Source organism: Lithobates pipiens, unplaced genomic scaffold, assembly GCF_037356315.1.
Source record: "Lithobates pipiens isolate NorthernLeopardFrog02 unplaced genomic scaffold, aLitPip1_a1.2 Scaffold_1, whole genome shotgun sequence".
Lineage (NCBI taxonomy): Eukaryota > Metazoa > Chordata > Amphibia > Anura > Ranidae > Lithobates > Lithobates pipiens.
Window position 1 is genome coordinate 196,441,404 of NW_027507685.1, and position 121,896 is coordinate 196,563,299.

At 43.6% G+C, this 121,896-nt stretch overlaps 3 protein-coding genes across 3 annotated transcripts; 2 read left to right on the top strand and 1 right to left on the bottom strand.

The window, feature by feature from the left end:
* Positions 1 to 16,677: 16,677 nt before the first annotated feature.
* Positions 16,678 to 36,882, top strand: LOC143981715 (4-galactosyl-N-acetylglucosaminide 3-alpha-L-fucosyltransferase 9-like). The gene is made up of 2 exons (XM_077479760.1): positions 16,678 to 16,794; positions 35,242 to 36,882. The coding sequence occupies exon 2, from the start codon at positions 35,249 to 35,251 to the stop codon at positions 36,338 to 36,340; it is 1,092 nt and encodes a 363-aa protein (XP_077335886.1). The 5' UTR covers positions 16,678 to 16,794; positions 35,242 to 35,248; the 3' UTR covers positions 36,341 to 36,882.
* Positions 36,883 to 53,936: 17,054 nt separating this feature from the next.
* LOC143981723 (cytochrome c oxidase subunit 7A2, mitochondrial-like) lies at positions 53,937 to 60,225 on the top strand. The gene is made up of 4 exons (XM_077479772.1): positions 53,937 to 54,086; positions 57,312 to 57,401; positions 58,974 to 59,058; positions 60,101 to 60,225. Exons 1-4 carry the CDS (start codon positions 54,003 to 54,005, stop codon positions 60,157 to 60,159), a joined length of 318 nt encoding a protein of 105 aa, XP_077335898.1. The 5' UTR covers positions 53,937 to 54,002; the 3' UTR covers positions 60,160 to 60,225.
* Positions 60,226 to 76,439: 16,214 nt separating this feature from the next.
* Positions 76,440 to 121,486, bottom strand: LOC143981731 (synaptosomal-associated protein 25-like). The gene is made up of 8 exons (XM_077479785.1): positions 120,996 to 121,486; positions 113,961 to 114,045; positions 105,734 to 105,775; positions 104,207 to 104,255; positions 96,525 to 96,639; positions 89,219 to 89,344; positions 88,711 to 88,855; positions 76,440 to 79,051 (listed from the first exon to the last, which is right to left on the bottom strand). The coding sequence occupies exons 2-8, from the start codon at positions 114,027 to 114,029 to the stop codon at positions 78,983 to 78,985; spliced, it is 615 nt and encodes a 204-aa protein (XP_077335911.1). The 5' UTR covers positions 114,030 to 114,045; positions 120,996 to 121,486; the 3' UTR covers positions 76,440 to 78,982.
* Between the last annotated feature and the right edge of the window lie 410 nt (positions 121,487 to 121,896).

The window sequence follows — 121,896 nt, forward strand, 5'->3', positions numbered from 1 at the left end:
CGAGAGAGACGCAAAGATCTGCAACAGTGCGTGCAGGTTTGGTAGGGAGGTCCTAGGGGAGGTGACAGTAAGAAGAATGTCATCGGCAAATAAGGAAATTTTATGAGGGCAACCCGCTACCTCAATGCCTCTTATATCTGGGTGGGTTTCATAGTTTCATAGTTAGTAAGGTTGAATAAAGACACAAGTCCATCCAGTTCAACCTGAGTGAGTGTCTACAATAGACCCTATCCCTGTACATTGCACACTCACATTGGTCCCTACCCTCAAGGTGCCCACAATCCAAGGTCCCCATTCATATACTAGGGCCAATTTTGGACAGAAGCCAATTAACCTACCTGCATGTCTTTGGAGTGTGGGAGGAAACCGGAGTACCCGGAGGAAACCCACGCAGGCACAGGGAGAACATGCAAACTCCAGGCAGGTAGTGTTGTGGTTGGGATTTGAACCAGCAACCCTTCTTACTGCTAGGTGAGAGTGCTAACCACTACACCACTGTGCCGCCCAAGGGTTCTTATTGCTTCCGCCAGGGGTTACAATGCCAATACAAAAAGGAGGGGCGAAAGTGAACACCCCTGGCGGGTCCCCCTTCGGATATCAAAAATGGGGGATTCAAATCCATAGTATTTAATTTTTGCCCAGGGGGAATCATATAGGGCTGACATCCATGTCATGAATGAGGTCCCAAAGCCATAATGTCGAAGAACAGACATGAGGTAAGGCCAAGATAAGGTGTCAAAAGCCTTATTTACATCAAGGGATAGAAGCATAGATTCAAGAGAGCGAGTATGGGCTATATGCTGGAGTTGCACTATACGTCGTATGGCGTCTCCTGCTTGTCTCCGGGGCACAAAGCCAACCTGATCTTTTTTTATCAATCGAGGGAGAAAAGAGTTTAGGCGGGTCGCCAAAATTTTTGTCAGAATTTTCATATCAACATTAATGAGCAAGATAGGTCTGAAATTGGCCCAAGAAGAGTGGTCGTGATCCGTCTTAGGAATCATCACTACATTTGCTGTTAGGAGGTCTGGGGTGAGGGGACAACCGTTTTTAACCGAATTGTACATAGTTACTAAGTGGGGCGCTACCACTGGTGCTAATTTCCTGTAATAAAGCGACGTGTAACCGTCAGGCCCAGGCCGCTTTCCCACCTTAAGTTCCTTTATCGCTTGTAAAACTTCTGACGTTTGGATGTCCCGATCCATGTGGGTGACATGTGTCCCCATCAAGGATGGGAGCGAAAGACGACCAAGGAAGTCTGCCATGCTCTGAGCAGCATCCCGCCCTGGAGCTGTGTATAGTTTCACAAGGTGAAACCCAAACTCCTCTAGGACATGTTTTGGATTACCCAATAGAACGTTATGTCGATCTCGCAAGGTTATAGGGTTTAGTTTAGGGGCAAAGGTTCGGAGTCTGTTGGCTAACATTTGAGATGGCTTATTCGCCCTTGCATACCATCTCCGACGGGACCAGCGTAAAACACGCTCTGCCCCCTCAGTGAGGCACAGATCGAGCTCCGATCGGGCTTGCTCTAATAATTTACGGTTACCCGGGGTGGGAAATTGTTTAAACGTCTCAGATAACGTCGCCAGTCGGGACTCAAGCTCTTTCTGCTTTGTTTCCCTCACCCTCTTGTGGGCCGACGCTAGACAAATAATCCGACCACGTAGCACCGCTTTATAGGCCTCCCAGAGGGTCACTGGCGATGTCCCCGAACCCAGATTGTCGCAAAAGTATTCTTCTGAAGCTTTAACGATTTTCTCCGTACCCCTGCATGAGAAAGGAGCGAAACATTCATCACCCAGGGGGAAAACCGGGGTCTATCTAGGATGGAGTGGCAGACCACCAACATCGGATCATGGTCCGACCACGAGGCAGCCAAGATTGAGGCAGAGACCACTAAAGTAAGGTGGCATCTGAGCATAAACATGTGATCTATCCTGGAATGAACATGATGGGGGTGGGAATAATGGGTATAATCCCTGCCCTGAGGGTGACACTCAATCCACAAGTCAACCTCCATCGTGTGTTTGTAAGGAACGAATAAACTTTCTGTTGTTTGCCGACGGGCCACTCCTTTCCGACGGGTGTTTGTCCAGTCTAGGGTTTGAAACTAAATTAGAGTCACCCGCAAGAAGGAGGGTGCTCTTGCAGTGGGATGTCAACAGGGCGCAGACATGGGTAAAGAAGGGCCCCGGGTTTACATTAGGGGCATAGTACGTCATTATGGTGACCTCCGTGTCATAAATGGTGCCTTGCAGCAGTAAGTATCTGCCATCAGGATCTGCAATCTATTTAGTGCAACTAAATGGAACTGATTTGCGGAACGCCACCAGAACCCCCTTTTGCTTAGTTGGGGCATTTGCTAAAAAGACCTGAGGAAACTGAGCGTCAAAATATTTGGGATGGGATGTCTCAGAAAAATGAGTCTCCTGTAAACATGCAATGTCAATTCGTTGTTTGCGTAGGTACTTAAAGACCTTCACCCTCTTGTGAGGGGAGTTCATGCCCTGTACGTTCCGGGACAACCAATTAATTGTCATTAAGGTGTTAACGGGTGGCCGCTTACCTGGAACTAGAATGCACACCCCGCGAACCCAGAGGAGATAGGGAAGGACAGAAGAGTTAGAGAGGGAAATAAGAAAGGAATTGGAAGTGTCAAGTCATAAAGGGTAGAATAACCGTGCAATGCTTTACACGAATAACTTTCATACAGCGAGATTGCTATTGGTCGTGGGTTTGAAATCCCACTACTTGGTTGGGCGTTGACTCGAACCTTGGTCTGGGGCAAGTTCCAACACATGGGGGAGCAGTGGTCCGTCGGAAACCACTTGGCATAACTTTAACAGTAACCATAAGTATTAGAGAACATGTCAACAATGGCATAAAAACATGAATGTCAAAGAACAAGTCAACAATGGCTTAAAAAAAAACGTGAATTATTATTCGTGGAGGACCTCGTCACATAAACAATATGAACTTGGTGCAACCTGAAGTGGGCACAAGATCAAGTTAACCTGCGACCTACGGGGTGGGTTTAAATCCACACCCCAATACACCCCATCAGGGTCAAAAACGATCAGGGTCCAAGCTCAGATTATGTGATCAAAAACCTTCTTTTCCCTCAAATGGCCGTAGTAAAAGGCCTCCGGGCCTGTAATTGCTAGGCGGCCGACAATAAATAAAACACCATGCATTAATGCTTGCATCAGACCCAACCCTTAAGGGGCAAAAAAAAGGGGGAGGGGAGTGGCATGATAGAGGTTTGTCCCTTATCGCTATAAGAGGAGACCCTTACAATAGAGAGTAAGGGGGAAATAGAAAAAATAAAAATAATATATAAAAAATATATAAAAGAATTTGTATAAAAAAATTTAAAAATTGAAAAAATGATGTGGGGGGGGCGGGAGGGAAAGGGAAGCATAGTCATTACCTGAGCGAAACAATTGTCCAAGGAGAGATCAGGGTGGCACCACAGTCCACCACCACCAGCACTTAAACTGGGCAACTATGGTCTCGGATTGTGTCCCTGCACGGTCCATCGCAGGCTTGATGGAAATCAGGTCTTCTTCTCGTCAGATTCATGGATGGGGTGTAGGGGCAATTCGCCCAGTCTGCAAGGCTGCACAATTTGCATCCGGCTCAAGATCTATGAGCTGGCCAGCTGCACAAAGTCTGGGAAGAGTTCACAGTTTTTTAGCGATGTCCACCTGTAGAAACATCTTGAAATCTCTGGGCCTGAAGAGAACGGAGGGCTTGAGATCCATGCAGAGATGACTGCGAGGATCTAGTGGGTTCCCGGGAGGGACCGGGACGGACCGTGGAAGTCTCTGGTTGGGAAGGAGGGAGGTCAAACTGTAGCTCCTGAAATTGCCGCCGGAGGTCTGGCAAAGATGAAGCATGGAACTGACGTCCTAGGTGGTAGAAGGAGAGTTTAAAGGGGAACCCCCACCGGTAACGGATGTTTCTGGCTTCTAAGATTTGGAGATAGGGCTTCATGTTCCTCCTTTTAGCTATAGTAACCGGGGAAAGATCTGCAAATAGTTGGAGGGGGTTTCCCTGGAATGAGATGTCTGGTAAGTCTCTGGCCGCTTGGAGAAGCCGCTCCTTGGTTCTATAGAAGTGAAATTTTATGATTATGTCCCTCAGTGGGCTTGGGAGCGAGGGACCTGTGTATATGGTCGAATTCTAGACGTTCCGCAGGGATATCAGGTGCAAGCTCCTGGAAAAAAGCTGTAGCTGTTCCCTGGAGGTCTGTAATGGCCTCCGGGAGGCCGCGTATGCTCAGGTTACCTCTGCGGGCCCTATTTTCAGAATCCTCGAGCTTGTCCTGGAGATTTACAAGTTCAGCATTCAATTTTTCCACCTCCTCCTCATGCCCCTCCAGTACTGTGGTTGTTAAGTCCATCCTCTCTTCCAACTGATTAGTGCGGTGTCCTAGTTCTTTAAGACCCTTCACCAGTTCAGCAGATAGCTTGCGGGAGGCTGCATTTGTTTCATCCCTCACTATAGTGCGGAATTTCTGAAGCAGAGCATTGGAGCCAGTGTCCACAGGACTTGCCAGGTTAGAAGGGAACTGTGACAGGCTATCGTCTGAGTGCTGTGTGGCATCGGCTGGCTCCAGCGGTTCAGGCGCCATCTTGCCCTTCCCCTTCCCCCGGGCTGGAGAGGATTTCTGCTGCGATCTGTTGCGGGGACGGTTTTGGGGCGTATTATACATACCCGCCGGTTGCCGATAGCGTCCGCAGCGGATGGCCTAGGTGTGGTAGAGATTTACTCCGGGATGTGCCTGATTCACCGAGCAGTGCATTCCGACGGCGTGGAGCTAGGAGATCAAGCTGCCATCTTCCCGGCGTCCGCGCATGCACCCCAAAAAAAAATAGGATTTTTAAAACAGCTTACCTGTAAAATCCTTTTCTAATGCCACGTACACACTACCAAACTTTTCGACGGACTTGGTCCGGCAGGCTGGAATCCGTCGGACAATTCGATTGTGTGTGGGCTCCAGCTGACTTTTTCTTCCCAAAAGTCCGGCGGACCTAGAAATAAAACTTGCTTCAAATCTTTCCGACGGACTCGAGTCCGGTCGAAAAATCCGGTCATCTGTGTGCTAGTCCGATGGACTAAAACTGACTCTAGGGCAGCTATTGGCTACTGGCTATGAACTTCCTTATTCTACGTCATCACATTCGAATCTGTCAGACTTTTGGAGTGATCATGTATGGCCAAGTCCGTTCATTTGAAAGTCTTGCGGACCTCACCTGCAAAGTCCGTCGGATTGTCAGCTGGACCAAGTCCGTCGAAAATGTCTGGTCGTGTGTACGTGGCATTAGAAGTACATCACGGGACACAGAGCACCATATTAATTACTGAATGGATTATAGGCCACCTTCAGGTGATTGACACTGGCATAATTAAAGACAGGAAGTCCCACTCCCTATAAGGTGTCTAAGGTGTTGGTCACGGTTAAGTTTGTACTTAAAAAAGCTCCTTGGATGGTCCTAACTGGGTCAAAGAATCTGCGCAATTGGATCCATTCAAAAGAGCCAAAAATAAAGGCGAAAGGGGATGGTACCGAGCATCGATATGCAAGAACAAAGTTTTGCCTGTAACGTTTCTTTTAAAGAGAGCTTGGCTCTGGGATCCAGCACCTTGGTCACATTTCTATACCACAGGTTGTCTGGCAGAGCGCTATACAGTTCCAAGGCAGTGGACCCTACATTCAAAGGGGACTCCGTCCTTGAAGGTCTGGCATGACTCCAACCCACCGTGATGGGTGAAGATTGGGTCTCTGTGATATTCCAGCATGTACGCTGCGGCGGGAATGGTATAACATACCTAGTGTTATAACATTCCATGCTGCCCCTTGGATAGATGTCATGCAGTACTTAGGGCTGCTTCTTCCTCCTACTGTCAGATGCCTTGAGAGGGAACAGGGGTCAGGTCTCCAGAGGCTCACCCCCCTCCCTTCCCCCAGGTTTCCAATGTGTTAGAGCCATGCACGTGAGCATTCCCTCCTTCATATGTTAAAATTTGTGAGCATGTCACGAGGGGGGCGGGACTTGACGCCACCAGCATTCGCGTGGATAGGCTTGCACGCTTTCTTACGGTGCAGGCGCGAACCAGCAGCTCCTTCATAAGCTTAAGCTGTGTGAATAGAGTGGTGGCTGACGGAGAGACACAGACAGTTTTTTTCCATGGGCATGTAAGCACTGAGTGTTGGATACAGGCATATTCAGGCCCATCTACTGGGCATCTTGCAGTAGCGTTTGATAGCGACATATTAACCATTGCTAAGACTAGGCTGAGCAATTGATGTATGTTTACAGTACCGCTGCTTTGTGCTTAGGACTATGTATTCTGAAAGGAAAGGGACAAAAACAGGGAGGAGCGCAAAAGCGCAGCGGTCAGGTTCTGATTATCCTAGTCTTGCCTCCACAGTTTCTTCCTCCTCTGAAAGTCCTGAAACGGCTAACCAACCTGAGCCATTGGATCTGTCAGGCATTGTAGATACCTCCAACACTCCAGCCTCCAACACTCCAGTGTCCATCACCTGAAGGTGGCCTATAACCCATTCAATAATTAATATGGTGCTGTGTGTCTCGTGATGTACAAAAAATAAATCTCTTTTCCTCCAAACGTAAAGAGTGCCTCCTAGTCCTCTGTGTTTCCGGGGGGTGTGTGCTGAGCATGGAGGAGTGAGGAGGCTCGTGTGAGCGGTGACCGTGCTTACAGACAGCGTGTATTACACAGCAGCGGACCGGAGAGACTCTCTGTTCATGCCGGGCCGTGGGCGGAAGACAAAGCAGCTGAATGCTCCTGTCCGCTCGTATATCACGAGGTATCTGGTGAAGAGCGGAGGGGGTACAGCGGTGGAGGAGGAGGAAAAGCTAAAGGCTAGGACGGTGAAGAGCGGGGGAAGAGAGGAGAGTGGCGTGACAGCTGACACAGCTAAGATCATTAAATCCTCGCAAACCCCGGCATGTGATACTGCATTCCTCTCTTCAAAGACTGCTTTTGTATACCGGCATTAACCCTATGCAGAGCTGGGACACAGAGGAGATAGCGAAGGCTAAAGATATCCCTGCACAGACGGAGAAGTGCATAAGAGGAGGACGGCTGGATCAAAACGAAAGTGAAAGGTCAGTCTTGTATCCACTTTCAGATAATATCCCTGCCTCAGTCCAGAAAATGTCAGAAACAGACCGGCAGATATATCAGGCACCAGTAACAGGCACAGATTTAAAAGAGATGGGAGGAGGAGAACAGGGGCTTAGACAGTTGATTCAAGCCCTACCCACAAAGGATGATATACAGGCATTAATGTGTAATCTGCTGGGTCCACTAAAGGAGGAAGTGGGTGAGGTACGGAAGAAAATAGAGGCAATAGACTATAAATTGCATAACTGTGAATTATCCCAAAATAAAGTAGAAATACGGATGGAAGAACTAGAGAAAAAATGTATCGAGCAATCGCAGAGAATGACTACTATGCAGCTACATTTGGAGGAATCTGAGAATAAAAGCAGAAGGAATAATCTGCGGATAAAAGGTATTACAGAAACGGTGTCAGCTACAGAGCCAGGGGCGGATCCAGGGGGGGGGGCAACGGGTCAATTGCCCCCCCCGAAAATATCACACCGACATGATTGTAACAGTCATTTGCAGGCTGCAGCGCTGCCCGAGTCTCTCTCTCATCATCCGATCAGCGGAACAGAGAGAGACTCTAGAGATCAATTATGCGGCGCTGGGACCAGGAGGAGCCTGGAGGTGGGTGGAGCTGGGGCGCTGGCATGGCAACCCTGCACTCGTTGCTAGCGCTTGGGCCGCCTGGCGTCTAGCCAACGAGTGACGTCTTGGAGTCAGTCACGGAGCCGACGTGATGACGAGGCATCACGTCGTCCCCTTCCGTCCCCGTCCACCATGCAGCGGGTCCCCTCCGCCCTCTGAGCAGTGTGTGAGGGGAGGGGTGGTGGCGCGAAGGGCTTTGGATGGAGTTTGCACGCTGGAAGGAGTGCATGTCTGAAGGAAAGAGGAGAGTGGGCGTGCTGTCAGGGCTTGGTGGCAGAAAAATGGGGGCTGTGACTGAACTCTGTCACTGAGCTGCTATATAGAAGGGGGGGAAGCACCATTCAAGTGCAAATGTGTGCCAATTTGCACCACTGAGGCAGTTTTCAGGCATTCACTGCCTCCCCAGTGCGAAAGGTGACCTGGCAAGTGACAATCCACAGTGTGGCAAGTGACGTGACAAGTGACAATCCGCAAGGTTTGGCAGGGGACGTGGCAAGTGACAATCCGCAAGGTGTGGCAAGTGACAATCCGCAAGCTGTGGCAGGTGACGTGGCAAGTGACAATCTGCAAGGTGCGGCAGGCGACGTCGCAAGTGACAAGCCGCATCTGGTGGCATGCGACGGTGGCAAGTGACACCCTCAGGGCTCCCACTGATTCTGGATTATGGTGAGTTGAACCATTTAATTTTATATAACAATGTAATAATATAAATAATGCACTTCAATCATCCTGACACCATATCAACCATAGCGCCGTGATGATTGAAGCGACAACGCCAGCCATTTTCCCGATAAATTGCCTGCAAAAAAAAAATATTTTCTGGCAGTGCCCCTCCCGAAACTAGACTCTGGATCCGCCCCTGTACAGAGCTAAGAGGAGTATTACTGAATATTTTTAATGAACTGTTGGGTAATCCCCCTGATACGCAGATTGAGCTTGATCGTGTGCATAGGATTCCGGTGTCTCAGAAAATAGCCCCGAAAGCTCCCAGGGACGTTCTCTGCAGAGTACACTTTTATAAAACGAAAGAGGAGATAATAAGAGCGGCTTGGAGAAAGAGCCCAGTCGAGTTTGATAAACATGAGATACAAATCTATTCAGATCTTTGCCGACAGACGAGAGACAGACGCCGAGTGTTGAAGCCATTATTAGATCATGTGCTACTTAAGGGGGCAACATATCGATGGGGGTACCCAATTTCATTGATAATTAAAAAAGAAGGACTAATGTTTTCTCTATACGACCATAAGCAGTTACCCGATTTGTTTCAATTTCTGGGATCAGAGATGATTGAGATACCTAACTGGAAAGGCCCCTTGATAATAGGAGAAGAGAAAGATTTCCCTAATAAAAGGAAGAACAGAATGGTAGAAAGGAGGGACCAATCAGAGGGACCAAGCTGTGGATCACCAAAGTGAAGCTGAAGTAGAAGAAGTAGAAGAAAAGATAGACCCTGTATTAAGAGGCAAAGGACCTCCTCCCCCAATTAATTTTTTGCTTTTGGGACTCCCCCTTTCTTTATTTTTCTATTTATTTATTTTTTATTTTTCTCCCCGAGAAATACTATCTCTGGGATCTGTGTGTTTATTTTTTGTATTTTTTATTTCTTTTTTTTTTTGTTTTTCTTCTCCTCCCTCTCTGCGTCTCAGAGGGGTAGATGGTGGCATGTATTGCTGTGTGGTGGAAAGAGGCAATGTGGATTAATTTCATTTATTTTTATTTTTTATTATTTTTATTTTTTTTATTTTATTTTTTTTAGATATATAGATGTGCATACACGCAAAAGCACGGATAAAGGGTAAAAGAAAGGGAAAAAAAAAAAAAGGGGTTGGAAAGTTTTTTTTTTTTTTTTTTTTTTTTTTTTTTAGTGCACGAATAAGGAATAAGAAACGTAGATGAAGGGTGATAATAGAGTATATTATATAATTATTATTTTTTTTTATTTATTTATTTATTTATTTATTTTTTTTTTTTTATTTATTTTTTTGTATGATACACATATAAAAAGTAGAGTGATCTAATAGGACTTTTTACAAATGGAGAAGTGGGTATGGTAGGTTAAAGGGACTGGGAGGAGGGTGGGATGGTAAAATGGAAGCGTGAGATAATGTGTGCACTCTGATATACACGGTTTTGGATTTATGTTAGGGGATGTGGTAGGGGGAGGGGATGGGAAAGGAAACTATAAGTATTCGTATGGTTTATATATATATATATATATATATTTTTTTTTTTTTTTTTTTGTGATTGCACGGATATGACACAAATGACACAAAATGTGGACTGATTCAATAGGACTCCCTTGGAGGGGAGAAGTAGGATGGGGAAGTAGAGTGAATAGAGAGGGGGGTGAAGGTTTATTCGGTTTTGGAGGGTGAAGGGGAGGGGATGGGGGAGGGGAGGGGGAGATTGTGTTTTGTTTCGTTTTTTCCTGTTTTTTTTTTTTTTTCTTTTTTTAATTTTTTTTAGTAGAGTGATCTAATAGGACTTCTTACAAATGGAGAAGTGGGTATGGTAGGTTAAAGGGACTGGGAGGAGGGTGGGATGGTAAAATGGAAGTGTGAGATAATGTGTGCACTCTGATATACACGGTTGTGGATTTATGTTAGGGGATGTGGTAGGGGGAGGGGATTGGAAAGGAAATTATAAGTATCCTTATGGCGCAGATTCTTTGACCCAGTTAGGACCATCCAAGGAGCTTTTTTAAGTACAAACTTAACCGTGACCAACACCTTAGACACCTTATAGGGAGTGGGACTTCCTGTCTTTAATTATGCCAGTGTCCATCACCTGAAGGTGGCCTATAACCCATTCAATAATTAATATGGTGCTGTGTGTCTCGTGATGTACAAAAAATAAATCTCTTTTCCTCCAAACGTAAAGAGTGCCTCCTAGTCCTCTGTGATGACCTTAAAGTGAATAACTCACCACCAAGTTCACTATATGTACCCTAAGGTGTTTTAATTTTTCCAAAGATGTGATTTTCATAAGACTTTGCTTTCGCCCCAAGTCTCAGTGATGTAAAAGATATATATGCCAAATTTCAAGAAGATTGGATAATATTTAGGGGTTGCACACATTGATCACTTTTATCAAAGCAAAGTCTGTGGGCTTCACTTGATAAGAAGTGATATACAACAATGCTGGATGAAGAAAGTCCCGTTCAAGGCTTTCTAGAAGAACAACGAGTGAAAATGGTTAACTACCTCCAAAATGTCCTAAAAGACAGAAGTCATCCAAGAGAAAACTACAAAGAGTTATTACAACTCTCACTCCTGTACCTAGGAGGTTGGTCTAAAAATGACTTCAGTTTCAGGATCCCAGGGGCACTGCATCAAGCAAGGTGGATAGCAAAGGCAATATATCCACTTAAAATTGTCCTCTTCACTAAACAGTTGAATATTCCTCAACGACAATTGAAAGGAATGAAATGGGTTGCACATTTTGTCAGCCTCATATATGTTCGCTTTTGGCATGAGGCAATTGTAAGTCGATGGGCTCCAAAGAATGATTTGGATATGCTACTGCTTTTGAGCACTTACCCAGATGCAGACGTAAAAAAAATGTGCTCTCACAGTTGCTAAGAGACACCTTTGGTATCTGTCAGAAACAAACATAGGATTGGCTTTTTTGGACGAACTTATTACTCAGGCTGTTAAGGAAAATATGACTAAAAATTTAGAAATCAAACCTGCAAAGAAAAAGGAAGTGAAACGATTAGAGGGTAAAAACATGTTTTTTTAAGGAAAAGACCTGAGCCATTTTGTTACTAATAAAACAAAGACGTTCTTTGAATTGTTTGTGATCCACGACGTGACAGAATACAAGGGATTGCATCGTTCAAAGCTGATTAATATAACACATGTTTTGCCTATCATATTACCTATTAATCTTAGTGTATAGTTTTAATAGTATTTTAAGTTTGTGATTTCTAGTTTTCCCAACAAAAGCAATTAACATTGAAAAATCTTATTTTTTGCCTACTTTTACAAAACGGATCAAAGTGTGCAACTTCTAAATATTATCTAATCTTCTTGAAATTTAGCATATATATCTTTTACATCACTCAGAAGCAAAGTCTGTAAAAATGTTGCAGTTTATTTTTTTCCCTTAGAAAATGAAACACCCTAAATTGGACCCCTTATGTATTTATACATATTGATCATACGCCCCCTTAATCTCCTCTTCTCCAGAGAGAATAAATTCAGTTCCTCTAATCTTTCCTCGTAGCTGAGTTCCTCCATGCCTCCTATCCGTTGCTCTTCTCAGCACTTTCTCCAGTTCCCCGATAACCTTTTTGAGAATTGGTGCCCAAAACTGAACTGCATATTCCAGATGAGGTCTTACTAATGATGTGTACAGAGGCAAAATGAGATCTCTCTGGAATCCATACCTCTTTTAATACAAGAAAGGATTTTGCATCGCTTTAGAAACTGCAGCTTGGCATTGCATACTATTATTAAGCTTATGATCTACCAAAACATCTGATCCTTCTCCACTGTTGACTCCCCCAGCTGTTCATCCCCTAGTATGCATGATGCCTTCTAGTATGTACGACCCCCAAGTGCATAACTTTACATTAATCAACAGTTACCACTTAAAGTGGTTTGGTACCTGAAAATGAAACTTCATGTTATTAAAATCAACAGATAGCATACTTACCTAAACGAACCCTGAAAAAAAAAAAGTATTATTTACTTACCTTTTATTTCTGATGTTTCAGCTGACTTCCGGGTTGTCCTCCCGTGGGAGTAGGCGTGGCTATCGTCCTCGCAATGGTCCCTGGGAAATTTGTAAGCTATTTCCCAAGAATCCATGGGGGACAATGAAATTGCGAAATCTCGCGAGATTTCGTTAGGACGCCGGTCACGTGACGAGGGCGTGTACGAATTTGCCATTTTTAAAGTGGGCAGGCAGCTGTATCTGCCATTACCACTATTGCACACTGAGCATGTGCAAGATGGAGTGGAGCATGCTGGGAGCCAGACGTCATCATATACCAGGAAGTAAATGCCTGTGGGCTTCAGACGCCCACAGTTAAAATGGAAAACGCCAGAGCAGGTTTTTATAAGTCATCCTGAGGAAAAGATTTGTCACGCCGGGGGTCAAATAAACGCCGGACGTGGATGCCAATCGAAGGTAGCACTCGCCCACCTGTGACACAGGTAAGAAAAAAAAAAAAAAAGAGCGGAATCCCGCTTTAAGCCCCGGACCATTTGGCTGGCCAAAGAACAGAGCACTTTTGTGACGTGGCTCCCAAACAAAACTGACATCCTTTTTTATCCACAAATAGAGCTTTCTCTTGGAGGTATTTGATCACCTCTGCGTTTTTTATTTTTTGTGCTTTACATAAAAAAAACGACAATTTTGAAAAAAATGCATTATTTTTTACTTTTTCCTATAATAAATATCCCCCAAAAAATCTAAAAAAACTTTTTTTTTCCTCCGTTTCGGCCGATACGTATTCTTCTACATATTTCTGGTAAAAAAATAAAAAAAACATTGCAATAAGCGTTTATTGATTAGTTTGCACAAAAGTTATAGCGTCTACAAAATAGGGGATAGTTTTATGGCATTTTTATTAATAATTTTTTTACTAGTAATGGCGGTGATCCGGGGATATTTATCATGAATGCGACATTATGGCGGACAAATCGGACACTTTTGGTGCAATGATTACTATGTAAATGTAACTGGCAGTGAAGGGGTTAACCAGGAGTAGGTGTTGCAGGGGTTAAGTGTGTCCTAGGGTTGTGTTCTAACTGTGGGGGGGATGGGCTACATGTGACACGACACTGATCACAGCTCCCAATTACCCACAGCAATGTCAGAGAACACAGGGGCTTAACGACACAATACAATTTTATACAGATTAACTGTCAATTTACCACCAAGCATGCAGGCATTGCTAACAGAATGCAGTAATCTCTCTAATGCCCTGTACACACGGTCGGACTTTCCGACTTAAAATGTGTGATCAGAGCTTGTTGACGGAAATTTCCGACCATGTGTAGGCTCCATCAGGCGGTTTCCATCGGAATTTCCGTCGCACAAAATTTGAGATCTAATTCTCAAATTTTCCAACAACAAAATCCATTTGTGTAATATTTGATCGTGTGTTCCACCGCACAAAGTGCCACGCATGCTCAGAATAAATTACGAGAGAGAAGCGCTCGGTCTGGTAAAACAAGCATTTGTAATGAACATAGCACATTCATCACGCTGAATATTTTGAAATCTTTTAATGCAGCACATTCTCTTCTTCTTTAGAATGCTAGAAGAATTAAGTTGGTTTGCCGCTCATATTCACACATTCTCACAAACTTCTTTCTATATAATTTCTTGTGATCTCATGGATAATATTATTATTATTAATTTTTTTAATCAAGATCTGCATTATTTTTTTTTTGTGCTCTCCATAATATTATTTCTCGTTTTGTGTATCAAGTTACCACAACACTATTATTATCTTGTATTTTTTTTTACCTCAAGGAGGTTGGTTGGTGTCCCTTATTAATTTGACCTTGTATTTTAGAACTGTACCTGCCTACTCACAAACAAACTGTCCTTTTTGAACTAAAACACATAGACAAGTATTTGTGAAAAATAAATATCCATTTATTCTGGGTCATAACAAAATAAAGAGGAAGGCAACACTGGAGAAACTGGTGGCATTTGCAAAGCCTTTGTACACCATGGCACACATTGAGGTGAGGATCAGGGGGCCCCCTTGTTAAAGGGGGCTTCCAGATTCCGATAAGCCCCCATCCGCAGACCCCGACAACTACCGGGCAAGGGTTGTCGGGAAGAGGCCCTTGTCCCCATCAACATGGGGGCAAGGTGCTTTGGGGTGGGGGGTGCAGAGCCTCTCCTGCCCCAAAGCACCCATCCCCCATGTTGAGGGCATTCCGCCTGGTAGGTTTCAGGAGGAGGGGGGAGGGGTGCTCGCTTGTCCGCTCCCTTTCCTGACTTTTTGCCGGAATTTTCTTTTTTAAATTCAGCAGGAAGCCAGCTGACAGATGATGACTCATCTTTTGTTAAGAACATGGCGGCCGACATCCCGGACCCCTCCTTAGCAACCAGCTATATACAGTGTAAAAGAAACAAATAAAAAAAAACGCACAACACAATTCACTGTAAAAATGTGGTACTTGCATTTTGGATGCGGGTCCATTGAATTCTATTACATGCAAAACACTGCATTTTGTGGGGAAAAAAAGTCCCTGACCCTTTCCAAAAACACAGAGGCACAAAAATGCATTGATGTGAACATGTTCCATGGGAACCCATGTTAAAAAATTTCCCTGCATTTCTGCAAAATGCAAAATGCATCAAAAAACGCATTAGTGTGAATCGAGCCTTAGAAATCCTGAAGGCGGTGATTGGTTTCGAGGTCCTGTACACGGCTAGGCTCCCAAAAAGTCTCACACATGAGGTATACCCGTACTCAAGAGAAGCAGCAGAATGTATTTTGGGGTGTAATTTCACATATAACCATGGCATGTGTGAGCAATATATAATTTAGTGACAACTTTGTGTTTTTTTTTTTTTGTCATTTTTCAATCACTTGTGACAAAAAAATGTAATATTCAATGGGCTCAACATGCCTCTCAGCAATTTCCTTTGGGTGTCTATTTTCCAAAATAGGTTCATTTATGGGAGGGGAGGAGGGTTTGTACTGCCCTGCCATTTTAGCAACTCAATAAATGAGATATGTAGTTGTCAACAAAAAGGTGCGTAAATTCCAGAAAATGTACCATAGTTTGTAGACGCTATAACTTTTGTGCAAACCAATAAATATACGCTTATTGACATTTTTTTTTAAACAAAGACATGTGGCTGAATACATTTTGGCCTAAATATAAGACTAAAATTTAGTTTATGGGATTTTTCTTATAACAAAAATTAGACCGTATCATTTTTTTTTCAAAATTTTCGGTCTTTTCCATTTATATTGCAAAAAATAAAAATTGCAGAGGCAATCAAATACCATCAAAAGATATCTCTATTTGTGGGGGAAAAAAAAGGATGGAAATTTTGTTTGGGTAAAACATTGCATGACCGTGCAATTACCAGTTAAAACAGAGCAGTGTCAAATTGTAAAAAGTCCTCTGGTCATTGAGCAGCCTAATTTTCCCGGGGCTGAAGTGGTTAAAGAATACCTGTCTATTGCCCAAAGTTATCACAAGGGGGCATTGGCTCCCTTGTGATAGCAGTTAGGGATGAGTGCCAGCATGTTTGCACACTCCACTCCCGATGTGCAGCTGCAGTGATCGGGAAATGTCTCACTGCCTGTGATTAGTTTCCTGGTGCGCTCTGCACGTGGAGTGTGCGAACACGCCGGAGCTCATTCCTAACAGCAATGAAGTAAAACAAAAAAATGTTTAGAAAGTAAAATAAATAAAAATACATTTAAAAAATGTTAAAGCACCAACCATAATTCACGATCAACTTTAAACTGATAATCTGTAAAGGCTTTTAAGGATAATTTTAGTTACTGTCAGTTTTTGTCATTTCATATGTGTGCACAACTTTAAATATTGATATGTTTGGTATCTATTTACTTGACACAACATCATCTTATAGATTTTACAAAAAAATTGGGCATTATACTGTGTGTATGAAGATTTTTTTCCTGGAAATTTGTTTGATAAATGGCTGCACAAATATTGTGTAAAATACTGTATAAAATAGCAACATCCGCCAATTTATTCATCAGGGCCTCAGCTTTCAGAAAATATATTATGTTGAGGGGTTCAAAGTCATCGTTTAGTAGAAAAAAGGTGATTTTAACATGTGTGTAAAAAATGTAAGTTGCGCCGGACAGCAGATAGTTAAACTTTAACACAATGATCTGGTGACTGACTTTCTAGAGAGGAAAGGTGTGTCCATTTATTGCTTGTAATAGGGAATGAGGAGGACTTCAAGTGAGACAAGACTGTATATTGACAACCAGACACCCCAAGCAGCTTACCTTCTATAGCAACAAAGGCTCACCATCCGGTAAGCACCAGCATATACTATTTTTTCTTTTTACTTCTCTAAATTAGTATATTATATTATATTATCCTGTATAGTATATTTTTTCTGGTTCACTTTGGAAGCGCATGTTTTTAATTTATTAAAATTGTTGGTATACAGCACGTATTTCTTTATGTTAGGCTCTGAGACTGCCATCAAAAGAAAGTATTTAAATATACAAGATCAGACGCTAAATACAAGATCATATTATTTCGCTGCAAAATTTCAGAACAAAGTTCTGAATGCATTTAATAGCCTGGTTGTAATAGCCTCAGATACAATTCAACAATTAGATAAAATATATAAGATTTTTATTTTTTAACAGGTTCTGTCTTGTTAACCCTCAAAATTATCAGAAGGTGTGGTACTTTTTGTATTTAAAAAATGTCTCACAAATAAAGTGAACCTAAACCAGAAAGGTTAAAATATGCTACCCTATAGAGAGAGAGAGTATCTATAAAGGTTGTGCTCACCCTCAATTTGTTTTTAATTTCTCCTGAAGAATAGAAAATGACTTAGAACCCCCAAACATTATATAAAAAAAAAAAAAAAAAAATTCTAACACCCTAGAGAATAAAGAGTCGTTGCACTACTTTCTGTCACACTGTATTTGCACAGCAGTCTTACAAGCGCACTTTTTTTTTATTAAAAAATATGACAACAGTAAAGTTAGCCCAATTATTATTATTTTTTTATATTGTGCAAGATAATGTTACGCTGAGTAAATTGATACCCAACATGTCACGCTTCAAAATTGCTCCCGCTCATGGAATGGCGACAAACTTTTTATCCTTTAAAAATCTCCATAAGCGATTAAAGAAAAATTCTACCGGTTGCCTGTTTTGCGTTACGGAGGAGGTCTAGGGCTAGACTTATTGCTCTCACTCTACCGATCATGGTGATACCTCACATGTGTGGTTTGAACACCGTTTTGATATGCTGGCGCTACTCACGTATGCATTCACTTCTGCACGTAAGCTCGACGGGACAGGCCGCGTTTAAACTTTTTTTTTTTTTTTTTTAATTAAAAAAATAAGTCACTTTTGTACCTATTACAAGGAATGTAAACGCCCCTTGTAATAGAAAAAAACATGACAGGACCTCAGATCTCATATTTGGACTTGAATGCAAAAAAAAAAGTAATTTTGAAAAAAATATGCTTTTAAGTAGGTAGTATGGGCAGAAGTACCTGCTATGGTATGGAGACAGGTGGGGGCTATCTTCCACCTCACTCGTCTCTATGCCTAGCAAGGCATAGAGACACCTCCGATGCTGCCGACGGCGCCAGTAAGTGGCAGAGGGCACTGGATCGCGCCGGGAGGGGGAGCCCTTCTCCCATCACCGATAAAAGTGGTCATGCGGCAAATCTGCCGTAAAGACCACTTTTATCTTGTAGCCGACCACGGGGATACCAGGGTTATGGCAGTCCCCAAAGTAGAGACGTGCATCGGTGGTCGGCAAGTGGTTAACCGCTTCAGCCCTGGAAGATTTTACCCCCTTCCTGACTAGAGCACTTGCGATTCAGCACTGCATCGCTTTAACTGACAATTGTGCGACGTTGCACTCAAACAAAATTGAGGTTTTTTTTTTTTTTTTTTTTTTTTTTTTTTTTTTTGGTATTTTTTTTTTTTTTTTTCCACAAATAGAGCTTTCTTTTGGTGGTGTTTGACACCACCAAAACAAAAAGAGACAATTTTTTTTTTTTTTTTTTTGCTATAATAAATATCCCCCATAAATATATAAGAAAACTATTATTTATTTATTTTTTCCCCTCAATATGTATTCTTCATATATTTTGGTTTAAAAAAAAATGCAATAAGCGTATATTGATTGTTTGCGCAAAAGTTATAGCGTCTAAAAAATAGGGGATAGTTTTTTTTTTTTTTGGGACTGGGACATTATGGCGAGCAATTTTGACACTATTTTGTGACCGTTGTCATTTATACAACGTGCTATAAAAATGTACTGAAATGAAACTGTCAGGGAAGGGGTTAACCACTAGGGGGCAATGAAGGGGTTAAGTGTGTCCTAGGGAGTGATTCTAACTGTTAGGGGGTTGGCTTCAACTCCCATAAGGGCGATCACTGCTCCCGATGAAAGGGAGTGATCTGTCATGACACAAGGCAGGACGGGAAAATGCCTTGTTTACAAAGGCACTTCCCCATTCCGCGGCTTCGTGACATGATCGCCAGCCTCTCGGGCATGGTCACGCTGTACACGGCGGGTGTGCGCACGCCTGCTGTCCCCACCTCTTAAAGGGATGTACAGGTAATCCCAATTGCCCACCACTGCCATTGTGCCAACGTATATCGGCGTGCAGTGGTTGGCAAGTGATTAAAGGAAAACCATAAGGCCCTTTTAGATGGGCTTTCCATTCAGGTCCGTCTATCAGTTTTTCAGGCAGACCTGTTCGAAAAGTTTATGCATTCCTATGGACAGGTGGGTGTACATGGATTTTTGTTCGCTTATACCCGCGTACCTCCCAGGTCTGATTAAGTATGCTGAAAAATACAGAAGAGGACTCTATCCTCTTCCGTTTTGGTGGAGCAGATCGGCAGTAGCTAGGTGTAAAAGAACAGTGGAGTGCTGCTCTATGGGTGGCCAGGAGTAAAAGAACAGCTCACGGATCCCCTTCTGATCAGAACGGAATACACCTTGTGTGTACAGGGAGGTGGATTGGGGATCAAGACAAAGGGTGACTCGGGAGAGGGGATGAGTACCTGCACCTATTCACTGAGACAAAAAGCCCTGGTCATATGCAACAATGTAGTCAGATCTCAGAAAAAAATTGTTTTTGGATTTGAATATAATAAAGAATAGCATATGAAGAAAAAATGCAAAACTTAAAAATTATATAAAGAACCATAATACATAACCTTTTAAATTGTGTTCCTCAATACAAGGTTTGTACTGACTGTAGCATAGTAACTAACTATAAATATGTCTCTGAAGTTTTACACTCCAGGTCAGGGTATAGCTAACAGTAGTTAAAGCAGAACTCCTGCTGAAAAACAAAATAGCCCAGTAATAGTAAAATACGTTTTTGCTGCAATACTAACCTCCAATCCATAATTGTCCTCTGCAGTTAATCCTTTCTGCCACTAGATCACCAGTCTTCCTAGTTGAATGATAGCCAGCATGGTTTATCCCATATTCTCTGACCCCAGACTCATAGATATGCCCCCTGGGGGGTGACATCATTACACAGTGAGATGAGCGTACTTATGCACTGTACATATCATTATGTAAGGCATAAAGAGAAGAGAAATAACCAGTGATATCAGCAAGCCAGCCAAAAGACCCTTGGACAACACAGCACAACATTGGGATGCCCATTGCAGAAAGGGGTCTCAGGGAGGGAAGACTCAGGGCATATGTCTTTTGATTTCCACATTGCCTAGCAACATTTTATGACACCATGGTGATTGGAATATTGTGTGGCTATAAATCAGGGATCTCAAACTTGCAGCCCTCCAGCTGTTGCAAAACTACAAGTTCCATGAGGCATTGCAAGGCTGACCATTACAAGCATGACTCTCACAGGCAGAGGTATGATGGGACTTGTAGTTTCACAGCAGCTGGAGGGCCGCCAGTTTGAGACCCCTGCTATAAATGCTGGGTTATGTTTCTGACACTCATTTGGACTGAGGAAGCCTCTTTGATGAGTGATGAGATTTCTTTAACATTATAGAACTAGTCCAGCTGAATCTGACTAACTTATACTTCCCACACCATTTATCTTTTACTTGGACTAGTTAAGCCCTCCCGGAGAACTGAATTACTTTTTTTTTTTTTTTCTGACAATGGATCTAGTCTCTATTGCCATGGGCCATATGTAAACTCCATTCTTAGTGAAGAAGGAAGAGGATTAGCCTTTATTTTTATATTAACAAGCTACAGTTGAAAAAATGCTTTGTCTTTTCTATGTACCGTGTCATGTTACCCTGTAGCTTGAAAAGAATCCTCCACAATACACTTTATTTTCTTGGCCATCCAGCAGACCTGTTTATCTGGTCAGGCTTACTTGGGTGTGCCAAGGTTGTGACCTGTTAATCTAGCTCACAGTAACTAAACATATGAAAGGCTAACTCCACCTTTTGCAAACAAAGAATAAATGCATTTCTGCATTTATTTATCTTTTGGAAATGAGCCTGTAAGGAAGGCATTGTAACCATGATTACTTGCTTGCGGGTGCAATGGCCTAGGAGTACAGTGCCCATCACACTTCGGTTCAACTGGGAAGTACAAATCTGTCTGTTGCAGTGGCAAAGGCGACTCCTATTTTTTAATTTACAGATTTTGGTGGAGCCAATTTCAAACCTGGACAAAGTTCCTTGTGTGCACACTACTCATACAGTATCTTTTCATGTAACAACACTGAAGAAATTATTTACCTACAATGTAGTGTAGTGAGTGTACAGCTTGCAGAACAGTGTACATTTTCTTTCCCCTCCAAAATAACGCAACACACAGCCATTAATGTCTAAATCGTTGGCAACATAAGTGAGTACAAGTGAAAATGTCCAAATTGTGTGTGGCCACCATTATTTTCTAGCACTGCCTTAACCCTCTTGGGCATGGAGTTCACAAGAGCTTCACAGGTTGCCACTGGAGTCCTCTTCCACTCCTCCATGATGACATCACGGAACTGATGTATTTTAGAGACCTTGTGCTCCTCCACCTTCCATTTGAGGATGCCCCACAGATGCACAATAGGGTTTAGGTCTGGAGACCTGCTTGGCCAGTCCATCACCTTTACGCTCAGTTTCTTTAGCAAGGCAGTGGTATTCTTGTAGGTGTATTTGGGGTTGTTGTGTTGGAATACTGCCCTGCGGCCCAGTTTTTGAAGGGAGGGGATCATGCTCTGCTTCAGTAGGTCATAGTACATGGTTCCCTCAATGAACCCATTCAGCTCCCCAGGCCATGACACTCCCACCATCATGCTTGACTGTAGGCAAGACATACTTGTCTTTGTATTCCTCAACTGGTTGCAGTGACACACCCACGACACTATCTGAACCAAATGAGTTTATCTTGGTCTCATCAGACCACAGGACATGGTTCCAGTAATAAAAGTCCTTAGTCTGCTTGTCTTCAGCAAACTGTTTGTAGGCCTTATTGTGCATCATCTTTAGAAGAGGCTTCCATCTGGGATGACAGCCATGCAGTCTAATGTGATGCAGTGTGAGGCATATGGTCTGAGCACTGACAGGCTGACCCCGCACCCCTTCAATCTCTGCAGCAATGCTGGCAGCACTCGTACATCAATTTCCCAAAGACCACCTCTGGCTATGATGCTGAGCAAGTGCAATCAACTTCTTTAGTTGACCATGGCAAGGACTGTTCTGAGTGGAACCTGTTCTGTTAAACCGATGTATGGTATCCAATAGGGATGAGCCAAACACCCCCCTGTTCGGTTCACACCAGAACCTGCGAACAGACCTAAACTTCGTGTGAACTTTAGAACCCTATTAAAGTCTATGGGATTCAACGTTCACAATCTAAAGTGCTAATTTTAAAGGCTAATATGCAAGTTACTGTCCTAAAAAGTGTTTGGGGACCCGGGTCCTGCCCCAGGGGACATGGATCAATGCAAAAAAAAGTTTTAAAAACTGCTGTTTTTTCAGGAGCAGTGATTTTAATAATGATTAAAGTGAAACAATAAAAGTGTAATATTCCTTTAAATGTGGTACCTGGGTGGTGTCTATAGTATGCCTGTGAAGGGGCGCATGTTTCTCGTGCTTAGAACTGTCCCTGCACAAAGTGTCATTTGTGCAGGAAAAAAAGTCTTTTAAAATTACTTGCTGCTATATTGTCGGCTCCCGTAATACAGAGAACACTCAATGAGTGTATTAGCCGACAATTCATTCATTCATTGATTTAAAAAAAAAAAAAGCGGGGAGGTTCCCCTAAATTCAATTACCAGGCCCTTCAGGTCTGCTATGGATATTAAGGGGAACCCCGTGTCAAATAAAAAAAAAAAAATTGACGTGGGGGTCCCCCTAAATATCCATACCAGACCCTTCAGGTCTGGTATGGATATTAAGGGGAACCCCGCATCAAATGTAAAAAAGATTTGACGTGGGGGTCCCCCTAAAAATCCATACCAGACCCTTTATCCGAGCATGCAACCTGGCAGGCCGCAGGAAAAGAGGGGGGGGGGGACGAGAGAGCGCCCCCCCCCCCTCCCTCCTGAACCGTACCAGGCCACATGCCCTCAACATTGGGAGGATGCTTTGGGGGTCTGTGACCCCTCAAAGCACCTTGTCCCCATGTTAATGGTAACAAGGGCCTCATCCCCACAACCCTGAGTGGTGGTTGTGGGGGTCTGCGGGTGGGGGGCTTATCAGAATCTGGAAGCCCCCGTTTAACAAGGGGACCCCCAGATCCTGGCCCCCCTGTTTGAAATGGTAAGGGGGTACAAAATTACCACTACCATTTCACAAAGAAAGTGTAAAAATGGTTAAATAAGACAAACACACTTTTGAAAAATTCCTTTATTTAAAAAAAAAAAAAAAAAAAAAGATTCCAGCGGTGCTAATCCAGCGACGGATCTCCAGGGTCCAGCGATGGATGATCATATCCAGCGACGGGGGATCTCTCAGTCCAGCGTTGTCCATACATCCATCTTCTGTCTCCACTGCGGGGATCCCAGCGCTGACGTTTCTTATATTAGGAGGGCAGGACCACCCGTCACCTGACCCCGCCCCTCTGACGCTGGTGATGCAGGTTTCCGTTACATCAGAGGGGGCGGGGTCACCCATACCTCATTAGGGAATCCCTGGCTCCCCTCACCAGCGTCAGAGGGGCGGGGTCAGGTGACGGGTGGTCCCGCCCACCTAATATAAGAAACGTCAGCACTGGGATCCCCGCAGTGGAGACAGAAGATGGATGTATGGACAACGCTGGACTGAGAGATCCCCCATCGCTGGACCCCGGAGATCCGTCGCTGGATAGCAAGAGTGGATTAGCACCGCTGTAATATCATTTTTTTTTTTTTTTTTTTTTTTTTTTAATAAAGGAATTTTTCAAAAGTGTGTTTGTCTTATTTAACCATTTTTACACTTTCTTTGTGAAATGGTAGGGGTACTTTTGTACCCCCTTACCATTTCAAACAGGGGGGGTGGGATCTGGGGGTCCCCTTGTTAAAGGGGGGCTTCCACATTCTGATAAGCCCCCCTGCCCGCAGACCCCCACAACCACCGCTCAGGGTTGTGGGGATGAGGCCCTTGTCCCCATCAACATGGGGACAAGGTGCTTTGAGGGGTTACAGATCCCCAAAGCATCCTCCCAATGTTGAGGGCATGTGGCCTGGTACGGTTCAGGAGGGAGGGGGGGCCGCTCTCTCGTCCCCCCTCTTTTCCTGCTGCCTGCCGGGTTGCGTGCTCGGATAAAGGGTCTGGTATGGATTTTTAGGGGGACCCCCACGTCAATTTTTTTATTTTTTTTTAACCACTTTCAGACCGGACCAATTTGCTGGTCAAAGACCAGACCACTTTTTGCGATTCGGCACTGCATCGCTTTAACTGACAATTGCGCGGTCGTGCGACGTGGTTCCCAAACAAAATTAACGTCCTTTTTTTCCCACAAATAGAGCTTTCTTTTGGTGGTATTTGATCACCCCTGCGGTTTTTATTTTTTGCGCTATAAACAAAAATAGAGCGATAATTTTGAAAAAAACGCATTATTTATTTTTTACTTTTTGTAATAATATCCCCCAAAAATATATAAAAAAAACATTTTTTTTCCCTCAGTTTAGGCCGATACGTATTCTTCTACATATTTTTGGTTGATTGGTTTGCGCAAAAGTTATAGCGTTTACAAAATAGGGATAGTTTTATAGCATTTTTATTAATAATTTTTTTTTTTTTTTTTTTTTTTTTTTACTAGTAATGGCGGCGATCTGCGATTTTTATTGTGACTGCGACATTGTGGGGGACCTATCGGACATTTTTGACACATTTTTGGGACCATTGTCATTTATACAGTAATCACTGCTATATAAATGCAGTGATTCCTGTGTAAATGACACTGGCAGTGAAAGGGTTAACCAGTGGGTGGCAGCGTAGGGGTTAAGTGTTCCTAGGGGTGTGTTACTAACTGTGGGGGGGTTGGGCTTTCATTTAGTGTACACTGATCTCTGCTCCAATCACATGGAGCAGAGATCAGCGTCACTAGTTGCTAGGCAGAATGGAAAAATGTTGTTTATACAGCATTTCCTCCATTCGGCCGCTCCGTGAGACGATCGCGGGGATGCCCGCGGCGATCGGGTCCCGCGACCAGACTCACGGGGGTCCCGACCAGCACGGGAGCGCGCCGCCGGCGGCGCGCTCCCGATGGCACGGCGGCAACGAATATTGGACGTACATGTACGCCAATATGCCTGCCCGTGCCATTCTGTCGACGTACATCGTCGTGCGCTGGTCGGGAAGTGGTTAAATTTGACACGGAGTTCCCCTTAACATCCATACCAAACCTGAAGGGCCTGGTAATGGAATTTAGGGGAACCCCCGCGCTTTTTTTTTTTTTTTTTTTATCAATGAATGAATGAATTGTCGGCTAATACAGAGAACACTCATTGAGTGTTCTCTGTATTACGGGAGCCGACAATAGTGATTTTAAAAGACTTTTTTTCCTGCACAAATGACACTTTGTGCAGGGACAGTTCTAAGCACGAGAAACATGCGCCCCTTCACAGGCATACTACAGACACCCCCCAGGTACCACATTTAAAGGAATATTACACTTTTATTGTTTCACTTTAATCATTATTAAAATCACTGCTCCTGAAAAAACGGCCGTTTTTTAAAACTTTTTTTTTTGCATTGATACATGTCCCCTGGGGCAGGAACCAGGCCCCCAAACACTTTTTTTAGGCCAGTAACTTGTATATTACCCTTTAAAATTAGCACTTTAAATTTCTCCCATAGACTTGTACAGAGCGTTCTGGCTTTTCGAATTTGTCGCGAACAGCCCAAATTGTTCACTGTTCGCTGAACAGGCGAACAGGCAATGTTTGAGTCGAACATGAGTTCGACTCGAACTCGAAGCTCATCCCTAGTATCCAAACAAGAAAACTTGCTGTTCCAGGTGAGTTTTGAAAGCCTGATGATCTGGACAGGTGCCCACCTCAGTTCGCCTCTGCATATAATCAAAAGAAGAAATTTGCTGCACTCTGTACTCGATTAAAATTCTTTGGTAGACCAGCTTACTGTCAACACTTTGGGATGTTCTAAATAAAATAATTTTGATTGAGTACAGAGCGTGGCTATTTCTACCATACATCTTTTGAAATCCATGTATGGTCTTGGCCACCGTGCTGCATCTCAGTTTCAGAGTCTTGGCAATCTTCTTATAGCCTAGGCCATCTTTATGTAGAGCAACAATTCTTCTTTTCAGATCCTCAGCATTCTTTGCCATAAGGTGCAATGTTGAACTTCCAGTGAGCAGTATGAGAGAGTGAGAGCCATAACGCCAAATTTAACACGTGACATTGGGGAGGCAAAATGGTTAATTGGGCCCAATTTGGACATTTTCACTTAGGGGTGTACTCACTTTTGTTGCCAGCAATTTGGACATCAATGGCTGTGTGTTGAGTTATTTTGAGGGGACAGCTAATTTAATTTACACTGTTATACTGTCTGTACACTCACTACTTTACATTGTAGCAAAATTTCATTTCTTTAGTGTTGTCACATGAAAAGATATAATAAAATATTTACAAAAATGTGAGGGGTGTATTCATTTTTGTGACATACTGTAGCTCCAATAGCAGGTGGGTGTAAGCATTTCTAACTAAAGGGAACCCCTGGAAGTGACTGCAAGCACCCAGTGCCTGTCAGTGTTAGCAGGTTTTCATTGGGGCTGTTCTGTAGGGGGTGCACATGTAGCTGTCCCTTTAGGAGTGTGCAGCGGATGGGTACTGGGCTACTAAACAAGGGGATTCTCTCCTGCATTCACTGTATCAGTGTTTAGATATGTACGGATGTTAAGCTTACCCATCCTGGTACACAAGGATCTGATTCAGATCACTAGGCTGTCTGCAGTCCTCTGAAGTCAAGTCCCACAAGGCTCAGTCTGTAAGCATTGATCCTCAGAAAGCTCAGTCTTTCAGCTCTGGTGTAGACATGCATGGCAACGGGTCTCTTAGCTATGGTCCCAAGGCATAGCAAGCAATCCCATTGCAGCTCAGTCCTTGGGATGCTCATGCTGTGTCCATAAGAACCTATCTTAGGACAGGCTCAGCAAAGGCAGCACACTTGTGCAGCTCAGCTTCCACCTGCCAAAAGCCCTGATCTTTCCACAATGTCCATGAAAATCTCTTGTGTCTCTACTCTTTGTGCGGGCATTTTGGCTCCTGTAGTTCTTGAAATCGTTCACTTCCACTTCATAATGCCGCCCGGGCACTACATGTTACATGATGCCCTGCTGCACAGCAAGGCTCTTTCTCTAATGTTCCCATTGGCTCTGACTCCATGCTCTTATTGGCAGGGGATTTTACACAGATCCTGCTCCTGCAGCAGTTGCCCAGTTCTCAGCCAGCAGAGGGGGTGGGACGAAGGGGGGAATTGAGCACACACACAAGTCCTCAGCCTGCTCCACACAGAGCTTGCAGACACAGAGTCCCAGCACTTAACAGTCACTATGGCACTGTTTACAGGGGTGGGGGTGGGGGGGGGGGGTGAGTGGGGAATCACACAGCTGTTCCAGCCACCACAACATGTACAGTAATTGGAGGGGGTGTGTGGGGTGTTTTATTTTTTCAACCTCACTATGTAACATTCCATACAGGCAGAGCAGAACTGCCTGGGGCACGGACTGCTACTCCCTTTTTCCTGATGTCATATTCATTGGTCATACTTGGAGACTACCCCCTTTTCTCAGTCACCACTAAAGCGTCATGGGGTATCATTTTTTGAAGCAAATGCAATGTGTGAACATGACTGTATGCTAACCACTTTATTTAGTGACAGGGGCTTTGATTGGCATTCAGAGTGCTTTAAAAAAGTGCGTCCACTGCCATATTTTGAAATATATTGCAAATGTAAACGAGCCCTAAGGATGTAATAGGGTAATTGGCATGTCTAATCTACAGGTAACTAGCTATAAATAAAGCGAGTCTTGGATAAAGTGGAGGAAGATTTGAGCTCCTGACAGGTTTTTCTGCTTGCAGAGACTATTGAAGAGATTCCTTCACTTCCTGACCATGGGTTGGGAAGTGAAGAGAAACTTCTCTAAGGCCCCTTTCACACATGCGGACGATATGTCCGTATTTCATCCATCCGTTTGCGGATGAAATACGGTCATACATTCATTCCTATGGGATAGCGGGTGTCTGCGGATGTTCATCCGCAGACACCCGATATCGTCCGCCTCCGCTACTGTCCGATTCTGCAGACGGAGGAAAATCCTATTTTTCTATCCGTCTGCAGAGCGGATCGGATGAACACGGACAGACGGTCCGTGCTCGTCCGATGCCCATAGAGGAGAGCGGAGAGCTGACAGGGCGGTCCCTGCACAGTGTGCGGAGACCGCCCTGTCCGCCGCCGGCTCAGCGGGGACAACGGAGCGATTCCCCGCTGAGTGAGCGGATCATCACGGGGTGGATCATTACTGATCCACCCCGTGTGAAAGGGGCCTAACAGCAACACAGACACAAGTAAAAATACTTCTTTATGTTAAGTAGAGCATACTAGCCCATTATGTGCCACTCACCTGCAAAAGAATCCAGCGATCTCCCTGTGTTGTCAGCGTCCATCTTCTGGCCCCTCTTACTTCTGGGCCGCAGACTCCGGTTCTGTGATTCACCAGAGCCGCGTGACATCGCTTACGCGCATGCGGGAGGGAGCCGCGATTAATTGCACAGGCTAGGGGAGAAACAACACTTGGTTTTGTTTATCCCCACGCATGCACCGTTGGAATTTTTGGTGGACTACAAGTGAAATATCTCCTAAACGGTGGACGTTAGGAGATATGTTCACTACCTATAGGTAAAAGTCCAAAAAGTGGGTTTACAACCACTTTAAGTGCATTTTTATTGTGAGATTCAACAAATTCTGTACTGAAAGTTGCACATCAGGTCTCTACAAATGTGCGGCTTTCAATGTAATAAAAATGAATAGACCTGTTTCACTCCTTTTAAACTAAAATAAAGCAGTACAGCGCAGATAGGTTAACCTAATACACAAAAATAATAAATAAATATATATACACATACATGCATACAGTGCCTTGCAAAAGTATTCGGCCCCCTTGAACTTTTCAACCTTTTGCCACATTTCAGGCTTCAAACATAAAGATATAAAATTTTAATTTTTTGTGAAAAATCGCCAACAAGTGGGACACAATTGTGAATGACACTAGCGTTCCTTCATTTTTTATAGTTTATAGCTTTTTTTAACTTTGGCCGTGAGCCACATCGGTTTTATTTTTAGCCTTTTAAACTTATTGCCCATGGGAATATACTTTGCCGTGAGTTCACAAACAGTCTTTTCTGTTCTGTGCCCATTGATGCCAATATTCTCTCCCAGTCTAGGTCCTGGAGAGCAGCCCTCATCCTTGCAAAATTTGCTCTCTTAAAGTGTTTTTATCTTCCCCATATGTGATTTTTGCTTACAGCTAACATCAAATGAAATCATGTTATGGTCACTGCTACCCAGGTGTTCCTTTATCTGAACATTAGTAATACGTTCTGCATGGTTTGAGATTACCAAGTCCAACAAGGCATAGTTCCTAGTTGGGGCCTCAATAAACTGGACCATAAAATTGTCCTGTAATAGGTTTATACATATGTTGCCCTTTAACTGTCCCAGCAGTGCCATTACCCCAGTCAATTTCTGGGTAGTTAAAATACCATCATCACTGTCCCAGCCCTTGCAGCCCTTTCTATCTGTGCAATGAGCTGAGTCTCCACCTCCTCATTAACATTGGGTGGTCTATAACAAACTCCAATGATTAACTTTGAACTACGCACATCTGTATGCAGTTCCACCCATAATGCTTCAGACTCATCACACTCTCCATCCACCAGGTCCTCTTTCTCACTCGCTTTGAGATCACTTCTCACATACAGACAGACCCCTTCACCTTTCCTTTTACTCTGTCTTTCTGAAAGAATGCATAGCCAGGAATATTAATAGCCCAGTCATGTGAGGAATGAAGCCAAGTTTCAGCAATACCGATTACATCATGGCTCTCCTGATGCACCAGAGCTTCCAACTCACCTATTTTGCTTGGCAGACTTCTGGCATTGGTGAACAAATATTTTAATGCATTAATATATTTTGACGGTCACATACTATCCTCTTGGGTGTTCCAAGATTACAACTAGGACTTGCTATTATATTTGCTACTATATTTACCTTGGGTTTATGTGCTTTGGTTACCCTACCACTAATGCCCCTAATATTACCCTCTGGAATATGCTCCATGCTGACTATCTATCTCTGGACCCTCCCCCCATTGCCTAGTTTAAAAACCTAACTTTTTGGCCATCCTTAATCCCATCTGATCTGCACCCTCCTCATTTAGGTGCAGTCCGTCCCTTCTATAGTACCGGTTATCGACTGAGAAGTCGTCCCAGTCCTCCAGGAACCCAAACCCCTCCTTACTACACCAGGATCTGGAGGGTAATAATGATGATCTCTTGAGACCAAATGGAGTTTTCCTTAATGACATTGGGTTGGACATATTCCACCTTGGCTTGCAGTGAGATGTGGAACAGGTGCTGGCTGTGGTGGGGCGCTCGTCAGTTAATAACTGACGGGCGGTGGCGGTTTTCTTGACCTTGCCAGCAGTTAAAGTTGCGGTAATGGGCTATGCCCTTGATGGAAAATTGGAAGTAGGCTGTCTGTCCAGCACTTATGGTAAGGACAGGCCCTACTTCCCTCTTTTGGTTAAGTGCTCACAGTACAAGTGTTTGGCACTGGTTAAATATGTTCACATGTTATGTGTTGGAATTTAATAAAGCTGTGGCCTTGCCCTTTCCAACCTAATGGTTTTTATTTAATGGGGTAAAGGGCAAGGGTGGTGGGGGACTTGATCCCTTGGTGTTATGTTAGTGGGACCTAAGCCCATTGCGCCTCAGCAGTCATGATATGCAACTGCATTTCTGTTCAAGCTTTAGGTTGATGTGTTTGAATTTCATCAGTGGGCAATCACAAATGCCCCATAATGAGTGTTTTTATTGAGAAAAATATATTTTTTATTTTTTTTATATGAAATGTCAATATTCAGTAATTATTATTCCATAATGTTGTCAATACTGTAATTTTTTTTTTTGGTTCATTTCAATACTTACGTTTTTTTGTGCTACTTTAACCACCTCAATACAGTGCATTTGCACCCCATTCCTGCCCACACAAATTTTCAGCTTTCAGCACTCTCAGTTTGAATGACAATTACTCGGTCATGCAACACTGTACCCATATGAAACTTGCATCCCTTTTTTTTTTTTTTTTTTCACACAAATAGAGCTTTTCGTTTGTTATTTAAGCACTAGTGGGTTTTTGTTTGTTGTTTTTTGTGCTATAAATAAAAAAAAGACCGCAAATTTTTGCGAAAAAATGCTTTTTTTTTCTTTGTTTCCGTCATAAAATTTTGCTAATTAGTAATTTTTCTTCATAAATTTTGGCCAACATTTATACTGCTACAAATCTTTGGTAAAAGTGACCCAAATTAGTGTATATTATTTGGTCTTTGTGAAAGTTAGTCTACAAACTATGGTGCCAGTCACTGAAAATTGATCACATCTGATCAGGCCTTCAGTACATCAGGAGTAACTCGTTTCTTAAGACACTAAGTGCCCGTTCACACTACCGCGACTTGTCAGGCGACTTAGCCGCCTGACAAGTCGCGCTCCGTTCTGTACTATGGAACCGTTCTAATAGGAGCGACTCAAGTCGCTCCGACTTAGAAAAAGGTTCCTGTAGTATTTTCAGGACGACTTCAGGCGACTTGCATTGACTTCTATACACAAGTCATTTTGCAAGTCGCCGCTGAAGTCGTGTGCAGGTCGCGTCTGTGAGGCGCGCTGCAAGTCGCGTCGCCCCTGTGTGAACGGGCACTAAGGCTGCTTTCACACTGGGCGGGAGCAGCGTCGGCGGTAAAGCGCCGCTATTTTTAGCGGCGCTTTACCGTCGTTTTAGCGGCGGTCTGCGGGCGCTAGCGGGGTGGTTTTAACCCCCGCTAGCGGCCGAAAAAGGGTTAAACCCGCCCGCAAAGCGCCGCTGTTGCCGGCGGTATTGCCGCGGTGTCCCATTGATTTCAATGGGTAGGAGCGGTGAATACACCGCTCCTTCACCGCTCCAAAGATGCGGCTAGCAGGACTTTTTTCACCGTCCTGCCAGCGCATCGCTCCAGTGTGAAAGCCCTCCGGCTTTCACACTGGAGTTAAAGGGGCCGGTTTTTTTCAGGCGCTACACAGGCGCTATTTTTAGCGCTGTAACGCCTGAATACCGCCCCAGTGTGAAAGCAGCCTAAGGGGGTTATTTACGAAAGGCAAATGCACTTTGTGCTGCACGTGCACTTTCTAGTGCAGTCGCTCTAAATCTAAGGGGTAGAAATGAAATGAGTGGAAGCTCTGCTGATTTTTTTTCATCCAATCATGTGCAAGCTAAAATGCTGTTTATTTCCCTTGCATGTCCCCCTCAGATCTACAGCGACTTTACTTCCATGTGCACTTTCAGATTTTCCTTTATTAAATAAACCCCTAAGTGTTGGTTCACACTGAGGCAGCACGACTGCCTCAAGTGACCTGGACACAGCGGCGATTCGCAAAACGACTTCACTATAGAAGTCAATGCAAGTCGCCCCCAAAGTCGTACAGGAACCCATTTCTAAGTCTGAGCAACCCAAGATTAGAACGGTCCCATTGTACAGAATGGGATGCGACTTGTCAGGCAGCTAAGTCGCCTGACAAGTCATCCCAGTGTCAACCGGCTCTAACAAGTCAGGAAAGTACAAATGCCTCCCAAATTACCCCTTTTTTAGAAAGGAGACATTCCAAGGTATTAAGTAAGTAGCATGGTGAGTTTTTGTTTGTTTTTTTTAAAGTAATTTTTCCCACAATCCTTTGCAAAATAAAGATTTTATTTTTTTTTTTTACAAAATTTCATATTATCAAGTTATTTCTCACACACAGCATATGCATACAACAAATTACATTACTTGGTTACTCTGAGCTGGTGACAGGTACTTGTGTATTCTGATGGGCTGGTGACAGGTACTCGGGTATTCTGATGGGCTGGTGAGTGGTACTCGGGTACTAAAGGGCAGTGACGGGTACTAAGGTACTCGTTTACTCTGATGGGCTGGGGACAGGTACTCGGGTACTCTGATGGGCTGGTGACAGGTACTCGGTTACTCTGATGGGCTGGTGACAGGTACTCGGTTACTCTGATGGGCTGGTGACAGGTACTCGGTTACTCTGATGGGCTGGTGACAGGTACTCGGTTATTCTGATGAGTGGTACTCGGGTACTATGAAGGGCAGTGACGGGTACTCGGGTACTCGGTTACTCTGATGGGCTGGTGACAGGTACTCGGTTACTCTGATGGGCTGGTGACAGGTACTCGATTACTCTAATGGGCTGGTGACAGGTGCTCGGTTATTCTGATGAGTGGTACTCGGGTACTATGAAAGGCAGTGACGGGTACTCAGGTACTCGGTTACTGTGATGGGCTGGCGACGGGTACTCGGTTACTGTGATGGGCTGGCGACGGGTACTCGGTTACTGTGATGGGCTGGCGGCGTGTACTCGGTTACTCTGATGGGCTGTGGCAGGTACTTTGATAGGTGACGACAGGTCCTCTTTATTGGGGGGGGGGGGGGCGGCAATCAGTGTGACTGGTGTACACTGTAGGCGGTAACGAGATATTACTGCAATCTCCTCCTCACACATGATCGGTGTGTGAGGAGGAGAAGCTGGTAACATCTCGTTACCGCGGTTTGTTGACATTTAGTGAATGGCTGTGAAAGGATCACAGCCAATCACGTGGTAAACAGCCGCCAGCCAATGGCTGTTTACCAGTGTCTGTGACGAGCAGTGTTCCCGGGAACACACCGTCAGCGACGTGCAGCGAGCTCCCGATCGCGCTTATGTGCCGTGCAAAGTGGGGCAGTACCTGACTTCATCATGGCCGATCACATGGTAAACAGCCATGCCCAATTGCTGTTCACCCCCTCGGTGGTGAACAGGGATGCACACGCACGTTCGTGTGCATTCCCTGTTTAAATGGAGGGACGTCATATGACGCCCTTCCAGAACGATGACAGCCAGTGGGCAGCAAGCCGTTAAAGGCCCAGACGAAGTGGGGTTTCCCCCGAAATGCTTAGGCCATACCTCTGACGCTTCCTACCACCATACCAGGACCTGTACACCCTGGACCAAAGGGACTGTAAACTGTACTTTTTTCAGACTGTAACATGTTTTTAAAGAGGAAGTAAACTCTCCAACTCTGATGCTGCTTTTCATTTAGTCATTATAATAAGTAATTATCAAACGATAGCCACTGTAATCCAGCCCAAATCGCATATTACTTACTGTTTAAAGAAACTTTAAAAATCTTGTTTCCAGGGAGTAGGCAGCGCCATCTTAAGTATTGTTTTCTGAGTCCACAGCGGAGTGTATTTCCACCCTTAAATTGAGCAATTGTACTGTTAACCAAGTCTCCTTCTCAATCCAATGTTTTTTATGGCAAGCCTGCTTCCCTGTTCATAGCTGACTTGTTTTATTTCATAGTATTTACTTGTGCCCATTACCTAGTGTTTGCATTTGCCAGTCTTATCGGCTTCAGCTGATAAGACTGCAGTAAAGCTGTCCCATGCCCTGCTTTACACTGCATGTGATGTTACATGGTCACATGGGGTGTAGGAGGAAGCTCTGTCTTCTGGGATTTCAGTGTTTGTGTGCCGTAGGAAGCCCTGATAATAAAGTAGAGTGCCATAAATCAGGGGAGATGTGGGCATGCTCAATGACGTCATTCTAAAGAACAGAAAGGATTACAACAATACTAAGCAGGTAAGGAGATATCTACAAGCAGTGTTCATTAGAGTTTTATTTTTTTTATGCTGATTTACATGGGGCAAAGTTGTGGGGGAGAGTTTACAACCACTTTAAATCTCCCATCCATGGATGGCAAATAAAGTTTTTCTACATTGTTTTAAAATTGTGGTATAGATTATTTATTTAAACCTCACCAAGGCACATTTAAAGGCCCATTCTACCCTACTTCTAGTTGAGTTTTTTGCATTTTCCAGGGACTGTGCCTCTGCGGAGTTATGATTTCACCACTACTCCCATCCCTATGCTATATGTCAGAATAAATAGAAAATAAAGGGACTATGTCAGAAAATTTGATTTATTATATTGCCAAAATTACAGCCAGTATAATTTTTATTTTATTTTTTATTTTTTTAACTTTCTTTCAGAACCATAATGAATTTGGCTTGTCTCAACCAGAAAACCGTAATAATATTCCTGTTGCTTCTTATTCTGCTGTCCTTTTTCTGGAATTTTGTGGATATACCTAGAAGAATTACAATATGCGCAGAAAAGACGGTGATACAGGAAAAAACGACCCAGAATATAAAGGAAAAAAAGATCATTCCCAATCTAAAGAAAGAGAGAGAGGTTCTCATCCTAATTTGGCACTGGCCTTGGGGATACACATTCCCATTAGACAGGTGCTATCAAGATTTTGGTATCCCAGGCTGCAAGATGACAACAGACAGGAGTCTATATAGCATTGCTGATGGTGTTATTATACATCATGTGGAAATAATGTATAACAAAAACCTATTGCCTCAACAACCACGACCTATTTTCCAATACTGGGTGTGGGCAAATGTGGAGCCACCACTGATTATCAAAAACGTGGATATGTTGGACAACTTGTTCAACATGACATTAACGTTTCGTCAGGATTCGGATGTTTTTGTCCCATATGGTCAGATCGAAACGCTAAAGGAGCCACAAAATTTTACCATTCCTAAAAAGTCCAAACAAGTGGCTTGGGTGGTCAGCAAGTGGTATCCAGGTGTCCGAAGAATTGCTTATTATGAGGAACTACAAAAATATATTCCTATTGATGTTTATGGGGCTAAACACACAAAGCTCAGCTGGGACAATTTCCATTCCACTATATCTCAGTACAAATTTTACTTGGCCTTTGAAAATTCTAATTACAAGGATTACATCACTGAAAAATTGTGGTCAAATGCTTTTGGCTCCTGGGCTGTGCCAGTTGTGTTGGGGACTTCGCGGGAAAACTATGAACGTTTTATCCCAGGTGATGCCTTCATTCATGTCGATGACTTTCCAAGTGCCAAGGAGCTGGCTGCCTATCTCCTTGAGTTAGACAAAGACGACGAAAAGTACCACAAGTATTTCAATTGGAGGTCTCACTACCGTGTAAATATACTGATTGATTGGCAATATAGATACTGTCAAGCTTGTGAAGTAATAAGGAAAGCGCCAAAATACCAGATCCTTCACAGTGTAGCCAAATGGTTTATGAAGGAATATTGAAGCTAGTTGCAGGCTCTAGTATGTAAGAAAAAAAAATGCCTGCAAGATTTTTATATATACTTTCATTTATTTTCTTTATTACGGTACTTTCACTACCAAAAAATTGTCTCTTTTTTTTTTTTTTTTTTAAATCCGGACAATTTACAGTACTGCAGGAATATAGCAGGCATCACTAAATGGCGGACCGTGAGAGTCACACCACTTAGGAGCCTGGACTCTTTCTTTCTTGTCTGGCTGCCCTGTAGGTCCAGCTGCTGCACTGTCATCCTCGCAGCATGGCCAAGGACAGGAGAAGCGGCAGGCTGGGAGGTGCTAAGGCAGGAGCTGCAAGTGGGTGATTGGTCGCTTAGGACACTAAGCGGTCCTAGAAGCCGTCGCCTTTTTAATTTATTTTTATTTTTTTCAACCTTCCGTTAGTGCATGTTTTCCTTCCTGTGCCTCAATGGATCTGCTGCAGCTTTATATAGCAAGTGACATTCACCCGAGGATATGGTGTGTGTATGTGTGTGTATGTGTGTGTGTGTATATGTATATATATATATATATATATATATATATATATATATATATATATATATATATATATATATTATTTTTTAAATTATTATTTATTTGAGAATATGTCCATTTTGGTCCTCCATAATGTTCTAACACTTTGCTTTTAAAGTCATTTGCTCTTAACATCAACTTGACTGTATGTATACATACATATATATCATTTTTTTTTCTATTATTTTGTATATGTTGTTGCTACTATACAATGATATGTGTGGAGTTTGCTTCAAGTTTAATTGGTGTGTTAGATCTTTTCTGGCAGTGGATGTGGACCGAACTCTTCACATAAGATTTGAGGTTATGTACTGTGTACTGCAGCCTGGTTTTCCCTGTGATACCGGCTGAGTCCTGTTTTTAAATGGTTAGTTCACCTATAACCTAATGACGACACATTAGAGCAGAATATAGGTGATTGTAGTGACTAGTTCCAATAGATAATGACTAAGCGCTAACATTTGCACAAAACGTATCTACCGCTTTGTCCCCTGCTCCATCTGTCAACCACTTGGCCTATGAAGCTTCAATAAAAAGGATTATTGGAAGTGCAGCTGTCCAATATCATTTCCTTATGTTACACAGCATGCGAGCTGGGCTAGCACCTGATTAGTGTGTACCGTATGTGTATTACCCAGAGACTCGCTCACCTGGAGCAGCTTCCCTTTTTTTTTTTTTTTTTTGGTTTCAGCCAGTCTCTAACTTGTTAACGAGAAGTTTAGGAGCTCCTGCCCTTTGACCCGACCTGCCCTGTGTAAGGTAGGATTGCGCGTGTGGCTTCAAATGGTGCCATAAAATGTAAGGAGTGGTGAGAAAATTGTTATGAAGGGGGCTTAAGGATACTGCTATGGGGGGGGTGAAGGGGCTAAGGAAACTATGGGGGGGAGGGTGAAGGGGCTAAGGAAACTGCTATGGGGGGGAGGGTGAAGGGGCTAAGGAAACTGCTATGGGGGGGAGGGTGAAGGGGCTAAGGAAACTGCTATGGGGGGGAGGGTGAAGGGGCTAAGGAAACTGCTATGGGGGGAGGGTGAAGGGGCTAAGGAAACTGCTATGGGGGGAGGGTGAAGGGGCTAAGGAAACTGCTATGGGGGGAGGGTGAAGGGGGGCTAAGGAAACTGCTATGGGGGGAGGGTGAAGGGGGGCTAAGGAAACTGCTATGGGGGAGGGTGAAGGGGGGCTAAGGAAACTGCTATGGGGGGAGGGTGAAGGGGGGCTAAGGAAACTGCTATGGGGGGAGGGTGAAGGGGGGCTAAGGAAACTGGTATGGGGGGAGGTGAAGGGAGCTAAGGACACTGCTATGGGGGGGGGGGGGGGTGAAGGGAGCTAAGGACACTGCTATGGGGGGGGGGGGGGGTGAAGGGAGCTAAGGACACTGCTATGGGGGGGGGGGGGTGAAGGGAGCTAAGGACACTGCTATGAGTGGGGGAAACTGTGACATAAGGGGGGGACTTTGATGCGAAGGAGGGAGAGAGGACATTGATAAGGTGGAGAGTGTAAAGTTAATTTAGGGGGGGACTGTGTTGGGGAGGACACTGATGTAAGAAGGGGACTGTGATATAAATATGGGGGGCTGTGATGTGAAGGATCGCACAAACATGCGACATGGACCTCTGCTGGAAGAAAATTTTTACTGACTGAATTATAATTTAATACCTATTGAAATCTAGTATATACTATTGTTAGCAGGTGGAGGTCTGACTTAATTAGGTAGTAGCTGTTGTGCTAAACAGAGACAGCAACATTTTAAAAAGTGGATTAACAGTTTTGCCTGAGTCACAGAGGTTTATTTACTGGAAAGCTTTCCATGCTTTGCAAACAAAAATATCATGTACTTGTGCTATAGTAAATACTGAATTGTAAAATAAAGATTTTATACAAATTAAACGACTATTATGTTATAATTTTAATATGCTATTTATTTCTATACCTTCTAGTTTTATGATTAATAAATACTGTTTTTGTATTTTGATTATTTATATGGTCTTCCTTACTTTGTCCACTTTATTCATATGTATTCATATTCAATTTGGACCTTTTATATTAGTTCTCAAATAATACTGGCTGTTATAGTGATGCAGTGATAACCGTTAGGAAATCAATGTGTATTTCTAGATTAAGATTTAATCTTTATAGTAACCACTAGCTGCCCGAGCGAATTGTGGCACTTCTTTCATACATGTAAAAAAAAAAAAAAAAAAAATTTCTACATATTTTTATAATTGGGGGGGGAGGGGGGCACTGCTCCCAGGTGAGATCAGGAAGCCTAATGATCCTGCAGGTGCTCACCTTCACACACAATGAAATTTGTAGAAATGACCGCACACAACTGTAGATCAAAATCCTCTTTATTTGGGAAACGCGTCTACCCGACATTCTGATGCCTGTAATTTTTGAGATGTCCAAATAAAGAGCATTTTGATCTACAGTGGTGTGCGGCCATTTTTTTTTTTTTCTAATTAGATATTTTTGTACCCAGCCTAAACTGTAAGTTCACCTTTTCACCCAAAAATTAACTAACACCCTACACTCTCCTTGATTCCTGTGGTACTTGCCTCCCTAGGTGATGAGCTGTCACTTCCAATGGGAATTTGAAAGCCCTGTTCTACTTCTTTCCTTAGGGCTTCCAGGACAGATCAGAGTGAATCCGATTGGGCAAAGCAACCAATCAGCATGTGACAATCAGAAGCACTCTGGTCCATCCCAAAAGCCCTAAGAAAAGACGTAGAAGGTTGGGGCTTTCAAATCCTCAGACCACTGCACTAGCTTTGTGGGCATTAACAGGTAATCACTAGGGTTGCCACCTTTTCTTCAAGCTAAACCTGAATAAAAAAATAATAATATATATATATATATATATATATATATATATATATATATTATATACAGTGGGGATCGAAAGTTTGGGCACCCCAGGTAAAAATGTGTATTAATGTGCATAACAAAGCCAAGGAAAGATGGAAAAATCTCCAAATGGCATCAAATTGCAGATTAGACATTCTTATAATATGTCAAAAAAAGTTAGATTTTATTTCCATCATTTACACTTTCAAAATTACAGAAAATAAAAAAATGTCGTCTGCAAAAGTTTGGGCACCCTGCCGAGTTAATATCTTGTACTGCCCCCTTTGGCAAGTATCACAGCTTGTAAACTCCTTTTGTAGCCAGCCAAGAGTCTTTCAATTCTTGTTTGAGGTATCTTTGCCCATTCTAACTTACAAAAGTGTTCCAGTTCTTTGAGATTTCTGGGCTGTCTGTCACGCACTGCTCTTTTAAGGTCTATCCATAGATTTTCAATAATGTTGAGGTCAGGAGATTGTGAAGGCCATAGCAAAACCTTCAGTTTACGCCTCTTGATGTAATCCCCCGTGGATTTTGAGGTGTGTTTAGGATCATTATCCAGTTGTAGAAGCCATCCTCTCTTTAACTTCAGCTTTTTCACAGATGGCATCAAGTTACCATCCAAAATTTGCTGAAATTTGATTGAATCCATTTTTCCTTCTACTCGTGAAATGTTCCCTTTGCGACTGGCTGCAATACAACCCCAAAGCATGATTGATCCACCCCCATGCTCCAAACGTACCTTTGCTCATTCCGGCCAAAAAGTTCTACTTTAACCTCATCGGTCCATAGAACTTGTTTCCAAAATGCCTCAGACTTGTCTATATGTTCATTTGCAAAGTTCAAACGCTGATTTTTGTGGTGAGGACGTAGAAGAGGTTTTCTTCTGATGACTCTTCCATGAAGACCATATTTGTACAAGTATCTCTTTATAGTGGAATAGTGTACCACAACTCCAGTGTCTGCCAGATCTTTCTGGAGGGATCGTGCAGTCAAACGTGGGTTTTGAATTGCTTTTCTCACAATCCTGCCAGCTGCTCTGCCTGATATTTTTCTTGGTCTTCCAGATCTTGCTTTAACTTCCACTGTTCCTGATGACTGCCATTTCTTAATTACATTCCGAACAGAGGATATTGACATCTGAAAACACTTTGCTATCTTCTTATAGCCTTCTCCAGCTTTGTGAGCGTCAACTATTTTCAGTTTCAGTTTTCTAGACCACTGCTTAGGGCCGGTTCACACTGTGGGCGATGCGAGGCGACACGACTTACCTCACCGCGATCTGACAAGTCGCCCCCGTTCTGTACAATGGAACTGTTCTGAGGGGAGCGACTCGAGTCGCTCCGACTCAGAAAAAAGGTTCCTGTACTACTTTTGGGCGACCTCGGGGCGACTTGCATAGGGCAGGTCGCGGCGAGGCAAGTCGGGGTCGCCTCGCATCGCCCGCAGTGTGAACCGGCCCTTAGAAGAACCCATGGTGCTGATTGTTGGGGTAAGGTCAGATGAGTCTGACCATTTAAAACCTTTGAGATTGACATCACCTGATCTTCCCAGATGATTGAGAACAATCCATGACATTGGCAGGTCTCAGCTTTGCAAAGGAGGCAGTGCATGCTATAAATTCTGCAGGGTGCCCAAACTTTTGCAGATGCCATTTTTTTTTGTTTTCTGTAATTTTGAAAGTGTAAATGATGGAAATAAAATCTAACTTTTTTGACATATTATAAGAATATCTAATCTGTAATTTGATGCCATTTGGAGATTTTTCCATCTTTCCTCGGCTTCGTTATGCACATTAATACACATTTTTACCTGGGGTTCCCAAACTTTTGGATCCCCAGTGTGTGTGTGTGTGTGTGTGTGTGTGTGTGTGTGTGTGTGTGTGTGTGTGTGTGTGTTTATATATATATATATATATATATATAAATTATTATTATATACATACGTTCTAGGATTCTAAAAGACCTGGGACATCTTTGGGTGTCCCAAGGAGAGTGGTAATGCAGCGTGCTGCGGCAAACAGTGAATGTGGCTAAACAGCTTTTGCTGACATCATCATTACCTGCCCCCAGACAGCAGCTCCCAAATGGCAACAGATTTTTGTGTGACTATCTCAGTTACTTTGGGAGCCACAGCCCAGTCAGAATAATGTGTCTGGGTTTCGGGTAGACAGAAACCTGGACACATAATTTCAAACCCAGACTGTCCAGATTAAATTTACCTACCTGTTGGCTCTGCAGACTCCTCTTTTCCATTGCTGATACCTGCAGGTTTCCTGCCAATCCCCTGGACAGGTTTGTTGGTGGTGGGGGGTACTCTGGGCTTGTATGGCCCTCTGTGGAGCTAAAGAACAGATACACCAATTACACAGTGACTCTTTTATCTCAATAGCCACAGTGAGCAGAAAGTGTGCCGGAGATCCCCCATAACCCACAAATTGTGGGGAGCCGCCTCTAAGAAAATGTACCCCCCCGACAAACACATAGCAACATCAGCCATATTCCTTCTGTCTTCTGCAGCTTTGGGAAGATTTGTGGTTTCCAGGGACTCATCTTGGGAAGGTCCAGTATTCATTGATCAGAGCCATATACATTCCCTGTCTGTTCACATTCACACCATGTTTTACAGTTATTCATTCTCAGGAGTAAAGGAAATAAAGAACTGTCCTCCAACATTTCCATCCAAAGAAAACATGTGCACTTTACACATGTCTGCTGCTTCTAAAATAAAGCTCGGCGCACGTTTTTGTATGGTGGTAATTGGGGAAAAAAATGGAAATATGGCTGAACACCGCATGCCACTGTGACAAATTTCCACCATATCAGTCTCCGTTCACATCTGCGCGTTCCAGTAATGCGCACAGAAATGTACGTTTCCATTCCAGAACATGCAAATAAAATGTGCCTCATGCTTGTAGTGCCATTTATTGTAAATGGCCCCCCAAACGTGAGACGCCAATACAACAAATGTGGCAAATATGTGTGGGAAATAAAACAAACCGGAACGTGCCATGAGCTACTTTACCACGGTTTGTAGCGCATTGGGCAGCGCACTGAAGTCAATGGGCCAATCTGTGCTTGTTGGGTGTTTGTGAAATGATGAAGGCCCCCAATCATACCTCTAGCATACACCTGGATGACAAACTATGGAATGCTGGAAGAGCAGAAATCAGCAATTAGCACATGTGCAAAAATGTCCAACAGTGAAAGGCCTCAAATGACCCTCAAAATTAGCCCCCCCCCCCCCCCCCCCGCCAGTGGCAGTTGCTTATGTCCGCAGACACTACACCCACCCCCCATAGCCCCATGCGTAATATGCTACACCCTCTTTTAGACTGAGTCCCCACCACCCCCACATACCAGCTAAAATAAAACGAAAGACAAACATTTTCTTTTTTTATTTACAATGGAGTAAGGGAGGGCTATAACCCCTGTCATGTTTTCTTTGCTTTCTGTGTCCCCATTGGGGGAGATTTCCCTTCACTTCCTTTCCCATAGCCAAAAAAGAAGTGAGAGAAATTCCCCAAAGTGACATAATCCCTGGGTGTCACCAGAACTAGGGTGCTCGTTGGAAGATTTCTTCTCTAATTCCTGTTCCGGTGACAACCCAAAATCTGGAATTTTCTTTCACTTTTGTTGGTAATGGTAAACAGGGAGAATGAATCTCCCTAAAGGGGGGTGCAGATAGCAATAAAAACATGACAGAGGTTCTAATCCCTCTCCACCCCATTTAACACTAACAATAAACAGGTTTTCTTTTATTCATTCTTTAACATATGGGCGAGCAATGGGGGAGAAAAAGGTTAAAAAGGGGAAAACTGGTTTTGGCGGTGAAAGGGTTAGAAGAAAATAATTTGGTTTGATGGTGAAAGGGGTTAAAAAAAGACATCTTGGTTTAGCAAAGAAAGGGTTAATAAATTAAAGGAAAAAACACTTGGCAGTTATAGGGTTATAAATGAAAAAAAAATATATGATTTGGTAGTGAATGGGTTAAAAAGGAGAAAACTGGTTTTGGCAATGAAAGGGTTAAAAAAGGGGCGGGGGAGGGTTGGGGGGAAAAAAAAAGAAAATGATCATCGTCAGAGGGAATTTAGTAATGGCAGTTTTTCCCAGGACAGGTCTGCTTGCTGACCGTATACTGTAAAATGAAGGCAGTCCTCTTGCGCAGGATCATGTACCTAGTATGTGATCCTGCTTTGTTGGGTCTGGAGCGCGCACGTGCGTCACTGACAGCCTGCTCCTGCTCTGATTAGACACAGCAGAAGCTGATCTACAGGTACCGCAAACTCGATCTCTGCCGGCACCCCACCGATCATTAGGCAGATCACCATTCTGGCTCTCTGCCTATGTAACGAGGCTGATCGCAGTTCTGTCGGTAGGGAAGGCATTGATCTTGTGTTTCTGGAAAGCAGGAACATGGATCAGTGCCTTCCCATAGTAAAAACACCTCCCCCACAATGAGAAAACATATAGTTAGGCCCTTAGATCGCCCCTGATGTTAACCCGTTCCTTGCCAGTGTCGTTGGTACAGTGACGGTGCATATTTTTAGCACTGATCACTGTATAAGTGTCCCCACTGTGCCATAATATCACAGTCCCATTATAAGTCGCTGATTGACACCGTTGCTAGCAAAAAATAAAACATAAAAATTCCATAAATATATCCCAACTTTTGGGCAAACCAATCAATATACGCTTATTGGGATATTTTTTTTTACCATACACATGTAGCGGAATACATATTGGCCTTCATTTATGAAGAATTTTTTTTTTTTGCATTTTACTGGATGTGGTTTATAGCAAAACGTAAAATTTTATTTATTTTTTTCAAAATTTTGGTCTATTTTAGTTTATAGTGCAAAAAATAAAAATCCTGATTTGTTGTTGTTGTTGCTGTGTCTTCAGTTCCTTGTATTGTGTTTGCATTTTGACCCAGGATGTGGTTTATTTGCTTACATTTACAGCTGCTAAGAATAATAAAATCCTTTAATCTATAAGCGCCCTTGAAATACCAACTTCTATTGAGTACAAAGTTTGAGTTTCTCGCAGATTTCACGAAAACTGTTTTCAATATATTCATACGAGGAGATTAACAAAGATTGGCACAAACAGAAAAATGTGGCAAATTTTATATGCTCGCTTATTTGGCGTTTTATGTACCAAATATATAAAAGCTTTGCCTGAAAATTCTTTTATGTTGTTGCAGGATAGTGAGCCCACCATACAAGCGGAGCATGACATTTCCAGGAGGGTTCCATACACCAACGGTGTACAGCAGGAATCCAGGTTGTCATATTGCTCTGAATTTTTACAGAAAATTACAGTGGCTGCAGATTGATAAGGCAAATACATTTTTAATCACAATAAAATACAATTTTGCTTGTGTAGCACGATATATATACGCTATATTACCAAAATTAATTTAACCGATTCAGCCCCAGAAGATTTTACCCCCTTCCTGACCAGAGCGTTTTGTTTTTTTTTGTTTTCTTTTTTGCGAAACGGCACTGCGCCGCTTTTACTGACAATTGCGCGGTCATGTGATGTTGTACCCAAACAAAATGGACATCCTTTTTTCCCCATAAATAGAGTGTTCTTTTGGTGGTATTTGATCACCTCTGCGGTTTTTACTTTTTGCGCTATAAAGAAAAAAAGAGTGACAATTTAGAAAAAAAAGATATTTTTTACTTTTTGCTATAATAAATATCCCCCAAAAATATATATATAAAAAAAAACAATTGTTTTCCTCAGTTTAGGCCGATATGTATTCTTTTACATATTTTTTTTTGGTAAAAAAAAAAATTGCAATGAGTATATATTGATTGGTTTGCGCAAAAGTTATAGTTTTTACAAAATAGGGGATAGTTTTATGGCATTTTTATTATTAACCGGCGCACGCCGATGTACGTCGGCAGAATGGCACGGGCAGGCAAATGGGAGTACCTGTACGTCCCTTTAAATTTGCCGCCCTGCCATCGCGAACGCGGCAGCGTGCTTGCGTGCTGGTCGGGACCCCCGTGTATCCGGTTGCGGGTCCCGCGGACTCGATCGCTGTGGGCGTACCCGCGATCATCACACGGGGCGGCTGAGCGGAGAAATGCCATTGTAAACAGCATTTCCCCGTTCTGCCTAACAACTAGTGATGCTGATCTCTGCTCCATGTGATTGGAGCAGAGATCAGTGTTCACTAAATGAAAGCCCAACCCCCCCACAGTTAGTAACACACCCCTAGGAACACTTAACCCCTACACTACCCTTCACTGCCAGTGTCATTTACACAGGAATCCCTGCATTTGTATAGCAGTGATTGCTGTATAAATGACAATGGTCCCAAAAATGTATCAAAAATGTCCGATGTGTCCGCCATAATGTCGCAGTCACAAGAAAAATCGCTGATCGCTGCCATTACGAGTAAAAAAAAAAAATATTAATAAAAATGCCATAAAACTATCCCCTATTTTGTAAACGCTATCATTTTCGCGCAAGCCAATCAATAATCGCTTATTGCGATTTTTTTTTTTTTTGCCAAAAATATGTAGAAGAATACGTATCCGCCTAAACTGAGGGGAAAAAAATGTTTTTTATATATATTTTTGGGGGATATTTATTATAAGAAAAAGTAAAAAATGTGTTTTTTTCAAAATTGTCATTCTATTTTTGTTTGTAGAGCAAAAAATAAAAACCGCAGGGGTGATCAAATACCACCAAAAGAAAGCTCTATTTGTGGGAAAAAAAGGATGTCAATTTTGTTTGGAAACCACATCGCATGATTGCGCAATTGTCAGTTAAAGCGGCGCTGTGCCGAATCGCAAAAAGTGGTCTGGTCTTTGACCAGCAAAATGGTCCGGGGCTGGTGGTTAATGGTGGCTGCTTTTTTTTTTTTTTTTTTTTTTTAATCGGCACTGTGACACTATGGCAAATATATTTGACACATTTTTGGGACCATTGGCATTTATACAGTGATCAGTGGTATAAAAATGCACTGATTTTTGTAAAAATGTCACTGGCGGGGAAGGGGTTAATTTGTGTTCCCTCTCTCTCTGTTCTAACTGAAGGGGGGAGTGGCCTGTCTAGGGGAGATGACAGATCGCTGTTCCTAATTTGTATGAACACACGATCAGTCTCTTCTCCCCTCAGAGAACCGGAAACTGTGTGATTACACACACAGATCCTGGTTCTCGGTGTGTCATCAGCGATTTGCCGGGAGTCCAGCGGTGATCGCGGCCCGCCAGACATTCGCATCAGCGGGGGGGGGGGGCGAGCATCAGGCATATGAACTTGCCCCTAGTGGCCACAGGGCGAAGCGATGTTACGTAATGTTGTTTCAGCCAGCCGTGCCATTCTGCTGCAATGAAACTGCGGCGGCTGGTCAGCAAGTGGTTAATGGCATCCTAGTGTTGGTCCATAGGGTTAATTAAATATTGCGTTGGCTCACCCTTTGCAGCTATAACAGCTTCAACTTTTCTGGGAAGGCTGTGCACAAGGTTTAGGAGTGTGTCTATGGGAATGTTTGACGGTTCTTCCAAAAGCTCATTTGTGAGGTCAGGCACTGATGTTGGACGAGAAGGCCTGGCTCACAGTCTCTGCTTGAATTCATCCCAAAGGTGTTCTATTGGGTTGAGGTCAGGACTATGTACAGGCCAATCAAGTTCCTCCACCCCAAACATTCTCATCCATGTCTTTATGGACCTTGCTTTGTGCACTGGTGCACAGTCATGTTGGAACAGGAAGGAGCCACCCCCAAACTGTTCCCAAAAAGTTGGGAGCATAAAACTGTCCACAATGTCTTGGTATGCTGATACCTTAAGAGTTCCCTTCACTAGAACTAGGAGGCTAAGCTGAACCCCTGAAAAACAACCTCACACCATAATTCCCCCCCCCCCCCCCCCACCAAATGATTTGGACCAGTGCACAAAGCAAGGTCCATAAAGACATGGATGAGAGTCCTGACCTCAACTCGATAGAACATCTTTGGGATAAATTAGAGCGGAAACTGTGAGCCAGGCCTTCTCATCCAACATCAGTGCCTGACCTCACAAATGCACTTCTGGAAGAATGGTCAAACATTCCCATAAACACACTCCTAAACCTTGTGGACAGACTTGCCTATCATGTTACAACAAAAAACTTAAATGTATTTAATTGGGATTTTATGTGATAGACCAACACAAAGTGGCATATAATTGTGAAGTGGAAGGAAAATGATAAATGTTTTTCAACATTTTTTACAAAAAAACATGTGAAAAGTGTGGAGTGCATTTGTATTCAGTCCCCCTGAGTCAATACGTCATAGAACCACCTTTCAGTGCAAGTCTTTCTAGATATGTCTCTACCAGCTTTGCACATCTAGAGAGGGACATTTTTGCCCATTCTTCTTTGCAAAATTGGATGGAGAGTGTCTGTGAACAGTAATTTTCAAGTTGTGTCACAGATTCTCGATTGGAATTAGGTCTGGACTTTGGTTGGGCCATTCTAACACATGAATATGCTTTGATTTTAAACCATTCCATTGTAGCTCTGGCTGTATGTTTAGGGTCGCTGTCCTGTTGGAAGCTGAACTTCCACCCCAGTCTCCAGTCTTTCTTACTCTACAGCAGGGATTTCCTACCCCTGCCCTGCAAAGCCCTCGGATGTCTTGCTCTGAGATGGCGGGTCAGCAAGCCCAGATAGCGAGTTCCCGACCCACCATCTCCGAGCATTAGTGCGAAGAATGGAGCCGCCGCTAGAGGAAGCAGAGTCAATGCTTCCTGTATAGCGCCGGCTCCTTCACAGACAGAGTGATACCAAATGTATGCCACCTGTGACAGGAAGCATCGGCTCTGCTCTCTACTGCAGCTACATGCTTCTGTCACAATTATGCTCAGGGGTTGGCGGGTTGGGACACAGGAACCACCGCGATCTGGGACAGCAGACACTAGTATCAGTGCCAGCCAGCAGTACCAGTACCAACCAGCAGTACCAGTACCAGCCAGAAGTACCCGTACCCACCATCTGTACCAGCCAGCAGTATAAACCAGCAGCATCAGCACCAGCCAGAAGTACCTGCCAGCCGTACCAGTCATCAGTAGCAGCCAGCAGTATAAACCATTAGCACCAGCACCAGTACCAGCCAGGAGTACCTGCCAGCAGTACCAGTCATCAGTAGCAGCCAGCAGTATAAACCAGCAGCACCAGCACCAGTACCAGCCAGGAGTACCTGCCAGCAGTACCAGTACCCTCCATCCATACCAGTCATCAGTAGCAGCCAGCAGTACCAGTACCCACCAGCAGTATCAGCCAGCAGTACCAGTACCCACCAGCAGTACCAACACCTGTCACCAGTACCCACTGGCAGTACCAAACCGCAGTACCAGCTAGCTGCAGGAATCCTGAGGAAGAAATGAAAATTGAGGTCAGTTGAAGAGCAGGTAAACCACTGTGCATCAGTGTGAAAGCAGCCTTAGGCCCCTTTCAGGCGATCGGTCCGCCTGTCTGTTTTTTGAGGTGGACTCAAACGGACTCTCCATTCACCTCTATAGAGCGGCAGATGTAAATGGACTTGTGTCCTTTTACACCCGCCTATCTGCAATCCGATCTCCTAAAAAAAAACAGAAGGGGATCTGTCCCCTTCTGTCTGGGTAGATCAGAGGGCCCTAGAGCGAGTTGCATCCGTGTCTGCTCTACATATGCAGATTGGATACAGACCTGCCATCCTCCCTTTACGCTCATTGTGGCTTTCTTCTTACCACTCTTCTATAAAGGCCAGATTTGTGGAGTACACGACTAATAGTTGTCTTGTGGACAGATTCTACCACCTGAGCTGTGGATCTCTGAAGCTTCTCCAGAGTTACCATGGGCCTCTTGGCTGCTTCTCTGATTAATGCTCTACTTGCCCGGCCTGTCAGTTTAGGTGGATGGTCATGTCTTGGTAGGTTTGCAGTTGTGCCATACTCTTTCCATTTTCAGATGATGGATTGAACAGTGCTCCACGAGATGTTCAAAGCTTGGGAGATTTTTTTTTTTATAACATAACCCTGTTTTAAACTTCTCCACAACTTTATCCCGGACCTGTCTGGTGTGTTCCTTGGCCTTCATGATGCTGTTTGTTCACTAAGGTTCTCTAACAAACCTCTGAGGGCTTCACAGGATCGCTGTATTTTTACTGGGATTCAATTTACACACAGGTGGACTCTATTTACTAGTTAGGTGACTTCTGAAGGCAATTGTTTCCACCAAATTTTAGTTAGAGGTATCAGAGTAAAGGGGGCTGAATACAAATGCATGCCACACTTTTCAGATATTTGTTTGTAAAAAAATTGGAAAACCATTTATCATTTTCCTTCCACTTCACAATTATGTGCCACTTTGGGGTTGATTTACTAAAGGCAAATCCACTTTGCACTAAGGCCTCATGCACACGAGACGCAGTTAAACGCGCGTTCAGATGCAGTTGGACAGTTTTTTCAACTGCCCCTGAACTCATTCAATGTTATCCTATGTGTCCATGCACACAGTCTCATTTTTTTCCGTTTATATGCAGTTGCGTTTAATCTCGTTTTTCCAGAAGCAAAAAAATGCGTTCAGAAACAAAAATTTCTGCGTTTCAGACGCAAAACGCGGCTAAACGCGGCACCCGCGTTTAGCCGCGTTTGCGTTTATATGCGTTTTTAAAGGTGACCTTTTTTTTTACATTAAAAATCTCAAAAATGATGAAAAACCATTAGAAAAATATTTTAAACAATTGCAATTGCAAGTGGACAATCCACAACTTGTGGCAAGTGACGTGGCAAGTGGACAATCCACAACTTGTGGCAAGTGACATGGCAGGTGGCAAGTGATGTGGCAAGTGGACAATCCACAACTTGTGGCAAGTGACGTGGCAGGTGAAGTGGCAAGTGACGTGGAAAGTGGACAATCCACAACTTGTGGCAGGTGACGTGGCAAGTGACCTGGCAGGTGACGCGGCAAGTGACTTGGCAAGTGGAAAATCAACAACTTGTGGCAGGTGATGTGGCAAGTGACGTGGCAGCTGACGTGGCAAGTGACGTGGCAAGTGGACAATCCAAAACTTGTGGCAGGTGACGTGGCAGGTGACGTGGCAAGTGATGTGGCAAGTGGACAATCCACAGCTTGTGGCAAGTGACGTGGCAAGTGGACAATCCACAACTTGTGGCAGGTGACGTGGCAGGTGACGTGGCAAGTGAACAATCCACAACTTGTGGCAGGTGACGTGGCATGTGAAGTGGCAGGTGATGTAGCAAGTGACGCGGCAAGTAGACAATCCACAACTTGTGGCAGGTGATGTGGCAAGTGACGTGGCAGGTGATGTGGTAAGTCACGTGGCAAGTGGACAATCCACAACTTGTGGCAGGTGATGTGGCTGGTGACGTGGCAAGTGGACAATCCACAGCTTGTGGCAGGTGGCATGGCAGATGACGTGGAAAGTGGACAATCCACATCTCGTGGCAAGTGACGTGGCAGCTGACGTGGCAAGTGACGTGGCAAGTGGACAATCCAAAACTTGTGGCAGGTGACGTGGCAAGTGACGTGGCAGGTGACGTGGCAAGTGATGTGGCAAGTGGACAATCCACAGCTTGTGGCAAGTGACGTGGCAAGTGGACAATCCACAACTTGTGGCAGGTGACGTGGCAAGTGAACAATCCACAACTTGTGGCAGGTGACGTGGCAAGTGACGTGGCAGGTGATGTGGCAAGTGACGCGGCAAGTAGACAATCCACAACTTGTGGCAGGTGATGTGGCAAGTGACGTGGCAGGTGATGTGGCAAGTCACGTGGCAAGTGGACAATCCACAACTTGTGGCAGGTGATGTGGCTGGTGACGTGGCAAGTGGACAATCCACAGCTTGTGGCAGGTGGCATGGCAGATGACGTGGAAAGTGGACAATCCACATCTCGTGGCAAGTGTCGTGGCAGGTGATGTGGCAAGTGACGTGGCAAGTGGACAATCCACAATTTGTGGCAGGTGACGTGGCAGGTGATGTGGCAAGTGGACAATCCCCAACTTGTGGCAAGTGACGTGGCAAGTGGACAATCCACAACTTGTGGCAGGTGCCGTGGCAAGTGACACGGCAAATGCAAGTGTACAACTGCTCTCTATGCTGCTGCTGCTCACTCTGATCAAAATAGCAGAAATAGTTAAAAAAAATGCTTTGAGAGCTTGGGGAGGGTCTACATGATGTTATCTTTATAAACGCGTTTAAACGCAAACGCGTCTAAACGCGTCTAAACGCGGCATGCAAACGCGGAAAAACGCGCGTTTCAGCTTTTTTTAACAGAGGTTTCATCTGCGTCTCGTGTGCATGAGGCCTAAAAGTGCACTTGGAAGTGCAGCTGCTTTAGATCTGAGGGAAAGATTTGAAATGAGGGGAAGCTCTGCTAATTTTATCATCCAATCATCTACAAAGCAAAAATGCTGTTTTTTTATTTTCCTTGTGTAGCACTGACCCCCCCAAGGAGCTGCTGGTTTTTAATGGGCTTACCGTTACCTCACCTGCTTGCTTCTCCATCTCAGGGGTCCCATTGGAAAATTAATCAAATAATGTTAGCTCCGACACTTAGTCCTTTTTCCAAGATTTATTTGAGATAAACAAAAAGTTTTGCAATAGAGGGATAGAGGGTTAAGGGGTGATCAGGTACCTGGTAATTGCGGGTTAGAGGTATTTTCTTGATCCAGAGATCAAACAGCTTCCACAGACTGGATCTAGCAATCTCCGGATAGGCCTCTCTCACTGACCTAGCAGCCGGTGGGATGCTCAAACAAAGTCTCTGCCATAGACTTGTCAATTTAAATGAACTTCTTGAGAAAAGTTTAAGAGTTGTCGCACAGTACCAGTTTCCTTCAGCCAACCCGGCGATACTGTGTGATAGGTGACCCGGGTTACATCCTCCAACTGAGTCTCCAGGCTCTTCCAGAGATACCAGCCTTGTTGCTTGGTCCTCTCCTGAAAAAGTCCTCCCCTGGATCCTCCAGTCCCTTGGCTTTCCCCCCGCAGGCAAGATGGCACAGGACCACCCCTGGATCAGTAGGCCCCAAGACTTTTGGGCCTACCCTTTCAGTTGCAAAGCCTCGGGCCAGCCGGCCCCGAGACGCAGGAACAGGCAGCACACACCGCAGGCCAGGAGGGCCATGAAGACGGGGTAACGAACCCCGCAAAAGAGACCCCTCAAAATGGCGTCAGTATCTTAAATACCCCTACCCAGAATGCACAGCGGGTGAACCACTCCCACTGGGCCGTTTACGAGTAAAAAGGGTATTCAATGCATCCAACCTGTTGCATTTGCAACACTTACCGGTGGTGACAGCAACACCTGCGGCCAAGTGGAAACTAGCACAACCCAGCTGAACTGGTACAGAAACCAGAACTTTGAAACAATTAGCCTGAGCCAAACTGCAGCTTCAGACAACTTAAATTTGCAAAAACAATAGCGTCTGCTCATTAGGAGCAGGGCACTACACTTGCATGTCCCCCTCGGATCTACAGCGACTGCTTTTCCAAGTGCACTTGCAGTGCAAAGTGGATTTGCCTTTAGTAAATAACCCCCTTTGTGTTGGTCTATCACATAAAATCCAAATAAAATACATTTACGTTTTTGGTTGTAACGTGATAAAATTTGAAAATCTCAAGGGGTATGAATACTTTTTCAAGGCACTGTAAAGGTAGGAATCTCAATAATTTTGATAAATTAGTGTGTATCTGCTTTTTTTTTTTTCTCGTGAAACCAGAGTTATCTTTGAAGTATACTTATATTCATGTTACAATAATAATTCAAAGCAGAACTTCACCCAAGGGGAAGTTCCACATTTGCATCCCCTATTCCCACATCCTTCTGGGACAAGTCACAGGTTGCAGAAGGCTAGGGGACCATTCACAAAGTGCAGTGCAGCTCACCCATGCACAGTGGGAATCCGGTTGTGGAGCTGCAAGGAGTCACAGTAGGCTTCTCACAGTAAGCATGCCGACGCCAGGGACCCAAAGAACGGTGAAAAACCAGCCCAGGTGAGGACAGAGCTTGATCCTTGGACATGAGGGTTCCCTTTTAATATAAGTCGTCAGCTAAAGTATTTGTACAGTAGCTGCTGACTTTGAATTTTTTCTTTCTAGGGTGTAGATCCTTTTTAAAAAGAGTTTTTTTACGCAAAGTATTCTACGGTTTCCGTCCTCTTTTAGCATGAAGCAAGTTGTTCTTTAATTCTGGCAGGACCCCACGTCTTTCTCCCTTTCCCAGTGTCATGTTAGCTGGGAGTGTTTGGCCTGCTCTGCTACGTCTATTTCTGGCATGGTAGATCATCTGCGTGCGCCCTTGTCAGAAGACACAGAGAGGACGAAGGGAGCAGAGACCAGCAACATGACGAATTTCATGGTATGTAATAGTCCAGACCCTCTACCACCTGTCTACCATGTGGAAGATTTCACTAGTCAATAGATGCGGGTTTTCTCACTTTATTATCACTTTCAGGAAAGTTTAAGTTCACCAGTCACCCCTTGGTGTAGGTCACCTTATTGCTCCTCTCCCTTGACATGTACCAATACCAGCTAATGGTGGGCCATACACGCTTTCATTTTATTACCTAATCATTGTGAATTTGATTGTTTTGATTCAATCGCATAAACAACTGAATAGCCATAACTTCCCTTCCAATGGTTTTATGGTGGCCATACGCATTTCGATAAACAATCAATTTATTGTACAATCAATTTCTTCCAGTACGAATAATGGATCTATAGGCGACAACGCATTCGATTTATATGCCACACATGGGGAAGCAGATTTGATCAATAGTTAAGGTACGATCTGTTATCGATCACATCTCTGTTTTTATCTCATCTTAATTTATCTCATAATCTGATCAATTGAAATGTGATCACATCTCAGTGCTGCCTATCGATGGGAAAACTACCAATAATTTTTCATCTTGGCTGATTGATTTAATTTGATTGAGCCAAAATTGAGTCTAATGGTGGCCACACGCGCTTAATTGTTTTTTGTGTTTTTATCTGTTATTTGATCAAAACAATTGAATCCCCAAATGATCAGCTATAAGGCTGGATTCACACCTATGCATTTTTAGTGCTTTTTGCATTTTGCAGATTTGCACTACAGAACGTGTTCCATAGGAAACCATGTTAAATGGACTGTAGTGCAAATCTGCAAAATGTAAAAAGCACTAAAAATGCATAGGTGTGAATCCAGCCTAACTTAATTTTCAATCATTTTAGATCAGAGTCAATCAAACTGAGCCAATCAGACAAGGCATTTTGCATCGATTGGCAGCACTGAGATGAATATGATTGTATTTCGATCTATCAGTTGTCATGAGACTACATGGGGGAAACAGAGATGCGATCGATAACCTATGATCATAAGTTATGGTTGTATCTTAACTATCGATTGAAATCTACTTCCCTGTAAATTGATGAAATGGGTTGTCAACTACAGATTATTCCTACTGAAGAGACCAACTGGAAAATAAATCTATAATTTATTAACATGTGTATGGCCACCATAATTGTACTGCAGCTTTCTGATACACAGTATGCCTGGTTTATGAATACCAAAAAATGCAAATTCAGCTCTGTCCTATGCTAAATAGTCTGTAATAATAGGGAACTGTATTCTTAGACGAGATCACCTGAAATGTCACCATTTTGCTGATTGTTGGTTGCTATGGGTATTTCACACTTCAGATGTGTCAAATATGTGAAGGTCTTAGCCCTTGTACACACAGTCGGAATATCCGACAAACCGGTCCGGACACATTCCGTCGGAATCTCCGACCGTGTGTACAAGGGCTTAGAGCACCAGTGCTGCCCAGAGGCCACAATGCATTTTCTTTCCAGAAATACTGCAATTAGGAAACAAAAATGCTTTGTGGACACTAGATGGCACTGACGATATAGGAACCACACATTAAAGAGAAACAACATCAATTTTCATTCTGATTGTGCGGATATTTGTCACATAAGGAATTTTTAATACATAGAATCCTTAAAATAATCCCGTTATGATGGGAATAATGGAGTCTACTTTAACTAGCCTTTGCATGTTCCTGTAATTCTACTTTTTGCCCCTGTTCTGTAAATATTAGTAAGTATTTGGCATGTTGTAAAGTTGGTTCCTTTAAACATGTGCTGGTGTATATAACCTAAATGTTGTCAGTACCCCTGCCAAAAAAAAGTTTTAGTTAACTTGATATGCTGGTAGGCCAAGCTCTACTTCCCAGAGGCCTGGACAAAATATTACCATCCTGGACAATCTGCTTCATCCTAGTGAAGCACCCCCTGACCTTCAAGGACAGGTGGAGCACCCCTATACACAGGGGGGGCTGACATTTCACCCCAGAGCTTCATCCTCAGCGAGTATTGGGAGTCTGTAAGAATTTGGGTGGCAGTCACATTCTTGAAATAAAGAGAAGGTTCATTAATCACATCTCAGGAGAGAAGGAAATGGATTCCGTTGCTCCGGAACTTCTGCAGCTCTTCAGGATTCCACCTGCTGCTGCACAGGAGCACAGGAAAGGGTCTTTAAGTCGGGACTGACACTCCTGTTTTATAGTAGCACCCAGCAGACATTATTGACAGCAATAATATTATTCTCCAGGAGAGTCAATCAGCACCTACTGGGACTCCATCCTGTGTCCGGTCTTTCCCAAGAGAGTCAACCAACCCCATTGGAGCTCCATCCATTACCACATCTTCAAGAGACCCAACTAACCCCATTGGGACTCCATCCTATGCCCAATCTTCAGGAGACTCAACCAACCCCATTGGGGCTCCATCCTGTGCCCATTTTTCAGTATACTCAACCAACCTATTAGGACTACATCCAATGCCCAGTCGTCTTCAGGAGACTCAACCAAATCCACTGGGACTCTTTCCTACCTCCAGACAGGGACAGCTCCAAATTCAGTCACATACAGGCCTCCTCAAAAAGGCAAGCCTAAAGAGGCACTCAGGATCACATGCACCCTTCCCAGGCCACAGTTTAGGAGGAAGAGATCTTCCTTCAGCACACCCTAAATTTTTATATTATTTTCCCATGATACTCCACTGGCAATGAAACTACTAGTGGTTGGTCACGAAAGGATATGAATTTTCATAACTCAAGCCCACTCTGTATCCTCACACAAATGCCAGAGGTGACAGAGACACCTACTGCATGAAGGGAGAACTGAAGGCCAGGCTAAGCTTAGGGGGAATTGGACGTAGATGACTACAAATTAGCTGACTGACTACAGTCTAGCAGTTACATTTAGTGGGACACTCTTGCTTACAGTAAGGTGGCTAAACAGCGCCTAGAGGCGATTCAGTTCGCATTGTGCGCTATATAAGTATTTAATTCATTCATTCATTCATAAACAGACATAGAAGCTATGACACATCCATTGAGCACGACCTCAGGTTCAAAGGAATGTGGCCTCACCCTTGTTCATAAACAGCCACATACGTAGTGTGCACTCCCTCCCACTATCACAGCTGTGATAACTATCCCTTTTAATGTATCAGAAGTGTATTAGGATGTATAGCAGTGTGCAGAGGTTTGGATCACAGATATGATCACCGAATCTTGTTTTTTTTCCACTCACAGGTATTAGGTCAGAGATTCTCCAGATCTTTGTCCACTTCCGGCCGTGTCCACCTACAGAATCGCGTTCGGGAGAAACAGAAGATATTCCAGGTATTCTTAGGGCTCGTTTAGACTTGCGGTTAGGTTGAATCTAAAACATTATTGAGCAGTGTTTTTAGGGGCCCCTACCACCATACTATTAAGCTGAAAACAGACAGGCGTGTTCATTGCCACGGTCACAATGCTTTGCTTCTCGCCTGTGGGAAAATGCTCTCTATCGGTCATGTTTGGCAAATAGCACGCCCCACGATTGGGGCGTGTTGGTGTGGCATTTACAGGGTTAAAACAGGTGGCGAGGAGGCATCATCCTAGATAGCAAGCAATTGTGCTGCAAGTTTGAAAATGACTTGCTAAGCTATTGAGACACTTGCCAGGCTTCACAAGTTTGTTGAACAATTGCAGCGAGTCCTCATTGTATAACTCCAGATCAACTTTCTTTGCAAACATTTTACAAATCCACTGCAAGTTCTGGTTCAGTTATGTTGTGCAATAGTCATCCCACCACAGGGGGCACTGTGGCTTGCAGCGCTCTTGCTGTAGACACCACTGCAACTGTGCTCTTGCTAGAGACGTGCCACGCAAATTTGCTGCAAATTGGAAAAGTGTCAGCTAGAACTTGTGCTTCAAGTGCTCTTCAAGTGTACAACTTGCCAGTGAAAATGTACAGCAAGTTAACAAGACTTACAATTCAACACTGCCACGAATTTGTAGTTATCCTTGCTATCTGGGATATCACCTCCTGACCACCTTTAAAATGAAAAGGTGATTCGAATGTGGATCATAACCTAATACTATGCAGGTCTATAAGGGCTCATTCACACCTGAGGCCGGGGGCATGAAAATATGTGGGTGAGCTGCAGTTTTACCATCCTCCGTAAGCTGCAATGGCAGCCAGACAAGGTTTTAGACAAATTGTACCATATGTCTCGTTTGGCGAGCAGTACCACTGCCCAACACGATCAACCCAAGCGAATGTGGCCACGCTGCAAACACCCTGCAAACTGCATGTAATCTGATTTTTTGGGGCCATGCAGGCTTTCCACGGTTAAAGCTGACGGTGAGGAGGCAACATATTACCTCCCAACCGTCAACCGCCCTCTGAAATGCAGTCAACTTTCAGAGGGGTAGCAAGGACTGCTGAAGGTGTGAATAAGCCCTAAGAGCTGGCTCACACCATGCCCACACATGAATCACACAGGAATGCGCTGTGCATTCCTGTGCGATTCACATACGGTTCTGTGCTGTGCAATTTTAGTCCATTCATTTTGAATGGGCTAACATTGCACCATACCAAACCAAAAGTAGTGCATGCACTACTTTTCAAAACCCACTGCAACCGGATCGCATGGTACAAAAGTACCATGCGATCCGGTGTGGGTATATGCACCGGGTTTGTGACCTGCGTTTGGGGCGTCCTTAGAGTTCCATTGACACCTGCTGCAGATCAGAGTATGTTTTGCATGCGGTCTGTGCATTCCTGTACATGTCATGTGCCGGCATAGTGTGAACCGGCCCTAAATGTCAAACTTTCATGGTCTGTTTGTTGGTTTTCATCAAAATCTGTTCTGTAAATATTTGGCACATCATATTAAATGTACAACTAACGCTCCCCTTTGTGTGCAGGCAGACAATAATGTGCCAGTTCACCTGAAGGGTGGTCTCGGAGACCTCATCCTCTACCGAATTACCATGGGTATCTCCATTGTAGGTATGGTTAGTAGGGTTTTATTATACAACTATAGACTGTATCATCACTGCAATGTGTTGGATCCAGTGGCTTTTACCTAAAGAGAATTGTGGAAAATGCAGTAACCAACAGCTGCAAATCACATTCCATTTTTTATTTAGAAGGTTTTTTTGTTTACTCGTGTCATAATTGCTTTTTGCACGTTTTGCAGTTGCATTCTTAAACATGCATTTTTATTTTTTAACTGTGTATAGCTGGTTGTTAAGGAGCGGGCCTGGGAAGTCGGCCGCCGCTTTCTTAACAACCACTGAGACATCAGCTGTCAGTGGACTTCCCTGCTGAATGAAAAAACGAGAGTTTCCGGCAATGAAAAAAATCTTCAATCCTTAGCAGGCCCATTGGGTTTGGTATGGATATTATGAGGAACCCCACGCCAACTTTTTTTTTTAAAATGGCATGGGGTGCCCCCAAAATCTTTACCAGACCTATATCCGAGCATGCATCCTGGCAGGTCAGGAAAGTGAGGGGATGAGCGAGCGCGCCTCCAGAACAATACCAGGCTACATGTCGCCAACTTTAAGGGTGCTTGTTGATGGGGACAAGGGCCTCTTCCTCACAACCCTGGCCGGTGGTTTTGGGGATCTGCAGGCAGGGGGCTTACTTGGAATCTGGAGGCCTACCCATTCACCAAAAAAGTGTAAAAACGTGAATAAAAACACAGGCCTTGAGATTGGCCCTTTTCCTCGATCTGTCATCAGCTGTGTCCAAATGTCACAGCGTTCACAGAGCATGCCTGGGGGGCACGCAGGAGGCGTCTTCTGGATGTCCATTGACGCCCTCCCTGAACTAGAGAGCCACACTGTAGCCTTCTTTTGGCTATGGCACAGTATTTAAATGGTTAAAAAAAGTCAATGATTATGCGTTTTAAAGCTCATTTATGGCTTGTTATTAATATGTAAATAATTAAATGTCCATTGTCAAGATGCCATTGAAAAGTAAAAACCCGGAAGGTTTGTATTTTATTTAAGTTGCACACAGTGAAAAAATGTTCTTTCTATTGCAGGGGCCTGCCTAAGTATCTTCACTATATTCAAGGCATCGTTCCCGAAGAAGTCACCCTAGTGAAGATCTGATTGATTGAAGAATCTACTGGAGAATGTTATTGAATTAAAAATATGAGTGTGCTAATTGCCAGTGTGCTTTGTTGGTTATTTACAAAGATGGGAGCTCAATGGGAAGACTGAGATCAGATTATGACCGTTGTGTCAGGGACAGGGGAGGATCTCTCAATCGGGACACCAAAAATCAAAAATGTAATATATTGCAGCTTTCCAATTCTTAGAAGTGGTGGCCGCATTACTTTATGCTTTTAGGTCTTTTTCCAATTTCGCACTGCGCTGCTTTAACTGGTAATTGTGCGGTCATGCAATATTGCACCCAAACGAAATTTGCGTTCTTTTCTTCCCACAAATAGAGCTTTCTTTTGATGGTATTTGATTGCCTCTGCAATTTTTATTTTTTGCGATATAAATGGAAAAAGAGCGAAAATTTGGAAAAAAAAAGATATTTTCTTCTTTTTGTTTTAAGAAAAATCGAATAAACTAAATTTTAGTCATAGGTACATTGAGGGCAAAATGTATTCAGCCACATGTCTTTAGTAAAAAAAATGTCAATAAGTGTATATTTTTTGGTTTGCGCAAAAGTTATAGCGTCTGCAAACTAGAGTACATTTTCTGGAATTTACACAGCTTTTAATTTATGACTGCCTATCTCATTCCTTGAGGTGCTAAAATGGCAGGGCAGTACAAACCCCCCCCCCCCCCAAATGACCCCATTTTGGAAAGTAGACACCCCAAGGAAATTGCTGATGGGTAAGTTGAGCCCATTGAATATTTTTTTTTTTTGTCCTAAGGGATTGAATAATGACAAAAAAAATTTTTTTACAAAAAGTTGTCACTAAATGATATATTGCTCACACATGCCATGGTTATATGTGGAATTGCACCCCAAAATATATTCCGCTACTTCTGCCGAGTATGGGGATACCACATGTGTGGGACTTTTTGGGAGTCTAGTCGCGCAAGGCACCCCGAAAACCAATCACCACCTTCAGGATTTCTAAGGGTGCAAATTTTTGATTTCACTCCTCACTACCTATCACAGTTTCGAAGGCCATAAAATGCCAAAATAGCACAAAACCCCCCAAAATGACCCCATTTTGGAAAGTAGACACCCCAAGCTATTTACTGAGAGGCATGTTGAGTCCATGGAATATTTTATATTTTGCCACAAGTTGCGGGAATATTACAAACTTTTTTTTTTTTTGCACAAAGTTGTCACTAAATGATATATATGATAGTCTTCTCCTCGTAGTCCGGTCAAAAAGACAGCCCCGAGGAGAATGACATCACTTCCTCCTTCCTGTGTAAACAATACACAGTGGGAGGAAGCTTCTCATTGGCCAGGAGCGATCCAAAGGGGGTGGCCAGAAACCAACGGCCATCCCCTCATCACGGATCGCTCCTGGAGCGAACCGGACCGCCGTATCCAGCGGGAGGGGGTCCGATCGGACCCCCCACATGCTGGAAGGCAGGCATGTACATGTACGTGCTTGTGCCTGCCTGTGCCATTGTAATGACGTACAATGGCAATACGGCGGTCCTTAAGTGGTTAACAGACCAAACTGTCCAGCAAAAATTGCAGTTAGAGGGTTGCGATAAACCATTTATCACTGACATGGGGTGCTTACAATGGTCAGCTTTTATTCATTGATGTAAAATCTTTATCCCAGAATGAAAAAAAAAACTGTTGCTGTAACTGCTTAAAAAGTGTTAGCTGGAGTTCGGCTTTAATTTTCGGGATGGGAAGGGGACAGACACAGCAGGCTGTAGCTCTCAGTCATACACTGAAGCCAGCAAAGCCAGCTATCAATCAGGAAGTGGGTTGGATCCCAACAATAATGTCAGGATCTTTCCCGAGTCTGGAGCTACCCCGTCAGTTTATAACAGCTGACTCTGGGTCACAGGAGAACAAAAACGATCCATTCCTGTGACCCACAAGAGAAGAATGGCCAAAAGATTTTTGGTCATACTTCTCATTAAGGGTTTGAAAGCTGCAATACATTACATTTTTTGATTTGGGTTTAATAACGCTTTAAATTTCAAAATCTACCCCTAAACAGGAGGTTGTTACAAACATTTGCCCATTTAGAATGAAAAAACACCATATTTTCTCTAATATACACTATATTACCAAAAGTATTGGGATGCCTGCCTTTACACGCACATGCACTTTAATGGCATCCCAGTCTTAGTCCGTAGGGTCCAATATTGAGTTGACCCACCCTTTGCAGATATAACAGCTTCAACTAAGGAGCCAAGCCCCCCTCCACCGAATGATTTAGACCACTGCACAAAGCAAGGTCCATAAAGACATGGATGAGTGAGTTTGGGGTGGAGGAACTTAACTGGCCTGCACAGAATCCTGACCTCAACCCGATAGAACCTCTTTGGGATGAATTCGAGCGGAGACTGCGAGCCAGGCCTTCTCGTCCACATCAATGCCTGACCTCACAAATGCATTTTTGGGAAGAATGATCAAACATTCCCATAGACACACTCCTAAACCTTGTGGACAGCCTTCCCAGATGAGTTGAAGCTGTTATAACTGCAAAGGGTGGGCCAACTCAATATTGAACTCTACAGACTAATGCCTCGTACACACGTTCCGATTATCGGACCACAAAAGTCGCTTTCGGACAGATTGTGCGATAATCTGATCGTTAGTACGCAGCTTTCGACAGCCGATCGCGACAGTCCGTCCAACCAAATCCGAAGGGACAAACAGGAAAACTTTGGTCGGATGACAGCCCGTCGTACGACAATCGTATAGCCAGTACAGTATGCGTCCGATAAATGTCATTCGACAAACACCACGCATGATTGGAAACACGAAAATAAACCAGAAGGACACACAGGTCACACGTATTTGACATCATTTAAAATACGTAGCTACGCACGACGGAAGATTGTTCCAGAATCGTACGACAAAAATCTTACACACATTTTGCACTGTTGTATTCGATCTTAGTTGTATGCAACAAAATGTGAACGATCGGTCGTACGATAATCGGAACGTGTGTACGAGGCATAAGACTGGGATGCCATTAAAGTTCATGTGCGTGTAAAGGCAGGCGTCCCAATACATTTGGTAATATAGTGTGTGGAGTTGCTATATTGTCAGCACCACCTAGTGGCCATAATGCATTTCTTAAGCCATTTTTATTTCTGCTAGGTGCTGCTGACGATAACGATATAGGAAATTCATATATTAGAGAAATAATGGCGGTTTTCATTCTAAATGTGCAGATGTTTGTCACAACCGCACAACAAATGTTTTATACATAGACCCCTTAATGGCTACCACTGCATTAAATCTTTAATACATCTTGTAAAATACACGTATCCTTGAAAGCAGAACTCCATTCTTTAGCATTCTGTATTTTTATGCTCCCCTTCATACTGTGCAGCTTTTTCTCTTATTTTCTATTTTTTATACCTTAATAATTTGCTTCCCCCTCTGAAAAGTAATCCACAGCGGAAGATTTTTCAGAGGGCGTTTGACAGGCAGTAAGGAGGTGATATGTCGCCTCCTCACCACCTGTTTTAACCCTCAAAATGCTGACCCACCATGCTGCAACCATGTACATTGCACATGGCTGCAGCACATCACCATTCACTTAAATGAGTTGTGTTCTCTGGCAATACTACCTGTAACATGTCATTTCATTTTTGCCACAGCTGTGGCGTGTTTACAGCCCTGATCTGCTGTATTTCTGTGTTTAAGTGGGCGGTTAGTGGACTGTAAAACCGCGGCTCAAGTGCCTGATTTTACCACCCCCTGGAAACTCATGTGAACATTCCTTAAAGTGGTTATAAACCTCAGACATGAAATATGAACATAGCATATTCCTCTATAATGTGTGTTTGTCTCAATTAAGAGCGCTAGGTGCCGTTTCCATCTGCTGCTTCATTCCTCTGTTATCTGCATGAATCACTTCTGACAAGTTTTCGTGACACCAAGAGAAAAAAGGTGACAGGGGAGGAAACTCCAGCTGATTGACAGCCTCCGTTTCTGTGAGCTGTGTTAAGGGGGGGGGGGGGGAGTGTCCCTTCCTTCCAATCAGCTCTCAGAGCTCTCCTCACGGAGCTTTGCAGAGTGTAACTTCAGCTCTCAGTCCACTTTTTTTTTTTTACAGCTCAGACAAGCTTTAAATTCTGGACTTTGAATGGCTGTAGAGAAGAGAAGACTGCAGGTAAACAGGTAAAACTTATGTAGGAGGATTTGTTTCATCTTTCTGTATCACCTGAGGATAATCACTTCACTGGGTATATGTAAGGGTTTACAACCACTTTAATCCAGATCCTGTGTGTTATTTGTGTGTGCAGTCTAGACTACAGAGCATAAGACATGAGTCTGAGTTCCCCTTCCATTCTCTCCTAAGCCCCCATACACACGGTCGGACATTCCGACGGAAAAGGTCCAATCGGATTATATTGTCGGAAAATGTGTTTGGGCTCTATTGGACTTTTTTCATCTGTAATTCCGCCGGAAAAAAATTGAGAGCAGGATCTCAAATTTTCCGACAACAAAATCCGATCTGACTTTTTCCGATCGTTTGTAGAGAATTTCCGATCAGACAAAGTGCCACGCATGCTCAGATCAAAGTATGAGAGCAAAGCTATTGGCTACTAGCCTGAACGTAGTCCCGTCAGAACGAACGAACGTCATCACGTTCCGAACGATCAGATTTTCCAACAACTTTGTCCGATCACGTGTATGCAACACCAGTTTCAGATAAAATCCGTCTGAAAAAATCAGACGGATTTTGTGGTCAGAATTTCCGACCTTACTTCTGGTTAATATAGCACCCATTATCACCTAATAAAATAAGGAACACAGCAGGTCAGGTCTACGTACTGGCAAACAACAATGCACCCACACATATAGATGTAGCATGGTCCCAGGCCTCCTTTGATCTAATGACAACCTCCAGGGCCAGAGATAGCTGACATCCTTCTGTATATGGTGGGTTGTGAGGCATGGCGGGTGCAGAGTAGTTAAAGTTATTGGGCACCAGATACTTCATGAATGCAAAAGAAAGTTTATTTCTCTTAAACTTTTTTGGGGGGGAAAGAGGGTTTAGGCCAGGACACCCTTAGATAGTTGCAAGATTAATTGGCAGATTTCAATAGGTCAGCATGCAGGGAAAGGCATCCAGCAAGATGCCACATCTGCATGTGCAGGAATGCTGTCTCCTATGGCAACAGTCTTTAACAGTTCCAAACACAAACGTAACAGTTCCTTCACTTTCAGTACAATCACTTCTTGTAGTTCTTCAGCCCACTGAGCTCCCGTTCTCTCTCACTGGACTAGATGATTCACTGACACTGAATCCCTTGAGCTCTTACAATCTTCATGGTAGTATCTTCCTCAAGCGTCAACCCACTTCTCTGTTGGGTCCCTAGCTTGGTACTCAAGATACCTCTCAAGCTTCACCCCCACTGGCCTGCTTGGTCCCTGGCTTGACACACAAGGCTGCTCTGCAAGCATCCCCTCCACTGGCTGGGCCCCTGGCTTGATACCCACTGAAGTCTCCCAATTCTTCACCGTCCCCGGTTGGTGAGAATACTGCTTCGGTACTTGCTTCAGTTACTCACAGTGGTCCCTGGTAGTTAGGCAGATAGTCCCTTACAGGCGTCAACTTCCCTTCTACCTCCGACCACGACAGGTTTTCCGGCCGGCAGAACCAGCACTTTTGGTTGGACTGAAAGCCGCGATCCCAACCCTGTATTCCCCTCCCTTGCTTCTGGATAGGCCCTCAGACAGCCTAGAAGCCAGATGTGCCCAGGATAGGCAGAAACTCCGGCATAGCAGCCTGGGCAGTACAACACGCGTCCACCCAGACAGCCGTCCAGGTGGCACAGAGCACACGGATATATAGGCCCTCCCAGCAGGCCAAGGGATTCAAGAAACCCCTGCCCATTGGCTGAGACACCCCATATACCCATAACCTGACCTTGTTTTGCCCTTCTCATATCTAGTACCACCAAGTACCTGGCCACCTAGTGGTAGAAGAGAAAAGTGCAACAAGGCCAAACTTAGGAAGAAATCAACAGATCTCTAACAATCAACCAGGATAATTATTCCTGGCAAGTAAATTTGTGAGGAGCAACTCTGCCTAAACAACACCAGGGTGCTACATAGAACAACACAACAATTTAGTGCTCATTCACACCAGCCTTGTTGGGCTGCGATGGGCAGCATTGCTGGTGTGAATGAGTACACAGTTAGCTGCTGTCATTGAATTCTAGTGTTCAGTGCACAAATGGGGCAGGCTCTGCAGTAACTTTTTCTTATCCAAATGAACCTGGCTCTATGGAGGTTGCTGTGCAATAACACAACAGCACACCTCTCAACTTTTTGAGATGGGAACGAGGGACATCTATTAGGAAAAGTATGTAGGCATACTTAGTTAAACCCACAATTGCTTTTTTTTTTACCACTACTATTCCTTTACATTGGCTCTTGAAATTTACAAATGCAGCAATTTAGAAATTGGATGAAAGGTTTAGCACCGGGAAACACTTTTTTAACCACTTGCTTACTGGGCACTTAAACCCCCCTCAGTCCCAGACCAATTTTCAGCTTTCAGCGCTGATGCACTTTGAGTGACAATTGCGCGGGCATACAACACTGTACCCAAATGAAATTTTTATCATTTTTTTCCCACAAATAGAGCTTTCTTTTGGTGGTATTTAGTTACAGCTCGGAGTTTTATTTTTTGCTAAACAAACAAAAAAAGATGCAAAAAAAAAAAAATCATGTTTTAATAGTTTGTTATAAAATTTTGCAAACGGGTCATTTTTCTCCTTCATTGAAGTGCGCTGATTAGGCGGCACTGATAGGCTGCATTGGTGGGCACTGATGGGCTGCATTGGTGGGCACTGATGGGCTGCATTGGTGGGCACTGATGGGCTGCACTGGTGGGCACTGATAGGCATAGTTAAGGCGGCACTAATAGGCACAGATAAGGCGGCACCGATGGGCACAGATAAGGCGGCACTGATGGGCAAAGATGGGCACAGATAAGATGGCACGGATGGGTGGCACGGATAAGTGGCATGGATGGGTGGCACGGATGGGCACTGATAGGTACCACAGATAGATGGGACTGATGGGCACTGATAGGTGGCACTGATAGGTGGCTCTGATAGGTGGCACTGCTGGGCACTGATGGGCGGCACTGCTGGGCACTGATGGGCGGCACTGCTGGGCACTGATGGGCGGCACTGGGGTGCAGCACCTTTGAGGCAGATTGGGTGGCACTGTGGGTGGCACTGTGGGGTGGCACTGTGGGTGGCACTGTGGGTGGCACTGTGGGCACTATGGGCACTGACAGGGGGCACTGACGGGGGGCACTTACTTTTTCTTTTATTTTACTTCAGGATGGCACTGCGGGAGGCAGGTGGGCACAGGCAGGTGGCAGGTGGTCCCTTGTATTGATGGCCGTGATCGGGACTGATGTCCCGATCACGGCCGCCGGTGATCGGCTTTTTTTTTCTCTCATTTTGGTCTGATCGATAGAGTTGTAAATAAAATGAATTATTTATCTTTAACCACTTCAGATCCGCGCTATTGCCAAATGACGGCATTAGCGCGGACCTACATTTTCAGGACTACGTCTATTGACGTCGTCCTGGTTACGAGCGGCCTGCGCGCCCCCTGAGGGGCGCGCGCGGCGCGCTCTGTGATCGGCGAGTCCGTGAGACTCGCCTGATCACCGATCCGTGTAAGGGGTCGATCCCGACCCCTTATCACGTGATCAGCTGTCAGCCAATGACAGCTGATCATGTGATAGAACGGAGCCGGTAATCGGCTATTATTCCTCCTCGCACTGACAGCGCGAGGAGGAATAATAGCCGATTACCGGCTCCGTTCTATCACATGATCAGCTGTCATTGGCTGACAGCTGATCACGTGATAAGGGGTCGGGATCGACCCCTTACACGGATCGGTGATCAGGCGAGTCTCACGGACTCGCCGATCACAGAGCGCGCCGCGCGCGCCCCTCAGGGGGCGCGCAGGCCGCTCGTAACCAGGACGACGTCAATAGACGTAGTCCTGAAAATGTAGGTCCGCGCTAATGCCGTCATTTGGCAATAGCGCGGATCTGAAGTGGTTAAAGATAAATAATTCATTTTATTTACAACTCTATCGATCAGACCAAAATGAGGGACAAATGAGGAGGAAAGAGGGACAGAGACACCAGAGGTGACAGTTAGTCGGTTTTGTGATAGACGGAGCATATGAAGACAGGAAGTGCACCTTCTGCAATGTTCTTTAAAAAGAAAATTTAGAGGCACACAATGAGGAGGGGGGTGAGAGTAAACAGCATTCGTTTTATACCAAGCACCGGAAGTAAAAGAGGATGGGTTGGAAAAAGGTGAAGCTGGAGTACTGCTTTTAAAAGAATCAGTAGGAATGCTGATCTGGGAGGGCTGTTGCAGGTATGAAATGCAGGCATTTAGGGGTGGAGATACCTGCAGCAGCCTCCCAAACCCCTTCAGGGGGAAATCTTGTTGGCAGGGCCAAGGGAACATAATACCAATGTTTCAGCAATGGGTACAGCTAGTAAGCTTCTGGCCTAAACTTATTCTGGTGTTAGTCCCACTGAATAGTCCCAACGGTGGTATATTTACTTTTCCAGCTGCATTCCCCGTACGCAGTCCACATCCACACTCACCACGGCTGTGCCAGGTGCATACTCTTCTGCTCAATTATAAACATAGCTCCCAAATGTCCCTGATTTCGAGGGACTGTCCTCCAGCTTTACTCCGTAACTTTACTCCAGCTTGCAACAGCAGGCGCACAAGAGTCATTAATTCTGAGTGACAGTTCTCAGTGTTTGCCCATTGCAAGGTATTCTTCCATTCTGTCTACTTAAATTAATCCCATCTAGGGGACAGGATGATGTGGCGTTCCCCAGCTGGGAAAAGCAATCTCTACAGAGTCTTATGCCCCGTACACACGTTCCAATTATCGTAAGACAGATTGTTCACATTTTGTTGCATACAACTAAGATCGAATACAACAGTGCAAAATGTGTGTAAGATTTTTGTCGTACGATTCTGGAAAAATCTTCCATTGTGCGTAGCTACGTATTTTAAATTATGTCAAATATGTGTGACCTGTGTATCCTTCTGGTTTATTTTCATGTTTCCGATCATGCGTGTTGTTTGTCGAATGACTTTTATCGTACGCATACTGTACTGACTACACGATTGTCATACGATAGGCTGTCATCCGACCAAAGTTTGTCCCTTCGGATTTGGTTGGACGGACTGTCGTGTTTGGCTGTCGAAAGCTGCGTACTAACGATCAGATTATCGAACGATCTGTCCGAAAGCGACTTTTGTGGTCCGATAATCGTAACGTGTGTATGGGGCATTACATCTCAAAGTGCAGGGATCCATGAGCTCCCATGCGGACCACAACTATAACTCCCTCTCTTGATCCATCCTTACACGGACACTCTGGGGTTGATTTACTAAAACAGGAGAGTGCAAAATCTGGTGCAGCTCTGCATAGAACCCAATCAGTTTCTGGGTTTTTGTTTTTGTCAAAGCATAATGGAACAAAATAGTTAGAAGCTGACTGGCTACCATGCACAGCTGCACCAGATTTTGCACTCGCCCTCCGTTTTAATAAATCACCCTATCTGCCTTCCTACTCTGTTCTCTCCCTAAATACCATATACTCTAGGGCAGTGATGGCGAACCTATGGCACGCGTGCCACAGCTGGCACGCCGAGCCCTCTCTGTGGGCACGTAGCGCTCTGCCAGGATAGAGGAGGGAATCCCCCAGTAATGCAGTCACTTGCACTGGCGTGCAGGTGCGGAGTAGCCGGCTCCCTTCCTTTTATGAGTGCGATCGGGCAGTGGAGCTGCAGATGTGAGTAAAGCCCCCCCCCTTCATGCACTGAGGGCAGCCCAGTGGAAGGACATGGAGTGTCTTCTGTAAACAGCGCGCAATGCCTCTGAATACCCAGGAAGAGAATAATGATTCTCCCTTCCTGGACTTGGAGAGCCAATAGGAGAGCGGCTTCCTGTACAGGGGCTCGGGTGCTGAAGCATGGCAATGTGGAGAACTTTGGCTGTACATAAACAGGTAGGAAAGTGCTGTGGGGAAGGGGCCACAGAGGACACTGTTGTGTATGTGGGGGGATGTGAAGGGGGCAGAGGACACTGCTTTGGGAAGGGCTCTGTATTCTGAGCACAATGCATCCATATTATACCTGTATTTTGAGCACAATGCATCCATAATATCCCTGTATTATGAGCACAAGGCATCCATAATATCCCTGTATTCTGAGCACAATGCATCCATATTATCCCTGTATTCTAAACACAATGCATCCATATTATCCCTGTATTCTGAGCATAATGCATACATATTATCCCTGTATTCTGAGCACAATGCATCCATATTATCCCTGTATTCTAAGCACAATGCATCCATATTATCCCTGTATTCTGAGCACAATGCATCCTTATTATCCCTGTATTCTGAACACAATGCATCCATATTATCCCTGTATTCTGAACACAATGCATCCATATTATCCCTGTATTCTGAGCACAATACATCCATATTATCCCTGTATTCTGAGCACAATGCATCCATATTATCCCTGTATTCTGAGCACAATGCATCCATATTATCCCTGTATTCTAAACACAATGCATCCATATTATCCATATCCATATATCCATGCAAAGAGTTGCTGGTAGGTTTAGTTCCATGTTGGCACTTTGAAATAAATAAGTTGGTTTTGTGTGGCTGTTTGGGCACTTGGGCTCAAAAAGGTTCGCCATCACTGCTCTAGGGGAAGGCTGACATCTACAGGTGGAACAGGGAATTTCACCTTAACCCACAAACCAAGAACAATCATAGTTACATAGTTAGTCAGGTTGAAAAAAAGACACATGTTCATCTAGTTCAACCACAAAATAAATAAAAATTACAATCCTTCACCCACAGTTGAACCAGAGGAAGGTGAAAAGCATGATCCAATTTGCTACAGCAGGGATAAAAAAATTCCTTCCTGATCCCAGAGAGGCAATCAGATTTTCCCTGGATCAACTTTACCTATAAATGTTAGTACCCAATTATATTATGTACATTTAGGCCTTTTTTAAAGCAATCTACTGAGCTTGCCAGAACCAGCTCTTGAGAGAGTTTATTCCACATTTTCACATCTCTTACTTTGAAGAAACCTTTCCGTATTTGGAGATTAAATCTTTTTTCCTCTAGATGTAAAGCGTGCCCCCTTGTCTTCTGTGATGACCTTAAAGTGAATAACTCAACACCAAATTCACTATATGGACCACTTATGTATTTATAAATGCTTATCATATCCCGTCTTGATCGCCTCTTATCAAGAGAGAATAAATTCAGTTCCTCTAATCTTTCCTCATAGCTGAGCTCCTCCATGCCTCTTATCAGTTTGGTTCAGGGCTCGAGTCCTGCGGGAACGCGTGGGAACGGCGTCCCTGCACTTTTTTCACAGCAGGAACGCCGTTCCCTTTGTAGGACCAGAGCCGCCCGAGGCTCTAGCACAGCCTGCTAGCTGTGTTGTCTTCATAGAGCTGACATCGGAAGAGCAGCACAGTGATACACGGAGGGCAGGGGCTGGCTCAGTTAACTGATTGGTTAATAGAACTGCTCTACATTCTATCAACCAATCAGTTAACTGGGGCAGGTCCCGCCCTCTGTCCATCCCTTTGCTGCACTTCCGATGTCATCTGCTGTGCTGTGTCCTGTGTAAGGTAAGACAGGGAAGAGGGCACTGTTAAGAAGGAGGGAGGGGGAAAGTATCAGAAACTGAAAGGGATGAGGAGGGGTGATATAAAAGGGAGGCAGGGCAGGAATGTGAAGGGGGGTTCTACAAAGGGGGTGAGGACAGGAATGTAAAGGAGGTGCCATAAAGGGGCTGAGGACAGGTTTAAATTTTAAAACTGGCTACTTGGTCATCTTCCGTACTATGTCGCATTCACAGTCTGGTCATCTCCTGTAGTCGCAATCGCAGTCTGGTCATCTCCTGTAGTCGCATTCGCAGTCTGGTCATCTCCTGTAGTCGCATTCGCAGTCTGATCATCTCCTGTAGTCGCATTCGCAGTCTGGTCATCTCCTGTAGTCGTATTTGCGGTCTGGTCATCTCCTGTAGTCGTATTCGCGGTCTGGTCATCTCCTGTAGTCGGGTCATCTCCTGTAGTCGTATTCGCGGTCTGGTCATCTCCTGTAGTCGTATTCGCGGTCTGGTCATCTCCTGTAGTCGTATTCGCAGTCTGGTCATCTCCTGTAGTCGCATTCGCAGTCTGGTCATCTCCTGTAGTCGCATTCGCAGTCTGGTCATCTCCTGTAGTCGTATTCGCGGTCTGGTCATCTCCTGTAGTCACATTCGCAGCCTGATCCTCTACTGTAGTCACATTCGCAGTCTGGTCATCTCCTGTACTATGTCGCATTCGCAGTCTGGTCATCTCCTGTACTATGTCGCATTCGTAGTCTGGTCATCTCCTGTAGTCGCATTCACAGTCTGATCATCTCCTGTAGTCGCATTTGCAGTCTGATCATCTCCTGTAGTCGCATTCGCAGTCTGGTCATCTCCTGTAGTCGCATTCGCAGCTGGTCATCTCCTGTAGTCGCATTCGCAGTCTGGTCATCTCCTGTAGTCGCATTCGCAGTCTGGTCATCTCCTGTAGTCGCATTCGCAGTCTGGTCATCTCCTGTATTCGCATTCGCAGTCTGGTCATCTCCTGTAGTCGCATTCGCAGCTGGTCATCTCCTGTAGTCGCATTCGCAGCTGGTCATCTCCTGTAGTCGCATTCGCAGCTGGTCATCTCCTGTAGTCGCATTCGCAGTCTGGTCATCTCCTGTAGTATGTCGCATTCACAGTCTGATCATCTCCTGTAGTCACATTCAGTCTGGTCATCTCCTGTAGTCGCATTCGCAGTCTGGTCATCTCCTGTAGTCGCATTCGCAGTCTGGTCATCTCCTGTATTCGCATTCGCAGCTGGTCATCTCCTGTAGTCGCATTCGCAGCTGGTCATCTCCTGTAGTCGCATTCGCAGCTGGTCATCTCCTGTAGTCGCATTCGCAGTCTGGTCATCTCCTGTAGTATGTCGCATTCACAGTCTGATCATCTCCTGTAGTCACATTCAGTCTGGTCATCTCCTGTAGTCGCATTCGCAGTCTGGTCATCTCCTGTAGTCAGTCTGGTCATCTCCTGTAGTCGCATTCGCAGTCTGATCATCTCTTGTAGCATGTCGCATTTGCAGTCACTGTATTTTATGTGAAATATATATATGCATACGAGTGTATCTTTTTTTTATTTTTTTTTTTTATTTTTTTTTTTTTTGGTGGGGAGTGGATCTTGGGTGGGAGTTCCCACACTTTTTTCCCCAGGACTTGACCCCTGGTTTGGTTGCCCTTCTCTGCACTTTCTCCAGTTCCCAAAAATCCTTTCTGAGAACTGGTGCCCAAAACTGAACTGCATATTCCAGGTGAGGTCTTACTAATGATTTGTACAGGGGCAAAGTGATCTCTCTCTCTGGAGTCCATACCTCTCCTAATACAAGAAAGGACTTTGCTCGCTTTGGAAACCGCAGCTTGGCATTACATTCTATTACTGATGCCATGACCAATAAACTCCCTGTAGCTTCCTGATGCCCTCTTACAAGCTGGCAAGGTGCACTGCTTTATTTCAACCATCAGAGGCCATCTTATGATCATATAGAATGACAGGTCAGAGAACAGTTTTATGTGAAATCATACATTTATTGTGGTAAGATAGAAAAGTTTAGGGCATGCATTGTACAAATCTGGAACACAGTGTATGCAATAAATACATCCCACAGTAAAGATAAAACTATTAAGGCTTCATGCGTAAAAAAAAGAATCGGAGGGGGAAATGCCTGCTGTCTGCAAAGCTTTTCTTTATTGCATGACCACATGGAAAGATAACATTTCAGGACCATGCAAGAACCCTTCATTACGAATGCCCGATGCCATCCTAAAATGTTGTCTTTCAATGTGATCATGCAATAAAAAAGAGCTTTGCACTCCCAAACAAGCTTGTTGGCGTGCTGATGATATATACTATTTATATTATATACTGTGACCAGCCAATCATCGCAGCACCATTTTAACTAAATGGTTGATTCCAGTATGGGACACAAAGGGAATATACTTCATTGTCCTACATCAAACTTCCTTCATAACGCAAAAATCTTCCCTACAAAAGCTGTCTGCTGTAAATGTTCCTGGCACATATTGATAAACCTGTACTTGCTGTCAGTACGCATATATGTGGCAGCAAGATGGGTGAGCCTTAAAACTCAACCGTCGCACAAGCGTCCATGAGGAGCAAGCAACCATTATATTCTATAATATTTATTAGATTCCACGCTTAGGTGTAGGCTGGGCTGCTGCCTCCCCCAAGGGGCTCCAACTGGAGTACCGAATAGTAAAAATTATATGAATATAGGGGTGGGTGGCGCTTCAGGTGACAGGCAGCGCCACCCACCCCTATATTCATAAAATTGTAACCATTATATTCTAAAAGCACTCATTGAAGAAAAAGAGGTGGAAGACATGAGGGAAGATGGAGTAAGACTGATCTAGAACAGTATATAGAAGGGATGTCTACAGACATTGTACTATAGAGAAGGAAGAAAATGTAAAAAAAAAAAAAAAAAAAAAAACATTTAATTAGCAAAAACTACCCAAATAATTCCCATAAGAGAGGAAAGGGTGCAAACAAGGGGCTAACTTAATATTTATAATAGTCTAGTTTAAGGTTCCATTCCCACCTATGCCAGTGCCATGGTGTGTATGTGTTTTTGTACATTTGAGTGCAATTTCACATGTTGCGCTTAGGGCAGCCCTTTCATTTTAATGGTATGCTCTACTTTTTTTTTTTTTTTTTTTTAATCTCACTGCAAAAAAACACATGCTACTTTACTATTGAGGGGTATTGGGGTTCCATTAAGAATCAATGCTACTGACACACGCCTGCAAAAGGGATGCATTCCAGTAACTTACAAATGTGAACCTAGTGTAAGGGTTAAGCCCCTTTCACACTGGGGCAAGAGCGGCGTCGGCAGTAAAGCGCCGCTGTTTTTAACGGTGCTTTACTGTTGTTTTAGCGGCGGTATGTGGTCGCTAGCGGGGCGGTTTTAACCCCCCATAGCGGCCGGAAAAGGGTTAAAACCGCCCGCAAAGCACCGCCGGTGCTATAGATTTCGATGGGTAGGAGCGGTTTAGGAGCGGTGAATATAGTATCTACAAACTATGGGGTGTTTTTATTTATTTTTTTTGTATTTTTTCTTCTACTAGTAATGGCGGCGATCAATAACTTATAGCGGGACTGCGATATTGCGGCAGACAGTTTGGACACTGACACTTTTTGGGGACCAGTGACACTAATACAGTGATCAGTGCTAAAAATATGCACTGTGACTGTACTAATGACACTGGCTGAGAAGTGGTTAAACATCAGGGGCGATCAAAGGGTTAACTATATGCCTAACCAGTGTTTTCTCACTGTGGTGGGAGGTGCTTTTACTAGGGGAAGGCATTGATCCATGTTCCTGCTTAGCAGAAACACAGGATCCATGCCTTCCCTACTGACAGAACAGTTCTGGATCTCTGCCTAATGATCAGCGGGTGCCTGCAGACATCAAGTCCGCGGTACCCACAGATCAGCTCCCGCTGTGACAGTGGGATTGGGTCGCCAGCAGCGTGCATGTCGCCCCAGACCCAGAAGTGTTGGATCCCATACTAGGTACGTACGCCACCCTGCCACAGTATATCTGTGGTGGGCGGTCAGGAACTGGTTAAAGTAATGTCGGTGTCACAGGAGTTGATTTACTAAAACTGGAGAGTGCAAAATCTGGTGCAGCTCAGCATAGAAACCAATTGGCTTCCAGGTGGTTTTTTTTGTCAAAGCTTACTTGAACAAGTGGAAGTTGGAAGCTGATTGGTTACCAGGCACAGCTGCACCAGATTTTTGCCCTCTCCAGTTTAATAAATCAACCCCAATGTGTTTGAGGTAGGATTAAAAAAACAAAAAAAAAACAAAACAAAATGCACGCTATTGTTTCTGGGCCCCACTATGGGTACAAACAACAAATAATATACACAAATGTGGTATTGCAGCAATCATCAGGAGCAGGATAATTTATTCTTTGGTGGTAAGTTATAGTAATAGCAATAAATATAAGTTAAATTTAAAAATATATATATTTTTTTACTATTTTGGACCAGTTTTCCTTTAATAATAATAATAATAATAATAAAAAATGAGAAAATATCCATTACCATTTACCATCAAATGAAGGCCAAATTTGTCCTAAAAAACAAGGTATAATCCACCTGGATACAATCAGTAGTTGCATACATATGTACAGTTTTACTAACACATGTCAACGTGGCAAAATTGAGTCTGGGCGTTTTTGTTTTGACCTTGGTCTTAAAGTGGTTGTAAACCCTTACAAACCACTTTGACCTACATGTAAGCCTAGATTAAGGCTTACCTGTAGGTCCAAGAAATATCTCCTAAACCTACACGGTTTAGGAGATATTTGCCGAAAGACAAGCACCGCTGTCTACTGAGTGCGCCACTGTCAACGGCGATATGCCGTGAGTGGCGGCTCCCGAGTGCATGCATGAGAGTGACGTCATCGCAGCTTCGCCGAATGACAGCGGCGGAGCAGCGAGACCCACCGAGAAGATGGACGCTCCAGACTACAGGGGACAGTGGTGACTTTGCTGGCTCCTGTGTCAGGTAAGTGACACATAATGGACTACTATGCGATGCATAGTAGTCCATTATGCTTTACCTTTGCAGGGAATCAAAGAGGAAGTAAACTCATCAGGGTTTACTTCCTCTTTAAAGAGGTTAAAAAGTTGCTTTGTTCATGCGTTGTTCCATTGTCTCCATCAGCATCTTCAACAGCACTCTCCACCAGTGCTTTGAACCTGATCATGAAGAAGTTAAAGCTGAACTTTAAATAATTTTAATGACAGGTTTATTTTAACAGTGAGAGACAGAAAAACAACAAAAATTTCCTGAAAAATCCCATTTCAAAAAAGTTATAAATTGATTTGCATTTTAATGAGTGAAAAAAAGTATTTGATCCTCTATCAATCAGCAAGATTTCTGTCTCCCAGGTGTTTTCTATACAGGTAACAAGCTGAGATTAAGAAAACTTTTGGCTGAACTCGCATGATTTCAAACTGGCAATGCAGTCCGACTTCAGGGGCGATTTGACAGACATCTGTGCGGGTTCATGCACAAATGTCTATTCAAATTGCCCCCGAAGTTGCCAAAAGTAGTACAGGGAATAAGTGGGGCGGTGCCATTGCCAGAAATAGCCATCAATTTGGCATGAGATTTGACATGTCAAATAGCATTTCAACTCAGCCCAATGTTAACTTGGGCAAAGGGAGTGCTCCTAATCTCAGCTTGTTACCTGTATAAAAGACACCTGTCCATGGAAGCAATCAGATTCCAATCTCTCCCCCATGGCCAAGACCAAAGAGCTGCCCAAGAATGTCGGGGACAAGATTTTAGTCCTACACAAGGCTGGAATGGGCTACAAGACCATCGCCAAGCAGCTTGGTGAGAGGGTGACAACAGTTGGTGCAATTATTCACAATTGAAAGAAACAAAAAATAACTGTTAATCTCCCTCGGTATGGGGCTCCATGCAAGATCTCACCTCGTAGTGTTTCAGTGATCATGAGGATGGTGAGGAATCAGCCCAGAGCTACACGGGAGAAACTTGTCAATGATCTCAAGGCAGCTGGAACCATAGTCACCAAGAAAACAATTGGTAACACACTACCCCATGAATGACTGAAATCCTTCAGCGCCTGTAAGGTCTCCCTGCTCAAGAAAGCACATGTACCGTCCCGTCCGAAGTTTTCTAATGAACAGCTGAATGATTCAGAGGATCTGGGTGAAAGTGTTGTGGTGAGATGATGAGATGAGACCAAAATCAAGCTCTTTGGCATCAACTCAACTCGTGTTTGGAGGAGAAGGAATGCTGTCTATGACCCCAAGAACACCATCCCCTCTGTCAAACATGGAGGTGGAAACATTATGCTTTGGGGGTGTCTTTCTGCTAAGGGGACAGGACAACTTCATTGCATCAAAGGGATGGTGGTTGGGGCCATGTACCATCAAATATTGGGTGAGAACCTTGTTCCCTCAGCCAGGGCATTGAAACTGGGTCATGGATGAGTATTCCAGCGTTACAACAAGCCAAAACACATGGCCAAGGCAACAAAGGAGTGGCTCAAATAGAAGCACATTAAGGTCCTCCTGAAGTGGCCTAGCCAGTCTCCAGACCATAATCCCATAGAAAATAAGTGGAGGGAGCTGAAGGTTCGTGTTACCAAACGTCAGCCTCAAAACCTTAATGACTTGGAGAGGATCTGCAAAGGGGAGTGGGACAAAATCCCTCCTGAGATGTGTGCAAACCTGGTGGCCAACTACAAGAAATTACAAAATCAGCTGGGGATCAATTACTTTTTTCCCTCACTGTATGCTAAAATTACACCTGGAATCAGAATGGCTGCTACTGTCAATACAATTTTCCTTTCCGGCATTTATAATACATGACTGTGTTCCACTTCCTACACACAAGGCACAAGCAATAGGTTCATACGCCATCTTCAAGCAATGTGATGGGTCTCATATCAGGACACATCACTGTACAATATGAAGGCACACCTAGAGGAACCCAGACAACAAAGTGGGGCCAATAAAAGCAAGATCTACTACTCATCACGGATCGGTATGCTACTGCAGGGAAGTCTCAGACGCTCTTAAGAATCTTTTTGGCTTTAGTATTAGCTTCCTTTATCCGGTCTTCATTCACTACAACCTAGAAGGAAGAAGACAAGATTTGGGATTTTGCACTTTTTTTTTTAAAGCAAATCTTTTATTTGTGAGTAAAGATCAGAGATTCATGGAATTTATTGAAACAATGTTAAAAACGTTTTACTTTTTAAATTCAGGTTGCCAATGCCAAGCAATTATTCCTCATGCACATGGGGCGTTAGAAAAAGAACGAGCTGCAAAGCCAGTACTGACGCCAGGAAAACGCGGCTGTAAAAACACGCTTGTAGCTTTTTGCATTGGCGTTAATGTGTGTTTAGCCACGTTAGAGTTTAGAAGCGTTTCTCTACTTCTTCTATTTCCCACTCTCAAATACAATTACTACAGAGCACAAATCGCATGACATGTCAAAATCAATGGTTCCCCATGAGAACCGCCTTAACTGATCTGACTTTCAGTCCATTGATTTGAATGGAAGTCGCATCCAAGCGGGATCATCAAGATCCAACTTCTGACATGCGACTTGTGCTCTGAGGATCTTGAAAAATTGTATATCCAGCATTAAGCCACATCAGACGTTTTTACAGCTGTAAAGCTGGTCTTCAGAATGAACTGGCCCTCGATTTTTTTTATTTGGCAGCTTGAAAACGCCTATGCCTCTTAGCCCTTGTACACACGGTCGGACATTCCGATGGAAAATGTCCGATCGGACCGTGTTCTCTGATAATCCGACTGTGTGTATCCTCCATCGGACTGTTTCCGTCAGAACATCCGACCGACAAAGTTTTAGAGCTGGGCTATAAAATTTTCTGACAACATGATTCGATCGGACCTTGTCCGATCATTTGTAGAGAATTCCGGACAAAATGCCAAGCATGCTCAGATCAAATTCCTAGACCAAAGCTATTGGCTACTAGCCTGAACGTAGTCCCGTTGTAACGAAATAACGTCATCACGTTACGAACGATCGGATTTTCCGACAACTTTGTCCAACCATGTGTATGCAACACCAGACAGATTTTGTTGTCGGAATGCGTGTACAAGGGCTTACAGATTCTAAAAACCTATGTGTGCATGGGCACATACAATAACATGGAGAGGCGTTTTTAAGTTGAAAAACAAAAGGTCTGATGCTGGTAAAAGCGGCTGTAAAAATGCCCTGTGCGCATGAGGCCGTGAAACCTCAGTAGTTTTGGTGCCTAATTTAAAGCTGATTTTCAGATTTATTGTCACTTTAAGTAGTTTGTTTGGGCCAGCTTGCCCCAAGTGAACTAATTCAAGTAAAAGTAAAGCTGGAGATCAGTTTTAAGCTTACAACTCAGTAGGAGAAAGTTGTATGAAGTCCAGAATAAAATAATCCTTACAATCCTTACAAGTGCAATCCATCATAAGGGTGGAGAAGCCAACCCCAAAATTCCCTGGGTTCTATGTAACTACACAAAATCCTTGACCTTTGATACTCATGGAGCTTCTCCCTGAGTCAACCAGTAAAGAGTCCTTCCCTATGGGTTATGTTCCATGTTATTATGGAAACGTGGTTAGCTTAAGAGGTTTTGTTCAAAGTTAAGGGTTAAAACATTATTTAAAAATAATCATATTTTCTTTAGGTGTTTCCTTTTTATTTTTTGAATTGCCACATAAAGTTCTTGTACCAAAAAATACCATGCATAATCAACAACAGCAAATCTAATGTACTGTACCCAAGACACCAATCAAGTTTTCTCTTTCATTTCTGTACATGTTTGTGGACTAAATGGTGTCAGCCCTGTCCAGTTGTCTTTTGCTAAAATATCCAAAACCACCCCTGTATCTTATTCTCAACAACAAAAAGACTTGTCGTTCTATAGTCCCAAGGAAAATTATTTTTTATTCACTTGTAAGGTGCCTATGAAATTTCTCGAAATGTTGACAAGTTAATATCCTAGCACAGCCCCCTCCCTCTTTGCACATTATACTCCTCTCCTCTCTTGGGAGTGTCTAATTACTGTGCTGACCCAGCTGCTCCACCTCTCCATTCACCGCCCTACATAACCTTTTATGTAGATGGTGGGGAAGGAGAGAAGGGGAATACTATAGATTGTCACATGAGTGAAAGCTCTAATGCCGCGTACACACGAGCGGACTTTTCAACATCCAAAGTCCGAAGGACTGAGTCCGTCAGACTATCCGATCGTGTGTGGGCTGCAACGGACTTTTGACTCGCCAAAGTCCGAAGGACTTTAGAATATGGAACATGCTTCAAATTTTCCCGAAGGAACTCCGCCGGACCCGGTCCCCTTCGAAAAATCCGCTCGTGTGTATGCTACTCCGACGGACTAAAACCGACGCTAGGGCAGCTATTGGCTACTGGCTATGAACTTCCTTATTCGAGCCGAGTCGTACGTCATCACGTTCGAATCCGTCAGAGTTTAGTGTGATCGTGTGTGGCCAAGTCCGCTCAGCCGAAAAGTCTGTCAGAACTCCGTCGGAATTCCAGCAGAACTCCGACGGAACTCCTTCGGAAGTCTGTCGGACATAAGTCCTCTCGTGTGTACGGGGCTTAAGTCTGTTTGAGCGACTGACCTCACATCCATGATGGTGGCACCCAGCAGCAGTCTCAGGGCTTTTTTAGATGTCTACATGCAAAAATATGTTAAATTCACATATAATATTATGGGGATTGTTTGATTACATGAATGGTCCTCCGACAGGGTCTCTTTGAAATACACTTTAAAGGGGGGTATTTTTAAAACTTTGCATAGCAATTCTCCCAGTTAAAGTGCATGTACATTCATTCAGTGCGAATGGGGCAAAAAAAAAAATCAACGTTATTTCCTGTGCTGGACAAATGTTTCACTTTTCATTTAAAACTGAATATATCACATTTGACCACTAGATGGCGATAAGTATCTTAGAAAATTCCTATGACACTTAAAGCCATCTAGTGGCCAAATGTAGCATTTTTCATTTTCAAATCAATGAAAAACATTCAACAAGCACAGACAATAAGTATAACAATATGATAAGTGTGGTGCCGACAACATAAAAAATACAAATGTGTGTGTATATAAGTGCAGATGCCCCTTTAAATGGATGGGCCCACATTCAAATCAAAAACATTAAGAACGTAAGGCGCTACTATAACACTCCAGAAAATGGAGCACAGAAAGTGGAGCACAGAAATTAGCCTAACGTGGTTGTTTTTTTTGTTTGGTTGTTTTTTTTTTTACTTGTCCAGTATAACAACTTCATCACATCTACCTTTTGTGTGGCCAAAACTTCTCTTACTGCATATTAGGGTAACATGAGAAATATTTTAATATTTATTACTGTGAAAAAATAGCAACATGGCACAGAGGTAAAAACATAAGCTCCACCTGAACAGTTAAAATAGACTCCTATATAAAGAGTACAATAATAACAATGGATGTGCACAAGCAGACACAACTATAAATGACACTGTACAATATAACAACAGTAGAGGTATAGTCCTAACGCGTTTCAACCCAATCAAGGGGTCTTCTTCAGAGAAATGGTCTGTTATAAAACAAAGATGCAATAAATAAACACATCAAATGTTAATTATACTGGGAATACCTTGTATTTTTTAGTATAATGTACCCAGTACCGCACGTCCAAGGAGATAAAATAAATAAAGTGCTTTTAGTGGAGTTCGCCCTCGGGGTGGTGCATCGATTTCCCTTCACGTATCAAGAGTGTTACCAGATCCAAAAATATCACCAAATGCCAGGAGGGAAAGGTCAAAGGTCCAGAGGTGTGGCTCACGGGAGGTCACACAGATACCTCACCACCCATGGGTATAGGGAGTGGGTGCGGACGTTGGCAGCCGGACAATATGGTGAGTCACACCTGTGATAGAATCCCAATGTATAAATAAAATGAGGGACATATATTTTTAGCGTATGAACACAAGGTGTATATACAGCATGAAACTATTGTCATACCTATAATCTATGTATATAGAGGATAACCACACCTAGATGTTTAGGTATATCTATATGATAATTTGAGAAGGAAGAAAAGGGAGAAGGAAAACAACGCTCACAGACTCGGTTTCTGATAAATTCCAAAGAAAAAAAAAAAGGGAAAAAAGTGAAAAAAACTATAAAAAAATGATAAATAGATAAATAAATGAATCAATCAACGAAAAGAGAAAATGACAAAAACAGCAAAAATAGGTGAGAAAAAAGGATTGCTGAATAAGAAAAGTGCCAGTGAGGAGGTAACTAATATGTGTATGAAGCAACAAAGCTGTATGTATACTAAAGCCGCGTACACACGGGCGGACTGTCTGGCCTACTTAGTCCGCCAAAACACATTTCAGCGGACAGTCCGCTCGTGTGTGGGCTTCAGCGGACTTTTTCAGCGTGCAGTCTGGCGGACTAAGTATTTCGGAATTTCCGTAATACTGTCCGTCGGACTCGCATTTCGGCAGACAATCCGCCTGTGTGTGTGTCAGTCCGCCGTACTTTTGAAATGAGCGGACTTTTCCCGCCCGGAGAAAAGTCCGCTCATTTCGAGCGGGTATCCAGGTAGGCGGGGCCCGCGAAGGAGACGTCGCTGGCCCCGCCGCCTGGTATGGACTTAAAGGGGAACCCCAACACCGAAAAAAAACGGCGTGGGGGTCCCCCCCAAGTCCATAACAGACCCTTGTCCGAGCACGCTACCCGGGCGGCCAGGAAAGGGGGGCGAGCGAGCGCCCCCCCTCCTGAGCCGTACCAGGCCGCGTGCCCTCAACATGGGGGGTGCCTTGGGGAAGGGGGGGCCGCGCGGCCCCCCCACCCCAAAGCACCTTGTCCCCATGTTGATGAGGACAATGGCCTCTTCCCGACAACCCTGGCCATTGGTTGTCGGGGTCTGCGGGCGGGGGGCTTATCGGAATCCGGGAGCCCCCTTTAATAAGGGGGCCCCCGGATACCGCCCCCCCACCCTATGTGAATGAGTATGGGGTACAATGTACCCCTACCCATTCACCTGTAAAATAAAAGTACCAAAAAAAACACAACACACGAGATAAAATACTTTATTGCACAGCTCCGGGGGTCTTCCGTCTTCGGGGGTCTTCTCGCCGGACTCCTCCGCTATCTTCTTGTAGCTCTTTTGCTAGCGGAGGAGTCCGGCTTTCTTCCTCGCCGCCAGCCTCTTCTCCCGACTTTGGGGGTCTTGTCCCCCTCTTCGGTTCTTCTGCCGGGCCACCGCGCCTTCTTATAGCTCTTTTACAGGCGGTGGCCCGGTCTTCTGTCGCCGCCGTCGCCGCCGTCGCCGCCGCCTTCCGTTCTTCTTCTTCTTCTTCTTCTTCTTCTTCTCCAGGAGATGTTGCCTCGACGATCTCTCCGGCCGGAATGCCAGGGACGCACTGCGCGGCCACTTATATAGGGACAAGGGGCGGTGTCACATGGCTTTATGTCACATGGGTTGGTCACATGGGTTGATGTCACATGGGGACTATGACATCGTAAGGGGCGGGGTCACCATGTGACACCAACCCATGTGACATAAAGCCATGTGACACCGCCCCATTGTCCCTATATAAGTGGCCGCGCAGTGCGTCCCTGGCATTCCGGCCGGAGAGATCATCAAGGCAACATCTCCTGGAGAAGAAGAAGAAGAAGAAGAACGGAAGGTGGCGGCGACGGCGGCGACAGAAGACCGGGCAACAGCCTGTAAAAGAGCTATAAGAAGGCGCGGTGGCCCGGCAGAAGAACCGAAGAGGGGGACAAGACCGCCGAAGTCGGGAGAAGAGGCCGGCGGCGAGGAAGAAAGCCGGACTCCTCCGCTAGCAAAAGAGCTACAAGAAGATAGCGGAGGAGTCCGGCGAGAAGACCCCCGAAGACGGAAGACCCCCGGAGCTGTGCAATAAAGTATTTTATCTCGTGTGTTGTGTTTTTTTTTGTACTTTTATTTTACAGGTGAATGAGTAGGGGTACATTGTACCCCATACTCATTCACATAGGGTGGGGGGCCGGTATCCGGGGGCCCCCTTATTAAAGGGGGCTCCTGGATTCCGATAAGCCCCCCGCCCGCAGACCCCGACAACCAACAGCCAGGGTTGTCGGGAAGAGGCCCTTGTCCTCATCAACATGGGGACAAGGTGCTTTGGGGTGGGGGGGCCGCGCGCCCCCCCCTTCCCCAAGGCACCCCCCCATGTTGAGGGCACGCGGCCTGGTACGGCTCAGGAGGAGGGGCGCTCGCTCGCCCCCCTTTCCTGGCCGGCCGGGTAGCGTGCTCGGCCAAGGGTCTGTTGTGGACTTGGGGGGGACCCCCACGCCGATTTTTTTCGGCGTTGGGGTTCCCCTTTAAGTCCATACCAGGCGGCGGGGCCAGCGACGTCTCCTTCGCGGGCCCCGCCTACCTGGAGACGCGCTCGAAATGAGCGGACTTTCCTCCGCGTGTGTGGGCGAGTCCGTTCATTTCAAAAGTAGGGCGGATAGTATGGCGGACTTAGTACGCCGTATTAGTCCGCTAAAAAAGTGGTGTGTGTGGTCAAGTCCGTTCATTCGAAAGTATGACGGACTGTCCGTCGGATTGTCTGACGGACTAAGTTGGCCAGACAGTCCGCCCCGTGTGTACGCGGCTTAAGGTGAATGAAAGTGCAGAGTATGTAAGTAATGTGAAAGACAAATAGTGACGAGGTGCCTAAAAGGAACCAGGTGTGTGTTGGTAAACGTGATGCTAACTTATGCATAAAAAATTACATAAGAGAAAGAAAGGTGCTGGAGTGGTGAGAAAGTAAAACAAAACAAAAAAAAACCAAAAGGTGGACATGCTAACCTAATTAGGTGAACAAACTCCATAGTAAAAATCAAGGCTATTACCTGAATGAATAAGATTGGTAAAAGGGTTCCCAAATGGGGAAGGGGGGGACTGTGACCAGAAACCTAGCCCGGGAAAGGTAACAGACGCAGTCACTGACTCAATTATATGGAGTCACCCAATCTATAATTTGATAAATAAATAAATAAATCAAAATATTATTCTACAGGAATTTCAAAGTGTTACATAAATATAGTAAATAGATAAATGCAGATCAGGAGGGAAAATAGCCAAGCATACTGTCCGAGAGCTAGAGGTTCCTGAGTCCTTCCTCACTGATAATAGACAATGAGTGTTCACTTCCTGTTAGGGAGGGATACTTTATATTAAACCCTGGGATTCCTCACAGGTGTGGGCCACCTGTCTAATGGCCGGTACTTGCCTCATTCCACATGGTCGCCTAATCAGGCAAGCCGCGTGTGGCCGCCCGGCGTCCCGGAAGGTCGCAAAGCGGCCCCGAAATGATGTCACTTCCGTCGCAACTGCGTGACGTCAGTACGTCACGTGCGTCCGCTTGGTGCGGGCGCACGTGAGGTACGCGTCCGGAAGTGTCCAAGGATGCCGCCGGCAAGGGAATAAGTGTCCCCCCCCTGACTGGGTGGGAACAGCCCACCCATAAGACAAAGGGAGACATGTGGAGGGGCTCATGTAAATAACCAAAGCCCCTCCTACCCTTGCCGGGGAGTCACGACAGAGCACCTACCTCCCCCAAAGCAGCTGGCGACCGGACCATGATAGTGGGGAGTGGCATTCGCCCCAGGGGGGATAAGACATGTGGTGCCAATGCTGTGGCACACCATATCAGTCCACACCCCCACCAAGGGGCAAGTGTAGGAGGGGCTTTGGTTATTTACACGAGCCCCTCCACATGTCTCCCTTTGTCTTATGGGTGGGCTGTTTCCGCCCAGTCAGGGGGGGACACATTCCCTTGCCGGCGGCATCCTTGGACACTTCCGGACGCGTACCTCACGTGCGCCCGCACCAAGCGGACGCACGTGACGTACTAACGTCACGCAGTTGCGACGGAAGTGACGTCATTTCGGGGCCGCTTTGTGACCTTCCGGGATGCCGGGGCGGCCACACACGGCTTGCCTGATTAGGCGACCATGTGGAATGAGGCAAGTACCGGCCATTAGACAGGTGGCCCACACCTGTGAGGAATCCCAGGGTTTAATATAAAGTATCCCTCCCTAACAGGAAGTGAACACTCATTGTCTATTATCACATGAGGAAGGACTCAGGAACCTCTAGCTCTCGGACGGTATGCTTGGCTATTTTCCCTCCTGATCTGCATTTATCTATTTACTATATTTATGTAACACTTTGAAATTCCTGTAGAATAATATTTTGATTTATTTATTTATTTATCAAATTATAGATTGGGTGACTCCATATAATTGAGTCAGTGACTGCGTCTGTTACCTTTCCCGGGCTAGGTTTCTGGTCACAGTCCCCCCCTTCCTCATTTGGGAACCCTTTTACCAATCTTATTCATTCAGGTAATAGCCTTGATTTTTACTATGGAGTTTGTTCACCTAATTAGGTTAGCATGTCCACCTTTTGGTTTTTTTTTGTTTTGTTTTACTTTCTCACCACTCCAGCACCTTTCTTTCTCTTATGTAATTTTTTATGCATAAGTTAGCATCACGTTTACCAACACACACCTGGTTCCTTTTAGGCACCTCGTCACTATTTGTCTTTCACATTACTTACATACTCTGCACTTTCATTCACCTTAGTATACATACAGCTTTGTTGCTTCATACACATATTAGTCACCTCCTCACTGGCACTTTTCTTATTCAGCAATCCTTTTTCTCACCTATTTTTGCTGTTTTTGTTTTTGTCGTTTTCTCTTTTCTTTTTTCTTTGATTGATTCATTTATTTATCTATTTATCATTTTTTAATAGTTTTTTTTTCACTTTTTCCCCCCTTTTTTTTTTTCTTTGGATTTTATCAGAAACCGAGTCTGTGAGCGTTGTTTTCCTTCTCCCTTTTCTTCCTTTTCAAATTATCATATAGATATACCTAAACATCTAGGTGTGGTTATCCTCTATATACATAGATTATAGGTATGACAATAGTTTAATGCCGTATATACACCTTGTGTTCATACGCTAAAAATATATGTCCCTAATTTTATTTATACATTGGGATTCTATCACAGGTGTGACTCACCATATTGTCCGGCTGCCAACGTCCGCACCCACTCCCTATACCCATGGGTGGTGAGGTATCTGTGTGACCTCCCGTGAGCCACACCTCTGGACCTTTGACCTTTCCCTCCTGGCATTTGGTGATATTTTTGGATCTGGTAACACTCTTGATACGTAAAGGGAAATCGAGGCACCACCCCGAGGGGGAACTCCACTAAAAGCACTTTATTTATTTTATCTCCTTGGACGTGCAGTACTGGGTAAATTATACTAAAAAATACAAGGTATTCCCAGTATAATTAACATTTGATGTATTTATTTATTGCATCTTTGTTTTATAACAGACCATTTCTCTGAAGAAGACCCCTTGATTGGGTTGAAACGCGTTAGGACTATACCTCTACTGTTGTTATATTGTACAGTGTCATTTATAGTTGTGTCTGCTTGTGCACATCCATTGTTATTATTGTACTCTTTATATAGGAGTCTCTTTTAACTGTTCAGGTGGAGCTTATGTTTTTACCTCTGTACCATGTTGCTATTTTTCCATGGTAATAAATATTAAAATATTTCTCATGTTACCCTGATATGCATTTATTATTGTTTTCTGCTGCCTAAAAACCCCGATTGTGGGGGAACTTGTTCCATTTTTTTCATTTGTGTGGGGTGAGCAGCACCCTCCAAGCCCTTTGTGGCCATGTGTTCTTTTCTAGTATCAAAACTTCTCTTACTAACCTTCTCCATGATTTTCTCCACTTGCTTGTTCTGGATGTCAATCTCATTTCCAACATCCAGTGCCATGCTACGCAGATTGCCTAGAATGCTCCCAACTTGATTTAAATTTTCTTCCATTTCATCTTCACGAGTATCCCTTGTTATTCTGTGGAAAAGAGTCATCAGTGTTCAGCATTAGGAGACTGGAAAAGTGGAGAAGAGGACATCTCTTAGATATGGCATGCGGTTGGGTGGTAGGTGGTGGCAAAGCCTTGATGGTTGTGACAATAGTTATGTATACTAACTGGGTTCTTAGCCTCTTTTAATTAAGTGAAAACTTTTGATGCAAGTGGCCCCAAAATGTTGACCAATCCAACTTATGACCTGACAGAGGTACATCACAACAGTAAGTGATTAGGTGTTTGATGGTGGTGAAACATAGGATGAGTCTTAATATAGTATGTAGGACATTCAACCAATTGAAAGTAGCTGAGTTTCCCTGAGCTGCTTTGTTTGGACTTTTTTTTACCTTCGGATGTAACTACCACTCATCATCATGCGCTCTCTTTCATCGGCAACATGAGAAGGCTGACTGGAGATTACTTCATCATTGGATTTACCCCACACTTCTGTGTATGTAGAGCTGTTCATCATTCTAAGATGGTACAAGAAACAAAAACAGGACAGACATGAAGAGAAAATGACAAGGATGGAAGAGATAAGGAAAGGTTATCAATGTAAAGCTTAACTGATACTTCTGTAATACCACTGTAAACTTGAACCATGACTATCTTCTTGAATCTCTGAGAAATCCCATAGTATGTCATTCCCTCCAGTAGCCATATAGGAACTGTGGGGAAGCTTCCTTGATGGGGACACAGCAATAAAAAAAAAAAAAAAAACTGGACAGACTAACTCTTCCCGTTCTACCTCAAACTAAAAAGGAGTTTTGGTTGAAGTTGTACTTTAAAAATATGCAGAGGATAAAGGAGTTTTAAAGTTGGACAGTGCCCATGGCATCAAGCCCACCTGCCATCCTCTAATGCAAGCTAGACATTGAAAGGAAGAAAATTATTGTTCAAAGCGGGCAACGCTATTTTCATGTACATATTTTATGTGGTGTCCAATAATCTCCACACTATATCAAAATGGAAGGTGATGGTAAAGAGGAAGGAGAAGGGGCTACAAGCAAGGTAAATCAGAGCCATCATAGATACAAAGAAACAAAGAAGAATGAAGGTAGAAAGACCTAGTGATCCATTGAGTCTGTTCCTTTTTTATTTACAATATACTGTATATATATATTTGTATCGGTTTTTGTCTGGGTATAGATCTATGATTTTTCAAAGCATTTTTGAATAACCTCTCATTCTCTACTAAGCCCTAGATTTTTATTTATTTTTTTATAATTCCTTATTCAATGTTTTTGCACTCATACAGGCATAAATGGTTACAGGTGTACAGAACGTGGTGTAAATATTTAATTTCACAGAGTTCTATATGTTTAACCCGAGGTCTGTTTTTCAATAATGCCACGTGCACACAAGCGGAATTTCCGTCCGAAAAATCTTGGATGGTTTTTCCGACGGAATTCTGCTCAAGCTTGCCTTGCATACACACGGTCACACAAAAGTTCTCAGAACTTTCGACCGTCAAGAACGCGGTGGCATACAACACTACGACGAGCCAAGAAAATGAAGTTCAATGCTTCAGAGCATGCGTCAAATTGTTTGCGTGTCCGAATTGCATGCAGACGATCGCATTTTTGGGTAGGAACTTTTCCCGACCTAAAAATAGAAAACATGCTCTCAATCTTTTGCTGGCTGGAATTCCGCCAGCAAAAGACCAATGGAGCTTACACACAGTCGCATTTTCTAAAAAAAAAAGCTGTGCTTGTTGAATGTTTTTCATTGATTTGAAAATGAAAAATGCTACATTTGGCCACTAGATGGCTTTAAGTGTCATAGGAATTTTCTAAGATACTTATCGCCATCTAGTGGTCAAATGGGATATATTCAGTTTTAAATGAAAAGTAAAACATTTGTCCAGCACAGGAAATAACGTTGAATTTTTTTTTGCCCCATTCACACTGAATAAATGTACATGCACTTTAACTGGGAGAATTGCTATGCAAAGTTTTAAAAATACCCCCCTTTAAAGTGTAAACCCATAGCAAAGAAATTCTCCTATTTGCTCTTTTTGCCCTGTCAAAGAGACCCTGTTTTGCTGGTGGCATTTCCGATCGTGTGTATGCGGCATTAGAGCAGACTAGTCATACAGAGGCCCCAACACTGTAAGCCAATTGTGTAAAGTAATACATTTCATTTACTGATCTCTGCAAGTAACTTCAAAAAATATGACAGCATGTTGAGGATTCAAGTAATATTTTTATTACATATAAATATTCAATGAGTGTCCAGGTTATATTTAGTCATTTATTTTGTATATCACATTTCCATCAACCTTTCTAGAGATAAGGTCAAGGAAAAAATATGAGTTATGTAAGAAAGTGTATTTTTAAAGTGGAATTACATTGAAACACATTGTTAATAGTTAGAGTTTTTGGTGGTGGAGACCGTGTATCTTCTGACAAAATAATTGTATTCCCCTTCCTAATTAGTAATATTTTGATATTGTACACTGCATGAGGCACATTGGCAGCGCAGCATATACGCCTGGCATTTGTAAAATGCCAACAGTGGAAGCCAGGTGTTGAGGTAATGTGGGAGTTAAATAATCAGTGGTAGCCCAATGGCCAAAGAAAGAGGTCTTCAGTCCGTAAGAAGACAAGAAAGAGATAACAAGGCCACTGGAGCGATGAAAGGGGTGCAGACCTGTCATTGCTTGAGGGGTCCAAACAAAGTCCATTATATACAAATATGCAGTCATAAATGCACATTATGACGAATGCTCTAGGGCAGTGATTCTCAACCAGGGTTCCTCCAGAGGTTGCTAGGGGTTCCTTCAGCATTGGGCCATTTCTGCCTCTCGGATAAGTTCCCACCGACTCCATTGATCTTTTTAGCTATCTGTAAGGAGGTAATTCTTCCCAATGACCACAAGTGTAAGGACCATTCTTCCCACTGACCATCACACTAATGTATCATGAGTTGTAGGATTCTAATTTTTAGCAGGGCTTCCCCAAGACTGGAGAGCTATTTCAAGGGTTCCTCTGTGTTAAAAAGGTTGAGAAAGGCTGTTCTAGGGAATGGACCCACTATGGCCACTTTGCCTCCCACTATAGTTCTGTTTTAAAGTGGGAATCAAGGCAAAACTTTTTTTGTTTTTGATAGCGTTGGAACTTCCATCAGGATTATGTTGCTGTCTAAAAACATCAAGAAGTGAGGCAGTCTTTTCAAAGTAAGAGAACTAATACATTTATCCAGTATCACAAGAAAGTGTCCCTTATGCCGTGTACACACGACCGGACTTTCTGGCAGAAAAGGTCTGATGGAATAATTTCATCGGATATACCAATCGTGGGCTTCAGTGGACTTTTTTTTTTTTTTCAAAAAGTCAGACGGACCTAGAAATAGAACATGTTTTAAATCTTTCCGACAGAATCAATTCCTATCGGGAAAACTATTTGTCTGTATGCTATTCCGACGGACCAAATACGACGCAAGGGCAGCTATTGGCTATTGAACTCCCTTTACTAGTCCCGTCGTACGTCCTCGCGTTCGAAACAAACGGACTTTGGTGTGATCGTGTGTAGGCAAGTCCGTTCGGTCGGAACTCCGTCAGAAACTCCAGGTGGTTCTCACCCACCACCACCCCATCTGTCACAATGACACTTGTCAGATTTTATTGTTGTTTCTTCTGTAGCAATCAAGTGGTGGAACCCCAGCAGGTGACATCCAGACATCCAACACACCTGAAAGCGTGTCAGATGCTGAAGATAGTGCCGCCTGAGTGAGGATTTCAGGAAAGGGGGTGTGACAGGTAAGTATATAGTCTACCCTGGATCCTCTTTAACCCCCTCAAACTTTCCCTTTGGGAGCCCCCCCCCCCCCCCCCATGGCGCCTATTACTGAGACAGAATGGGGAACTGCCTTTGTAAACAAGGAGATTCCCCGTTCTGACAGGTGACATGACAGAGATCTACTGTTCCCAGTGATCGGGAACAGTGATCTCTGTCATGTCCCAGGCAGCCCATCCCCCCCTACAGTTAGAACACACTGAGGGAACACATTTAACCCCTTGATTACCCCCCAGTGTTAACCCCTTCCCTGCCAGTGACAATTAAACAGTAATCAGTGGCTATTTATAACACTGATCGCTGTATAAATGTCACACTGGTCCCAAAAAGTGTCAAAAGTGTCTGATCTGTCCGCCGCAATGTTGCAGTCCCACTAAAAATCTCTCAGGTCGCCGCCATTACTAGTAAAAAAAAAAAAAAAAGCCATAAATCTGTCCCCTATTTTGTACAACTTTTGCATAAGCCAATCAATATATGCCTATTGCGTTTTTTTTTACCAAAAATATATAGAAGAATATACCGTATATCAGTCTACTGATGAATAAATTAGCTTTTTTGTTTTTTAATGAATAGTAAGTAAAAAAAAAATATATATTTTTTAAATTGTTGCTCTTTGTTTATAGCGCAAAAAACAAAACAAAAAAAAACACAGTGGTCATCAAATACCAAAAGAAAGCTCTATTTGTGAGGGAAAAAAAGGACATCAATTTTCTTTAGGTGCAATATCGCACAACCGCACAATTGTCAGTTAAAGCAAAGCAGTGCTGTATCGCAAAAAATGGCCTGGTCATTAAGGGGACAAATTCTTCCGGTCCTTAAATGTTTAAGATGCACATCCAAGAGTCTTTAAAAAATATCCATACTCTGTGCTGACACCACCAATGGTGGAAGAGAGTTCCACAACCTTATTGCCCTGACAGTGAAAACTCTCTGCAAAACTCTCTCCAACCATGTACAGGGTTTGCTGTATGTATGTTCCCCTATACCTGTATCTTGGAGCGCTTTAATAGAAATGGAGATATACCACCAACCATGGGAACCATGTCACAGCTAGAGGGAAGTTCTACATAATGACAATTTTAAATCATGAGCTTTGTACTATTTTAGCCACTTGCCAACCGCCTTGTAGCAGTTTTACTGCTACAGGGCGGTAGCTGTGTGCAGGATTACACACACAGAGTTAGCGGGCACGAAAATATGTGCCGCCGCCGACTCCCTCCCGCTGTCATTATGCACAACGGGAGCCGATCAAACAACCTATGCAAACAAGGCAGATTGCCTTTCTGTCAGTACAGAAAGCATTGATCCTGAATTCCTGCAAATCGGACAATAACTGACAATTTTTACACTTTTTTGGGGAAACTATGCACTGTCACTGTACTAATGACACTGGCTGGGGTGATCAAAGGGTTAGCTGTGTGCCTAGCCAGTGTTTTTGCACTGTATGGAAGGTGCTTTTATTAGGGGAAGGCAGTGACAAGGGTCGCCCCAGCCAGTGTCATTAGTACAGTGACAGTGCGTAGTTTTCACAAAAAAGCGTCAGTTGGTGTCCAATTTGTTCACCTTAATGTACAAATTTCATAAATATAGCCTATAGTTTGTAGAAGATATAATATTTGCGCAAACCAATCAATAGATATTATTGTGATTTTTTTTTTACAAAAATATGTAGCAGAATACATATTGGCCTAAATTGATGAAGACATTTGATCTTTTACAGTTTTTAATTGAATATGTTTTATAGCAGAAAGTAAAAAATATTGTTTGCTTTTTTTTTCAACACTGTCAGTCTTTCTTTGTTTACAGCGCAAAAAAAAAAAAAAGCAGAGTTGATCAGATATCACCAAAAGAAAGCTCTATTTATGAGAAAATACATTTTATCTGGGTACAGTGTTGCATGACCACGCAATAGTTAAAGTAACGCAGTGCCATCTCGCAAAAAATGGCCTGGCCAGGAAAGGGAGCTGAAGTGGTTAAAGTTGTGTAATAAGCTTTGATATTTCTAAAATTTGTTTTGTTCCTTGTATTATCCGTATTGAGAACATCCGTGACCTGTTGCAATTTTTTTTATATACAAAATGGATTTCTATAACCCCTCTGGGACTGGAACTATTTAATGCCTTTGTAGCACCCTGGCATTAGGCAGGGTTGCTAATAAATTTAGTTATGCTAGGTGGTCATTAACCTAGCTAAGCGGTAGTTGTATCCACAGATTATTTTGCCCTAAAGCCTGAACCTGGTGCATTTCTCTCATCTGTCAATAGGTGGCACTGCTGCCTTTGGCATTAGAATGACAAGACCACAGTGAGTTCAAGTTGTGAATAGACATCATTTCTCAGCCAATCATATTTGTGGCTAAGCATGCTGGGAAAGTCTATTTAAATGGCAAATGAGTCAGGTGATTGGTGTTCTTTTAGCCCCAGGCTGAGGCCTGGGGGCTGTATGTGAAGCAGCAGCTGAAGGTTAGGCCTAAGCCACGTATGTAAAGCAGCAGCTGAAGGTGAGGTCTAGCCACGTGTGTGTAGAGGCTTAGACTGAGGGGAGCCTGATCATTGCAGAGGTTCAGCCGGACGGTGAACTGAGTGTTGCCAGAGGTGAAGGGGAAGCAGTTGCCACATGGGACGACCACTCCTGTTACCAGAGGCAAGTGAGAACCAGAGGTCAGAGATAAAGGGGACATCGTTGCCAGTAAGGGACAACTACTGCTGTTATCAGAGGCAAGGTTTATGAAGACTGAAGAAGTACCAGAGCAGCCTTTTTCACTAGCTGGGGATGGTGAACAAGTTGGGAAAGCTTCAGCATTCAAGTCAGGGACCCAGCGGGTGAGTGTGGGTGACACTTGAAGAGGATTTAGCTGAGAGCCAAGCCAGGGACCCAGCAGGTAGTGTTGGTGATGTTTGGAGCGAGTATACAACGGGTTAGCTGTGGAAGAGCTCAGGGGATCCAGCAGGCGGCTGGGATCTGAAGGTCTGGTGAGAAGACCGGCAGCTCAGTGAGAAAAGATACAGCGGGAGGCTATAAGATGGAGGCCAGGTCCTACACAACGGGGTACCAAGTCTGGTATGTGTACAGATCTCTTTCAAAGTCAACCTACAAGTTTAGTTGCCATAAGAGACAGCAGTTCTACAAATACAGTGCTGCAACCAGCTTAAAGGCCCTCAACCTTTATAGCTGTCTGCCTATTCTGTCTCAGAGTCTGCCAATTGCTATTGCATCTGCCTAATTGTGTTCAGGTCCTAACCTTCTCTCCCCCAGGTCTTGTTAAGAGACAATAAATCTCTTTAGTTCGCATTCAAAAAGTGACTAGTACCCAATCATTCTATCTTGCATTACGCCCACTATGCCTAGTAACCCACTCTACAAAGAAGGTTGTCAGCTGTCCCTGACTCTGGGGGTCACCATTAGACCTCTAGGGGTTCGGGGCCTTCATAACCAGAACAAATATTGGCATTTTGCAGAGTGTATCCACTGGTTCTTTAAAGCTCCATTCAGAAAGCTAGCATACCAGGACAACAATCGTTATTTAAAAAACATTAACAGTTATTTTTAGCTACATGAAAATTTGAAAACCACACAAGGCTAAAATATAGATCCTTGTCCTTGTTTAATAGCTTTGTGAACATAAAATGTACTGTTTTTCTGGGAAAAAATTGTCTTTCTTCTGGTAGCACACTTGATAGCAATCCTGCACATGATAAAGCTGTTGGGACCACACAATGATCGTTTTACCATATAAAGAGTTGTCTTTTTTCTGAAATGACATTGAGGTTATAATGCGTGGTCAATTTAGATGTGCTGATAAGTCTTAGTGATGTTCTCAAGTTAATTTAGACAAGTTGTGAATACAAACACATACCTGTCACAACACGAGCACAGTCCACAGCATTTCCCCATGTCAGTGAGGTTCTTCTCTGCTTCTCTCATATCCTCATTAATCTGCTCCAGACCCTTATCAACAAGCTCTAGCTGCTCTGAAATCATAGAGGATGGAGGATAGATTATTATTATTACACATTTTATATAGCGCCAACAGTTTATGCAGCGCTATACAACTTGATGATAGAGATAGAGATGATAGAAATGATAGTGATATAGAGATTTGATAGATGATAGAGATAGAGCTGATAAAGAAAGAGATAGAGATGATAGAGATAGATGATAGAGATTATAGAGATAGAGCTGATAGAGATAGAGCTAAAGGAGATAGAGCTGATAGAGATAGAGAAAGAGATTGAGATGATAGAGAAGATAGAGATATAGATGACAGAGAAAGAGATCGAGATGATTGAGAAAGAGATCAAGATGATAGAGATGGAGATGATAGAGCTATAGATAGATAGCTAGATAGTGATCGATTAATTGATTATATAAATGATTACATAAATTGATTGATTGATGATTGCAGATAGAAAGAATGATTGAGTGAATACATGATAGATAATTAACAATATTAATAACTGAGAGAATGATTAATGTGTAAGTTCACCTTTCAACAAAATATGAAAAGGTAAACTAGCACACTACACCCTCCCCACACCCTCCCCCCCTCCCCCGGTTGCACTAACCTCTGTCAGTGATTAGCTCTCACTGCCCACCACCATGCACTGATGCAGCAGGCAGGGGATTTAAAAGCTACAGCCTTCTGGCCTTTTTTTCTCAAGGACAATGGGACAGATCAAATCGATTCTGATTGGTCAGCACTGACATGTGATTGCTTTGATCAATCAGAATCTCTCTGATCTGTCCCAGTGTCCCCAAGAAAAGAAGGGGAAGCAGATTGCAGCCTTCAAATCCCTAAACCACTGTGTGGGCAGTGAAAGCTAATCATCCACAAAGTAAGTACAGTGGGGGGTGGGGGATCTGTAGAGTGTTAGTTCATCTTTTCACTTTTTGACTTGTACTTTAAATGATGGATATATAAATAGATAGATAGATAAATAGACAGACAGACAGACAGACAGACAGACAGACAGATAGATAGATAGATAGATAGATAGATAGATAGATAGATAGATAGATAGATAGATAGATAGATAGATAGATAGATAGATAAGCTGGCCATACATTATAGAATTTTCTTATTCAATATTCTTTAGATTTTCCTTCAACTATTTAGTCCAAGGGCCTGCCTGATTGAATACAAATTGAAAGTGTTTAGGTTTGACCTCCACATGGTTTTGGTAAATCTAAAGGAAAATTGCACAAGTTGCATATATATATATATATTCATAGGTGTGCTGCACAGCCTATTGCATTAGGATGTGCACCTCAAAGCTCAAACACATGCATTTGTATATGTGTGTATGTATGTATATATATATATATATATATATATATATATATATATATATATATATATATTGTGACAGAGCGAGGCTCTGTCCCTATGAAATTGGAGGAAAATGAGACACAGACACAGAGTTTGCATATCTGCGGACTGCAAGACTACAGAGTGTAGCTTTTAAATGGAGAAAACTGCTCTGTCAGTTTTCTTCAGGTTTTGCTAGTTTTGGATGGGATTCTGTAGTCTGGAGATCCCTGAGAGTCATGGGTGGGACGGGATCTCCAACCCTGTGTCCGGGTCTTGAGGATAACGAGCAGGGTGTGTGCCCAGCTGCACACAGGCCATATAACGAAGGGCTGTTGGGAATAGAGGGTGGAGGATGGTGGAGTGTGAGCAGCTTGCTGCTTGAAGCTGTGCATGTCCAAGGAGCCCAAATCTGTGTGCGTTGAAGGATTGAAGCTGTGTGCGTCCAAGGAGTCCAAAGCTGCGTGTTGAAGGGCTTGAAGCTGTGTGCGTCCAAGGAGCCCAAAGCTGTGTGTTGAAGGGTTTGAAGCTGTGTGCGTCCAAGGAGCCTAAGACTGTGTGCATCCAAGCAGCTGGTTTGAGGGGCAAGTACCTATAGCAGCACTACTGCTGAAGAGTAGCCAGGTGGGCTAGCATTTTCATTTGGATTTTGTGTATTTAATTTAAGCTTGGACCCCTGCGTGGGATTCCTGGATGGACTATTGCTTTGTTTTTCTTTTAATAAACGTGGGCTACCAGGCCCTTAACTAGAAATGCCTGTCTGATGTGGACTAAAAATGCATCTAACCACTTGAGCTAAACACCCCACTGTCACAATATATATATATATATATATATATATATATATATACAAGCCTATGTATATATTAGAGAGAGAGATTAGTGAAATACAGGGTTTTCATTGCTGACTTCCCTCTACAATATTATTTTCCTGGCTGTCCCTGGCTTCAATACTTTCTCAGTCACTACCCGGAAATAAGCATGCAGATTAAAAGTCTTATTGAAGCTCCTGCTACAGGTCATATTAAAACAAGAAGCTCTGCAATTGCAGCCTCTGTAGCAGCATACTGCAGGTTCCCTAATTGGCACTCTATTAAGCTTGTCCTCTTGTCTTGTATAAATTAGAGAAGAATTCCACCTTGTTCATGTTTTAGAAATGAAAATGTTTTGTTGTGCAGCAGACCAAATGTAGTATTTGTTACTTTGAAAGCCAATTCAAAAATAAGTTTGAGCTGCCCTAGGTGTGAACATTGTGTAGCCACCCTGCCATATGAAGGAGTGACTGGTGGGGCTACAATAGCAACATAGTACATAGGACTGAAAAAGATCTAAGTCTATCAAGCTCAACGTATTCTAATGTTAACCTGTTCACCAATGCCAGGAGCCTGGTGGACAAGATGGGTGAACTAGAGATACTATTGTACGAGGAGGATTTGGATTTTGCGGGAATTTAACCACCTGGTTCAACAGCACTCATGATTGGCTGGCAAACATTCAAGGGTATACCCTTTATTGCAAGGATAGAGAGGGTAAAAAAGGGGGAGTGGTATGCCTATATATCAAGAATAATGTACAAGTGAATGTGAGTGAAGACATCACTAAGGGAGCTAGAGAGGAGGTGGAATCCTTATGGTTAGAGCTCCAAAGGGATGAAGCTAAGGAGGAAATAATACTGGGAGTATGCTATAGGCCCCCTAACCTGAGGGAGGAAGGGGAGATAGATCTCCTATCACAATTTGGATTAGCAGCAAGGATGGGAAGTGTTATTATAATGGGGAATTTTAATTATACAGACAGACTGGGCTGAGGGAACTGCGCATTCATCTAAGGCTCGCCAGTTCCTAAATGTCTTGCAGGACAATTTTATGGATCAGATGGTAGAGGCACCCACTAGAAATAAAGCGTTACTGGATCTAGTGATTACCAGTAATACAGACCTGATCACGGATGTGGAAATACGGGGCAATTTAAGGAACAGAGATCACAGGTCAATTGGCTTCACACAAATTGGAAACATAAAGGGAATACAAAGACACTGAATTTCAAAAGAGCCAACTTCCCTAAACTATGAACCTTACTAGAAGGTATAAATTGGGATAAAATCTTAGGAACAAAGAACGCGGAGGAGAGATGGGTTTGCTTTAAGAGCATATTAAATAAGGGCATTAGCCAATGCATCCCATTGGGTAATAAATTTAAAAGAGCGAACAAAAGTCCTGGGTGGCTTAACTCCAATGTAAAAATGCATATAAAAGCAAAGGAGAAGGCCTTCAAAAAAATACAAGGCCGAGGGATCATCATCAGCATTCAGACTTTATAAAGAATGCAACAAGATATGTAAGAGTGCAATAAGGACGGCTAAGATAGAACATGAAAGACACATAGCAGAGGAGAGTAAATAAAAATCCCAAGAAAGTATATAATCAGTAAAAAAGAGAGGACAGACCATATCGGCCCCATAAAGAATGAGGAAGGAGATCTGGTTACAAAGGATGGGGAGATGGCGAAGGTATTGAATTTATTCTTCTCCTCAGTCTTCACGAGGGAATCGGGGGGCTTCAGTAACCAAAACTGCAGTGTTTATCCTCATAACACATCACAGGAAGCACCTCCATGGTTAACAGAGGACAGAATTAAAATTAGACTTGGGAAACTTAACACTAATAAATCACGGGGACCAGATGGCTTGCACCCGAGGGTACTTGGGGAACTCGGTCAAGTAATTGCCAGACCATTGTTCCTAATTTTTACTGACAGTCTGACTGGAATGGTACCAGCTGATTGGAGAAAAGCCAATGTAGCACCAATATTTAAAAAGGGCTCAAAATACATCCCTGGGAATTACAGCCCAGTTAGCCTAACATCAATAGTATGTAAACTCTTGGAGGGGAGGATAAGGGACTATATACAAGATTTTAGTAATGAGAATAGTATCATTAGCAGTAATCAGCATGGATTCATGAAGAATCCTTCTTGATAAACCAATCTACTAACCTATTAGGTGGTGAGTTGCCAGCTAGATAAAGGAAGGCCCGTAGACGTGGTGTATCTGGATTTTGCAAAAGCATTTGACACAGTTCCCCATAAACGTTTACTGTACAAAATAAGGTCCATTGGTATGGACCATAGGGGGAGTACATGGATTGAAAACTGGCTACAAGGACGAGTTCAGAGGATGGTGATAAATGGGGAGTCCTCGGAATGGTCAGGGGTGGGTAGTGGGGTCCAGCAGGGTTCTGTGCTGGGACCAATCCTATTTAATTTATTCATAAACGACCTGGAGGATGGGGTAAACAGTTCAATCTCTGTATTTGCAGATGATACTAAGCTAAGCAGTGCAATAACTTCTCCGCAGGATGTGGAAACTTTGCACAAAGATCTGAACAAATGAATGGGGTGGGCAACTACATGGCCCACCCCATTTGAATGAGGTTCAATGTACAAAAATGTAAAATAATGCATTTGGGTGACAAAAATATGAATGCAATCTATACACTGGGGGGAGAACCTACCTCTGGGGGATTCTAAGATGGAAAAGGACCTGGGGGTCCTAGTAGATAATAGGCTCAGCAATGGCATGCAATGCCAAGCTGCTGCTAACAAAGCAAACAAAATATTGGCATACATTAAAAAGGGGATCAACTCCAGAGCTAAAATAATAATTTTCCCGCTCTACAAGACTCTGGTCCGGCCGCACCTGGAGTATGCTGTGCAGTTCTGGGCACCAGTCCTCAGGAAGGATGTACTGGAAATGGAGCGAGTACAAAGAAGGGCAACAAAGCTAATAAAGGGTCTGGAGGATATTAGTTATGAGGAAAGGTTGCGAGCACTGAACTTATTCTCTCTGTAGAAGAGACACTTGAGAGGAGATACGATTTCAATATACAAATACCATACTGGTGACCCCACAATAGGGATAAAACTTTTTCGCAAAAGGGGAGTTTAACAAGACTCGTGGCCACTCATTAAAATGATAAGAAAAGAGGTTTGACCTTAAACTACGTAGAGGGTTCTTTACTGTAAGGGCAGCAAGGATGTGGAATTCCCTTCCATAGGCGGTGGTCTCAGTGGGGGGCATTGATAGTTTCAAGAAACTATTAGATAAGCACCTGAATGACCGCAACATATAGGGATATAAAATGTAATACTGACATATAATCACACACATAGGCTGGACTTGATGGACTTGTGTTTTTTTTCAACCTCACCTACTATGTAACCGTGACCCCACCAATGGAAGTCAAATTAATTCTCTGAATAACTCCCTCCACCAACAATTCATAAGAATTATAGGTGGAGTTGTCATTTCTAGAAAAAAAAAAAACATTTGTGCTGGTGATAAAATGTAAATTTCCCTTCATCACGTACACAGTCCAAAAATCATTCTGACACGTCATCTCTATAAGGGTTATAACACACAGATGAGTTCAAGGGCCGGGCTGCTTCTAACACAAATTGCACTTACAGTATACATTTTATATGTATAACATACTCTACATGCACCTCAGGTTTACAAACCACAAATTATATAACTTCTGTTTTTAGACTGATGTGATTGAAGACTCAGTGAAACAATTCAACCTAAATTGTCCATCACTGCACAGAAACCCCAGAGACCAAAACTAGATCTATTGCTGATATGTCTATGGAATACTGTAAAACCTTGGTTTGAGAGTAACTTGGTTTGAGAGCTAAAGCTACATTTTCTTTAAATAAATTTTGACCTAAAATACAGGCGATGTCTTGATATACAAGTAGCGTCATGTCACAACTGAGTATAAAAGAGAAGATAGGCGAATCTAAGTGTAGCAATATGGTTACATTTAATAAAGGTACAACATTTAGCAACATATTGCTAAACTTAGTGCCCGTTCACACTACCGCGACTTGTCAGGCGACTTAGCCGCCTGACAAGTCGCGCTCCGTTCTGTACTATGGAACCGTTCTAATAGGAGCGACTCAAGTCGCTCCGACTTAGAAAAAGGTTCCTGTACTATTTTTGGGGCGACTTCAGGCGACTTGCAATGCCTTCTATACAGATGTCGTTTTGCAAGTCGGCGCTGAAGTCGTGTGCAGGTCGCGTCTGTGAGTCGCCCCTGTGTGAACGGGCACTTAGAGGTGCCTCTCTTTTCTTTTTATACACTGTAGCTCCTGCTGGACTTTGCTTCTAATCCCCTTGTTGAGGCCGACATTTGTGGATGGACATTTTATGGTTACACAACCTACCACAGTGCTATACAGGCATACCCCACTTTTAAGTACACATTGGGGTTTATTTACTAAAGCTGGAAAGTGCAAAATCAGGCTCACTTCTGCATAGAAACCAATGAGCTTCTAACCTCAGCTTGTTCAATTAAGCTTTGGTATTAAAACCTGGAAGCTCATTGGTTTCTATGCAGTAATGAGCCTGATTTTACACTTTCCAGCTTTAGCAAATAAACCCCATTGTGTACTTAAAAGTGGGGTATGCCTGTAATCTTTTTATATGGATTATAAACTGAAGGATTTATGAGTAAATGGTTGTGGAACGAATCATTTGAGTTTCCATTATTTCTTATGGGGAAATTCGCTTTGATATACAAGTGCTTTGTATTACAAGCATGTTTCTGGGATGAATTATGCTCGCAATCCAAAATTTTATTGTAACGTGCAAATTTTAAACAGCAGTACTGATAATACACCACAAGGTGGCAGCTATGCACTCATGTGTAAAGCAAAGGTGAGGTTCAAAATTAAAGCTGCATACTGACCTTCAAAATACTTTATACAAAGTAAATCTGCTATTATACAACCAAATCAATTAATAATTTAAATAATTTATTGTTTAATTGATTAAATAAATACCTGCACACTGCTATACACGCGCATGTAACAGGTGCTAGGACCAGTAATTGGCTGCTGCTCAGGTGCAAGCAACAAGGACCAGTGTGATGGGTAATTATAATAATAATAATATTTAATTATTTACTTTTCTTTTATTTCTGTAGGTTTGCTTTAAACCTATTTTATTCTTCCCTATTAAACATTTCATTCTACAGTTAAAATATCTAATCTTTGCAGTCTTTTGCATTGGTACTAAATATCTACTTTTGGAAACACATATCACACCAAGTGGATAGTGAGAGCCATCAAGGCCAGGCTGGGAGTTCTATATTTTATATTTCATAGATGTAGGTTGTTGAGCTCTGTAGTATAGTCTCCTCCTGGTACTCTGAGGACAGTAGCCTCACCTCCTTGTTCATCCAGCATCACCAGAGTCCGAATTCCAGCATCTTTACTCTGTCAGAAAACAAACCCATAAAGCAAAAAATTTATAAATCATTTTACTCAAAATCATGATACTATATGAGTTACCAGCTATGTTACAAACAAAAAAAAAGGTAACCTAGGAAAGGATCTGGCATTGCAGAGTGGTATAGGTGTACAGCCAGTTCCTTTTTACACACTCACTTATCACTTCTTCTGAAATTCTAAGGGCTTGCCATTTGGGGGTTGTAAAAATAGGCAACTGATCTGCATTTTTACTGCTCCCCCAACCACTCCCCCCTTAAGCTGCGAAGACAGTGGATAGGGGACAGTGGCGGCCGGTGCGCAAACTGAAAAATACTGAAAAAAAACCCATCAAATTCCACTTGTTTCCATCAATTGCAGCCATTATGCCCATCAAATGCAGCCAGTTGTGCCCATCATATGCAGCCAGTTGTGCCCATCATATGCAGCAACTTGTGCCCCAGCAAATGCAGGCACTTGTGCCCATCATATGCCACCACTTGTGCCCATCAAATGCAGCCACTTGTGCCCATCATATGCCACCACTTGTGCCCATCAAATGCAGCCACTTGTGTCCATCATATGCAGCCACTTGTGTCCATCAAATCCTGCCACTTGTGCCCATCAAATGCAGCCACTTGTGCCCAGCATATGCAGCCACCTGTGCCCACCATATGCAGCCACTCGTGCCCCATCATATGCAGCCACTCGTGGCTCTAATCAGGTGCTTCAAAAAAACACCCCCGCCGCTGGAATTTCGGGCACCCAGAGTCCGAAAAGGGACCAGATGCCTGAATAGGGGGTGGCAGCGGCAGCCATGGATAGATTCATGCAACACATTAATCTATCCATTAGTCATATAGGGGGGTGGCGTGACAGAGGGGGAGGGGACCGAGCACCCTTAATGGACGGGCCACCCCTGATGAGGGAAAACACACATATAATGCAGCTGCAAGGATCACGTATTACACTACGTAAGGCTTTTTTTTTTAATAATGTCCTGAGTGACCTCAGTCGACAGGTCAAACAGAGTGCACGAGGAAGTGTCCTCCTGTGACCCATAGGAAAGTAAGGTCAAAAGAGCTTTGGCCTTACTGCTCAATTATTATTGTCCTGCTAGTTCCAACACTAGTGTTGTCAGATCAAATCCCTACCATGACATTACCTGCATGGAGTTTGCATATTATTACTGTGTGAGTTTCTTCGGGGACTCCGGTTTCCTCCCACACTTGAAAACATTCTGGAGGGTTAATTTTCTCCTGCCGAAATTGGCTCTAGTATGTGTACGTATGAATATGAGTTAGGGACCTTAAATTGTAAGCTCCTTGGGGGCAGGGACAAGTGTGAATGTACAATATTAACCTAAAAGTGATGCCTTAATTGTTGGCTCTATATAAATACCTGTAATAAATAAATAAAATATTTTTTCCTGCAGTAATATGACATCACCCCATCAAGTCATATTTATCAACTATAGAGGGTCTCACCTCTTCCATCAGCTGCACCATGCGTCGAGTAACTTCCAGAGACTAAAAGAGAAAATATTCAGGTTATTAGAGCTCTGGATTCTTCCATACAGCACAAACATTTCTATCAGTGGTCTTATTCCAGGGCTATTATTTATATATATCCCTCTGTGTGGCTCAAAGTTAAAGTTGGCCAGCATGAGCTTACTGACAAAATACATGCTGATCATATAAATGCCAGTGTGAAGATCTAGGCCAGTGGTGGCCAACTCCATGAATATGGGTGGCCTTCTACGCAGCATATATTTTTCTTGCATGAACACATAATAAAACGTAGGTCTTAGGTTTGTAGACACTGTCTACATTTAGGGCCATTCACTCGCACCCCTGCTACATTAGGACGAGTGACTGTGTCTCAATGGGCTTCCTGCACACAGCACCTGGAAGTTAGAGACAGTGCAAAAAATGGTCAATTCATGCTATAAAGGCACCTTCATGTGAACAAAGCCTAAATAAGTGAAGATCCTCAGTGAGGATTTTGACGTCTTCGTCCTAATGAGTTAGAATTTCCTTAATTTCATGTCCAGGCGGAGATACAGACTGCAATTAAAATCTCATAGAAAAACTAGTACTAGTTCTAATCCTTCCAAACTCCATCCAAAACCAAAAATATGTTTTGGCTGGAGCTCAGCCTTAAGTTTTAGGATATGTGCAATGCAAGGATTAAATGTGTTAGCTTAATGGTAAAGATGGGGTTAGAGGTCAGGGTAAGCAGGGGAAAATGCTGAAAAAGCACTGCTGATCCTTATCAAGCAATGACTCCTCAGCTGTCAGCGGGTTTTATTGTCCCCCAGTGTAGCTTTAATGTCAATCACAATGAACGCCAGCTGCTGGCCAGAACCAAAAAAATAAAAAATAAGACTTCCAGATAACCCCGCCCCCTTGTGATGACATCAACCCAGCAATGTACCGTCATAAGGGGGCAGGGTCACCCGGAGACATCATTGAATAGCCCAGTCTCTCAATTTATTTAGCAGCAAAAGTCGATGGAGCTGTCATTCAGCGAGAGCCAGCATTAGGTGTGCACCTCTTTTTTTTTCAGGTTGGCGGATCTTTCAGGTTGGATCTTATCCATGGGAGTCAAATTTTATTTATTTTCTTGTTTAATAAAGGACTTGTCTAAAACTGCCTCCTGTCTTTATTTACACTACTCTTTTTTTTTTGTTTTTTTGTTAGTAGGAGTATGTACCCCCTACTCATTCACATGGGGAGGGCGGGGATCCAGATTCTGATAAGCACCCTGCCCGCAGACCCCCAAAACCACCAGCCAGGGTTGTGGGGAAGGGGCCCTTGTCCTCATCTACATGAGGACAAAGTACCTTGGGGGGAGTCCCTCTACCCCAAAGCACCCCCCCTATGTTGTGGGCATGTGGCCTAGTATGGTTCAGGGGGGCGCTAACTCACCCCCCCCCCCCTTGCCTGCTAGTCTGCATGCTCAGATAAGGGTCTGGTATGGATTTTGTGGCATGGGCTTCGCCTTAAAATCAATGCCAGACTCGCAGGGCCTGTCGTGGATTAGGAGAGGACCCCCATGCTGTTTTGTTTTCTCAGTTTTTATTGCCAGCAATTGTTTTGTTTACATTCTGCTGTAAAACCCATCCATGGATCACTTAGCGCCATAAATCCCCGGTTAAGATCTCCCACATTAAAAGGAAACTACAATTTATTTTCAGTGAGTAGGTTTTATTATTGTAACCTTTACCTAAAAGTCATTTTGATATGGACAAGCTTGATGTCCTAGATTTCCATTACTGTACTACAAATTATACCACTAATAGCTGTCTCTGCAAACTATAACATCACATTGAAATATTACTACAATTAAATGGGTCACCTTCAGATGTATATCTTCAAATAATACTCATATAATAGACTATAGTTAGGCCATTTGAAATCTGTGATCTGATTGGTAAGATGATCACATTATTAACATCCCAAGATGGTGCCTGGACTACTTTATGGCCATTTTCCATCTTCTTCCAGCACAAGAAGAATGGAAAGACAGATCAGACAAACAAACTGCTGAGATCTACAGAAAAGCTCAAAGAAATCACACATTTAATTGAATTGACCTGGAGGAAATATAAGATAGATGACAAAGCATCAGTTCCTTATATTCTTTTATTTTCATTCAAGAGCAGGTACAGTCTAATTGTAGGACAATTTCTTTGGAAGGTGTCATGTAAGTCTATGGCCACTAGATGACACCAGGTTTCTAGATAAGACACTCTAATTATGTACTGAATACGTTTCCCATTCACTATGATAAGTCTCCAATTATATCTCTTGTCAAATGACAATAATACAAATTAATAATTTACTACTTTGTTCAGATTTCTAAAACACTTCATACATGTTCAATAGTGCAGTAATGAAGACTAATTTTATTAGCATACAGATGGTTAGATAATATGTTTTGTACAAGAGGTCTTCCCTGCCTTGGACAAATATACTGTTCTACTCAATTACTTTTATCTATGCTCTACAATACATTTCAAAACTTCTTTATGTTTTACAAAAAAAAGAACTCTAGACCAATTATATATATATATATATATATATATATATATATATATATATATATATATATTGTGGTAGTACGGAATCTCCAATCCTGAGACCGGGTTTTGGGAACAGCCAGCAGTCTGGCTGGATGATTGCACAGGTGGGTCTTGGGCTTAAAACAAAGCCAACACCATGGTTCTGGGCTCCACCCTCCCGAGGAGTCCAGGCGTGTAAGGGAGAAGAAGTGTGAATGTCTGCACAGGTCGGTCTGTCAGAGCAGACAGAGGGTCCAAGCTTGTGGGCTGAAAGAGAAGCTGTTAAAGAGTGCTGAGGTACTGGGTGTACAGGAACTCTGTTAAAGAGCCAAGAGGGCTGCAGCAGAAGTCTGAGCAGCAGTGCTGCTAAAGAGAGCCAGGTGGCTTGGTATTTTTGGTTCTACATACATTACTGCTGTGGAAAGCTGAAACCCCTGTGTGGGCAACTATTTTGTTATCTGACTTTTCTTTCTTTAATAAAAGTGGGCCTACGAGCCCTTAAATGACATCTGGTGTGGATCCAGCTCACTGGTAAGCTCTACCTTTAAGCTAAAATAACCCCCAAATATTACAATATATATATATATATATATATACACACATACACATACATACATATACACACAGGTGGATCTAAAAAAAATTGAATATCATCGAAAAGTTCATTTATTTCAGTAATTCAATTCAAAAAGTGAAACACATCTATTTTATATAGATGCGTTACATACAGAGTGATATAGTTCAAGTATTTCTTTTCTTTTTTTTTTTTTTGATAATTATGGCTTACAGCTAGTGAAAACCCAAAATTCAGTATCTCTGAAAACTAGAATATTACATAAGACCATCACGGACTGTGGAAAATGTTGCATTTCATTTGGAAACCAAGGTCCCAGAGTCTGGAGGAGGAGTGGTGAGGCACAGAATCCAAGTTGCATGAGGTCCAGTGTGAAGTTTCCACAGTTATGCCCCGTACACACGAGCAGATTTTCCCATCGGAAAAAAAAAGGATTTTTTTTCAGACGGAATTTTGCTCAAGCTTGGCTTGCATACACACGGTCACACAAAAGTTCTGTGAACGTTCACCCATCAAAAACGCGTTGACGTACAACGACGAGCCGAGAAAATGAAGTTCAATGCTTCTGAGCATGCGTCAAATTGTTTCCGAGCATGCGTAGGAATTTTGCGTGTCGGAATTTGTACAGATGATCAGAATTTCCGATCTGAACTTTTTCCGACCGAAAAATAGAGAATCTGCTCTCAATCTTTTGCTGGCTGGAATTCTGCCAGCAAAAGTCTGATGGAGCATACACACGGTCAGAATTTCTGACCAAAAGCTCATATCCGACTTTTGCTGGCAGAATTTCTGATTGTGTGTATGGGGCTAAAGTGATGCTTTGGGGAGCCATGTCATCTGTTGGTGTTGGTCCACTGTGTTTTATCAAGTCCAGAGTCAGCATAGCCCTCTACCAAGAAATTCTAGAGCACATCATGCTTCCCTCTGCTGACCAGATTTATGGAGATGCTGATTTCATTTTCCAGCAGGACTTGGCACCTGCCCACACTGTCAAAAGTACCAATACCTGGTTTAATGATCATGGTATCACTGTGCTTGATTGGCCAGCAAACTCGCCTGACCTAAACCCCATAGAGAATCTGTCGGGTATTGTCAAGATGAAGATGAGGGACACCAGACCCAACAATGTAGATGAGCTGAAGGCTGCTATAAAAGCAATCTTGGCCTCTATAACACCTCAGCATTGCCACAGGCTGATCCCCTCCATGTCACGCCGCATTGATGCAATAATTTATGCAAAAGGAGCCCCGACCAAGTATTGAGTGCATACTCTACTGTACATGGATATACTTTTCAGTAAGCCAACATTTCTTTATTAAAAATCCTTTTTTTTTATTGGTCTTATGTAATATTCAAGTTTTCTGAGATGCAGAATTTTGGGCTATCACTAGCTGTAAGCCATAATCATCAAAATTAAAAAAAAAAAGAAATGCTAGAAATATATCACTTTGTGTGGAACGCATCTATATAAAATATATGAGTTTCACTTTTTGAATTGAATTACTGAAACAAATTAACTGTGTGTGTGTGTGTGTGTGTGTGTGTGTGTGTGTGTGTGTGTGTGTGTGTGTGTGTGTGTGTGTGTGTGTGTGTGTGTGTGTGTTTTTTGACGATAACATATACACCGATCAAGCATAACTTTATGACTACTAACATCTAAATAACATTAATTATCTTGTCATAATGGGATCTGAAAGTTGGTGGGATATATTAAACGGCAAGTAAACATGTTGTCCCTGAAGCTGCTGTGTTGAAAGCAGATAAAAAAGAGCATCTCAGCTTGTTGTGTATGGGGCTGCTTAGCAGCAGACCAGTTGGGGTGCCCATACTGACCCATGTCCACAGCCAAAAGTGCCTACAATGGGCACGTGAGCATCAGAACTGGACCACAGGGCAATGGAAGAAGGTGGCCAGGTCTGGTGAATCGTGTTTTCTTTTACATCATATGGATGGTAGGTGAGTGTCGATTACCTGGGTAAGAGATGGCACCAGCATGCAGTATGGAAAGAAGGCAAGCTGACAAGGCAGCTCATGTGGATGTTACTTAAAACGTATCACCTGCCTAAATATTGTTGCTGACCATGTACACCCCGTTATGTAAACTGTAATTCCTAAAAGCAGTGGCCCCTTTCAGCAGGATAATGTGCCCTACCATTCTGCAAAAATGATTCAAGAATGACTCGAGGAACACACCAAAACTTTCAAGGTGTTTTCTTGGTCTCACAATTCTCCTGATCTCAATCCAATTGAGCATCGGTGGGTTGTGCTGGAAAAAAAAAGTTAGTCCAATCCATGTGTAGCACTAACCCCCGGAGGACCTGCTGGTTATTTTTGGGCTTACCGTTACCGCCTGTTCTCCTGGCACGTCTAGGGGATGTCCCGTGGTAGATGGCCCAGTAACTCGAGACTGACAACAGATCCACTTGAATAGATTTTATTTGCAAAACTCAGTCAATTGAACATTCTTTCAATTTGGGATCAGAGGGTTGGAAAGGAAGTTTAGGTGCTCTTAGGCCGCGTACACACGGGCGGACTGTTCGTCCAACTTTGTCTGCTGAACAGTGTTTGGGCGGACAGTCCGCTCGTGTGTGGGCTTCCAGCGGACAGTTTCAGCGGACAGTTTGACGAACAAGGTTTTACGGAATTTCCGAAAAACTGTCCGCTGAAACCTTGTTTCGGCGAACAGTCCGCTCGTGTGTAGGCTTGTTCGTCAAACTAAGTTCCGCGCATGCTCAGAAAGGATTTACACGCCGAAAGTTATAATGCAGTGTATAGGACGTCGTATTTTTCGTCCCGTCGTACGTGCCGTTCACGTCATCGCGCACGGTTTCAGCAAACTGTTCGTCCGTCGTGTGTGGCCATGTCCGTCCATGCTAATTTTGAGCGGACTGTTTGCCGAAACTGTTTGACGGACAAAGTTGGGCGAACAGTCCACGCGTGTGTACGCGGCCTTAGTGTCAAAGTCAAAAAAACGTTGAAGAACTTGCTTACTTTGACTGCATCCAGAGAATAGCCATTCCCAGCTGGATGGTCACCCAGGTTGGACAGTCCCTCTCTCACAAGGCCTAGCAGCCAACAAGGTGCTTACTCAGGAACAAAGTCTCTGCCACAGACGCTGTTGTAGAACGTACAAAATAATGTCTCTGCCACTGACGTTGTAGAACATGTAGGGAAACTAAACTTGAAACACGTGTAGGATACCTGGATCGTTCAGCCTGCTTGGCGAAATATCCACAAGACCGGATTCTCTTGGTTACTTCAGTCCTTCCAGGCTCTTGTTAAGAAAACCAACCCGTACGTGGTGTTCTTCTAAAGAGTCCTCCCCTGGAATGCTTGAAGTACACTGGGTCTCTCCCGAACCGGAGACGGCACCCAACCACCTCAGAATCCTCCTTTAGTTTCCTTGCCTTGGGCTAGCTAGCCCCGAGACATTAAAGTCGGGTGGATCCACACCCCAGGCTGTAGCATTCCTGGGGGCTGGTCAGGAGGACCAGGACCATGAAGTCAGCACATCATACTGGACCGGAACCCCGAACCACGTGACCTCCGCATCTTAAATACCCTCTCCCAGAGGGCAGAGCGAGAGGGCCACTCCCACTGACCTGGCTCCGAAAGAGAGTAACTTAAGCACCTAAACAGACCATAATTCCACACCTGCCAGAAGAGACAGTGCCCCCTGTGGCCAGGCTGAACATCTCACAGTCCAGTCAGACTGATGCAGAGGTCCAATTTGGACAAATAAACCCAAACCAAGCTGCAGTTTAACTTTGAAAAACGCATAGCGTGTGCTCTTCAGTAGCCGCCGCTACACATGGATGCCCCATCTCACAACTTACAGGACTTAAAGGATCTGCTACTGATAGCTTGGTGCCAGAGACCTCAGCATATCTTCAGAGGTCTAGTGGTGTCCATGCCTCAACAGGTCAGGGCCGTTTTGGCAGCAAAAAGGGGACCTACTCAATATTAGGTGGGTGGTCAAAAAGTTATGGTTGATCAGTGTATATATACCTACATACTGTACACATACTTTATAGTGCCAGATTTATAAGGGGACTAAAGGGGCACTGAAGGGTCCCACACTATCTCCATCTCAATAGACAGATTTACTCCATGATGAAAGACTCACTGTTACCTTTCAGAATGTTAATGTAGCTCTCAGTGTACTTCAATACATTTAAGCACGATGATCAAGGGCATGCTTCCAATGGGCAAACTGAGGCGATCACCTCAGTCCATACCAGACATCCTGTCCTCACTGCAGCACAGTACTGTTACCCTTTATACCCCTGGCTGCTTGGATTGGATGCTTGTGCCACCCAAACCATCATAAATGACGCTGATGGGCATCCCAGCTGCCTGCATTCTAACAAATCTGACCCTGTGCAGCTTAGCTGCCAGTGTCCTAGCAACCAATGACACACAGCATCATGGATGGATCCGTGCACAGTGTCTGCTTTTAGATCCATGCCCGCATGTCAAATTTTGATACACGACAGTGTCAGTGCAATCATGTCTGCATGCACTTCTGTGGGCTGCCTGCACGCAGCTCCGAGGTGGATGCAGACGCAGCAAAAATGCGGCTTTGCACAGAGGACTGGATTTAGTACCCGTCTTAATGAGTCCTAATACACATGAAAAAATGCTTATAAAACACCTGAATAATGGCTTGATAAAAATGTGCTAATGTATCTTTTTAAAACCTAGCACGTCAGTTGAGCTGATTAAAAAACGGTATAACAGGAATAATAAACAGCGCCTCTCCATAAAAAAAAAAAAAAGATACAGTTTCGGCACCTGAGCATTTTTACAGGTAGGAAACTAATAGAACATTTAACATGAGAACAATAGAGAATCTGATGAAATTTTCCAACTAACCATTTCATTTTTGTCCAATGGTAATCTGCATTTCTTTGCCGGAGGGCATAGTACAGCACTTTAAACACACAAATGAACAGACTAGTTGGATCATCAATAAACGTTTTCATAAATATGTCATAATTAGTGTAATGCAAGATTCTGTATGTGCTTGGTACTCATATCCCCACTCACACATCTACATCCAGCTGTCACTCACCTCATCAGTGACTTGATCCAGGCGCAATTTCAGTTGTAATTCCCTATTGAATCTGCCCTTATTCTCCATCTTAGTAAATAGTATTCTGGAGATAAAACATTAAATAAGAAAATAAGAATAATAGATACAAATCAAGAAGAATCAAGATGAAGCATTCAAAAAAAGTAACTTTTATGCGCGGCCACATGACCGGACTTTCCGGCAGAAAAGGTCCGACAGTCTTTCCGACGGACGTTCAACGGAGTTACAACGGACTTCCGAATGAACGGACTTGCCCACACACGAATGGACTAAAGTCCGTTCGAAAGTCCGTTTGTTTTGAACATGATGACGTATGACGGAACTAGAAAAGGAAGTTTAATAGCCAGTAGCCAATAGCTGCCCTTGCGTCGTATTTGGTCCGTCGGACCAGCATACAGACGAACGTTTTTTCCGATATGAATTGAGTCCGTCGGACAGATTTGAAACATGTTCTATTTCTAGGTCCGTCTGATTTTTTTAAAGAAAAACAATCAAACTATTCCCAACACAATCGGACTATCCGACGGAATGATTCCATCAGACCTATTCTGCCGGAAAGTCCGGTCGTGTGTACGCGGCGTCACACACAAAAAAAAACAGCAGTATAGTCTACAGTTTGTAAAGTCAACTTTTTTTTTTAAAAAAACAAACATGTTATACTTACCTGCTCTGTGCAATGGTATTGCACAGAGGCCCGATCCTCCTCTTTTCGGGAGTTCCCATTGCTCTCAGCAAAGCCTGTAGAAGTGGGAAGAAGAGGAGAAAGCCGATACAGATGGGCACAGGCAGTGCTGGATTGAGATCAGGCTCAGGTAAATGTATACAATATCCCAGCGTGGAGGAACCAGTCACAATTCCTCCATCCACCTTGTTTATATGGAGGGAGGAATCTGTTGGCCTGCTAGCTGAATGAAAGAAAAAATGAACCTGGTATGGCCAGATTAAGTCTAGTTATGAGGCCTGTCCCCCTTCCCTTGCAGCCGATCTGACAACAGCTAGGAAGAAGATGGATCCATTATAAAGACAGCTTGTCTCAGCTTACAGCATTTCCACAGACAAGCAATGGCAAGAGGAATGCATAGAGACAGAAGGCAGACACCCCCATCCCATAGCTCCCAACCGTTCCTGATTTTGAGGGACTGTCCCTGATTTGGAACAATGTCCCTCTTTCCTCCTCATTTGTCCCTCATTTGCTCTGATGTATATAGCTGTATATAAAATGCACTTTTTATATTTCAAAAAGGGATTCCCAGTGCTAAACCTTTCATCCAATTTCTACATTGCTGAATTAACACATTTTAAAAGCCAATATAAAAAATGAATAGTAGCAGTAAAAAAAAAAGTCCTTGTGGATTTAATTAACTTTTTGTGTTAATTCTCCTTTAAGGGGGTGTGGCAGAGGGTGTGTCCTATGCCTACTTACATTTTCTAGTAGGTGTCCATCATTCCCATCTCAAAATGTTGGGTATGCCATCCCTCTCTCTACATTCATCTTGTCTGGGGAAAGAACTCTGAGCTGAGACAAGCTGCCGTTATGATGGATCCATCTCCTTCCTGTTGCCAGAGCTGCAGGTGGGCAGAGGCAGGTCCGACCTCATAAGACTTAAGCTGGCTATACACAGTTAGGCCTCATTCACACGGGCATACCTACTAGGGTTGCCGCCTTTTCTTCAAGCCAAACCCGAACACTTTAGGGACATGTCCGGGTTTCAGTCCTCCTGAAACTTGCACATGATTCAAAACCTAGACTGTCCGGGTGAATCCCGGACAGGTGGCAACCCTAATACCTACGCATACACCAATGCACAGGTGTTTCCTGCATCCGTATACAGGCAGTCAAATGCTTGTCTATTGGGATGCGGTGGTAGCACAGACAACACCCCTGGTCCCAATTTGTCAGCTGTAGAAATCTGGGTGAGTCCCCAAAGGCACACCGTCTGTGTCTGGGGACACGCATGTCAATGGATGTCAAATTGGGTCCAGTGGCTGTGTTTGTGTAGCTGCTGCGTTCCAATAAACAAGAACAGGACTGCCTGTATACTGATGCACATAACACCTGTGCTGCCAGGCAGCTCTTTGCACGGGTGTACACATAGGTACTTCGGTGTGACGGAGGCCTTTGTTTTGTGTTTGTCTTTTTGTTCAGCTATCACACTAGCAGATTCCTCCATCCACAGGGTTTGCTGCAGCAGGAGAGGAAGGGGCAAGTCTGGTTTCATAACTAGACTTAGGAAGCACTGGAGGTGAACTTTGCCCTATAGGGGGCAGAATCATTTTTTAAAATGTAATGATAGCTCTTCTTTAAGCTGGCCATACATGTATAGATTTCTTTTGTTGATACGACTGAATGAATGAAAGAAACTGATTCCTCAAACCCCACTATATAACATAGATGTACACAGCTCCAGCTATTTTCTAGCCAGCCAGCATCAGCGGATGAATGCCAGACTGCCATAGGTCAGTCCAAATCTGTGTTCAGACTGCACCTTAAGCTTATCCCTAATCTCCACCTCATTTCATTTCCCTCCCCTCTCCGTCCTGCAGATGGAAGATGTACTAAGTATTGGATGTGCAACTCAAGAATGCTGAGCTGTGAGAGAGAGCAGACTGTGCATGCATGGGTAGGCCAGGTGCTAATTTTTCTTATTTCTGGGGTCCTGCATCCAACATTTGGTATGTCCTGCTTGGGGAGGTTTTTGTCAAAGGTGAACTTACCCTGTAAAGAGAAACTTCACCTCAAATAACCCCCAAAAGTTTCCTAATGCTGTGTACACACGGCCGGACTTTTCGACAGCAAAGGTCCGCCAAAACGAATCCATCGGTAATTTCGATCATGTGTGGGCTTCATCGGACCTTTGCTGTTGAAAAATCAGATGGACTTTAGATTTAGAGAATGTTTCAAATCTTTCCGACGGACTCCAGTCCAGTCGAAAAATCAGTTCGTCTGTATGCTAGTCTAAACCAACGCTAGGGCAGCTATTGGCTACTGGCTACTAACTTCCTTATTCTAGTCCGGTCGTACGTCATCACGGTCGAAAGTCCGTCAGGAAGACCGTGGGGAAGACCATCTGACCTAGTCTGCCGGAAAGTCCGGTCATGTGTACATGGCATAACACTTGTCCTTGTCTCAAAAATTCAAAAAAGGAATTAAAGTCGTTTAGCAAAAGATAGCTGGGCAGGGCTGATACCACTTAGTCCACGAAAGTGCTGTGTGTTGTCAGCCCACAACAGGACATGGCAACTGAGTGCATTTCTCGAACATCATGGGGTATTTTTCTGTACTTGCAGGGTCTTTAATGGGAAAAGACAAGAGATGCACTACTTTATATCCCGGACATATATATAATCACTAGAGGTCTTTTCTTTATTTTTGAACTTGTAGAACATTGAAAGTGGATTGAATAAACATAACCAACCTTGCAGTTTGTGGTTTCTGATTTTCTGGGATCAGCTGGAAAATTCCAGCTGGGGAATTTATCAAAGTTGGAGGAGCCAGAATCTGGAAAAGTTGTGCATGTTAACCAATCAGCTTCTTTCATTTTCAAAGCTTAACTGAGCAAGCTGAAAATAGAAGCTGCCAATCACAGCTGCTACAGTTTTAAACAACCCCCCCTGTTTTTAAAGTCTATCTAATTCCAAAACCATAAATGTAAAATATTGCAGCTTACCAATTCTTAGATGTGGAAGCTGCATTTGTTTTAGTTTTTCAGGCTTTCAGGTTTTTTTTTTACATTACCTTACTGGTGTTCTAGCCAACACATTTCCTGTCTAGGGTGTCTCCACTCTGGATGAAGGAACAACATAGACACCCTTGGAAAGCAAAATTGTCAGTCTGAATGTGGGGTTAGTCAGTAGTGTATTTAGGTTTTGTGTTGCCCTAGGCCTGACTAAACTTGTGCACACCCTATTTTAATAATGACCCACCCTTTCCTGCCAAGGCCACATCCCTTCCTGTTTAAGACCCACCCTATCATCTGTAAACCACACCCTTCCTCTTTTGGCTCCACCTCTTCCCCTCTGCAGCCTATCAGTGCCCATCACTGCTGCCTTATCAGTGCAGCCTCATCAGTGGCCATCAGTGCCACCTCATTAGTGCCCATCGGTGCAATTTATCAGTACCCATCATTGCCACCTCATTAGTGCCCATCAGTGTAGTTCATCAGTACCCATCATTGCCACCTCATTAGTGCCCATCGGTGCACTTCCTCTTTTGGCTCCAAATCTTCCTCTCTGCAGCCTATCAGTGCCCATCACTGCTGCCTTATCAGTGCAGCCTCATCAGTGGCCATCAGTGCCACCTCATTAGTGCCCATCAGTGTAGTTCATCAGTACCCATCATTGCCACCTCATTAGTGCCCATCAGTGTAGTTCATCAGTACCCATCATTGCCACCTCATTAGTGCCCATCAATGCAGTTCATCAGTACCCATCATTGCCACCTCATTAGTGCCCATCAGTGCAGTTCATCCATACCCATCATTGCCACCTCATTAGTGCCCATTAGTGCAGTTTTTCAGTACCCATCATTGCTGCCTCATCTGTGGCCATCAGTGCAGCCAATTAGTTCCCATCAGTGCAGCATATCTGTGCTCCCTTATCAGTGCAGCTTATCAGTGCCTATCAGTGCAGCCTTATGTTACTGGATTAGTAAGATTACTCCTACCTTATAAGACATTTGGATTTGTGTTTGTTGCCACTGATTGTAATCATAGTATTATTTTACTTATTTGTATGAAGACTAGGAAGTCCCTAGTCATTATACAAATAAGTGAAATAATCAGTGGCAGCAAACACAAGTCTAAATATCTTACAAGATAGGAGTACAAGGAGACAAGGATCATGAAGGATGTTAAATGAAATGAATTATATTGAAATTATGCCATACCTGTCTGGGGGCTTCCCTCCTTTCCGCACTATTGACACAGAGCTCAGGACAGGTCGGGAGGAAGTCGCCTATCCTAACTTCCTTCCAAGGATGCCGCAGAGGAGGGTAGGTGGAGCATTAAGCTGCAGTGCCACACTTAGTATTGGCGGCCATCACCATACCAGTTGTATTAAGTGGTATGGTGATGGCCGTCAGCTGCCGGTCCGTCCTCATCCAGCCGGTATTATCATACCAGCAGGCACCAGTGTGGCCGCTTTGCCCCCTGCCCCCTTACTCAGACAGAGCATGGTTCTGCTATGGTGTTCTGTCTGAGTAGTCTCCAATAAAGTTTCTTGTGAATTATACCAGCTGTGAGCGAACCTCATTTTCAACTGGCACAAAATGTTATTACTCTCCTAATAAATATAGGCAGATGTCCTGAGCAAAACCTCCCTCCCCCTTTCTTACATCAGATATCAAGAGTATCCCACCCTCCCTTACATTATAATGCACCTCTCTTACCTTGTGCTGCTCCTGGGAAGAAGCTGGGGAGCAGAAAGTGCAGGGGCTTGAGGAGGACCAGAGGGGGGCTGGAGTCAGCTGCCAAAATCTGCTGAATGCTGAGACCATGGGAGGCAGAGACAAGGGGTTGCTGTGGCTGCACGGAGAGGCACAGGATCTGTAGGAGGAGCTCTGTCCACCCAACTGCTGAGACGGGGGTGCAGGGAAGACCCTCTCCATGGCTGCACGGAGAAGCACAGGATTTGGAGGAGGAGTTCTGCCCTCCCCTCTGCTGCTGACTGCTGAGACGGGGGTGCAGGGAAGACCCTCTCCATGGCTGCACGGAGAAGCACAGAATCTGGAGCAGGAGTTCTGTCCACTCTGCTGCTGAATGCTAAGACAAGGTGGGGTTGCAGACGCTGCTGCAGGAGAGGTTTGAGGCCAGATTTGGCCCTGCGGGCCTTGTATTTGACACATGGAGTGTAGATTATTTACGTACCTCCTAAAGCCTGGATGGAATACACCCAGGACAATACTAGGATATTGCTAAGAGAGGCCTAACCATTACTGCTCACCTCCACCATCACAGAAATTAGCTTGTTCTCTGATTTGAAACCCCTTTCTCATACGCGCTCTCCCTGAATGTAGTAGATCTGAGCTCAGCATCTGAGAGCTCCCTCCTGTGGTGGTGAAGGCAAACAGTAATGCCCTGTACACCCGGTCGGAAATTCCGACGGAAAATATGCGATCGGATCGTGTTGTCGGAAAATCCGATCGTATGTGGGCTCCATCTGACTTTTTCCGTTGGAATTTCCACACACAAAGTTTGAGAGCTGGATTTAAAATTTTCCGATAACAAAATCCGATCGTTTAAATTCCGATCGTGTGTAGACAATTCTGACGGACAAAGTGCCACGCATGCTCAGAATAAATTAAGAGACCACAGCTATTGGCTACTGGCCTGTTTATAATCCCGACGTATGTGTTGCACATCACCTCGTTAAGAATGTTCGGATTTTCCGATAACTTTATCCGACCGTGTGTATGCAAGACAAGTTTGGCACAAAAGCCGTCGGAAAAAAATCTGATGGATTTCGTTGTTGGAATGTCCGACCACGTGTACAGGGCATAAGAGCTGGGCTTCTCTGTGCAACGTCCTTGGAGTTTTCCAATCAGGCTTCAGGAGGCTTTATACATTCTATAGCAAGGGCATTTTTTAACTGCAGTATGTTTTTATGTACAGACACCCCTTTATCTGCATAGGCAGTTCTTTTTTTGTAATGATAAACTAACCCTTTAAGTGTTGTCACTTTGATAGGCAAACTTCAACAATTGATGCAAAAAAAGAAATCTTATGTTATCACAACGCACACTGAGGTTGTTTCACTAAAGAAGCTGAGAATCTTAATGAGTTCAATTATCCAGGGAAAGTCAAAAGCAAATTCCTGTTCACTTTGACTCCTCAATCATATTCAGTGAATAAACAAAAGATTTTCACGCAACGGAATATTCACATCATTTATAGTGTGAATATTTATTTACAACACTTTCCAAGCCCTACAACCTCTTTAGTGAATGAGCCCCATTCTCTCACTGATGACAGGTTTCATCACAACGAGACGCACAGGCAGCCACAACAAACACCCCACCTGTCTCTCTCGTTGGAATCCTTTCCTTGAGGTGGCGAGAATCGTTTTCCCTGGAAATCAAAGCTCCGCCCCTTCTGCGCTCCAGTCGGCTCTTGCTACGCAACTCCCAGCCAGTAGAATACCGGTGGAATAGAATTAAAAGACCTGAGCCCTTTCAATAGCCTAAATGTATTTAAAGTTCCAAATTTGACTCCGCTAACAAAAGCTAAAGTGTCCTTCCGACTCTACATGTTCCTGCCGCACTGTTGAAAGACGTGTAATAAAGCCTCTTTGAAAAGCGTTCCAACTCATCCAGCTGCAGGAAGCCTTAGCAACGTCTTGGCAACATCTCTATGGAAACAGCATCCTCCTCAAAGGGCGGGAAAGTATAATGACAGCAGAGCATGAGGAGCCATTTATCTTCTCCCAGAGAAAAGAAGGGGGGGTTCTATTTAGAAGGACACCATTATTATCATCATAAGCAGAGCAGCGTGAAGAAAACATGAACTGTAGATGTCATCTTCCACAAAATTACATATTGTATTATTTTTATCTCTTTGTCTTAGTATTGTTTCCATGGAGCCAGCTTGTGAGAGCAAGACTAGTAATCAATGATCACCACAGATCTCATTAGTAGAGCCAGTTCTGAATGCTGGAGATCATTTATGGTCTTAAACAGCCGCCACACACAAAACACGTTATATATTATATATACAGTGAGGAAAAAAACTTTGTGATCCCCTGCTGATTTTGTTTTAAATCCATTTTTTTGTAATTTTATAAACAATTTATTACATTTATTATATTATTTTATATTATTATAATTTATTATTTATTAAATTCACATACTTTACTACTATAGCTATATATATTGGCCTGTATCACTAATTTTCCCTCCGAAAAATCTTGCATGGTTTTTCCG

What these genes read in the sequence shown, in the direction of transcription:
- LOC143981715 (XM_077479760.1), top strand. Translation starts at nt 35,249, where the DNA reads ATGAATTTGGCTTGTCTCAACCAGAAAACCGTAATAATATTCCTGTTG.
- LOC143981723 (XM_077479772.1), top strand. Translation starts at nt 54,003, where the DNA reads ATGGTAGATCATCTGCGTGCGCCCTTGTCAGAAGACACAGAGAGGACG. An exon ending in AGAAACAGAAGATATTCCAG is followed by an intron (nt 57,402 to 58,973) that starts GTATTCTTAGGG and finishes CTTTGTGTGCAG; the next exon opens with GCAGACAATAATGTGCCAGT. An exon ending in CATGGGTATCTCCATTGTAG is followed by an intron (nt 59,059 to 60,100) that starts GTATGGTTAGTA and finishes TTTCTATTGCAG; the next exon opens with GGGCCTGCCTAAGTATCTTC.
- LOC143981731 (XM_077479785.1), bottom strand. Translation starts at nt 114,029, where the DNA reads ATGGAGAATAAGGGCAGATTCAATAGGGAATTACAACTGAAATTGCGC. An exon ending in TGGATCAAGTCACTGATGAG is followed by an intron (nt 105,776 to 113,960) that starts GTGAGTGACAGC and finishes TTTCTCTTTTAG; the next exon opens with TCTCTGGAAGTTACTCGACG. An exon ending in TGGAGAAAATCATGGAGAAG is followed by an intron (nt 79,052 to 88,710) that starts GTTAGTAAGAGA and finishes TCTTCCTTCTAG; the next exon opens with GTTGTAGTGAATGAAGACCG.